General features: G+C 39.7%; 2 protein-coding genes across 2 annotated transcripts; both read left to right on the forward strand.

Annotated features, from left to right (window-relative positions):
- Positions 1–11,435: 11,435 nt before the first annotated feature.
- On the forward strand, positions 11,436–46,192 carry MBTPS2 (membrane bound transcription factor peptidase, site 2). Its single transcript, XM_062515151.1, has 11 exons — positions 11,436–11,510; positions 15,855–16,003; positions 17,727–17,865; positions 21,651–21,754; positions 24,155–24,282; positions 28,001–28,119; positions 28,940–29,120; positions 31,617–31,711; positions 33,937–34,132; positions 44,089–44,164; positions 45,429–46,192. Exons 1-11 carry the CDS (start codon positions 11,436–11,438, stop codon positions 45,649–45,651), a joined length of 1,485 nt encoding a protein of 494 aa, XP_062371135.1. The 3' UTR covers positions 45,652–46,192.
- A 38,981-nt stretch (positions 46,193–85,173) lies between these two features.
- On the forward strand, positions 85,174–113,254 carry SMS (spermine synthase). Its single transcript, XM_062515152.1, is given in 13 exon segments — positions 85,174–85,257; positions 85,260–85,333; positions 85,335–85,345; positions 85,468–85,588; positions 91,701–91,794; positions 92,538–92,602; positions 95,021–95,196; positions 96,974–97,128; positions 97,983–98,072; positions 99,023–99,137; positions 99,583–99,662; positions 110,462–110,577; positions 111,891–113,254. Coding segments are annotated over 13 exon segments (1,224 nt in total). The 3' UTR covers positions 111,934–113,254.
- Positions 113,255–120,883: the final 7,629 nt, after the last annotated feature.

Here is a 120,883-nt window from a genome sequence, read left to right on the forward strand (position 1 = left end):
TTTTGAAGCAAAACTTCGTAAAACAAAGGAACCTATCTTCTGTCTCACTGCTAAAAATAATTTCTGACAGGGCTGCAGCAAGATAATAAGCTAATTTATTCAATTTGCTTTAAATACGATGAGATATCATAATGCCATCTTTTGTAATGCACACAAGAGATGTACAGTAGTACACAGACAACAGCAAGAGCTCTCCTCCTGTCCCAGCTGGAAGCTGTCCTCTCCCCCCACTGCATGCATGGCATCAAGCACAGCAGGCATTTTGGAGACAGAACTGCAGTGTATTATCTTATTAAAAGGCTTTGAGAGGAGCTACACAAGTGTGAGACCCAGCCAGTACAATGAAAGAAGAGAAACCCCTACTCTGTAGCTTTCAGCCTGTTACACAAAAACTTACTACAAGCTCTAGGCAAATGTGGTCACATTTTCTGTAGTACATACACAATAATTTTCAGTACAGCTGCCTGTTAAACTTAGTGGAAGAAACCTCTCTTACATCAAAACCATAATGTAATATTTCACTAACTATAACAAACATATAGAAAGTAATAATCCTCTGCCTATGCACTACAATATTCAAACTCATACATGCTTCTTATGCGTCATGAGGTATTTAAGTGACTTTTTGTTTTAAATCTTTAGATCCCCACAGACTATGAAGCAATAGCGATCTGCTCTGAATACTCTGATACACTGCAGGAGACATTAAAACAGGCAGAAACCCACAACTATTGTAGTAAACTCACAGCAATTATTAAAGAGTTTTCATGAGGGTCTTTCAAGATTTTAATTGACCCCTTCAAGATTAGCTAACTTATTTACTTATATAAAAAAATTTCCAAACCGTCAAGTGAGTATGCACACCTCCTTTGGATGCTGAAAGAGGTACCTTCTTCTACCAGCTGAGGTATTGACTGTGACCCTTTTAATGTGTCTGAAATAGCTCCGATGCTTTCAGCCTGGACGGCACTGAGTGCTGCTCCAGGCTGGAGTGGGACTCAGCAGAGAGGCGAAGTGTAAAAGGGAATTCCTGTCATAGCTTCCAGTTGTTCTTCCTAAATATAGAGTTTGATTCACCCTGTAACTTGGTCCCCTGTGACACTTGACCATGGTAAAAGCAGGGCTCAACTGTCAAGCAGGAGGTGTTGAAGGAACACACCTTTAGGTCCTTTTCCTGTCCTCCCTCTCCTGCCATTCCAGACTTTTCCCAAGTGCCAGGCATACAGCAGTAGTAGGCAACACAGAACTCCTCCCATGACATTTCGGGCAGCGTGTGCCTCCCTACACCACACCAGAGAAGGAAATAATTATGGAGACGTAATTATGAAGGAGTCACCTCAGAGGAACTGTCTAGTGGAGGTGAATGACACGCCAATGTGAGCATGGTGCTGCTGCTTTGGGAGCAAACTCACAGAGCAGCTGCCCTGGGGTGTGGGCAGAGCCTTCCCCCACAGGACAGCCCTGTTCACAGGGAGGGCTCCTGAGCATGCCATAGGGACCAGCTGCTGAGCCTGCAGGCATGGGGATGAAGGAAAGCCAAAGGAGGAGCATGTGTGTGTGTGTGAGAGAGATGTTATAGCTCATGAGGGAAGTAAAACATTATACAGTTGTGCTCATGCTGGCTGGACTATTGTCCTACTGAGGGCTACTGATGGAGATCTCACAAGTCAGGTGTAGGGCACAGCCTCAGGTTTCCACTTCCAGAAGTGCAGACTCCTGGTCATCTGTGCATCTTCACAAGAAAGAGTTTCCCTCTTCCTCACTCTTCTGCTGTACCTGTTCTGCACTGAACCCACAACAGTAATGGTGACAAGAGCAGTGTCATTATGGGCAATTACTGTCAAGGATCTTCCTTGACCAATGACCCTTTTAATTTCAAGTATCTCAAAGGGGAAGGTGACCAAGCAGGCTGCTTCATTAAGCCTGTGACTCACTCTCCACTGCCCTCTTTCCCAAAAATCTTGTCATCTGGAAGCTGATAAAGCTGATGACTTGCTCTGGGAGATTGCTCAGTACTTACAGCCACCCCCTTCCCAAGCAGCCACAAGAAGATGGATGACACAGAACCAGGCACTCAACCAGGACATGCATTGTGGAAGTCAGAACTGATGGATGAACACACAGCAAATAGCTCGCACCAAGCAGACCTCTATTCCTCAGAAAGGCTGACTGTGCCTGTTGACAAAAATTTTGAGGCATGAGAGGACTACTACATTTGAAAAGTGGTGGAGTTCCCAAGAGGGCTCACAGAGCTGTTCTTTGGCCTTCCAGGAGATTAAGACCACATTAAAACAAAGCCAGAATCAGGTAAGTGACTTTAAATACCTCCTTCTGAAGGTTCATATTTACAACAAAAACACCAGAAAGCAATGGAAGAGGCAATATATTTTTTAACATGGTCCTGTACGTTAACTTCTTTCAATTTATATTAGTATAGTAATATTACAAACTAGCTCTTGAATGCACAGTTCTTTCTTCCATGTACTGTTGATTAAGCAAAGGTAGGCCACTGTTTAGATTTATAATCACTTCATCTTCCAAATATGCATAAGAAATATCCGCTCAACACTGTTCCCTTCAACAAATTTTCACAGCAGTGACAAGTAATTCAATAATCTTAGTGACACGTAAAGAAGAGTCTGTCACCTACCTAAGAGCCAGTAACTATGACACCTGAACTGTATTAAATTGTGAGGCTAAAAGGAGTAAACTTAAATTTCATCACTAACATCAGACAATGCAGATCTGAGTAGATTTTGAAGGAAAAAAATAGTCACTCTTAGCATTATTTTGCAGCATATCATTGTCTTTGAATAACCTTTGGGATGCACAGCCCCATGACTTGCAGTCATCTGGTAAATATATGCAGCAGATGAATTAGTGAGTAAATAAGGAGGCATGTGCACATTTCAGATGATGGATTCAGTGTCTGGCAAGTTAGGGCCCTGTACATTGACACACATGGCATACAGTTATTATGTCTCACGTACACAGATCCAAAAGATATAGTAGAAATGCATGTATTTGAAGTGTAAAATACAAATATAGTTAAAAATAGACTTCTGTTGCATTGCTAGAAGGTTGTCTAATTAATATGCTTCCTGGCACAACTTACTAGTTTTGAAAGTGAAGTTGATGGTTAACAGAAATGTGTATGTGTCTTACTTCTCCACTGAGATATTTCACTGCATAATGTCAGAATTGTTTTTTAAACCTGTCAGTACATTTACGTAAATGTTTTGCTTTCTGAGAAATCTCATGAGCATAGATAAAACTTCCCTGAGTGTCCCAAAAGAATTTATTTTTGTATTGTAGTCCACAATGTTTTAATGTAATGCAAACAGTGTAATACAATTGAAAATGCAAGTCCACATGTAAGAAGTCACAACCTCACCTCACTTGAAATCCTTACTTCTTGGAAGTAAGAATTTAAAAAATACATTTCTGGAGTTTTGCTTTAAATTACCATGTAGTAGCAACATATTATAGATCTTTATCAATACAAAACTCTTCTTCTCTGTCTTAATCTTAGCTCCATAAATTACAGTTTATTACCAGGTAAGAATGCTGGGTCAACGATATTAAGTATTTGGCTAATTAATTCCTATCTTTACATTAATTTGATTTTTATATGAAGAATATGCAAACTAAAGTTGCAGTGTAACTAGTATAACTATTGTCTTCAGTCAGCACACCAAAATTACTGGTTAAGATGTAAAAATAAGAAACCTGGTATAAGACAGATTTAGCAGAGAACTTATGCAGAGGATTCTGATAAAAACTAACAAACAAACAAACAAACAAAAAACCTCACCATTCATTTTCTAACTTGCTCAGGTTTTATTTGTATTTTTGGGCTCTTTCCCCTTAGTAAAGATGCATCCATGTAATAATGACATGGCACATAGACTTGATGAAAGGCAATGGTACCCAGTCATACAGACAGAACTACAGAAATTTAAAATATAGTGGAGCTATCAATTTTACCAGGCATCACAAACCATTCCTATGTTTGATTTTAACAGAAAGCAACTCTGAATCACAGACTGCAGAAAGAGTATCAGACCTCAGCGATTTTGTCAGAAGAAAATTGTTTGAGGACGTATCATCTACTGGTTGTATATGTCTTCTCATTTTCCCCAACCTCTGTTTCTTTATATCAAGAAAAAAAATCAAGCACTTGTTCTTGAGTTTCTACTTGTATAGTTATGCCAACAACAATAACATCAAGTTATTTAAATAATAAATGACATAAAATAGCATGGAAAAATGTTTGCTGTTATCTAGTAGGCAGGAAATCAACACACAACGTATCCAAATTATCTGATTTTGTTTCTGTGGCATTTCTAGACTACTAAATATTAATTCAACTCCTGCATGCTCTCTTTCTTTTCCATAGAAAAGCATGATGATTGTTATCACAGACTGTTCCATAGAGAAATAATTAGCCTTGTATTAAGGAGATGGTCTCATTAAAGGCTGTCAGAGCACCATTAATAGTGTTGTTAGTGTTGTTATCATCTACAAATTTGTATTAAGTTCTGAAAACTGACTTATGAATATAACCCATACAAATTCTAGAACATCATAGCTTTGACCACTATTACCCAAAGCCATATTCTCTCTTGCTCTGTATTGTGTAAAATTAGTTCTAGTTACCCAAATGTTTTTGGTAACTGAAACATCATGATAATGATGACGATGATGATCATGACAATGATGATGTATAAGCAACAAATTTGTTTCCACTTTTCTCCTGGTAAATTTTAACCAGTGTATCTGGCAAAGCTGGTAGCATAAGAAAGAGTAAGGCTAATGGCAGATTTTGAATAAGAAATTTAAATTACATGCTGATTTTTGTAAACATTCTATCTACTGTAATGATTCAGAATTATTTGGAAAAGAAACAAAAACGTGACACTGCACCATCAGATAACTGTTCTCAGCAAGTGATTTTGATGAAACAGGAACTGACTAAATCATTGCTGAAACTTTCAACAAAGAGACTACTAATTGTTTTCACAAATCAGGATAATTCAAGTAAGCATGTCATATCTTTTTCAATCCCATCACACACTTATTTTGATGATGCCCACCCCCACCAGCTGATCATATCAGGTGTGCACTACTAGATCTTGTCAGATTATGACCTTAGCTGACTGCAGCAGGGAATTTTGCTGTTGACTCAACCCAGAGATAAATATGAAAACTAGGTACCGATATACCAGAGGACGTGGGGACTCAGCAACACAGAAAGTAATTTATTTATTTGTTCTGATAGAGCGTGACAAAAAATTGCAGCTATGGTCCTTCTGTGAGTGCAATCATCTGAAGTCTAACAAAGAGAACAATGACTAAGTTCTGCTGATTTCTCATTTGAATGGCATATTGAGAAGAAAGAAACATGTTTGAGACATTAAAAATCTCTCTGGTAGGAAGATGCAACCAGAACAAGTAAGACAAGGAAATGGGCTGGAGGAAACAGAATTTCAAGGACATTATAAATAAATTAATGCCTTTAGATAAAATGTTACTACTCAAGGACAACTGCACAACCTGCTGAATTACATATGATTTATCAATTGGTATCCTTGGTTTGTACCTGCTGAACAGAAAATAAAAGATTAAGATCATTAAATCGTGGGTGTGAAGATTTTTAGAGTGTAAATCAGTATCAGGACTTACCTTAGTTCTCAAGAGTCATAAGGAAAAACTCCTTACCTTGTCACACCTTCAATGTTCTGAAAAAAAATAGGGCCATTAAGAATGAATGCTTTCCATGGTGAAGATATGAATAAATCTAGTAGTCATACCTGTCTATCAAATAGTCAAACGTGATCTCTATTAAATTTTATTTTTATTGAATCAAATCTGCTACAGAAACTTTTCTTCAATGATCTGTGGCATCCTGCCATAGAAATATTGCAATTTTCAGAGAGAAATTCCCAAAAGAATTCAGTGTTGGCACAGAAAGATAAGTCCTCCAGCTGCTCCACTGGGCAAAGATGTTTTCCAATACAATATCAGATCTCCAGGATCAAAAAAGCATTTCTCTTAGGAAATTACACAAAGTAGTTTTTTAAATCTTCACATCTTACTTTACACCCATATGAATTAGAGTTGTGGACAGGCAGTATCTTCTATACAAGGATAAAAACAAGCCTGGAAAAAGAAACTATATTAAGCTGTTTCACTCCATCTCCTCTGGCTGTGCAACACAAGCTCTTTAAAATACAGTTCACTTATCAAGGTCTGGAGCTAAAAGTGATGCTTGAAAATCATTTGTCTTGGAAATTACTTTTGAGAACAGCAGGCTGCTCTGTTTCATGTGCCCACCCGCCCAGGTGAGGTACTAACTATACTCTGACTAGAGCATCCATGAAGATGTTCCCTGTTTTACTGCAGACAACTCTTAAACTATTTAATTTTTATTAGCAAGAAAGGAAATGTTCTTAGCTTAGGCTCCTAACACAAAGTGTAAGGCAACTGTGTAAGGCAAACCCACAGTTTTGTCATGGATAGTTCACAGGTGCTGTGGCTGACAAGGGGCAGAGCGGATTTGTAGTACTGGGACACCAGTTAAAATTAGTTTATCCACTGTGTGTGGTGCTATGCAATCATAAAGCTGTTCCCCTCTGTCCTTGAGGTAGAACAAAACAAGTGCTGGTTTAACTGAGTGCCATGCTGCGTGATGAAGCAATTCAGGAGCTGCTTCAGCCACCTGCGCAGTCCAAGTGGACAGTTCTGGGGATATCCTCACTGCTTCATCCTGTGCAAGACATTCCTATGGTTCAGAACAAAAAAGTATCACATATGCACAGATGAATCCAGATTGGGTGGGGCCCTGAGCAACCTAGGAGAAGGTGTCCCTGCCCATGGTGGGGGATAGGAGCTAAATGGTTTTAAGGCCCCTCCCAACCCAATCTATGCTTCTACAAAGAGAAATGCCTGAAGGCTTTAACAGATGATGAAATGATGAACTGCAGACTACTTTGTCACAAACTGTTACCTCACTTTGACCTGCTTACGCTAAGGCCACTTCTTTCCCTAGAGTTTAAGGCTGCCCTACAGGCTTTGGGGTTAAATATTGATAGGTCTAATGCTATCATGTGTATTTATTTCAGGCTACAGTAGGCATAAAACCATACCTGTTAGACTGAAACTATTCAATTTATTTTGCATTCTGCAGTAGAATATGGGATTGTGTCCATAGGGACTTCACAGGTAATTTAAAGCAAAAATAAAACCCTCAAACCTTGAAACAATTGTTTGATATGATGCCCTTTTATGGTCTCCTCCTTCACTGACTAAGCCCTTTATTTCCTGTAATTTAGGTAAACTCACTTTCATGGATGGACTTTTAAAGTTGCAAAGGGCTCCCAGCATAAGAGATAATGTTGAATAGCTGCTCTCTAGTAGATTTTCCTCATTTATAAATGCTAAATGATTAGAGAGGATGCAAGCAAGACTATAATATAAAAATAGGTAGCATAAGCCTGAAACTAATATTTTCATGGAACTATTCTAGAATAATATTCAAGGCACATCTCTCAAGTTTCTCCATTTCCTTTGCTTGTCTTTGGAGTCTGAAACTTATTTGTCCATGGAATGTGACAGCTTTGGAGGACCCTCTTTTAGATGTAATTCCAGCTGAGATTTGCCTAACAGAGTTAATACAGATGGGTAAATGCTGCAAACTCACAGCAAATAAGAAAAAGGTATCATTTGTTTTGCTATAGATCAACACTGTGAGACAACCGGTAAAAAGCATGTACAACTATTGTTTTTTGCAGAATAATCTAGTAAAGACATATTTCTAAGAACACTTGTACTTTTTTTTTAACCTATGTTTTCAGGTGAATAGTGACTTAAGAACAAATTTCAATTGTTTTAAGAATCAAAATTCCACTTTGCCAACAAGTATTTTTGGTAACCAGGTTAAATACTGCATACAAATCCTGAACCTTAACAGAGTGTTTTGACCTCACTTCTATTTAAATAAAGTAAGACTGTTTTGTACTGTAATTGGAACATAAAAACACCCAAACCAATAACATTGTGTTATGTTCTGTTCTTATCTTTTTTAAGCAAACAAAGATGAAAGGATTTTTTTAGTTTCTTGTTTGGGTTTCAGTTTAAAAGATCACACGTATATCTCCATAATTCCCACTACCTGAGTTATTCCCCTATACTAAGATTATTTTATACAATAATATTACTAAGGTAATGAAAACATATCTTTTCTTCACACTTCTACAAACAATACTATATAGATCTCTGTAGTATGCCATTCTCTCTGTATGTCTCCTCTTGTGTCTCAGATTTCCTCTTTATTCTGATCTCTTTATTTCCTCCAGAAGTAATCTCCTAACCCGCAGAAGTATTTAATGGACCATCTATTTCATCTTCTCCACGGATTTCTTCTTTCATGCATTCTAGTCTGTACTTTAAATGCTCAGGTAGGCTTGGAGGCTCATTCTGGAAATGTTCATGTACTCTGTAAAAGTACCCCTTCACTTTAAGTTACACTGACACAAGAAAAACTTGCAGAGTCACATTTTATCCCAGTTGTCCTTTCCTGTCCTTAGCTCATGTCCATGTCCAACATTCAAAGGACGAAGACTACTCAGAACATACCAAAAATCCATTTTATTTCCCAAAGACTCAAACACCTATTCAATCAATTCATGCTCTGATTGTAGTGTCTTCTCCAAACTGAAAAATTTACAACCTGTCCTCGACAAAATCTTAGCTGGCAACATCTTAGCTGATTTTAGGTCTGAGCCTTTGATGAACTGCAACTGGGTACAATTTCCCTGAAGCCCTGCAAACCTCTCTAATATAAGATGTTTTGATAGTACTGTTCAGGGTAGTTTTACTCTTATTTTGCAACGTGTCTTCTATGGTAATATCTGAATAACCACTTATCTACTTCAATAATAGATCAAAGTTGAAGACAATAATTAGAAATATTGTTAATTAATCTCAAATAAATATATTTACCATGTCTAGAAAAAGATGCCTATGATATTAAATCACTCATTGAACTTGATAATATCTTCATTACTGTATTATTAACAGACTCTATTTAGTATTTAGATTTAATAAATGATAAATTATATTTAATCAGTAGTATTGTTTATGACAGAATTTTTTTCCTGTCCAAGCTTTTTGTATGGACTTAGATACTCTTGTATGATGATTGCTTTCCAACATTCTTAGATACTTGCCCTGCTGAGGTCCAGCCATGCCCCCCCGATGCACCCCTCAGCTGTGACTCCTGACATTCTGACAGCTGAATTGCTCTGGAACAGCGTGTGGACACTGTGCACTCACATGGTGACTGAAGGCCATTCTGCTCTGGCCAGTGCTTCAGCTTAATACATGGCTCCAAGTAAAACCAAGCAGGAGTAAAACGTGTACCGGTGTCTGTGTTACCACCTGAATCATTTTAAACTGGAAATTTTTAATCCTGAATACCTTTACTTTTAAAATGCAAACACTTTGTGTAACACGTCACAGTCCACAACAACTTAACTCCATGGGAACAAGGATAAACTTTGCCTCTCTGCCACGGGCAAAACACCTGCTCAAGTTACCCAAGTCAGAACACTGGAGCTGGCAGTTCACTCAGAACATCCATCTTCTGCATTCTAGAAAACTCTTATTTTTGTTTCTTTTCCCGAGATAAGCTTTGCAGCAGTAAAATATAGTGTATTTTATTGTGTATTTTATTTTCATTCCTTTTTAGGTGCACTTCTAATTTCTAAGGAAACTTAATAAAATTAAAGTCTGTATTTTTGTGGTACACTAACTGAATGTAGAAGCCAAAATACAATAATGTTACAAAACCTGGTCACCAACTGGTTCATTTAAACATGTCCATTTTATTTTGATTTAATTCAGTGAGGGTATGACACTAGTAAAAATACTTGTGTTCTCAACTGTTTGAATACAATTCCCCTCCACTGCTTCTGAAGACCATCACTGCTTTATAACCTGTGTATTTGTATTACATTCATGTTGGTCTATGGAACAACTTGAGTTTTCAACCAATAAGGTATAGACTAAACTGTATTTGCATAATTTTTCAATGATTTGATAAATTTGTTAGACTGGGAACCAGTGCAGGAAAAAAAATCATTATCGGATCTCGGTATGCTGCGACTGTTTATAATTTCTTTTAGATGCTGAGGACATCTCAAAGTCATCTATGTCAGTGCGTAAACTCAAACTTGGTTGCATGTAGGGGTGGATACACTTCCTGTAATTCTTCAGATTTTATGTCCAAATTAAGTTCTTTCCAACGTTCTCAAAAGGCATCAGTTAACACGGGCAGCTTCCATGAAAAAGTAGGTAGTTAGAATGATGAACAATCTAACTGTAGGGGGAAAACAATCCCCGAGTTGAGATTAAAGACAAAGGAATTGAGCAAACAGAAGTAAAAGCCAGCATTCACTACCAGTTCAATTCCTACTTTGCACCCTCAAATGCCAATGATGAGAGGCTGCTCAGGGCTGTTTTCTCTCACTTGCTCTGGAAGCCAAACGCTGTAAATAACAAATGCTTCCTTCTGCTTTGCTTAGTTTTTATATCTGATGCCACATGGTATGGAATATCGCTTTGGTTAATTTGCTGTCCCAGTTGTATCCTCTCCCAGGATCTTGCCCACCCCCAGCCCACTGATGATGGAGAGGCGGCATCGATGCTGTGCCAAACCAATGTGTTACCAACACCTTCGCAGGTACCAAAGCCGGGAGGGAAAATGAGCTCCATGGGAGCCAGACCCACGACAGGCACACAGTCGGAGAATTAGCACTGACGGTGGCCTGGGAAGGAAACACGGGGCCAAATAAGCATTTGCTTAAAAGCCATTCACACGGGCAGCCTCATAGAATGATTTTGTTGTGCAACGAGGCTGGTGCTACATTTCTGAGAGGATGTCACCGGTTATAGGGAATCCTGTTACTCCCTCATTATTGAAGTGCTTCCACAATGTGCTTTGATCTTGCCACCACAAACGACGTTTATTCTCCCGCGCAACTTCCCGATCGCTGCCACAGCAGCCGCTCTGATGAGCTCAGTGAAGGACGCAGCTGCGGTGCCTTGAGGTAAAGGCAAAGCAACAGCAACCGCCCAGACCACCCCTCGCCCCAGCCCCCGGCCGCCCTCAGCGCCCCCAGCCCCGCCCGCCCTCAGCACCCCGGCCCCGCCCCTTGCCCCTCCTGCCCTCACTGCGCACGCGCCCCGCCCTAACGCCCCGCCCTAACGCCCCGAACGCTGCCCCGCGCCCACGTCCGTGACGTCATTCCGCCACCTTCCCTCGCACGACGCGCTGCCCGGAAGCGTCCGCCCGGGCAGTAGAGCCGGTCGGAGAAAGGTTCCGGGCAGGTTGGGTTCCGGGGTTGCCCCGCTGAGGCGCGGCGCGGCCCGCGATGATCCCGGTGTCGGTGGTGGTGACCGTGCTGGGCGGCTGGTGCGCCGTGTACCTGGCGGACACGCTGCTCAAGGTGAGGGCGCAGAGCCGGACGGCGCCGGGAGGAGGCAGCGGCAGCCCCGTTTCTCCCCGCCGGGAGCCCCGGGCGGCCCAGGGCCCTGCTGCCGTGCCCGGGCTGGCGGAGGGGCCGCGCCCTGCCCGGGCCCGCCGCGCTCCCCCGGGCTGTGAGGCGATGCCCGCCGGCCCGCAGCTCCTGTTGTGCTTCCGGCCGGCGCTGGGCTCTCAACGCTCCCGGACAGTGCTCGGGCTTCGGTCTGTGCTAAAGCACCAAAGCCACAAGTTAGGGGAAACAGCTTTTAATGCATTGCTTAAGCGGTTCCGTGGCATTTTAACGTGCTGTCTGGAGTTTATTATTATTATATTAACAAAACCTGAAAGACAACCTTGTAAGTTTGCGGTGTAGAGCATGTGCCTTGTAATGATGATTTTCCTAAAAAAAAAAAAAAAATGCAAAAAGTAATGCATATTTGTTTCTTTGGTATGGCGTCAGTTTTACTGGGAAAAAAAATTAAGTGGAGACAGAACTTGATACAAATAATTTTTTAAATAAATAAACTTTGATCCTCGGAGAGTATTAGGAAACACATCTTTTTCCTCCTGATATAGGGGGTAAGGTTTAAAAGGAGAATACACCAAGACATCATTTGTTATATCTGGGATGCATCTGTGCATTGCTCAAGTTTCATTAAGTGGTGTGACGTTGTTTTGGGTTTCTTTTTAAAGATTCAGAGGTACGATTTCTAAGACATGACCGAAATTGCAAAGAATACATGCAAAGTAGGCTGTGTGCTGGTTAAATATGAGGGTAAACGAAATGAAAGGTTTGATCTGTAATTCTTAATTTTACAGTCCAGGAGCTGCATCTGTTTCTGCCAAGGCACATAAGGCTTGGTGATATGAAAGTACAAAATGTGCATTTTGTCGCTCCTGTAAAATATAGGAAGAAATAAAAAAGAAAAAATCAGGTGCTTAGAAAACTTGGAAAAGTGTCTCCCCCTGCAGCTAATTGGAGAGTAAATGTAGCTCCATTAATGATGAAAGCTGGTAATTGCAAAATATTAGTCTGTACATAATCACACATACCTGAAGTAATTTACCTGAAAACTTCTCAAATTTTCCTGCAGCGAGTCTATGTTAAGTATTTGAAAAAAAAAAAAAAAAGTTCGGCATTGTTTTGAAACACATGAGAAGATGGGCCAGGTACCAGAGGAACTTACTGGTAGATCTGATGTACATCTCAGTTGTAGGTTTCACTGTCAGTACCACAGTTGAAATAGAATTTGGATTAAATAACCAGATTTATATAATTAAGAAGCTCAGGTTGCTTGTTTGTCCTGCTGTTACTGTGAATCTGCACCATAGTCACAACCTCAGGCTGCTAGCAATCACAGCAAAAGTGTACTGTTAGTTGTACTGTTTAAATCTCTTAAATCACTTACAATGTAATTACACCAAGAGGATGTACAGAGTATAAGTGGAAAACAGTGTGGGAACACTTTTCCATGTACGATCCTGTTGATATTTTTGGCGAGAGAAGGATGTGTGCTGTAAGTCGCAGTTAATGTTTGTTCTGTAAACCTGTTCCATGTGCAATGGATTTTGCTCAATTTGTTCCCTTACTGGTTTTGTTCAGATTTTAAATATTTTATTTTGGCAATCTGACTCTTAGACTACAGTATAGAAAGTATTACTGTGTATAAATGTATTTTTGCCCAGATAAATCCACACATTACAATATTGCTAGAATTAAAAGATACATTTGTGTCAGGAAACTAGAGCTATGCCAACTCAAGCTGGAATTTTGAATGTTAAGTCCCTGTTGCTGCTCCTTATTGTACCACTGCCACCATTTTCATTGAAGCTTGGGTTCTCTAAGAGGGAATCACTCAGACCCCTAAATTCCTTCTCCCCAGCATCCTAGGTCATCATATTTTATTCTGCCTAAAGGATCAGGAATGAGTGAAGGATGGGAGGTTGTCCCTCCTACTGTGAGATATAAAGGATGTATTAGACACATTCTGGTCAAGGTTGGCTCTCAGCTTTTAAAGTCAGGAAGCTGGAATGATTCAGAGCTCTTGAGCAGATTTTGCCAGCAAAGAGGAATGTTAAGGACTCCTGCTTGCTGGCAGATACCTATGGAGCTCCTGGAGTATTCAGCAGATGTCCAGCATTTTAAAGGCTTGCATAAATAAATAGGTACTGCTTTTATAGTAAAACTAATCTAACAAAGATCCCTTAGATCTCAAAGAAGTACAGCCAAGGCCTGTGTGAAAGCAGCTTGAAATGAAGCACATCAGGGCATGAGGGTATGTGTATAGTGTGGTGATCCCACTGGGATCAGGATAGGAGCCAAAATTTGCAAAGAGCTTTTTAATATATTTTGCAAAGGTTTGCAGTCATTTAGTGATCACAACTAACGTTTGCACAACTTGTGAGGAAAATACAAAAGAAAAATATTTGGTACCTTCCTTTTCCACATTTGACAGCTGTATGGTCAGTGATTCTGTATTTCTCATGGAAAACTTCATACTTATTTATGTCTTGCTAGGACAGTGGGGCTGTGATGTTGAATGAATTCAAAGGGATGTATTTGTAGCATTTCTAGGGGGAAAAAAGTGGGGTTTGCATGTGATACAAGGAACAAATTTTCAAGTGTCAAGTCAATATATCTGATTAACTTTATGAGAAAAATGTATTAGGGTGGTTTTGAGGTTTTTTTGACTGCGTAAATGGATAGGATGATTTTTTTTTTTTGATTCACAAAAGACAGTTTCTCGTATCAGAGGTACTTAATGATGTATGTATTTTTGTTCTTAATTATCTGGTAGATTATGTGAGGAGGTCTTTTTCTTTGTTTCCTTGGCTTATGTATCACTAGTTGTGTATAAGTCTAAGCATCTTAGTGATCTCTTCTGTTAAATTAAGGAGCAAGCGGTGTTGATGGGAGTACATTATAGTGAAAATTTCTGATGGTGCCCTCAGATGATGGAACAAAAATGTAGCTGAAATCAGTAGGGTGAAGAGAAAGGAAATGACACAGAATTATATAGGCAGAAAAGATAAATGGTCTCATAGGTGATATATGAACAATGGCTCAAGTAAATGGGTCTCACATCTCAGGAAATTTGTTATTTGAAATAAACTTTTAGTTTTCAAGTTTTAATTAATTTGACAAAATGAGAAAAGCTGTTAATACAGTTGTGCAGTATGAGATTCTCAACCTTCACCACCACTGTGGTGCAGGGCAGGAGGAATGCAGGGAATTGGTAAGTTCTAAATTTGTTCAAAGGATCACAGACAACAGCCAGAAACTTGTGAAGTTCCTCATGGGGGAGGAGAAGGAAGCCTGTTGTGAACTACACATTCTGGATGTCTTCAGTAGGTGCTGCTGCTTGTGGGGAACCTTGGGAACAATGTTCCAGTTCAGAGAGCTCCCAAGACTTGTCTGGGTTGTGTCAGAGACACTCCTGCCTTTGGGAACTGCCCAATGTCAGAAGGCTCAACGCTCATCTGTGCTTTTCCTGGGCTCTGAGTTCCTCTTTCACCTCCAAGGCAAGCATTCCTTCATCTGGGTTTCTGACACAGGCTTCCATGAAGCAGGTGACTAAAGCCTATTAAGAATGCAAGTGCTGTAGAGTAAAGTCTGCAATTGGAAAAACCATGTCTATTGGCCTATAATTCAAGATATTGCTGCAGGTAAGTATTCATAGGTCACATTTCTATCAAGAGAAATCTTTGAAACTACTAGAACTGTCTTGAAATAGCAGCGCAACTGCTACTGCCGTACAGGTTGATAACTTTAAATTCCTTGTGTTTTTTTGTTAGCCTGATCAGATATTCCAGACCCTCTTAGGCATAGTATTTGTGTTTGAAAAATATACCTCTTTTTCATCCTTACAGGTTTCTGCAATACTCAGCTGTATCTCATCTGTATTAGAAAGCTTTTTTCAGCTGGTTACAAAAGAAACATTATTCATCATTGTAATTTTTAAAATGTTTACTGGAATGTAATTGCATGCTGAAAGAGTAGCATCAACAGTCTGTAGCTTTCTAACCAGAAGGTAGATCTACTGAAAGTGATTTAACACTAGGAAAGATGATACAAGACCTTGTTTGTCGGGTAACTCTGGACACCCTATCGGTCTCACAGACCTACAGTTGTGGGAAATTACATCAAAACAGTGGCATAACTTTTTCATATTACATGTCACACCTGCCTATATGTCAAAACATAAATAACATGTAGGACATTTACTTGAAATGATACATCTTTTTTATATAAACAGATCACGTTTACTGCTAGGTCACATTACAAAATGGGATGTTTTGGTAAAGCTGTTTTCCCATTGTTTTGCAGTCCTCCAACTCTCTGAAGGCATCGTACGAGGACTGGCTGCTGACGTACGGCTTGAGCGTCTCCCCCTTTCACCTGCGGTGGCAAACAGCTCTCTTCAACCGCCAGTTCTACAGCTGGGGGAGATGGAAACCCAGATTTCTCTACTTATGGTATAAATTCAGCATCTTATTCTCTTCTGTCAAATACACTGTCAGCAGTTGAACCGCACTGGTGTCTTTCAGCATTAGAAGGGCAGGGGTAGACATGGTTATTTTAATAGCCTAATGATAAAACCAGTTAGAGTGGTGGCTCTGATTGCACTGTGCTATTATAAGACTTTATCCTCTGCTAAAAGTTACATAAATGTAATACGGGTTGCATATTGAGATTCTATAGAACTAAAAATCCTTAAACTGTTTTGTACATGTGGTTTGAGCTTTGCATAGTTCTGGAGAGTACAGCTATTACATGCAATACAGAAGTAGGTCTGAAAGCAGCTGCTTGGATCCTATGTCTTTCCCAATGCTGTAGACTTCCCTCTCCCAATCACAAGAGTTTACAAAGTATTCAGAGGCAGCTGTACTGAATTGTTAATCCGTATGGATAATCGCTGTCCCTGTAGTTAATCATTGCCCAGACATTCAGGAACAATACCTGCTCAGAAGCACCTTGCTTACCTTCTGTCTTTTATCTGCTTGCACCTTTCCATGCAAAGGTTGCACAGTGCTGGCAATGGGTAGATAAGTAGGGTGGTTTAGTATGGGTGCTCCTGGACTGGTTTAGAAAACTATTGTTCAGTTGCCTTTCTAGCATTGCTTTGTATCTGCTCTGAAAATATGAAATGAGTTAAGTTTGAATTTCTTTTCATTTCCTGTATTGCTACCCTCAGTGAGATAGTAATAAAACAGTGATCTGCTTCATATTGGTTTCTCTAGTATGGAATGATATTGTAATAATCAGTCTAAAATAGCTCTATATCAATTACAATTTTTAATGTGTATAATTTATTACAGTATAATGTTTCCACTAGTCTCTTTAATTAACATTACAAGTACATGTTGCTTAAAATAAATCTTCTAATTCCCAGTGAGCTCCATTAAGGCTGATAAGAGAACAGTTGCACTGTTGTAAGAGGAAGAAGGACTGGTATTGAAGTGTTTTAGTTTGAAAAAAAGTTACCACATCCTTCAACTATAGCACAGTGTAAAATAAGAATAATAGTATTAATGCTGAATAAAAACTTGTCAGTGGGTGGAGTGACATGAAATTATTTTCAACGTTGATTTTAATGAAAAGTTGGTGAGAAGAACAATGTAGCTTAAGAAATTTGTGTTAATGTGGTCTTGCAGTTGTACTTTTTAGTTGTTCTTTAAAAAGATGCAGTCTCATTTATTGTTCTTTAGCCCATTTTCTTGTTTGTGAGAAAGATGCAAAATGTACTGAAGAAGCTTATATATATAAGTACATAAGCTGCCTCATCATTTGATCCAGTTCTCTAAATATAAGGACCTGTGGTGCAACATGGCCAGTTACATGTTGTTAGTTATGTTTCTATATTCATATAAATTTATGTATTCATAGCTACAAGCAAGTTACACATATTGGGTAACTGAATGAAAGTATTTGAAAATTTATCTGAATATGGTTCGGATGTAAAACATTTATTAAGCAAGGAGAATATATGTTATTAGTGTTATTATTGTATATTATTTTTATTAGTTTCCTTCAGCATTTTTGTACTGGATTGTTGATGAATTGTGGTAGCATAAAGTAAGTTTTGCTCTGTGTTTTGTGTAACAACTTGTGCTGTAAAGCAGAGATTTACATAGCCAGAAATAATACCCTTTTTCTCTTGTGGCTCTGCATTGCTGAACTGTTTGCTTCTCTGTGCAGGTTCAGCGTAGGAATGGTGTTTGGAATAGTTGCCATGTTTGGCTCTGTTATTCTGCTCGGAAAGACCCTGCTGCAGACTCTGACCCAGATGCTCACCGAGGCTCCAAAAGCCCAGAATGATCGAATGCTGCAAGTTGTGGTGAGTGTTCCCTCCTCAGGTCTTTGTTGGAGACCTGTGTACAAATCTAAAGCAGCTTCTTAATGGGGTATGGGATGCTTAAATATTCCCATGCAAGGATAACCCAGCTCCTGATGTTCATCTACATAAAAATGCGCCAGTTTTTTTTACCAGCCTTAAAAATGGGAGAGTGGGTATAGTAAAATGGTAAATGAAGGCAAACGTGTGGAGGAGTTTATATTAAAAATCCTCAGGATTGGTGATTGGATAGTAATTTTGAAAAGCCCTGAATTCAAGTACTAAGAATAAAATTATAGTTCTAAGTATATAGAACTGAGTTAAGTACTCCTTTCCTGTGAGCTGTGTAGTGTAGATGCTCTGGTGACCTTAAAGATTGGAGAGCTCATACGGAACTGACAGGAAGAGACAAGTTCTGTTTTTTTAATGCAATACAAAACAGCAGTGGAAAAGGAAAGAAGGGCAAAAAGCTTTGTGTGATAGTAGAAGCAAGGAGTCATTAGTGAGGAGGTATTTTTCAGATATTTCAAGGACTTATGACTTAATTTACTATGTGAAATTTCAAGTGCTGTTTCTGGTAGTATCTACTTCAAGTCCAATGATATATTTAATTGTTTTATGGATTTCTGGTTCTGGACAGTATATTGTATGATTTTAGAATGGAATGCATTTCACAGGATAGGAGAGAGAGGATAGGAGAGAGACCAAATATGGTCTTTTTAATCTCTTCACAAGGCACTAATGGAAGAACTGACATTGCCTTGCAACGGTTTTAACCTGGAAGAGTTCCTAGTCACCTTTTTTTATACCAAGAGTGCAATCTGGCCAAAATGTATGGTGATCTTCCAGAAATTCAGAAAGTCTTATGGGATTGTTTTGCCTTCTGCTACATGGCTTAGAGCAGAGGTGCCCAGCCATGTTACTCTGTTTAAGTACTCAGCTATTCAAGTGAACAGACGTTGAGAACTGTGTGCAGACACAATAGACCTTCCTGTAAGCACTAAACTGACTGCATGCAGCTAGACTTGCAGAATGGCATGAGGCAGGAAGCCTAATTTAGCATGTGCCATAAACTCAGTATTGGAAAAAAGCAGGCAGCGAGACCTGGGGGAGAACTGCTGTCACTGCCACTGCTGTACCCTGTCCAGAGCCTGCTCCTGAATTACCTCCAGGGACAGACAGGAGTGGCCAGTGTGTGCATCCTGGAGGGCATGAGCTGAACATGAGACAGAAAATGTTGTAACTTATGTTCCAACAGGATCTGTCCTAACCTTTCTGGAGTAAGGAAAGCCTCCTTTACATCTTCATTTTCTGAGGTGTTGTATGGATCCATCTACTTTTGTGACATCAGAGTAAAGTGGTCATTTACAATATATTGCTCTTTGGAGAAAGTAACACAGACACAACCAAAGTAAAAATGAGCCTTTGGAATTTATCTGGTGTGAACTGGAACAATGAAAGTAGAAAAGCAGGATAATGTTCACAATTTCAATATGGACTTGTTTCCTCAATGAAAGCCTACTGGCAATAGCACTGCATTCAAACCAAGGATTGACTGGCACTGAAAACAGTTTAATAGATAGGGATAAAGTAATATCATGTGTGGGGATAAGGTTACTTCTCCTAAGTTGAGTTGTGGTTCTCTTCCTTTCTTACCTCACTCTTTCATTTCTGAATGGTCACAGTTGTATAATTCTGCCTTTAGGAGAAAGGCAGTATTCAGTATTCTTTTTAAGGGGAATGTGCTAGTGTAAATTGACACCAAAAAGAGACTTGTGTAGTTGCAAAGAGGTGAAGAATAACTTAGGAGGACCTGTTCATGTAAATTATTTACTTGTATTTGACTGCCTGGAAGACAGTAAATTAGTTTAAAAAAAAACAGCAAAACCCCACTTTTTCTTTGTAAACTTAATTTTAGCCTGTGGCATAAAGCTGTTCAGCCTTTAGCCTCTGCATGTGGAGAGAGGGAGAAACAGTTCTGCTTATATTTTATTAAGATCTTTATATGCTTCCTGTTTTGTTCAGTCATGTACTTGATTTAAAACACCTGTCTGTAGGTAACTGGGCTGTTTCTCTTCAGCTGCCCCCTCGTGTTGGTTACCTACTGACAAAAGTAGGAAAGAGGCAGATTCTTTGCAGGCAAAGGATCTTCTTTTACTGAAGGCATTTCCAGAAGGCCATAAAATACAAGACAGTATGCTTTTTAACAAAATACTGCTATTGGTTTCGGAACACTTCATGAGAGGATGCTTCTGTTTTAGGTGAATCTTAAAATAGCTTATTTGACGTAAAGTCTGAAAGCATCTGGTGCTGTGTTCTAGCAGGCTGTAGTCATGGTGGAATTGAGATGGCAACTCTTGCTGTTACCATCTGTCCTCCCACTGCAGAGGCAGTGCCACTGAAACGATGCATTAGTGCCACCAGCTGATGCTGTAATGCAAGCAGTGATGTTTAAGAAATGGAGTGTGGCTGCCTTTCATACTGTGAGGTGCCACATGTATGAAAGCTGAGCCAGTTAAGGTAAATTCCTTGGTCACCATCACACTCTGGACAGAATGTGTGAGGTGATTAACATTAATGAATTCTTTTGAAGAATCTATTTCAGCTAGATTGTCTCAACAACCTATTGAGACATGGGTAAATAAATACATAGAAGTGAAGAATGTGCAGGACTGAACAAAGGTAGAATCCAACCTACCTAGTGGGATGTGCAGCCTTTTGTTTTCCACCATGCCGATTTTTATAGAGTTCTAGACAGGCTGGGAGATTTTGCCCACAGCATCTCTTTTGTGAGGCTGGATTGCAATTCAGGTTGTGTTCGCCTCAGTTGTTAGTGAGCATACTAGAGTGCAGCCTGCCTTGAGTAGAAAAAGCTGTAGATCTGACAGGAGAAATGCCCCAGAGCAAGCAGCAGATCATGCCACTGCAGCCCAGAAGCTGAGGGGGATGGAACCAAGCAGGATGAAGGTCCATCAGGAGGAAGGAGGGGATGGTTCCTCATGCCTTGACTAGTGAGCACTTTGAAGAAGTTGGTGTTTCATGACAAGCACGGTGAAGGACCTGGGAGTGGTGGGAATCTACAGCAACGGGAAAAATATAAGGGGCCTGCATATTATATCTTAGGTAAATTTAAATAGTTTACTCATTTCAGGGTGGGTTTTTTTTTGAGGTTGAATTGCCAGGTGTAGACTACCAAAACCTGAAGAATAGATGAAAATTACCTTTTATTTTTTTTTCCTGACCTTGTGAACTGGGATACGTGATTTTTATAGGAAGAGAGAAGGGAGAGACTGTTCAGCTGTCAACTCATTTTTGAACTTTTCATGTTCATACTCTTTAAAGTGCCATGCAGTTTTTTTATTTTCTTTTGAAAGGTGGATCTTTTCTATAGCTGCATGACTGGCTGCAGGAAATTCTAAACTAATGCTTACAGTGTCAAGCCTATTTCATTTGAATAGAAGTCTGTGTTCATTTTTATAAACTTCTCAAACTTTGTAATATAGAGTAGGACGCATTTGGCCAGAGCTATGGTGAATATATAGGGCAGGGAGAGAGCTTTTGTGCCTGGAGAACATTCAACAAAAGAATATATTTTAATATATTTTAAAATACACTGAATAAGTCAGTAAAAGAGGTGCAGACTGATCGTGCTGCATGAGAACAGCCCCTATTCTGTTGTGGGTCTGAAGAAGTGAGTGAGAGCCACAAATCTAGGAGCACAATGATTTGTCTTTGTACCTCTTGTTTTCCTCCGGTGTTTTGTTTTGTTGTCATGCCCACATCAACAGGTGCCTGGTGTCAATTTGCCGGTCAGCCAGCTGACCTATTTCTTCTCTGCAATCCTCATCAGTGGTGTGATACATGAAGTCGGCCATGGGGTGGCAGCTATTCGGTAATTTCTTTTTTGCTTTTCTCGTACTCTGACAACAAACCCAAATATTCCAGCGCAGTTTCTTACCCGTGAATGTTGCGAGCACTGCATTGTTTTATCTAGAGAGTCTGTTTAGTCTGTAATTCTTAGCTCCCTTGCATTTGAAGTTTGGAAGGGTGTACAAATTAAGGATAGAGTTTTAATACAATGTCTGTTACACAGATCATGAGAAAGGACTTCTGCTTTGCAAATATAGCATCAAGTTTAACATTTTTTTAAGTGGCCCTGTTTGTTACACAGCAAATGTATTCCTGCACCTGTGGCACTTGAAAAGAACTTGTGCTATTGCACAATGATACTTTAAAATAGATTTTTAATTGATTTGTTTAAACATAGCTTGTGAAATATGATATGAACAGGTTGAAGCAATAACTCGTTAAATGCGATTTCCTCCTGTTAACCTCAGTGATGTGTTAGTTTTGATCAAAGATTATATTTTTAATGTCTTTAACTATGATGATTACTTCACAAAAATTATTTGACAGATTAGTCATTACTGTTAAATGCCACTTTAGTATAAAAAGGTTAAGCAGTGATTACTGGGACTGATGTTCAGGTGTCCTACACATTTCTCCTGGACAGCATCATTATCTCTTCTTTGAGCATAAAACCCTAAGTTGTTTCTCTGATTTTCCTGAGAGTAGGGAGTCATGACTGCATTTTAACCCATGTACTAACTTTTATGTAATTCCAAAGTTCTCAGTCAAAGGAGTGGTTTGAGACTCTCTGTGTTTCATGTGCTCTGCTTGTCTTTCAGCTTTCTTCCCTCAAATATGCACAGGGAATTTTCTGTGGAGGATGTACCTTTTGTTTATCCCATCACAGGAAGAGGCAACAAAACTTTCTTTATACTGTGTGTTTCTGGCAGACTGCAGAGAAGCTAGGAGTTACTACAGAGGTCGTTTTAAGCAAAAAGGAAGAATAATTCTTGTATCTTAGTGGTGTGATATCTTTATTCAAGGTCTAGAGCAAAGGCTTTGAATATTGAATTTTGGGTTGTATTTTCGTCAAAAAATTTGCTTTCCAGCTATTTCCAGAGGAGAAATTAGTTGGTCCAGTGTACACTGGCAGCCAGTGTTGCTGCTCCTGTTTTCTGCTTAACTTCTTTATTTTCCTTCTAGCACAGGTTGGATCTGTAGTGCTGTTACTGTAAATCCTCAGAGTATCAACTTCACTAAAAAGCTGTGCTGTGGGCAAATTTTATCATTCTGGCAAGTCACTTAGCCTTCCTGAAATCTAATATACTTTTGCCAACTTCAGTTCTAGAAAACACTAGCTGTGAACTATAAGAACTTAAATATTTGAGCTTTAGCTTTGTGAAGGAATGTACCAAATAAGTCTTTTTTCTTCCTCTCTGTGTATCTTTTACCCAAGTCGTGAAATCCTGAATAGGCATTGAACTGCCTATTATTAATTGGTATAGCATGGGATGAGTTAACTTCCCAGTATTAGTGTATGACTTAATTCTGAATAATTTTTTATAATTATTTGTCTTCTGTTGGTGTATATACACGTTAAATAGATAAATGTAAATAAGTAAAATGTTAGACCCAGTATATTGCCTCAGTAAAGATATGGGATTAGCTGATCTGTGCCTGGTTTGTCTTGGAACATGATTTTGCCATGCTTCTCTTAAGTCCCTTACACACTTTCTAGCTTCAAAAAACCTTAATGTATTTGTTCCAAAAAAATTCCATTTAAAAGTAATTGCAAAACTCTTGGAAAAAAATATTATCTGTGTAATAGTGTCAGCTACTAATATATTTAAATAGAATCGTAGCGTGTGAAAGTTTGGAAGGGAATTAGCATTTGTCCTTTTAACCTCTTGACTTGTTTTCATTTTTTCAGATGAAATGTTCCTCATTTTTGTTAGTTTACAACATACGATAAGTTCCATTTAGGAGAAAGAGAGTAATTAAAAAATTCCATAACTGTGGAAGTGTTTCTTTAAAAGGAAAGCAATTGCTTCTTGCAAATATTTTTACATAGAAGAGGTTGAAACTGCTTCCTACAGACTTCCATTTTTTTACTTAAAAGAAATATTACCCCAAATGTTGAAATATATCTTAACATGAAAGTTAGGTAGGTTTTTTAAAAAAGTTTTTTATGTGTTACTGTTACCAGGAGACAAAAAAGAAGTTGAACTTAACTTTACGTTTTTACCATTGCTTAGAAGTGGGAACTACTGCAGAAAACATCCTTTAATTATCTTTCAATTACTGACAGTATAAAAAGAAATTAGTTTTATAATTAAAATTGTAGTCATTCTTGTTGTCAAAAAATGTGTGCTATGTAGAATCCTTTTTTTATTTTTGTTTGTTTGCAGTCATACTGCTTCACCTTTCTTTTCTTCTTTTTAAGAGAGCAAGTACGATTTAATGGATTTGGGATTTTTATCTTCATTGTTTATCCTGGAGCATTTGTTGACCTCTTCACAACTCACTTGCAGCTGATATCTCCTGTCCAGCAGTTAAGGATATTTTGTGCAGGTAATAGTTTGTGGCTTTTAATTAAATCTTTGCTTAGCGCCATTACTTATTCTAAGGTATCATTTGTGAATCTTTGATTGAGTATTTAAGGTTTAGAATGAATAAGTACCAAAGCTTCTCTTTACTTAACAGTGATCCTTCTGTTCTGAACCTGTGTTGGCATCTCAGAAAATCATTTGATCATTATGTTGAACTGCTTTCAGGACTAGAGATGTCAGTTTCTATGATCTTAAATGAGTGCAAATTTCCTGTCATGAAAAACATTATTATATTTTAGATCCAATTCAGAAGAGTTGTGCATAAGAAATTCCAGTTGTGTGGTTGGGGAAAAACTGTGGTTTCTGATCTTCCTCTCATTAGAAAGAGCTCTTGCACCAGGTGCAGAAGTTCCTCTGTCTTTTTTGTTGTTTGGGATGTTTCTGCACATTGTATGGCCTGTGTAGCAAAACCTTGGAGCACTCAAGCTGGGAAATACTCAGCTGGAATGGTGCTATGAGAGCAGGACTTCCTGTCACAGGTCAACATCCTTGAACAATGCACTACCATTTTCTGCAATAGGAGCAATCTATTTTTCAATAGTATTGTGAATGATACTCACTGACCTGTGGGTTGTGTTATGATACAGGTCACTGTGTTTTGATGTTGCCATCAGAAGGAAATAAGCACAAACATCCAAAGATAATCATAGCTTATGGCTCCAGATAACCTCCAAATGTTTTTGAATTGATGTTTTTTGGAGTCTCTGGCTACTGGGAAGTAGAGCCTGGTTGCTGCAAAAAGTCAAACTGGGACTGTGTCATTGTGCCTGAACCACTTGTATGATTATTTCTAGAGGCAAAGGTAGCTCCCAAAGAACTGAAATACAGATAGAAAAGTTATCATCTTGGTTCAGTTCTTGGTACTGGTGTTTTTTCTTTTGCAGGCTAGCAGCCAGTCTGTTGTAATGTTTAGTTATTAATGTTGTTTCTTGAATATTATATCTAAAACATCATGTAGAGGGTGGACATACAGAAGCCTTTAGCAAACATGTTTTCAAGATTTCATAAATCAAGTAAATAATTACAAATGTTAGATAAATAAATGTATCTTTATTCCAAATACTCGAATCAATAAAAATAACTCTACAATAGACTAACTTTTATGAAGCCATGTTTCTCAAATTAATCTGTTTCTATTCCATCTACTGGGATACTGAATTTCAAAACGGTTTGCTTACATAGATTCCTGAGACATTATCTAGAAAAATACAATTCTAAGCTGTAATGAAAAATAATTGTTTCCATGTTTTGATGACAAGCAAACGCCTTTAATAATGTTTTACGTTTCTCGGGAAACCTGAAATAGGGGAATACAAGGCAGGAGCAAACGTTGCAAAACTGGTCAGCTTTCAGTTAGTTATAACAAATAAATGCATTTTTTTACAGTTTATGATAGATATGTTTCAGAACTAGGATGCTTGATAATTGTAAAATGCAATATTCAGTAAACAACCACATTCCTGGTGTTCAGGAATTTTAATTTAGAGATATGCTCTCAGATTTTTGTATAGCAGCTAAGTAACAGAGCTAGACTAGAGACCAATACCAAATACTCTTTTTGTAGTCCAGCTATAGTCTGGAAATTAAAAAATATATTTTTTGTACAGCAGATGGCACCATATGTTCAAGAATAGGAAATGAGTGTTCTTTTAAGACTTGTGATATTTATAGCATCATTCCCTGCCTACTAGATAGATGAAAAAGTAATTCTGTGCAGCACATTCTTATAATTAGTCCAAATATTTGTATTACTTTCTGAGGTAATTTTTAATACATTTGATCTTGTCTTTAACGGGAGTTAATTTTTTTCTCTTTTTTTAAATAATTAATAGTTAATAAGTTATTTTAAGGAGTTTTAGGACTGTGTAAAGTGTCTCTTTTTAAATATAAGGAATTAGGTGTCCGAGGATGAGGCTGTTTTAGCAAGCTGAAGTTGAAGGTAGAATGAGTGGTGTGCCTCTACAAGTATTCTCATTTAGAGCATGTTTATTTTTCTGGATTGCCTGGGATGAGTTTGAAACCTTTCTATTTTAGACTTTCTGCTCTATTCCACACATCAGATGGTGTCAATTTTGGTAACAAGGTCCCTGTTTCCTAGCTGCTTGAAAGTATTCCTTGTCACTCACTAGCAGTTCCAGCACCTTTTTTTCATTATTATTTTAAGTGTTGTGATTTTTCAGTTTACACTGTGTAGCAGCCACAAAAGAATTTTGTTTCCATTTTACATTTTTGACGTTTGTTAAGCTGTTATGCTGAAAAAATATTTCTAAGATAAAAAGGTTAAAACAATAAAATTAAAATATTTGCTCACTACTTCTGGATTTGTTGCAAATAAATGTATGTATGTGAGATAAGGAGAACTTATTACAAAAACATTTCCTCTATCTGGGTGCCTTCCCATGAGATACAATTAAAGCTATAGAAAGAAATTACCTTAAGAAGCATCTACAAGTGGAAATGGTTACAAACCCTTACTTCAAGAACTCCAAAAAATTCTCATTTCTGCAGCATTAGAAGCATAAAAGAAGGTGAGGTGAGATGAGAGAGGTGAGAATATAGACAGGGGAGATAAATCTGCCATATGCTATGATTTCTGTTATATACACTGCAATAAAGGAAGGTTTAATAGATTTTTAAATATATTTAATTGAATTCCCTCACTGGACCTCCACTGTCAGTATAGAATTGAATCAAAATCCTCATAATAAGATGAAGTACTGTAAGAAGGAAATAAAGACTCTTCAACCTGAAAAGTTTTCCTGCATGTTCATACAAAACTGTTTGTACGAGAACACAAACTAAATGAGAAAATTTGTGTAGTGCTGAATGTGGAAAACCTTAAAGCTTTGGTGATGAGCACCTGCTGTGTCTTATGATAGTGGCTCATTGTTTCTTATGGAGAACCACATACTATAAAGATGGCAATTGCAAATACGTTCCCCAAAAAAGCATGTCAGGAAATGCTGGTTGTGCAATTTAGTTTCTTGATGGGGCTTTAGGTCCATATTTTCTTGTAGAAGATACCTTTTTTCCAAATAATTTTCTAAATTTGTTTGGCACATATACATGTAATAATTTTAATTAAAATAATGTAAGTTGCCGTCACAAATACTGAATTGCAAGTAAATTTCAGACATCTTGCTCTCTAGGACAAACAGTATGTATTCGAAATTAAGCCTATTTATTGACATTCTTAAATTCAACAGTTTATTGTGGTAGAAGGTAACATGTAATACATTTAATTCCACTATTTTTAAATATTTATGATTGAAGACAACTCTGTAGATAGAAACTGTATTTTATTAATTGATTCAGTAGCCCAGTTTTTCTTCTGGGTACACTGCCCTCTCATACTTAGAAAAGTAGTGTTACATAAAATCTTAATCTGTTAGAATGACACCTTAGACACTGACTTACTGCTTTCCTGTCTTTTTTGATAGTATAATTCTCAGGGTCTTAGAGGTTTGTCTAAAACACTCCCTTACAAAGGGGCACCATAGAAGCTAAAGTTTGTAATCTATGTACTCTTCTTTCATGCCTGTGTTCACAAATCAACTTTTCATTTATTCTTAAAGTAGTAATTTCAGGAAAGTTGATTAGAAGGCAGCTGTAGGATCATATAAAAACCAGCTTTTTGTTATTAGTGTTTATTTAGAAAAACTCTTTTGCTTTCTCCTTAGGGGTGTGGCATAATTTTGTTCTTGGTGTTGCCAGTTTCATGGTGTTGTTTCTGCTGCCAGCCATTCTTTTCCCTTTCTATTACACGGGTGTTGGGGCACTTGTCACTGAGGTTGCAGAGGTAAGAAGAATATTTGCTGTTTCCATATTATATGGTTTGTGACCTGAAATGTACCCGTGTCTCTTATGAGATTTGATCAGTGCAGCCCTTTGCAGTATCTAATATAATGAGCTTCTTACTTAAAGTTTTCCTTTCAGTCTCATGTATCTTAGTATTAGTAAATAAGGGAATGTGGTGTGAATAACAATATACTAATTAGCATACTATAAAACTGTTGAGACATTTGAGATGAGTTTGCAGGTTTATTTCTAGGAGTTTTTAACTGTTTTTCAGTATTTGCACAAAGCAAAGCTGCTGGAAACCGAGTTATCACTCCAGTTACTGCTATCTGTTTTTAATGTTAAAGATTATTTTGAGCTGATCTCCATGTTTGGTCAGCTGGAAGCAAAGAAGAGATAGGCTTCTGGGATTCTGGAAAGGAATGATTTTTTTTTTCTGACTTAATCAAATACAGCACAGTTGAACAGCAGAGCTGAAAGGATCCAATCTTTCTTGGATCTAAAAGTCAATTGATAAAACTCAGTAGAGAGGGACACTTAAAATGCTTTATTACCTTTGAAAGTATAGGTACATCTTTCTTGAAAAGTTCAGGGTATTAAGTTGAACTTATGTTGTGGGTTTTCTTACCATTTAGACCTATATAAAAATAATTACTCAAATTTGAAGATGTCTCCAGGACGCTTGGAGACTTCCTTTTCCCTCCCCTTCCCCCCATTTTTTAGTGTCTTAGCCTAAAGATTTCGTTGTATTCAGTAGAACTGTAAACTAATCCTTGTTGTTTTAACTATAGTAGTATGACTGACTTCACTGTTGTTCTCAGGATTCTCCTGCCAATGGACCGAGAGGTCTTTTTGTGGGAGACCTTGTCACTAACCTACAAGACTGCCCAGTTTATAATGTGGAAGACTGGAATTCCTGTCTGGGAGACATTTCAGAGAAGTCACAGGTCGGCTACTGTGTAAGTGCAGCCACCCTACAGCAATTAAGCTTTCCAGCTAGAGGTATGACTTAAGGTGCTCTCCTCATTATTTTGTATGTTAATTAATTTATATTTTAATTTTATCATGTCTTAAAGACTATTTTGAATTTAGAATTTGTTGTTGGGGTCAGATTTCTTGTAAGTCAAATATGATGTCCTGTCTTAAGCAATTACCAATGTGCCATGCTGTTTTGTAAAATTTGAAAGGGAGGGAGGGCTAGAAATAGGAATTTCTCTTGTCTTTCAGTAATCCTGTACAAATACCCTGTATGGTTCAAATAACAAAGTTTGCTTCTTCTGGATACTGCAGAACTTGGTTCTTAGCAGTAGTACAATTATCTCCTATATTTTAAGTTCTATAAAACAGATCAACTCAGTGACCTTTTGCAGATGTAAATTCCACATTGCTTCACAGCTTTGATCAGCAGGACATTGCAAATTGTATGATTTAACCCAATGATGTGCTTTATCATGGATATGTCCATAATTTCTTTGGATATGTCTCCCTATAGGGTTTTATGTCATTGCCCACAGACTCGGTTTTGTCTGGATTGCACATACTGCTTCTGGAAGTCAGTCTATTCCTTCTGTTTCCTTTTATACATTAGAGTGCTTGTTGCTGTAAGGGCTTACCCCAAGAAAGCAAAAAGAAAAAAAGCGAAACAAAGGAAAAAAAAAACCCAAAACCATAAAGTGAACTAAACTACAAAAACAAACAAAAATTGAGTAGAATAAAATAGAACAGTCAAGTTAAATTGGCTGGGCATCTTGTGACATGCCCTGAAGCTCTCTAAAGTTTCTTTCATGCAAGCATTCATGGACGCTGGATTCCAGAGGTGAGGGGCTGCTGCTGAGCAAAGCATATAGGATGCTATTCAGACCTTTAAAATTGTCACTGCATTTTTCCATCATCCTGGAAATAAACAGGAGGTCAGGTAACTCAAATGTTTATGGTTTTGATGCACTATACTACTTTTGTGAGGTTAAGTAATTTTTTTTCAAAAAAGTATGTAAAGGAAATGATCTTATAACTGGTAGCAGGATAGATATTTAAACTGGAAACTCTTAGAATATGGGTAAGAACCTGCTTTTAGGGTCTGACAGCTTGGATTATGCCTATGAAGAGGAGTGCAACATTGGCCCGTGCTTTCAGCTGGGCAGGTATGGCAAGAACCAGTTCTCAGATGTTGTGAGTAGATATATCCATCCTCAGATTCTGCTGTTCTCTGAAGTGTGATTTTGGAGTCATGGCTAATAAAACTGCATATTCTGCAGATGAACCAGTCATATTTAGATTGAAATACTAGAGGCTTAATGCTGGAGACTCAGTATTGCTTCTAAGCCTGGTTGCTGTATTGTGTTAGCAGCCCATTGTCCCCACTGCTGTCTTCTAATCAGACCAGTCTGTCTGCATTTTCAGAGTCATAAGCCTCCAGCAGTGAGAAATATTCCTCTGAAATTAAATGAACTCTGTTTGGTCTCCAGCAGCTGTCATTTATCAAAATCTTGACAGTTCACAACTTGACATAAATACAGAGTATTGATAAAAATGTATGTAGCAAATGGACTCCATTTAGTTGACCATAAAACAAATGAGTATTGAAGAGTGAACTGAGTATTGAAGTTCAATTGAAGTATTCAACTGAGTATTGAAGAGAAAAAACAATACCCTAAGGATCTTCTTGAAATTAAAAAAAAAATAGTGTTTTCAATGTAGTTTATAAGGAAACTAATTTCATGGTTGCTTGCTATTCAGAAATATATGTGGTTTCTTAGCCTCAGGGTACCTGAAAAAAGGTTTGTACGGAACAGTGCTTGCACCTGTAAGCCCCAGGCATAAAGCTGCATGTCAGTGGATTGCAGGTTATGCAGTGATAAATCAGCAACCAGTATCACAGGCTTGATCTGCCTGAAGAAGGGCCTGCAGCTTCTGTGATACAGATCCTTACTGTGACCATTCTTCTGCACCTGTGTGTGTTTAAGCTGTTGTTGGACAGTAAGTTAGGCTTAATTCATTTAAAGAGCATATGTGTAAAGATTCTTTACCAGAATAGTTAAATCATGGTTTAAAACATAATTTATTCACTGCTGCAGCCTTCAAAGCTTGGAAGGCTTTCCTGATTTAAAATGTGTGTTTTGAGTCTTGGCCATTTCCATAGCCAGCCAGTGAAATCAGTACAGTAGTAGCTAACAAATTTCTATGCCAACCATTGGTGCTAGTTAGGGACAATGGATACAAAAGTGTTTTGCAACTTGTAATGCTCAAAACATTGCAGTGGTAGATCCCCAGCTTCTCAAGGAGATTTATTAAGGTGAAAAAATCAGTATGTGATGTCACTGAAATCATGTGACATTCACATATGTTGGTGGTGAAGCTTTTTTTTTTTTAGTTGAGCCTCAGCTAGGGCATGTGAATTACTGTAATTCTTGAAGGCTGCAGGATGATTGTTTTACTTCATTCAGAGACTAATTTTTTTTCAGCAAATAATATTATTTGCTCTATGCCTATGTTCTTTAGTCTACAGAAGACTTGATGGCACAGTTGAATGTTGTAGTAACAACAGCCTCACAGACATTTGCTTTTCATACAGCAATAAGTTGGACAGCCATCTGGTAAGTTACCTAAACTGCTGATTCTCTTTGGTAAATCTATTTTTTTTTAATATTGAATTAGTAATATTTACTAACACCTATGCAGCATATTCAAGTGTTTAAGGATACTTACAGTTTGTAGTAAATGTGTGCATGTATACTGTTCTCCCAATTACAACTTAAAAAGCCACTTTTTTAAGCCACAGCTTAAAGAGTTTGATTTTTCCCATTAACAAACACGGGGTCTCTGGAAGAATCATAAAAATCTCATAGACATCTCATTCCTTTAGGCAGAAGGATACCTCAGTTATTTTCAGTATTTTGGATGCACAATACTGGTGAGAACAATCAACTTTTGAGAAGTCAGAATTGCTTATTTAGGTGTTTCAGTCTTTAAAGGTGTTGAGCACTACAGGGAAAGCAAAACCCTGGGCTGTCTGTTTAGTTAATTTGTCTGAAGCCAGCCGTGCTGCTCCCTAAATTTAAATAAAAACATGCAGGAGAAGGTCCTAGAGATTGTGCAGTTTCTCAGAATGAGGGCCCATACTTGAATCTTTTTTCACCATGTTGATTTTCTTGCCATGTAGAAACAAAGTTTCTGAATAGGATTTTGACTTACTCCCTTATAAAAAGATTTAGCAGCATTCCAGTGCCTGGAGGGGCTACAAGAAAGCTGGAGTGGGACTTTTCACAGGAGCATGTAGGGATAGGACAAGAGGACCAGCTTTAAACTGAAAGAGGGCAGGTTTAGATTAGACATTAGGAAGAAATTCTTTACTGTGAGGGTGGTGAGGCACTGGCACAGGTTGTCCAGAGAAGCTTTGGACGCCCCATCTGTGGAAGTGTTCAAAGCCAGGCTGGATGAAGCTCTGAACAACCTGGTCTAGGGTAAGGTGTCCCTGCCCATGACTGGGGTTTGAATGAGATATCTTTAAGGTCCCTTCCAACCCAAGCCATTCTACGATTCTTTGAGAATACATCAATGTTTGTTAAAATATGTGTTCCATACTGACAGTGATGGAGTATTTATGTTGATTCTTTACAAGCCAAAGAGCACAAGAATCAACTGTGTAAACTTTTCTACACATACCAGTTTGTTATTGTTCTGACTCTAGTGATAAATACCCGAAGAAATTCAAATAAATTTGTTCCAAACCTGCTATGTTTACAGTTCCTACAGTGGTAAACTTCCCACTCCAGGGTGTTTTTGTGGTATTTAACCACTAAGACTTGAACACATTTCTGTGGTTTATTTGAAATATGTCAGTGGCAGCAAGATTTGATAAATCCCTATCCCAATCAGCCTGAATATTTTTAAGCTTGTAGCTGCTACTTATGAACAGGGAAGAAATAAAAGCATCAGGAAGCTTGAGACCTTGTGACTTTCAAGTGTCCTTTGGCTGTGAGTTTTTGAACAGTTTTTTTAAATGGTCTTTGCAGTGCTATGCAGCAGTTTTTGAAAGTGTGTCCTCTCCCTCATTAAAATAGAAGGAATTTGTATCAAGGTTAATCGTGAGGTTCTGACACTCATGCATTTATGATCAGGCTGAGAATGTAGAAATTACTTTTCTTTTTCCTCCTAAGGCAAGTAGTAGATTAGGATGCCTTGCTTCTATTTTTTAGAACAAAAGGAAAAGTGCCACTGAGATTTTACGAGAGTCATGAAAGGGAAAACTGATTTCCTGTTCCCTTCTGCTGTATTGTCTTTGGCCTGTGGGGAGCAAGAAAGATCTGGTCTGTCAGAGAGTGAAAGGAGTGTTATAGGCAGGGGCTGGGGCACAGCAGTGCATTGAGTCCCTGTGTTCATCTTAGTTGGGAACAGTTTCTTAGCTACCAACACCTGGTGGGTTTGTTGGTTTATTTGCTAAAACTTCAACTTGAACAGATAAGTCACTAAGATGTTGATATAGGCTCTGTCCATTGGAAATCAATGACCTGTGTTTATATGCTGTGATTTTTTTGTTGTGCGTGTGTGTACTTTTCTAGAAATAGTTTGCTTTTATTTTGATATATGTGCATACCCTTTCTTCCACACTACAAAGTATGGAATGTCAGGCTGAATGTGCATCAGGTAGAGATTCATCAGGATATGACAATAAAAAATTAGGGGGGAATAATTGGATTTTAGCTGTTCATGGGCTTCTATCAGTGAGGCATTTCTTTGCTTAACCGGGTATTTTGTTCCTTTCATTTTGATCTGCTGGGTCATATCTTTATCTTTCATAATGATTTTAATCCCTTTGCAGTATGCCTGTCTGCCAGCACGAAAAGTTATTGAAGCCAGCAAAGTTTGTCGAACCAACATGGATTGCCATAAGGACTTCATTCCAAGCTTTTGTGTGACTCCTTCTCTGGAGAACCAAACAAGGCTAATCAGGGTAAAGCATCCACCCCATATTGACATGCTCTATGTAGGACACCCCATGCATCTTCAGTACACAGGTTGGTATTATTTATTGAAAGTTCAGCAAAAACAATCTCTAATATGTTTTCCTTTGCCTGCCTGCTTAAACAAGGTCTTGGAGTGCTTCTTAGTTAATTTGTTTTAAGCAGAATCCATTTCTTGTTGCAGCCAGTGGAGAGACATGGACTACTCAGGCCTAAAATGAAATGTTCACAGTGCAATGAGTTATGAAGGTAATAGAAACCATATGTGATATGAGATGGTTGTTTTTTCAGAAAAGTATGAATGGGTATTTCTAAAACAGATCTTATTCAGATTAGTCATAGGAACCAGGTACTTGCATTTTCCTGGCACATAAATGTCTCAAAATGCTATTGCAAAATCTCTAGGGCACCTTACTCCAACACCTTGCTGGGAATATTAGTGTGACTGCTTAAATGACACCTAATATCCAAGTAACTGTGACAGATTCCTGTGACTACTGAGCCACAAGTGTTATCACAACATAGTTTTTTTCCTGATTTATTTTTTCATTTGGCTGCCCTAAATCAAGTGACATAAAATTTTAGTTCCTTTGACGTTCACTGTGACTCTCCTTTGGGCATCTTATATAAATAAAAAGTAATTCTGCTCCTGAACTGAGTATGGGAAGAATGAACAAATTCATCAACATCCTACTTGATAGTTTGAGTGGCATAGTGAAAATGAGCTGCAGATGGGCTTTAAGAAGTTTGAAGTGTTAAATTACTATTCCTTCCTGTGAGGAAGGTATCTCTTCTTCACAGGCAGCTGAAACTCTCAGGGTGATTTTACCTCAAACACTTTGGAAGTATCTCTTTAGGAAGGCATTGTACTTTTCTGAATAAGCACTGGAATTAGGTACAAAAGAGCTTTAGAAACAGTGATGAAATCTTGTGGTATAAATCCATTAACATTCTTGGATACCATACTTTTAGTCAATCTATCAGTCTTTATTTTTCCATACTGGTTATTTGATACTCTGAGGAGTTATTTATTTCAACTTTTTACAACATACTCTCATTTAAGCCCAAAAAATGATCTCTTCATTTGTTGCTTCTGACCTCATGCCATTTAAGAGGAAAACATTTTTCACTTGTGTGTTACCAACATACACTACTATATCTGATGATATTTATTTCAAACACAGCAACTTATTTTAAGAATAGAGTTTTAAAATCATTCAGAATTCCTTTTGTTGGTCTTTAACAATACAAACTATTGGTACTGAGGAACAGTTGATGTTGGTCTCTTTTTAATACTTTGGAGCTATGGAGTTTTTGTTGGTATTTCCCACTGCAGTAATTCTGCTGAAAAATTGAACCTGCCTTTCAGAAGTCAGGAAAGCACGTTATTGCATTTAAAGAGGTAGTTCTTCTTTAAGAAGTTACTTTGTGAAAATAGTGTTTGCACACACATATAGGAGCAGAATTTTAAAGTCATTTACCCTTGGAATTGTGCACTGAATGTATTTCTTTGAAAGCTAGAAGTTTGATTTTATTATCAGCTTTGCTGCAAATGCAATCCATGTTCCCTTTGGAAAAACACTAGGCCTAAAATGATAGGATCCTGGCTTGGGTAGCAAGCAGTCTGCATCATAGAGTTTCATGCATTCCAATGAAGCAACTTCTAAATATTTCAGACTAGGCATTGCACTGTACAGGACTGGCTGTGGCCAGCAGGTTTGGTGTGGGTTTGTTTTTGATTTTTTTTTTCCCAAATGTGATTGATCAGAATGTGGTCACTGTTTTTTACAGTTAAAAAAGAAAATAATTTCTTCTACTGTGTGAGCTTTGAAATAGGACTATGTTTTAGTGGAATACTTTATTCTTTAGTGTGATCTTTCTGCCTGCAGGAAATATTCTTTTTAGAGTGGTGCTACATTTAACACACAACATAATATAGGAGTTGAAGTGTTAGTGTGTACTGTGACTATACTTTATCTAGAAATGTCACTAAAGCAATGTTTGAATAACATTCTAAACTTATGCATACATTATTTTCTGCTTAGGCTTGTATTGTTATCATGGTAGTCCTGATTTATGGAGAAGCAGTAGTTATTTCATATTTTCATTTGAAGATAACTTCCAGATGACATATTTTTTAAAAAAGTATATCCATATTAGGTACTTAGAAGAAATAGTCTCTACAGTTTTATTTCTATTAAATCTTTCTGTTGCCTCAAATTAAAATATCCTAATAAAAATATTTTTTGTTGATATGGAGGTTATATATAACATTTGTTTCCAGTATTTTTAAAAAATAGCAAAACTTTAAAGAATTATAATCCTAAATGAACTTACAATGATAGAGATTTGGCTAAAACTAGAACAGAAAGATGATTAGGAGTGCATGTTGTTTGGGACAGACATACTGAGTAATGCTTTTAATTAACATTCTTTCTGTAAAAAATATCTAATATTATCCAATATAAATTCATACTGTCAGTTCAATACATATGGTATTAAGTCTTTTAAACTATTTTTATTGCAGGCTAGTTATGTTCTAGACTCCCTTCCTCTGTTGGAAAATGGATATGTAAGGTTGAAATGGAGGGCCTTGTCAGTACTGCCATGCAAATTTGCAGTGTTTCTTTTTTATTATGTATGAGGGGTTTTATTTCCTCATTTCATTTCTAATTGTGCAATATTTTTGCTTCCTTCTGTGGCCCTTGTTGCTTGGGAAGAATCTGGTGACTAAGATTTGTATTAGGAATTCACACTACTTGAGGAAACATCATATCCCTGAATGTTACTCTTGCCCATCATAGATCAAAAACTGTAAGATTTAATTCATGGAAATATGGAACTTACCTAGAAGATCATTTCCTCAAGCTTGACCAGTCTCCTACTTCTGTTGTATCCAAGTCTTCTTAAAAAAAAAAAAAAAGGCACTGCCTGGCTTTGGGTACGTTTATGAGCAACAACAGCCATAATCCTTGGTGAAGGTCTTTCTGGTACAGCCTGTTCTCTCAGTAGCTCCAAGTTTGCTTACCCTTATAGCTGAGGATGGTCCTTCATTGCTTTTAACTCAGGTTTAAAGGATTACACATATGGGTCTTCAGGAGACCACACAGAAATATCTCATGCCATGCTGTCTGTCTTCTCCGTGGCATACATGCCCTTTCCCCCATGAAGAAGTTTTGAAAAGCTCTTTGGTCAACCTAGTCTCCAAGTCACTTTCAATTAAAATTATGTCTGTTGTGAATTCTTCTCAATATTTGCCAACACCATCTAGCATTAGCCAACAAAAGAAATGTTATTTCCAGGTCAAAGAATTGTTTAATTAGAGTGGGAAAACAGTGACTGTTTTCTCTCACCCGGGCTCATTGCTGTTCACCTCTTCTCAGCAGTGTCTTTATAGACAAGCCTGTAGAGCATAATTTCTGTAATTCTTTTGTTATTCTTCAGAGGATTTGCCTACTACCATTAGGCTTGATCCATTACAACCACAAAATTCATTGCTTCTTATTGCAATCTCTAGACCTCAGTCCAGCAACTTCCTGAAGAGTTTATCTATGTTTCGAGCTTGCTTCAGCAGCAAGGTTTGGGGTTTAGATCCATGTCTAGTGGCTGTCAGTGACAACAATTTATTGTTACAAAGAGGGAAGAAGATCAATGATCCATTCTCAATGTAGGCATAATTTCAGGTTCAGGATGGTGACTTGGTAGCGGCCATTAGGTGTTTGTCAAGAGGCAGTCAAGCTTTGAAACTGCAGTGTTTTACAGTGTGCATATTTTGAAATCTTTGAATACACTGGCTCTCTCAGCCATTTTGGCTCATGAAAGGGAGTTTTGATCAGATGTTCTGATACTGGCCTTCAACTTGACAAGTTGTTTGCTTTGGATGTCACTTGACTTGTGCATACAGACAAACTGGGTAATGCCAGGCTGGAGAGTAGCCCTGCAGAAAGACAGCTGAGTGTCTTGGTGAGTGGCAAGTTGAACATGAGCCACAAATGCCCTAGCAGCCAGGAGGGCCACCTGTGTCCTGGGGGGGCATCAGGGACAGCATTGCCAGCCGGGCAAGGGAGGGGATTGTCCTGCTCTGCTGTGCACTGGGGCAGCCTCACCTTGGGTGCTGGGGGCAGTTTTGGGCACCACAATGCAAGAAAGCTATAAAGCCATTAGAGAGTGTCCAGAGGAAGCCTACAAAGATGGTGAAGGGTCTAAATAGGAAACCATTAGAGAAGCAGCAGAGGTCACTTGGCTTCCTCGGCCTGGAGAAAACCTCAACATGGTCTACAACCTCACATTGAGAAGTGGAGGGGCAGGCACTGATCTCTCTGGTGAACAGTGACAGGACCCCAGGAAATGGCCTGAAACTGTGCCAGAGGAGGTTTAGATCAGATTCTAAAAGAATCTAAAGAATCTAGAAAAGGTTCTTCACCCAGAGGATGGGTGGGCGCTGGAACAGCTCCCCAGGGAAGTGGTCACAATACCAAGCTTGACAGAGTTCAAGCAGCATTTGGACAGTGCTCTCAGTACATGGTGCAACTCTTGGGGATGTCCTGTGCAGGGCCAGGAGTTAGTCTTGATGATCCTTGTGAGTCCCTTCCAACTTTGGATATTCTGATACTATGCAAATACTTGTGTGAAGACTGTCCCTTTTATTCAGACAAAAAGCCAATCCCTGAAGCTGTTGCTTGTGTTTCTGTCAGCCCAACCCCTACCCTGGCAGGCACATCTTCAGCTTTGTCTGGAGCGCTGGGCCAGCAGGTTTGTGGCTGGGGCTGGGCAGTTCCCACAGCTGCTGAAGGGCAGCTGAGGAGGGGCAGGGAAGAGGGATAGCTGGGGGATCAAATGTGTGAGTCTCTTAGGGCTACTGCAGTGGCAGGGCAGGTTCAGGTGAACTGTTCTGGCTGTCTGGGCATGTGATCAGGCCGGTGCGTTCCTGCTGGTCTCCAGAGAGAGGCCTGTGGAGAGAGGAGGTGGCTAAGCTGCAGGTGGGACACAGGGACTCTCCTCCACAGCAGGGCCCAGAGCTGGCAGGGCTTACCGCTGTGAGTGGAGCTGCTGGTGCACCTTGGCAGAGCCACCACCAAGCAGGGGGACTCCTCTGGGCAGGTTCACTGGTCAGCAGCAGGTGCCAATGCATCTCTTGCTTTCTGGAGCAATACCACCCTCCACTTTTTTTCATCCTGATTTTGTTTTGCCTCTGCCTGTCTTTCATGCAAGCTAGTCTTGTCCAGGCAGGCTCAGTTTGAGCAAACACCGGCTCCAGTCCAAGTAGGCTCCCCGAGAGAAGACCCAGAAGGTAAGAGGCCAGTTAAAGCTGCTCTCAGCTGCAGAAGCCTCAGCAGAGCTTTTCAACCAACCACTAACTTGCTGCTGCACAGCAGCCTGTCTAGGAATGCTTTGTGGCTGTGAGCTGCCTTTGAAGGAAGCAGGAGCTGTGGGGGGATCAGTGACTCACCGTTTTCTGTCACACCACCAGCAGATTGCAAGAGAACACAGCAGTACGCCAGTTGGCAAGACAACCAGGACTATCACTATGCCTATCATACAGCCTGCTCCACGACAAAAAATACTTTCGGTGTTCTCCTGGGCTTTAGGAGCTTGTTCGGTTGTTTCTCCAGCCATTTCTGCAGAGCAATTCAAAATGTTAGCCCATCCTCTGCCAGTTTACCACTGGTAAACCTGCAGCACGTTTGATATCACCAGAACGTTCTCTGTTTTCCCCCCAGTGCTGGTCCTGGAGGCACACTCCCACCCCTTTGGGGACAGGTAGTCCCTCTGAACAGAACTCAAATGATCAGGAGGAGAGCACAGTGGGGAGCACTGCTGTTTGGCCAGTCACTCCTTTGACAAAAACCCACCAGGAGGTTCCCCTTGCAGCTCTCCCTCTCTGGGCCAGCTCCCACACCCCAAGGGGATGGAGTCAGACCTTCACAGGAGACATTTGAGCCTTGCTCTCCCTGTCTGCCTTTTCTTCAGCATGGGCACCCCTTGCAGCCACTCCCAGGTTTCAGGATGTGTCTCCCCATAAGGGACCCCAGCAGGACTCCTCAGTACCTGAGTGCTTTGGGTCTGCTTGAGGAGATTCACCAGCTTTCTTATTCTGTTTTTCTCCAGATTCAGGCAGCACTGCCAAAAAGTAGAGACAGATAAAGCCTCAGCATGGCTCAGGCATGGATGATGCAGGAGGGTGGGGAGGTTCCCTCTAGCTTCCCTGCCCAGTATGTGAGTCAGAACACTAATGTGGACTTCAGCTCACAAGAGGGATCCTGCTCGGGGCTGCTTTTGTGCTTTGGCCGTTTAGGTACTCAGGGCAAGCTCTGGGATGAAGCTGCAGGGGAAGCTATGCCTGTGCAGGAGTCCTGTTTTTCATCATCTCTGCAATGGGGTCCACATGTCTTGAACCTAACACACTTTCAGCTTGGTCACTGATGTGACATGCAAGAGTAGGCACTGGGGAAAGAGCCTGCTGCTCATACCCATCCTGTGCTGACCACAGAACAGCGATTACCTGGCCATGCCAGTGGCTGGCATCAGCCTTGGAATGAGCAACTTGCATTTCACATGGAAGGAAGATTAAAAGGCAAATTTACCTTCCTCCAACTAACTTACCTGTGGGATTCCGCATATGCTTGATGACTGGAGATTTCTGCAAGCCATCAGCCTCAACATCTTAAAGAAAATTGCTCCTTAATAAGCTATTGACATGTTAGTGATAATTATTCTTTCAAAGGAAGGCACATTGAGAACTTACATGCTCCAGGCTTGCCCAAGGGCTCCAAACCATCTTTCTTCCAGGCTGCCAGAGAATCTGCTAGAGAGTCAGCTAGAGGCAAGCACAAAAAAAATGTTTCCATTGCATGTTGGGATCTTCTGCTTTTCTGTATGGAAGCACTGGATGGGGGTCAGGTAACAAAGTGGGAGCCAGATGTCAGTGGATTGCCAGAGCTGCAGAGGAGGACCTGGGAACCTCTGAGCTGGCAGCTCAGCACTCTTCAAACACAATGTGTAACACCCCTGGAGGAGAGATGGACCCTTGGGATGCTTTTAGCAGGAGAGCACTCACACAGAGGAAACCCTCACTAAAGCACTGGAGGAAAAACATATTGTTGAGAAGACTGCACTAGCCCATGAAAGGCTGGACCCCTCCTGGCAGCTTACCTGCTTCGTTTGATGTCTGTGGAAAATAGTTGGCAGTCCCAGGATGCAGGACCATCAGGAGGATGAGGAAGGAGAGGAAAAGACGGTGGACAAGAGCCATGGTCCCCCTTCTACCACACTGCTGCTGCTGCTGCAGTTAGGGATGGGAGCTGAGCAGTTGGTTCTTATGGCCAGTGCAGTGCCATGGGGCTCTGTGACCTCATGGCCTTGTGCAGCCAGGGCAGGGCTGTGTGGGGTTGGCACTCAAGGTGCTCATGGAGAGCTGCTGGAGCACCGTGGGGCTGTGTGACCTCATGGCCCTGGAATGAGCAGGCAGCCAGTGTGGGGCTGTGTGAGAATGGAGTTCGGGGTGCTCCTGGGAATCTGCCCTCCCAAGCAGGGGAGCACATCCCATCAGGCATGCTTCACCCAAGGGCTAGGAAACAGCCTCCCTCCTGCAGGAACAAGTACACCTTCTACAGGTTTGTAGACAGTGCCAAGGTGAATGGTGTGGTTGGCACACCTGAAGGATGGGAAGCCAACAAGCTGAACAAGTTTGGAAAGAGCCCTCATGAGGTTCAATGAGGCCAAGTACAAAGTCCTGCACCTGCACTGGGGCAAGGCCCTGTATCAAGCTGCAGAAGCCTGCGATGTCTGCTTGGTTAACCAATGTAATTTTTATAATAAGTCTAAAACTTACTTTAATAATGCTTATTAAAAGTATTTTAATAAAATACTGCATTTAGTTGAGTAATTCTGTGTGTAGAATGGGTATAAGGGAAAATATTTTATCTTTTGGGCTTTTGTGGTTCAACTATTTGTTTGCCATAATGCCTTGGTACTAAAAACTACTAAACAAACACACAGAATGTTTCAGAGAATTTCCCAGTTGCATATCTGATGATCAGTGGTTTATCCTACAGTCTTTCTTCTAGAAAGAGATTAGATACAGTGAAGTAATTCTTCACTAAACATGGTGAGGCACTGAAACATGTTGCCCATAGAAATGGTTGATGCCTGATCCCTGATAGTGTTCAAGGCAAGGCTGTCTGGGGTTTTGAGCAGCCTCACCCAGTAGACGTTCCTGCCTGTGCCAGGGAGGTTGGAACAAGATGACGTTTCTACCCAGATCATTCTATGATTCTGTGCTTGACTTAAATACCTCTGACTTTCTGAGCTGGGTGGTGTCCAGGATGTCTGTCTGTTGTGTTTTCCACTCAGTCATCCAACAGATTTATTTTCTCTTAGTTCCCCTAAATCAAAGGTCAGTCTTAAGCTTTAAGCAAAATCGTGACTTTCAAGCACATTGGCAGTTTTGATACTGAAAAGTTCTCTGCTTGTTTCCACACCAAACCCATTCTTTTTTTGGTTCTCCTTGCTGTCCGTATCTTTCAAACCCGTGGTGTGTTTGCTGGCTGGACTTAGCAGAAGGGTGCCTATTAACAGAAGAAAATGTCTTTATATGACTGAATGGACCAGTTCTCTGCCTTCTGTGCCTTTAGAACTACTTTCCCTCACCTTTGTTGCTGTGTCCTTGAATTCTTTATTGAACCTGAAGAAATCTGATCTCACTCTTAAGTAAGATATACTTAGCAGCACTTTTGGTATATTATGTTTCCAGTGTTCTCTTAGCCTATGGTTAAAATTTCTCCAAGAGTAGGTTAAACTAAACTGTTCCTTTCCTAAGGGATGTTTGTATTGAGTGGGATTTGAACTCTTGCCTTCAAATATCTGTGTGGATGGATGTATTTCTTATGGCTATAACTATTCTCCACATAAGTAGGGAAAATTCAGGCCGCTGTGGCTGGGAGCTCACATCTGAAGTTGTTCTTTAAAGATAGAGTATTGGTTGTACTATGCAAGTTTATTTTCAAGTGGTTTTCTAATTCTGCATTAATTTATCCTAGCCTCTTCCTTCTGGGGATAAGACCCTGCTGTGCCTTCCTTTTAGTAGGAAAGGCATCTTTTTTGCAGCTGTCACAGAATGGTTCTCAAACATTCCCTGGTGCTGGCAGACCCAGAATGCTACCTGGATAGAACATTCCTGTACTAACATAGTGCCTTCTGGCAGGTCTTAAACTTGCCTTGAAGAATCTCTCAGAAACATTAGACATGCAATCTACTGAAGCTTCATGTGCACCTTCAAGGAACAGTGATAAAGTACTCCAGATCATGTGGTCCTTAACATTGCAATTTTCCAGTCACTATTTTTAAGGATGCCGAGTTCCACCTCCGAGGTCTTTGAGTTGCACCAAGTTATATCTTGAAGTCACTTACCATCTGAACACAGAAGAGAAGCTACTTAAGTACTGGCTAACTGGTGTTGTGTGATGCAGCCGTGCATCCCCTCATAGCCTTTGCTTTCTCAGAGAAACTCCAGAATTCTGCTCCCCATTTCTCCCACTCCTGTACACCATGAGCTCAGCCTCACATTAGGGGGATCTTCTGCAGGTGCTGCAAGAGAAATTCTTTCTGGCCTTTAGAGAAAATACATGTGTGCATCCACAGTATGCATGTGGACTGCATATGTTGAAAAAGTCTGGTAACTATAATCTCTTTTCTTTGAAAAATACTGGAATCATACAGTGGAGTCTTTATGATTAAAGATACCTCTTGAAATATGTATTTTAGATCCAGTTTTACTGAAATGCTAATTGTGCTTTGTGAAGTGACTTTACTGTGATAGTGGCCCCATTTAAGAAAAATATAATAGCTGCACTCTTGTAAAAACAAAAAAGCAATCAAACCCTTATTGAGATTGATTATTTATCCTGGAAGAGGGTCATTTCACATGTGATTTTTCTGCAAAATTATAATCTAAAATTCATTATGTTATAACCCTGGAATGACTTTTCATGCTTTGTGTATTTTCATTTCAGTAAGTCTCAGCAGTTTTGTGCCACGACAAAACTTTCTAAGTATCGATCTGCCTGTGGTGATAGAGACGTTTTGCAAGTATCCTTTGAAGTATGTTTGTTCTTTTAAGGTAAGAAGGGAACTGTTCAGAATTTAGTGACCTAGCAGAATTTCAGTTGGATGTCATTTAAGACAGGATGTCCTGAAATATTTCTGTATAGATTTGACATCTTTATCCCATCTCTGCATTGATTATTGTCCATGTGCCAAGCTGAAAATGAAATCTCTCACTTTCTTGTCCTTAAAAGCATATTTTTGGTTGGTGCTTTTTTAACTCTTGAGGGTGAGCCTTAACAGATGTGACATGAAAGCCAAAGTAAGCCTGAATTTAAGTCAGGAAAAATGAGATGTTCTTGCTGGCTTTGCAATGTCAGAGTTTTACTATTTTGTGTCATTATACTGAACTAAATAAACAGGATATGGTTGGGGTTTTTTTATGTTTTTCTTCAAAAGAAAATAAAATAGCTATTCAAGAAACATATATATACATACATGTACATCTAGATTAGTAGAGTTGAATGTGGCTAATCTAGGAACCCTTAGCCTTAGAAACTGAAATGTTCTTGTGTGGCCATAGAATAACTTAAACGGTGTAGTTCAGCTTAATAACAAGTCCATAGAGCCAGAGTAAAGGTACTACATACTATTTTCTGGGAGCACATCAAGGTTTGTGCTGCCCCAGCTGCTTTCTGACTCTTGTCTTCTTTCCTGGCCATTTAGGATGGAGGTAGATACTCCAGTTAGCAAGCCTTTATAACCAACACTAAAAATTACCTGCCCATGCCTCATTCTCACGTGCACATACATGTACAGAAATCCACTCAGCTTTTCTGGCTAGCAGATAAGTAGGAGAGATAGGTCAGATTTCTGATTATATTCTAGTCATCTAGTGTTTTGGAAAATATTCCTAATCATGATTTCATACTTGAGTCTAGAATACCTTCCTACTTCAGGCATGGTGCCAGAGCTATAACTTTCCTCCAAAGCCACACAGAGGAAGTTAAAGAGATGGTGGTTTTGCTGTCTCCTGCTTTCACTCAAGTTGTGAAGAGTACAGGTGTAAGTATCCAGACTTAGCTTTTAAAAAATAAAAATCTATCAAGGCAATTCTCTGAGTGAGTATGTTATGGGCTGAAACTAATTTTACTCATATAATTTCTGTGAAATGGAATGGCAGCTAGAAAAATAACCCTTGTATGTATGTCTCTGGATACTAGAAATACAATACATGTATCTTTTTTTTTTTTACGTTTTTTTTATATTTTCTCAGATACTCTCATGAACCTTAACTACATTCAACCAGGTACCTCATCTCACTATCAGGAGCACTGGCAGTTATCAATGCTGTACCCTGCTTTGCTTTGGATGGTCAGTGGATATTAAATTCCTTCCTGGAAGCCACACTGAGCTCCCTAATTGTAGAAAAACAAAGCAGAGAGCTTGTTGGCTTTTTGATTTTGCTTGCTGGTAGTGCGCTTTTGGCTGCCAATGTTGCACTGGGACTTTGGATGGTGACAGCACGATAGAACATTGGATATTCTTCCATCAGTTCTCAAAGTACACAGAAATAACAAATCCATTACCTTTTTAAAATTTGTCCAGTACTGGGATTGAAATAATTCCCTTAAAATGACACTGAAAGAACAATCAACTGGTGATTGTTGTTTTAATTTAAAACTTTACAACACCATGCCTGTGGTGAATCTAACAGGAAAATGTAGAAGCCTTTTTATTTATTCTTTAAGCACTTGGTTTTTGGTTTCTTTTGAGAAATTGCATTTTAAGATTTCATAGGAAAAAATCAGACTTCATTAATTCAGACCTCAAAATAAGGGAATTATTTTGCCTCAAACATTTGTAAAGTGGGAGGGGGAAAAAAAACAGTTTTATTTTGTAATTTAAATAATTGTCTGTATGGTCTCTGATCATTTCTCAATCGGCATAGTCTTCAGTGACTTGTTTCGGTGTTTTTAGTTTGGTATTCTCTCAAACTGGATTCTAAGAAGCCCTAAAGTCTGGTCTCAAAATGGGTGAAAGCTAGGTAAAAAGCTTACCGTGTGTTAATGGGGAGGGAGCAGTCATTTGGGTGAGTGGCTTTCCTTTTTCACCTGGCCAAAATGACTGGAGGAATGTTGTCCTCAGGATGTAGATGAGAAGTGCCAATGTCTGCTAAAAATGAAGCATGTGGGAGGATAACAAAGCCCACATGTTTGTGTAACTTACACTTTCAGTTGTATCTTGTCATACAAAGCTGAAGATTTTAAAAGGGAATATTTGTCAGCAATAGCTACAAGATAACTGAAATTTAGTTTCTGAGTGCTGAAGTATGCTGTGCACAGTTTTCCTAAGTGACATGTAATGTTTGTGGTGTTTTACTCAGAAAATAATACTGTATTCTACCTGTTCACAGTTGAAAGTGAAACCTATTGTATTTATGGTGTCTATCTTCTGATGCTATGCATGTAATATGTACAGTAACTCACTGATGGTTTTCTGTATTTCAAAGGGTAATTTTCTTTGGCTAGAATTTATTCTGTACAAAGATATCAAACAGAGATATTTAGCTGGTCTTAGATATTAATTATTTAGAGGAAGAATATGATTGTGACTTGAACTATTTAAATATTTGGCTTTGCTTTCTGAGATAAATACAGACCATATCGTTGTTCTTAAATGAACAGTGGAAGAGCAGTCAGTGTTTTACTGACTGAGGTATGTCTGCCATGCTTTGAAGTTCTTTAGGTCTGTAATGTTTTGTGCCCAGTAGGATTATATATTGAATGCCTTTTCCTCCTGGAATATAGTGCCTAGTTTATATAAATCAGGTTCAGTCAGAGCCTTGCCTCAATATAGGCTGATATTTAAACAAAAATGTTCTGGTTTGGGGGCCTAAATATTTGGAATAGGAAATTGTTGAAAAATCCCTGCAACTTCTGCCTCATACAGTGCTCCCTGTAAGAGCTGCTGAAGCTCAGAGTTCCTTTACAAAAATGACCTTTTCACCAGGATCTGAAGTGGAACCTAAGCTCAGAGATCCTGGCTTGCAGGGAGTACTGAAATATCCATGACCAGGTAAAATAGATTTTTTTGGCACTTGAGGTGAAAGCCTGGGTAATCTCAAAGTGGAGAGGAGCTCAATTCCTGGTGTTGCTGCTGTTTCATAAATCTATGGTGTTTGCATTTGCCCACTGATGTGTACTTTTGCACAGTAGCTTTCACACTTAAGATGCACTCCTTTCTTACAATGATGCAAGCAGTAATGAGAGACCATGTCTATTTATTTGATGTTGGCTAGTTTACATTCCTTTCCAGTGCTGCTACAGGCTGGGTGGGCCCTTGAAGTTTACCAGTGTGGGGTGGCTGGCCCATGCCTCTTCTTTTCAGTCATTTCAACCCAGGCAAACTGGGACAGGTCCTGGTAGGAGAGAATAAATCCTCCACTCCAGTATGAGCTGGCCCCTTTGGGGACCATTAAAAGTAACAGAGTGCAAGAAAGAAAAAACAAACTATACCTTGTAAGTCTAACTTGTCATCACTCTTGGAAACATACAAAGGTTTCAGAGTAGAAGTTCTGATGGGTCACTGTGTCATCCCTCCATGGACAGGAGGACAGGAGCAGCCTGGTCCTTGCACAAGGCCTGGCTCTGAGGCTCTGTTCCACACTGCTCTCCCACCTCAGTGGCTGTTTACTGATCTGAGCTCTTCCTTTCAGTGGCTCTATGACACTTTCTTCTGTCTCACCCAATCTAAAGTGCAAAACATTAATTTCCACTTGGAAGCTTTATTGTAGTTTAATATTGTAGATATTTAATTTCAAAACATGTCAAGTTTGATATTTATTTATTCATGTTGACTACATTGGGTTGGAACAATCCTTTAGCATAGTGCCTCTCGTGGAGATGTAGGCAACAGATTTGGAAAAACCCAAAGCTTCTCAATTGACGTACACAAATTTCAACTGCTATAATGAGGCTGGCAGGCTGTTCCTGATTATTTAGTGTGCTACCAAAACATGAATTTTTCTCAAATGAAGCTAATTTACACAGTCGCTGAAAGCCACAGTTTCACAAAGTAGAACTTCAGTCTGTGTCTGACCTTATAAGCAAGAAGTGGGTAGAGGAGACACTGGTCATGGCTTTAGCAAAACAGACACACTAGTGCACTGTAAAGGCCCTAGAGATCATGTATGGAGAGAGAGCACTAGTAGTGCTTGAAAATAATTCATGGGTCCATTTCTCCACATGTAAAATTCGACTGAGTAAGGGTTGATTTAGGTATGTACAGGTTGTTTAAATCAAGATTTTAAGCAAACTGAGTGACCCAGTACATCTTGGATTAGTGTAATTAGAAAGGTAATAGTTAGGTTGGAGCACTCACTGAAGAAGTTGTTCAGGGGATCCATTTCATTCTCTATAATCCTAACATATGGATTACATTCTGATAAGCATGTGCCATACATACACTTACTGGGACGATTTTTCCTGGGAATTTGGTCATTTATTTAGCACAAGAAAACACAAAAGTACAGAGTGATTTTTGCATGTTGGATCTTTACTGGAGTATTTCTGTGTTTTGTTTTTGTAAAAATAGGAAGTCTTTAAGTTAAATCTTTCTACATCTTAATCTAATTAGCCCTCAAAATCTTTAATACAGAATCTGTCAATATATTATAGGGCATATTGACTGGACTATAAAATACAGCACTCTTAAAGATTGGATGGCTGCTACTATTTATGTATATACTATACATTTTAAATCTGTATCAGATGGAAAAAATAATGTCTAATATTCAGAAATGTTATACTTAGCTTTTGTTTGAAAATTTCCAGAAGAATTCCATAATTATAATCATTGTTCTACTTTGTTTTTTATGAAATTGTTTTTTGTATCAGCAAATATTTACATAGCATGTTCTGATAGTGCATGGTATGACATGAAAATGGCAAACTCCTTAGCATGGGGGATGTTACATGCTCTTTGCTAATTTTGGAAATTAAAACCAGCTTGCTTCTGTACAAATTAAATGAAAGAGGCTTCACTAGAAAAAGTATACACAAACTTGCAGATTATTCATCCCAAATTATGAGCCACAGTGGAAAATTTCTTAACTCATCCTTTTTATTTAGAATGAAACAACGATTTCTTAACTCATCCTTTTTATTTAGAATGAAACAACGATGTTGATAGTTTCTTTCAGTGATAATTCTACATTTGTGGATATGTGTGTATACATACATTCCTATAACAGATACATGCATAGCTATAGGATGGATTAATGCTTTTTCAGGGATATCTTACTGCAGTCCTCCATATTCTGCAATGTAGGCTTTTGTTTTTCCTTCTCTCTGTGAATTCTCTCTATGGTTTTCTTTGGATTTGAAAATAGAAACTTATGTTTTCTTCCCATAAGCAATTCTTAACTTCTTTACTAACAGAAGACAAGTGATGGGGATATGATGTAACCACAGCTGCGTGAGTTTTGTTCAGATGATGTTTAAAGTATATTTCTTACTTTCTGTGGAGCCTCAGCTACAAGCATGGTAAACAGAACTTTTTCAGGGTAATTAAAAAAGATCAGCCTTGGAGTGCATCACTCTCTTACTACTGCTGTTTGTGCTGTTCTGAAGAACTCCAATGAACAAGACTGTAGAGCACACTGAAGAAATAAAGTTTTCAGGACAGAACTCTCCATGGCAGGGTGTTTCAGCTTTGTTTTGATAAGGATGTTTTGTTCAGCTTAGCACATCAGCAATCCCAGTGTTCCCATAGCTTCCCATATATTTTACATGATGTCAAAGGGTGACCTGTAGGAATATTTTTAAAATAAATTACGTATTTGTTACAATAGAAATTCATAATTCAGAGCAGATCTGAATTTCATACAGATCTGAATATTAATAATGACAGATGAAAAAGGCTTATAAAGTTTTATATAGCCTAGTCTGTATTTAATTGTTTTAAAAATATGTGTTAAATGCTAGATATAAATAGTTATTTGTAAAATACGCATTCTGTAAACCTGCATTCAGACCAATTTCCACAACCAGTCTTGCCTCAGCTTTGTTCTTGTAATCTTGTGAGTAAGGAGTCTAGACTCTTAACACAGGTAAGATCCAATATTGGCAAATATTTTATACCCTCTTTATCCTGAATTTCATGTAACGATTTCTACTGATTGCTTATTTAATGTGGCTGAGTTACCTGGGGTGTACACACCCTGCATCAATGCAGCATTTGGGAATATTGCACTGGGGACTGCCAGAAAACAGCAGCTCTGTGGCTCCTGGTCCTTGGGCTCATCCAGCCCATCATGTGAAGAGTAGATGGCAGCATTCAAGGGCAGTGAAGGACTTCAGTTTAGGGCAGCTTTATGTAACTTTCACACTGCTGACATGGTGTGAGAGGACGGGAACAAAGAGCAGAGTATGACACTGCAATTCCTTTCATTCCGTTTACATTGTCATGAAACCTGAAAAGAACTAGTAATTAACGTTTCAGAGCAGGAAGATATGTTTTACAGCCCTTCACTGAATCATTCAGTGACTGGTGGTCAAACTTACTTCTTAACACTTAGTCATTCCTTCAATAAATATGTGCTGAATAAGTAGTGTGGGTAGTTGTGACTTGTTTTGTAAAATAGACTTGGATATTTCTCACCTCTGGATGTTCATGTTGGGATGATTTTTGCAGCATCGTAGTACAACTGATCTTCACTGATACTGGGTTGAAAGTTTGGAGGCTCTTTCCAAGCCATCACTAGGAAAATCTATTTCCAAGTTGTTTGATAATACTTTAAATTAATCTTTTCCTTACATGACATTGTTTTTAGATTTCATATACTCAGTTGATCTTATCTGAAGCCTGTCAATGGAATATGTATTGTTTAGAAATTCACTGTGGGTTTTTTTTTCCTCCACATGGCCTTATTTTTCACCCTGACTCACAGCTGTGGAATGTTAGATTTCTAGACCCTTTGTTCCCACTATGCATTGTTCATGATCATGGTTTTTTTAAAAAAAAAAATGAAAAAAAAGAAAGCTTCATTTTGAAAATGTCAGCTAGCAAATATATGGAACACTGAATAATGTATTGTGGTTTTGTTTTGGTTTTTTTCTCTATTTAATTAACCAAACAATAAGTATTGTTTTCTATGTATAATAAATGTATCCTGCAAATAAATTAATTGTCTGATTGTTGATGTGCTTAAGTCTGTTTTTAAAAATAAAGGTAGAGTGACATAATTCCTTATTAGTGGCAATTGCCATATTCTGTCATATATTCCTGTTCTCTTCATATGTCATTCATATTCTGTCTCTGGATACCAACAAGATACACCATCCTTTTGGGTATCTGACCACCTCCTAAAAATAATTACTATCACTTTACTTTCCCTTATTTATCAGCTTATCATAGTCATAGTTGAAATATTTGACACTGGATGTCATTGTCAAGATAAGCAAAACCACTGCTCTGGCCAGTCCTAGAATGTCAGCTCTTCAAAGGTGAACTTACATATGACAACCTTTGATTTGTTAATCCAGGCCAGCCCAGAGCTGGGCACATCCCCTGCTGGTTCTAGACAGGTTTCCTTGGGTGTCCAGGGGGTGTCTGGGCTGTGCATATATATATATATATATGTGTGTGTGTGTGTGTGTGTGTGTGTGTGTGTGTGTGTGTACATATATATATATATATATATATATATGCTGTATAGCAGAGCATAGCTGGTACTCCAGCTCTGTGAGAGGGAAGTGTTGCTCTGTTTCTTGAGCAAGCTAATCTGGAGCCAGCCAGGTTATTTGTTCTGAGAACTAAGTCATCCTTTGTTGCTTACTGGACACTCTGTTACTTTATACAAGCAGAGCTGTTTCAGCAATTGTGGCTTTGTTCCCAGATAAAAGATTACCATGAGAAATGGACACAAAGCACAGATTGGGCACATTGGTAGGATTTCCCAGACAGGTTGCTATGCAGTTTTTACAGTTTTCTGAATTGCATTTTCCTGGTATGAGGAGACCCCATTTTTTTTCCCCTCTTATCCATGTAAAAGGTAGATACAAGAGCTTTTTTTTTTCTTTTTTTTTTTTTTTTTTTTTTCTCTGAAGCATGTAAGATTTTAGGAGAGTTCTGAGGTTTTTCAGTTGGTTTTGAAAATGTTGTTATTTGCTGTGATTAGGTATGTTCCTCTTGTAGTCTGGAAAAACAGTCAGTTATATCCTAATGTTATCCTGTGGAATGTTGCATCATTCACTAATGTAATTTCAGGGTAAAATTTAAAAAGAAATCCTGTATCTATGAGTCTTATTGCTGGTAACTTTATAAAGAAAGCTAAATATAATTCTTCCTGTGATCATACCAGTTTAAACCACCAAGCAGTAGCATTCCTAAACATCTTCAGTAGATCTCTATGCACTGAGCTCACTTAAATATTTTTTTAAAGTGTTTTTATGATCTTTTGATGTGACCTACATGACAAAATACAATTTAAGGTTTGAGTCTAATCTTATGGTAGTAAACTGAGAGAATTCACAACATTTATTAGGACTAAGCTCATAAATGTATGGTGGCTAGACTAAAATTTTCCCCTTTTTTTACCTCAGAGAGGTGTGGGTCCAGTGTTTGCTTTCATACTTTTAAGGTTCTGGTGTTGTTGGAATATAATTGGATATTCTTACCAATTATGTCTCACATTCTCTACATGTATTAGTTCTACCTCTTTTTAAGTTCTTAGCAAGTATATTAGTGGCTGAGTATTATGTTACAGCCACTTCTGTCTTGAAAACACATGGTCCTACATCTTTTTTTTTTATTTCCCCCTCAAAGGAATCTTTCAAACTAAAAATATATACTTCTTGCTTTTTTTTTTTAATTTCATCCTTTCATTTGCTATTGCATTACAAAAGTTCCTGTCCTTTTACCTTTCGTGGCTCTTTGAGGATATCTATTAAAATATAACCAGGTATTTTTTAAAATTTCCCCAAACCAACTGAATTTGATTCAGTTGCCCACACAGGCATCTGGCATGGTCTGAGATATCCTAAGGTGCTCATAGGTTAAAAAACTGACTTGAAAGACAGTTTTGAAACTCATCCCCCACTTGTCTCCTTTTGCCTCCTGGTGGATGAGTCTCAGGGTTTCTAAGACCTGCACATGGGGCTTCCAGATGTGGGTGAGGCCCTACTGGAGATCAAAGACATTCTGGACCAGCTGCTGGATACTTGGAAAGGTATACCTGAGGGCATTTTGTATCACACCAGATGCTTGCACGTGGGCTGCAAATCAAGCCTAACAGATTCCTTTTCTTCCTTGCATTTTTTTCTTTTTGGCTTATGAATTACAGTAGTCTATGAGGCTTTTTGAGTAAGTACATCTGACATAAAATTAATCTTAAGCTTTTCTGTTTATTCAGAATAGTGTGATCCAGACTGTTGTATAAAAGTCAGGCTGGCAGAATACATGCATTCTCCTGCACTGACCTGAGGCCTGGAAGCAGCAGGAATTCGTGTTGCTGCCTTACCTACAGCAAGAAAAAGGAAGGCTGATGTTATAAGGAAAATCCCATCAGTCTCAAGCTGTGGAGGCACCAGATAGAGACAAGGCTATGTGAGGAGACTGCGATCAACCCAAGTGCCATAATTGTATATTTGACTGGTTTTTAACTTTCAGGAGAAAAGAAATGAGACTTCAGTTAAGAATGGGGTGAAGTCAGGGAAGGGAGTGATAAAGGTGGTTTGTTCATTTACAGAATCACTAATAACTCCAAAGTAAGAATTTATTTTTTTTTTCCCATTGAAGCATTTTTAGAGCTGACCTGCAACTAGAACTAACAATTGGTAGTAAGATCAGAGGGGCAATAAAAGCCTCTCCTAGACAGCAGTTCAGGGTGTTCAGACTTTGGAGTTCCATCCCTCTCCCTGACTGAGGATCAGGACCAATCTGACTTTCAGTTAGTCTGGATGCAGAGTCAAAACATTTCTCCTCCTGTTACCACATTCCCCCTTCAGCATGAGTTAACCTTACAAATGCAATTATTAAGAAAATCAATTTTTAAATGTTTTTCCCCTTGGCTTTGTTTTCATTCCTGCAGCTATTTGAATAACTAGCAGATACTTGGCCAAACCACCTGTATCTCTATCACTGCTGCAAAATCAACAAAGATTATGAACGTGCATTATAAACCATAAATTCCTGGGTAATTGCCACTGGTTATACCAACAAATTTATTTTTTTTTTTTTCTTCACTTTGACTGTGTACTGCTCTTTATTAGATGCTTGAATTTATCCCCTGGAAATATTCTGACACTTGCAGCGCTAAACATGCTGCAGTGCTGAAGGAAGGAAAAAATGGGCAACCCAAAACTTGCATAGTGTGCTTTTTACAGCAAAATTCATGGTTTCATTTAGTGAACCAACACAGATTAGATTATTTTGTCATAGATTAAGGTCTGGTTATTTTTCCAGCATTTATATTCAACTGTACTTCTAAGGAGAGCACTTCAGTAGTTAATCTAACTGGCTTCTGTGTACCACTGACCTCTGCAATTAAATGGAGCTGAACCAGCAGTGGGACCAGAAGTTAAAATATTATTGTCATTGTGAAAACTTCAGCATATTATCAAATGGTAATTTTTCATAAAAATGCAGAAACCTATTGTTCAGTTGAGATTTTAACTAACTGGAATGGCACATTTTTTTAACCTTTTTTTTTTTTTTTTTCCCATTTTGATTGAAAATGCCAAAAGCCATTCTGAAGAGAACATTCATTTTAGCTTTCACTTACAGGGTTACTTAGAGGGGTTCTCTTTTAGCATGTGCCAATGAGAAAAAACAAAACTGCATCATTTAACAAAGTGGTACTAAATGTGACAATAAATGTATAAATTACTCTGATCTCATATATGTGGTCATGAAACCAAACATGTCAGGTTCTGATGTAAAATAGCAAAAATAATCCAGATAATTAATGGTCATGCAAGTTTAAAAAAAACCATTATTTTTATTATTAATACAAGTAAATAAATTGAGGGGGAAAGCCCCTTAAATGACGGCACTCTTCTAGATCAAAAAGGAGTTAAAAGGCAAAATAAACCTCTTGTCTTCTGCCATGAGTTTGTGTATAGACAGAGATATGAATTTGATAAGCACTTGGCTAACTTCTGCTGGCCTGCACTAGCATCAGTTTAGATAAAAGTAAGGATTGTTAGTGGCCTCAGAAGGCTGTGAACCATACAGGCTGTAGCTGCAGTGAAGTGGCACTGTCAGATCCATAAAACACAACTTACAGTGAAGAAAAGTGGTTGAGCAGCTCTGTCTGGGCCTGGGATGTGAGACCACCCTTCAGGACAGGAATCCATCCTGCTCTGCTCCCCCTGTGTGACCTGCAGCACCTGCCAGGGCCAGCCCCAGAAAGGCACCTGCACTCCTCAGCAGGGACTTAGGCCAGTAGATCTCACTAAGCTCTACCGTTAAGACCTTTCTTACCCTGAGGTCAAAGCCCTCCAGAACTAGCTCAGATTTTTACCCAAAATAGCCCTGAGCTCTTCTGCGCATGGCCAGCCCTGGCAGCAGAAGAGCTCACATCCAATGTCCAAGCTGGACATTGGCAACAGCATGTGCTTGAGAGGCTTAGTGTAACACTCAGTCTCAGTGTGGAATTTGATAATCCACCATCCCACAAAATGCAGAAGGGGCTAGTTCTGTCTTTGAAAGTTCTGTAAGCAGAGGTGGGAGCAAGCAGGATACAGCAGATGGGGAATGGCCTGGGTACAATCCAGTGTCTGTTTAGAGAACTACTGAACAGTTTATGTAGTACTATAGGTGAGTTCCAGGTCTTGGCCTACTTAAAATCTCCAGGACAGAGCCACAAAGTTTCCAGGAATGTTTTAAATTCTGTCTTGTTTATTCAGTTTTCTTAATCTTTGTTGTATCTGCAGATGCATACAAGCCAGGTGAGAATGAGGTATTTTCTTGCTGGAGAGGAAAGTTAAAGAGATGCTGCCAATTTTAAGCTTTGGGGGGAAATGTTTTTATTTTAAAGAATACAATTGCTTTAATATTTGGAAAGCTGTTCTACTTTTCTAAAGAATTTGCTGAAATAGCTTTTCAATGTTTAAAAAAACATTTTAACTTTCTTCCAAGTCTAGGGAGTGTGCAGATTGGTCCATGGAAGCTTGTGAACAAAGGAGCTTTAAAATGGCTGTCTCCTCTTCAGCTGCTTGAAATGTTTGACCTTGTATCAGCACCAGTTTGGTGCTGATAAAAGCTTGCTGTTGTGTAGCTGTAAAGAAAGTCAGCTGTCTTAAGAGCAGCTTAACTTATTAGTCAGTTGGGCATCTGAAACAGAAATTTTTGCTTGTGCATCCCAGGCTTTGGAATGCTGTCCTATGAAATCTAACACTGCAGCCAGACAATTGGACCTGATACCAGGAAATTGTAGGTCCAAATTAAACTGAGTCCTTGAAGTAGACCCTGAATATGATATGCATGTGAAAACAGAGCTAAATTGTGCATGAGCAATAAGACTTTTATCAATATGTAAATGTGAAGGACTCCTTTCTTCCATCCTTGTTCACCACAGACACAGTCTGGCGACACTGACCTTAGTGAGAAACATCCCAGCCTTACATGGAGGGGAGTATCAAGTGTTAAAGTGGCAGCAGACTAAGGTGGCATGGCCTAAAGAGCAGTGTCACAACTGGATCTACTGAAGGAGGAAAACAGTCGCTTCAACCTACAGAATGAAGCAAGGGGCTTCTCTTGTTGTCGTTAATGCATTTTGCAAAGCTCTTCACTTCTGTACTGTAAGACATCGCCCTATTCTTCAAGCACATCTTGTAAAAGTTATTTTATATTGAAGCATAAGAATGTAGCAATCACATGGAATTTGTTTTTTTGGTTTGTTTTTTTTTTTTGCTTTGGGCTACAACAAACTTTCAAGGCTGCTTGTTTATTGAAAGGCTGCTGCTATGAGGGGAGGAATTCAAATTCAGGGACTGAACCCCACCTAGCTTGAGTCACTTGCTTTAAGCATTTGGAAAGTCACCCCAGCCTCTCTCTAGAGTTAACAAAGACAAATATACCACCACAGATAAGCCATCTGAGGAGTACCAGGCTCTGGGATTCCTTCTCAACCACCATACTACAGACCCAGCCTGGGTGAGCAGCCAGGGCACAGCCTGCTCCACAGCCATTTTGCAGAAGGACTACTGTAATGCATAGTATTGCTCAGAGCATCTACACAAGTAGCATAGAGTCAAACAGAATAATGAGTGTTGGTTCCTACACTGCCTTATTTCCTCTTTCTTACTTTGGTCCACAGCACATTTATGAATAAAAAGCTTTGTGTGAATAAACACTGGTTTGTGGCTGATTATTGTACTCAAAAAGTTTTTATTCATGTGCACCACATTCCTCCAGAGAATGCTTTAGAATGTGTTCTAAAAATTGTAAGTATTGGTCTCAATCATTCACAATTTTAAAATATTTTTGTCTAGTAACACAATATCTCTTATATATGTGCGTGTCCTTAAGATTACTGAAACATGATGAATAATTTCTAATTGCTAGGTATCTGGAGCTAACAATCTCTTCTTATTTTTTCAAGTAACAGTTATGATAAAAAGTGTTTAAAAAGTAAACAATAATGCTTAAAAGTACTAATGATGAAGATAGTGATTTAGAAATCAGCCTATCTAGAACAGGCTTGGACATAAGCCAAATGTATGCCTGAAGATCTGCATTCTCAATTACATGTGTGGCCTCACATCAACCCTGTCCACCTCCCACACCATACATCTCTGCTGCAGTTGTAAATAATCACTTTTTACCTTCAGAATTGCTCACTAGCATTTTCTCTGTCTTTCTGCCAAGATCAAGCCTGAAGGCTGGAAAGCCAATTAGAGATACAACTTCCCTGTCACAGCTGACTGCCACATTTATTCACTGGAGAGGGGCTTTTCACAAGGGTGCACAGTGACAGGACAAGGGGGAAAGGGTTTAAGCTGCAAATGGGCACATTTAGATTGTGTATTAGGAAGGAATTCTTTACTGTGAGGGTGGTGAGGCACTGGAACATGTTGTCCAGGTTGGGGATGTCTCTAGAAGTGTTCCAGGCCAGATTGGATGGGGCTTTGAGCAACCTGATCTAGAGGGAGGTGTCTCTGTCTATAGCAGTGGGGTTGGAATTAGGTGATTTTTAAGGTCCCTTCCAACACAAACTGTTCTGTGATTCTGTGATTACCAATTTGACACTGAATTCACAACTTGTATTTCTTCTACCTCCTGCCTTTCCCAGCACCTCTCCCACCTCCTCACTTTACCTTCTCACTAACAAATCCAGAACCATATTGCTGAGTTATTAGTATCTGCCTGCCCTTGTTTTGTCAGTAATATAGGACTTTTAAATGAAAGAGTGATAATTTCTCAACAAGCCATTCCTATGCAGTCAGGAGGAAGCAAAGGAGGAGCATGGAATCTGTGTTTTATTTTTGATTTAGCTGGGGAATTAATTGGCAAATGTGTTTGTCAGACTTTCTGGTTCTTACATGTCTTTAAAAGAAATGACTGTGGTGATATGATTGACAAGGACTGTGTAGAGAATGATGACTCCTAATGTAATTACGTATCATTTGCCACCTGTGGCAACCATTTGAAAGGCTGCACTTCTGGCCAGAGTTTATTAGCTTATATATACCAGGTTACATACTTTCATTCTATCTATTGCTTAATGCTTTTTCTTCCTTGAGGGCTTTACAGATATAGGCAAAAACCTGGATTACCACTGAAAGATGATTTGCTTTAGGAAGAAAGATGTTTCTACAGTGAATAAGAATTACACACATCATGTAAAGATCCAGCCAAGATTCTGGAAAGTGATGACTGAATCTGGGTATGTTTCTAGAATTCTCAGTCTAAAGGATTCATTTATCCAATGCAGGAGAACAGAAAATTCAGTATTTTTAGAAGAGCCAACATGCATACCAGGACCACTGCTTACCACACACTAACATTTGTGTTTGTATATGTGACTCTGATTTACTTCCCACTGAAAGAAAAAATGAAATGGTTGGAAAAACTAAAGACAGGTGCTACTAAAGGTACTAACCATATTATCACACACAGTCACACTAGTTTCCTGGACAGCTGAAATAATAGCAGCCTGGTTTAGTGCCTCGGACCAGTTTCTACTGGGTGACAGTAAAGCCTGCAATACATCTGTCATCAACATTGACAGCACCTTAAATGTGACACTGAGTAACTATGGCAGGTGCTGAGAAAATCTCCACATCTGCCCAGGCTTCATTTTACTTCTTGGAGAACCAGGGAGATGATGGTTTGAGTAACAGAATATTTCCACCATTAAGAAACTTGACTGTTTTACAAGACCTGAATGAAACTTTCAGCTCAGCCCATGTAAAAGAGGAGCAATAATGTTTTGGTGTTTTGCTGATCCCTTTTATTTTAAGTATTTGGATCATAAATTCTCCGTGTCCCTTTTTCTGAGTGCAGTGATGTGAGGATATACAGAGATTTGTACTAATACAAATAAAGTAAGAAAGTAGTGTGCACAGGAAAAACTGTTTTTTAGAAAAGAAATGTTAGGTCTTAAACTACATGATCTCTGTCATGTAGTTCGAACTCCAACAGCAGCAAGTATTTTGAAAATTAATTCAGTCAAGAAGTCAGCAACAGTGCAGGCAGAGCAAGAAAAGAAGTTGTAAACAGCAGAGAAATCAGAAACTGATGGAATGAACTTCATACAAAAGACTCAGCAGGAGGGAATGCAAATGATGGTATCAAGCAGAATAAAGTATGGTTTAGGAGAAGAAGAAAGGAAGAAGCACTGAGAACAAACAGTGCTGCATTCAGAACAGGTTGGGCAAAAGTGCAGTTTGAATGGGAACATGGAGAAAGCTCTGCTGATTTCCAAATGTCAGATAAAGATGCTAAGATAAATGAAAGATAAGAAGGTAAATTAAATATCAAAGAGCTATAGACAGAAGCAGGGCTGGAGTAGCATGCAGCAAATGAAAAACCAAGTTGGTGGTGGTGAAATAGTTGGGACAGTTTTGAAGAATGAGGCCTCCAGTCACCAAAGATTCAAAGTGATTATCACAGAAAAGAAAGAAGATAGAATGGAACTGAGGGATAGGGAGTTGGAATGGGCAATGGGAGAGGTGACTGGGACTTGAACCTGCAGAAAAAGTGTGAGGATTAAAGAAAGGTCATATAGAGAGTCATTGCTTTTCCTTCATTCAGAGTTATTTTGGGTTTTTTAAGTATTTCTATGTCTATTTTCTCTTGCAGCACTTTTTGTATTTATACCACAGTTGCATTACATGATTTTAAGATTCATTATTTCAAGCAGCTTGCAATATGACCTTAGGGGAGGCTTAAGGTTTTATAGCAACCTTTTACCTACACACCACCTCTTGTCAGGAAATTTCCAGTTCATTCCTGCCATGACTGAAATATTGCATGATAGCATCTTTGCAAAGCCTTCAGAAACAGCACCAGGCCAAAAGCACCTTATTGCTTTTCACTTAGCATTCTCTCAAAGTCAGTTTAATCCCACATATTTAGTGCTGCAAGCAAGCAATTTCAGAAAATTAAACTGGAATTTCCCTATGTGTTTATGACATGGCAGGAACGATAGATTTTTATTTGTACTTAAATATTATCCTGCAGTGTTTACCAATTAAACATTCAAGGCACACAGGGAAAGTGATTGTGGGCTTGACTGAAAGCCAGATGAAGGGAGAAAATATCATTGATTCAGCTGTGATTTAGAATTGATAAAACCAGCCCAGAGAATGATTTGTGAATAAATGTGGGCATTTCACTGATATGTAGGAAGTGTGAATGCTTGCTTTTAAGGACTGGAACACTTATAAGACATTTGTTTTCAGCAGAAGGATATACTGTAAATATGTTACTGGAGGCTACCATTCAGACAGACTGCACATAATCCAGGCAAGGGAATATGGCATGCAGGATGGATGTCATATGAATAGGACTACTCTGGCAATAACACATGCACTATCCCTTAAAGTTGAACTCCGTGAATTATTATAAAGGTAGGAGTGAGGCTTGCTGACTGAAGTAAGCCTAAAGCCAATGCTACTCACAAGATATAATTTGACCATAAATACTTCCTATGAGCAGAGAACTATGGTCTCTTTCCCATCAAAAAATACGATTTACATTTTCAACAAAACACAGGGGGAAAAAATAATGGGTTTTTTTTTAGCTCAATATTCATTAATGAGAAAGAAAAACAATAGGAAAATGGTAGAATGGTTAAGGCTGGAAAAGACCTTTGAGATCATCAAGTCCAACCATCAACCTAGCACCACCACCATGTTCAACATTAAACCATGTCCTCCAGTACTCTACCCACACGTTTTTTTGAACACTTACAGGGATGGTGACTCCAATGCTTCTCTGGCTAGCTTGTTTCAGTGCCTTACAATATTTTCAGTGAAGACATTTTTCCTAATATCCAATATAAACCACCCCTGGTGCAACTCAAAATATTTTGTCTTGTCCTGTGTACCAACCCTCAACATCCTGTTACTTGCTACCTGGGAGAAGAGACTGACTCCCCCACCTGGCTACAGCCTCCTTTCAAGTAGTTCAAGAGAGCAATAAAGTCTTCACAGAGACCCTTTTTGTCCAGGCTAAAAAAGCTCCAACTCTCTCAGATGCTCATCATCAGACTTGTGCTCCAGACCCTTCACCAGCTCTGTTTCCCCTCTCTGGACTTGCTCCAACACCTCAAAAAGATCTAATTGAAAGTAAAGCAAGTTTGTTGCCAAGTGGTCAGTAGTCTAAACAGTCCTATATGCAATAGTAATAATGGGCTTTCTCTCTTGTCCAGAAATCAAAGAAATTTTTCAGAATCCCTGAAGTTTACCCTGCAAATGACAATCATGTGGCCTAATAACTAGAAGGGATGCAACAGTAGAAATGTTTGACACGAAAATATTTCCAGGAAAGAATACTTACAGAGTAAGGTGCTTACTAGTATTTCCTCTGAGCATCTTGGCTTCTTCCTACAGCTCTATTGCAGCCCCTCCCATGTGATCCCATGGGACTTGTTTCCATACCACTGGGAAGCACTACAGCAAGTACCCTGCCTGAGGAGCAGAGGGACCCCAGCATCAGTACTCAGCCCTGGTTTATGACAGGATAAGCTGTTATCTCCTGGGGCTGAGTCTTTTAATCTATCTACATAGTTTCAATGCAGGACAGCACATGGGAAAGCAGAGCTGGGTGCTGCTTCTACACTCTTGCAGTGCTGCAGCCAGCAAAGGCTCCACACTAAGTCTGGCTGCACTGAGCTGCCCATAACACAAAGGAAAACTGTCCCCATCGACCAGGAGAGCCCTGGGCTCTTTATGTCCGTGGCTCTCAGTGCCACAGTGTAACCACGTCGCAGTGCAATAAAATCTGCAGAAAAGTTTTGTGAAAGAATGGAGTCAGGCAACTGCATAATCTGTTCCAAGAAGTCTGCATGACATACTGGTTAAATTTTACAGCTTTGTTTGACATACCCCAAAGTGGCTGTCCCACAGAACATGTATCTTCTCTTTTCCTGAGCCATTTTAATTGCAAAATCTGTTATTCAGCATTTGTTGGTCAAAAAATGAATTCATACACTTTCTCATTAGTTCCTGCACACTTTCTAAGCAAACAGGAAAAGTTAAAGGCTGGCAATTCATATTGTTTATTGCTACATGGGGCTTTGTCAGTTTGAGTATGTGATGAAGAGAAATACAATAGTGAACAATTTAAAACAGGGATCAGGAAGAAAATATAATCCAAGAGTTTCATTTCAACATTCTCAAATATCTTTCTGAATCAGTGTCTTTTGGTATTGGCAAGACACCAGCTTGGGCTCTTTTGGCACAATGAAACACAGTGTCATTGATTATGACAGATGTAGCCCTTGAAAACAGGGCAAAATAGAAAAAAAGGTCAGGAAGTAGTAAGCACTCAGAACACAGCAGCTTGAATTCATCAGAGTACAAAAACAAGGCCACCATATCACTTCCTAGATCAGAAGAGAAACCTAACCAGGATTTCTAGTACCCTGCAGGTACGACAATACATTCTTTTCTTCTTACATCTTAACCCCTGCATAGGAGCAATCCCAAACCACTGACAGGATAGGAGCTAGACCAAACTAAATTATCCACCATTTGCTTTAGGTCATAAAAGCAACCTTTCTGTCAAGTTTGAACTGAAAGATTAAAATGTTCCCAAACCAGAAATTCTAATGACATTTCCTATTCACTTATGTTTTTAATTTTGCATGTCATGCTGGTAAAGTTGGGATTGGGAAATGACAGGAAACAAAAGAACTACTTGCTTTTTTTTCCAGGATTCATGCAAGAAGTAAGACCCTGAATTGATAAACTTTAAAATACAGAAAATACAATTGCCTGTTTTTCCATAAGATACTTGAAGTCCTTGGATTACAGAACCCTATATGAATAGCCTTCCTTCATGTAGCTGAACAAACTTTCTCCATTGAAGCAACTGGCATCTTCAGTGCCTAAGCTATGACATAATTCTAATCAAGGGAGTTTTTTGCTTCCATTTTTGTCCAGACAGAGGAAATTAATGATGATTTGAATTCTGTGTAAGAAATGTTTTTGCTCTGTCTTTTTTTCCAAGTCTGCATTTCTTTCACCATTTTCAGCCCAAAAATCAAAATAGATGCAGTACTCAAAAGTCTTACCTTTGAAAATTATCCTCAGGTGTTACCAGTAGCTGCAGGTTCTATCGGAAATCCCCTTAAAATTTTGAAAATCTTCCCTCTCAAGATTTTCACCTCTCACCCCTTTGAAGAAAACCTTTCAGAATTCTAATGCTGGGAAGAAGAAAAAACAAAACCAAAAAAACACCTACACTTGAACTTTGCATATGGTAAGTATTTCTATCTGATTACTTTTCTGATTTTCTTGTATTTGAGGTTAATGTTGCTGGCAATAATATTCATTACATAAGTGTTGCTGCCAAAACCTCTAAGCAAACTGTGTTATCTTCTGAACAACTGCTTGCTCATTGACAATATCTTTACATGCCATTTTGTGTTCATCAGAAGTTCTTTCAGTTTAAAATTAACAGAGTAAAGAAGAAAACCTAAAAAAGAAAACCTAAAAAAGAAATCTAAACCGACCTGTTAAAAAACTGGAGAATATATTAAAAGCTGCATAAGGAATCACTCAGATAATATAAGGCAAGTAATAATATAAGGCAAGTAATAAAGAACCATTTTTGTTCTTTATTGTGTAGAAAAATTGTGTAGAATACCATATGCATTTTTCACAAGAGGAATTTAGAGCTACCTGTTGAATTTGTACTTTTTAAAATGTCACAGCTGAAACAGTTTTTGTCCTCATGGGTGTACAAACTAACAGAAAGAAAGTACTGTTACCACCAGGTTTTGGGTGGAATAACCATTGGCAGCTTAAGAATTAAAACGCTGTTGTCCTGACTCCTAACCTACAGCTCTAGTTTCTCTCAAAGTATCAGCTGAGACATTTTAGCAAAGACCGAGCAGGCACAGTGGGGACTAACTTCTACAATCAGTAGATCTTACCTGACAAACTTCTGAGTTGCAAGGACCAGTAAGTTTTCTGATGTTTACAACAGGCTGTTTTCAGGCTGAAAATTTTTATGTCAATTCCAAAAGGCACTTTGGTGTAATTACTGCCCATTACTACTTTATTGAGTTCTGGTGAAGTTTTGGTAACGGATTCTAATGCATTCTTATTGTATTACCTTGTCAATAGAGTCAGAATTTTTATGTAGGTTTTGGAAGATTAACTACTAGACTTTTGTCAGTTTCTCCAAATTTGGTTTATCCGTTTTAGTTCTAATTGTGAAAGTATTTAGGTGAGCTATAGATCAATAACTTTGAACTATATTCTTGACTCTATATTTTGATTTCCATTACATTTTAAAAATCATAAAAATTTATTATTAGATGTTACCTAGGAACTTCTTGGAGGAACTGACTGTGAAAAACCACAAAGTCTTTCACAAAGTCCTTTCAACTTTTTCCCTGTGACATTATTTAATGAACTCAAAGATTGTCTGACAATAAATAAAATGAGATTGTGGCCAGCTGAGTTGATCAGTATTATCTTGATGTATTGTTTTTTCCCCTGGAAAACTCATCTCTCTTTCCTAAGCACATGCTGTTTCTTATTTACAATAGAAAATGGAGAAGTTTGTGCAGAAGTTTCTGCTAAGGAGAAAAGTTTTAAAAAAGTAACCATGGCTCTCATCCCTACATGGCAATTCTTATTTCATGTTGAGAGTATCACTGAATAGAAGGAAATTAATTCAATCTGTTCAAAGCACTCCACGATTGTGGAATTCACCTGAAATGTTCATAGGTAGCAGATTTAAGCAGAACACATTTTATCTGATCTGGTTTAAACTGCAGATGAGATTAACTGCATCTTAAAACTGCTCTTGACTGATGCAGTCAAGACAACCAGATCAAATGCAGGCTTCTGGATTGTAGACATCTGAGTTAGAGGAGATGAGTTTCATGCACAGGGTGCCCAGCAGAGCCTGATGTGCAACAGCTGTTCCGCACTGGCACCTTAGCCTGTTTCTTTAATCTGGAAATCCCTTTGCATAAGAGACCATTTTCTGACTTGGAATTCATATTGCACTTGCAATCAAAAGATCCATTCATGACAGGCATAATAGTAATACCTTGTCTCATAATAAAAAACCTGATCTCATCAATAAAGTAACACCCCTTATAGAGTTCTGAAGGGTTGAGTTTATGACTTAATTGTAGCTAGTATGAGTTGAGTTACTGGCATGTATTTAAGCATTTTGTTCATTCCCCTTGGTTTTATATTTTGAATATTACATACAATTCTGCCTGGGAAGTCAAATGACCAGGTAAAAAAGAGTATTGGTCTAACCTTGCCTGCAGGCACCAGACAAATACTGATATCCTGGCTTCCTTGGAGGTAGTATTAAGTCTGTCTTTGACTTCAGTAGCAACAGAATTTCATGTAAGAAGCCCTAATTCCAGTATACAATACAGATATGAGAGTAAAATTCACACTATAATTTATTAACATTTCTCACAGAGTGCACACTGAGGCATCATCACTCAAAAGAGAATTGGTAAAGGTAACTAAACAGAATAATTCTATGAGAAATAATATTGTGAAAACTATATAAAATACATATTACTTATGTCTAGTTAAAATACCTTTTCTATTTGCTTTTATTTTTTTACACTCCCTCTCTTTTGCTCATGTGTTCTACTTCCTCCATGCTGTCTGGATTAATTCATTATTCTGATTTTAATCAATTTACCATCCATTCTTCTCTGTGCAGGGATTTTCTCCCTCCATAAAAGACTTTGATCAGAAAGAATATTATTTTCTTCATGTTATGAGAGGCTAGGATTACAAATTATCACCCCATGTGTATTTTCCCCTAATATAAAGGGTTTTACAAGGTATAAAATAAATTCTTTCACCCTGATCAGGTTCTTTGCGGTTTTCTATAATATTTACATTGTTTCAGTTGTGGCTGCTAATGTTGGTCATAAGAAAGGAGAATGGTGTCCACTGGATACAAAGTGCTGTGATGAAAAAGATTTACCTATTCAGTGTGTTTTCTGATATCTAGGGGTAACCTCTTACTGAAGTCACCTGCATACCACTGGAAATTTTAATCAATAGACAGGATGCTGTAACTTGAAGGGATTGGGGAAACCTGCACATTACTGGTTTTGTGGCACTAATTATTAGGAAATATAAAGAAAACAGGAGGAGAACAGAAAAAATATACCCAAGCAATCACCTAAAACAGCTTAATGTAATAGAAAAAATGATTCTTTTGTACTCCTGGTGGAAACAAGGCCTATCCCAACCATGTCACACACAGCCACCCCTAGCACTGGTTATCTGATCTCACCTGAGCTTGCCATCATTCTGCTTTGTGCATGGGGAAATGAGGCATTGCAATCCAATTTTTTCTGTTACATTGTTGTTGACTGTGAAGCACAGGTCCTGTCCTGTACTCTGTAAGTCACCACTTGGGAGTGGTTTAGATATTCTAACAAGTTGATGCAGCCATCAGACATAACTTCTATAGCTTAGGTCATACAAGAAGACTAGTACTGGCAGGCCCTATCGATCCCTAAGGAGGTGCATCCACACAATGTGACAGGCATGATAGAAAGTGGACAAGCCAGGCAAATCCTTTGGTTGCTATCCAGGATCATGATCATCTGATGTGGTACTGGGAATCACCTGATGAACTGCCCATGGGATCAGATGATAACTGGGGACAAACAGCAAATAGGGGAGATCATCTGATAGGAGTATAATAGGAAAATAGCTCAAAGGCTATTTTCAAACACTGAGAGGGGCTTCTTATAGGATACAATTGCTCTGAGAGATGACACAGATGTTAAGGAAAAGCTTGATCAAATTTCGCTGCATCATCTGTGAGTTCACAGGCAAGACTGTGTTTGGGATGAAAAAGCAGTGTTCATCTAGCCTTTCCTTGTGTTTGGTTTGGGGGTGAGGAAATACTTGCTAGGATTCTGGGGAATTCTTTCAAATGGTCAAACATCTATAGAGAAACACACAAAGAAACTCTGTCAAGTCTATGGTATTTTGGCAGTTATGAAAAACCCCAACCCCAAACCTCCCATTATGTGCAGGTTAGAGGTATGATGTAGGCTAAGCTTAGAGGATGCTGCTGGGAAGGCAAAGGTGAGGATGGGTCTGTAAGCAGTTTCTGTGGCTACTTCAGTGTTATCAAAATAATTCATTAGTTTCTGTCAAGACTGAAACCTGATTAGTGAGTGTTTTAACACAAGTAAAGTGTCCCTGAAGAAGATGTGCAGGATGACCAGGATCCTGGGATGACTGGACTTAAGGTCTCACCTCCATGGTAAATAAACGCTGCCCAAAAGAAACAGACTGGAGTCTATTTGGACCAAAGGAAATCCCAAGGATTCACACACAGCACCCTGGCTGAAATCCAGCAGAGGGTTCTCAAAAACCAGGGAGTATAATAGCTGCTGTAATTTATGGTAGCACTTATTTAAGTAATTAACTCTTATCTGAGTTTGCTAACTTCCTGAAATTGTTCTCTTATTCTGTGAGAAGTCTTACATCCTATGATATAATTTGACTCTCAAGGGTCTTTCTTTACAGATTTTTTTTTTAAAGGGGGAAAAAGAATCTTTTCATCTTGTAATCTACCTGAGGAAGTTTCCTGTTGAACTCAATATGCTTGTCTTTAGAGATTTTTCTCATAATTTCCAGTAAGACATAGAGTCCACACTGCCTAAATTTAATTTTAAATGGACAGTTGTCTTTTTGTTTAAGCCTCTAGAGCCATGCCCCAACAAGCCTCCATATTAGACAGACAGCATCCAAGAGAGGGGGGATAAACTGTATTTGTTTTAGTAAACAGTAACATGCTCAGGCACAAAAGTAGAAATAAGAATTAAAGAAGTAAATTCATTACAATAATCAGTTCTAGTTTTCCTAGCTGTATTAAACAGTTCTTCACCTCTAGAAAACACAAATTTCATCTTATATAATAAGATAATGCTGTACCACAAAGTGGTGAATTTCAAGTTTGGTCACAATGGTGATGCCACATTGTCACCTCAATCTCTACAACAAGACCCTTTCCCATCCCACCTCACCAATATTTTTTTCCTAAAATGAAGTATTATCTTCCCTCTCCTACCTCTCAAAATTTACCATGACTTCTGTCAATGACAAGCAAATACTTAAGAACTAAAGCTGTGTTCAAAAAAAAGAAAATTCCTAGGGAAAAACTGATCCAGATGCACAAACAGTGAAGGTGATGAAAGCACTTTCAGGGGTTTGCACCAAGTTCTGCCCCTCTTCTGTTTGCAGCCCCTGCTTTTCCCATTTTGGTACTATCTTCTAGCAGGCACTTCAGCTTGAGGTTATATGTTTGCACATGTTATTCTGCTTATTTAATTGTATTGCTTTAATGTTTAACAATACGTTGAATATACAGAACCAGGCATGGAGAGAGAACTCATGTATGTATATTTTAGATAGATATGCTTAATTTTAAGGTTTAAATTAACATTGTGAGATGGCCACATTATTCCCAATTGATAAAGCCATGAGATATACAAGTGTTCCTAAACACGGGCTAACACAACGTTTGTGAACTCCTGTCTTAAACGGGTCATCACCTTAGAAACTTTTTAGCCATTCAGGAAAAAAAGTCTACTGTTGTTAAGCAACCCTAGTGAACCCTGGGCTGGACAGAGAAGGACCTGAAGGTAATGAATTTCTGAGCAGGTTATAAACATGAGGAGAAAAAATATGTTTCTGAAATTATATTTCTTAGCTGTGTATGAGAAGACCCTGGGGATAACTTTCATTCCTGAGGTGAACTTTGGATTGTGGCAGTTGTAAGTTAAATATTTTCAGAACAATGAACAGAGGAGGATGTAGTCAGAGAGGATGAACAGGGAACCTGTGGTTAAAAATGCTATTACACCCTGCTTAAAAAAAAAAAAAAAAGAGACTTGAAACACTGCGTATTTCAGCCTGCTGTGGTCCTGTATGGAGAACAGAGGTTATGCAGGCTAAAACACACATCTAGTGCAGGTTACTGCTTACTGTGCAAAGCCTTTGTCCCAACTATTGGCCAGTGCCAGATTGTTCCTATCAGCTTGAATCTGTCCAGTCTACCTGTAGAGGGTATGGTCTCTGTCCTTGATTTTCAGCACAAAGCTTTCCAAACTCCAGCATCTTAACCTTTTTTCCTCACTTTTGTAGTTTCTGTTCGTTTCAAAATACACGCATAATCTCACACTGAATAAACTCTTTCCAAACAGTCTGCGCTAATCTTAACAATGTGATGTCATCCAAATGCCACAGCATTTGTGAAACATATTTTAATATTCCAGATCGTTTGATCTTGTCTCATAAATCAATCCCTTCATCTCTTTAATTATTTTAATTGCTCTTTAAAAAAATCCCTTCAGTGTAATTTTCTAACAGGAAGATTCCCAAAAATATCCCAGGCATGACCTAGTTAAGTAGTACATGCACAGAGTAGTCATGCCAAAGAAGTGGAAGAGAATTTTGTTAGCTCCTTCCTCAGCAATGGGATCCCTCACACAGAGGCTTAAATTTTGTGGAATCTGTTTTTATGCTTTTCTATAAAATCATGTGCAATTTACTGTTTGCTTTCACACCTACATATCGGTATTTCAGATTTCTTCCTCTTGTTGGTGGTTTTCCTACAGGTCTACCAAAGTTTCCAAGATGAACCTCCTCTTTTTCTTCTTTTCCACCTTTTATTGAATTTGTTCATGTTGTTTTGACAGCTTTCCCAGTTCCACCTAACCCAATGAGCAGCTGCAAAAGCCATTTATGGATAATAACTGTCCTTTAAGTCAAAGTTGAAGAAATAAAGACTTCATACTGTTCTTTGTAATAAGTCATTAGCCTTTTCAGCTCCTCAGCCCACCAAGAAACCATGAATTTCTCACCATATAGAAAAGGACACAGTAAGACCACAGTTCTTTTTTTCCACAGCAAATTTAATTAAAAAGATGATGTTTCAACTTTCTCTAAGTGCCAGTCTGAAGCGGTTGGCCTTAAGTTGCAAAACTAATGCCAGGAAAAGATTTGGATGACATACTGATGTTCCTTTTTTTTACCCCGTGTAAACCCAGGAAAGTTGTTCATGTGTATGTAAGGGCATAATTTAGCGAGGCACTTGGCACATATGAACAAATACATTTGAAGGTAATTAGGTGGCAGCATCATTATTACCTTCTTCCAATTATTCCACAATGGAAAGACAATGTAATAGGTTGAACAGAACATAAGGTGTTGCTCCCACTGAAGAAAGTAAAAATCAGTCCAGTAAGCTCCTTTGTGGAATGAGGTAACTGAAACCACTGCAGCAGCCACAAGGAAAAGTGAGAAATGTAAGAGATTTTAAAGAGCAAGGATTTTACAGGCTCTCTTGTGGCAGTTGCATGTCTGGAAAAAAAAAATAAATGTAGAGAGAGATTTAAGTCTGCAGAAAGGAAGCATTGATTTTGCTTAAATAGAAAAAAAAAAAAGATATGTCACTAAGAAAAATCAGAATTCCTGATGGAATGACAACAAGGATACACAAGTCACCCAAAGAGAACTAAGTAATCTCCTATAGCATCCCGGACTGGATCAAAGACCTTGTGTGGAAACCTGCAAAGCTGTGGATTTTAGCTAATTAATCATAAATCCCTCCAGCCTCTCATGCACGAGCTGTGTCAAATGAAGTCCATCTGAAGAACGTATGGTTTCTACAGACCTGCAGATGTCTGTGCACCTTCTGATGCAAATGTTTCTGCTTTGCTCAGGGTGCCTGTGTGGAACTATAACTGTTCAAAAACCAGATACTGTAAGTTTGCCCTGAAAAAAAACTTATTGAAAGTTATGGAAATATTCATGGTAGCACATTAGATTACACACTAACAATTACTTGTAAATCTCTTAATTTAATTTTGGAATAATGTGAAACCATTGATGCTATGGCATTGTGCAATTCCACTCTCATCCATGCAATAAAATTAAAGGAATTTGCCAACTGGCAAAGCTCCTAGTAACTGACACAGCCAAACATCTTCCCCTGTTCTCAGCACTGGTGAGGCCACACCTGGAATCCTGTGTCCAGTTCTGGGCCCCTCAATTCAGGAGGGGCACTGGGGGACTGGAGCATGTCCAGAGAAGGACAATGGAGCTGGGGAAGGGTCTGGAGCACAAATCTGATGAGGGACAGCAGAGGAAGCTGGGGTTATATGGCCTGGAGACAAGGAGAGAGGTGACCTTATGCTCTCTACAATTCCCTGAAAGCAGACTGTAGACAGATGGGGCTTGGCCTCTTCTGACTGGCAGCCTGCGACAGGATGAGAGGATACAGTCTTAAGCTGCACCTGGGGAGATTTATGCTGGACATTAGGAGGAATTTTTTTACAGAAAGGTTAATGGAATGGGCTGCACAGAAGGCTGGCGGAGTTACCATCCCTGGAGGTGTTTTAGGAAAGATTGGATATGGCACTCGGTGACATGGTCTAGATGACACGGTGGTGGTCGGTCACAGGTTTGATTCGATGATCTCAGAGGTCTTCACCAACCTAATTGATTCTGTGATGTTATTCTGTGATCAGTCCTGTAGCTAACTACTTCTGGATACTATTTTGTCTGGGTTTGTAATTGCATGTGATTAATATAATTTGTGGGTTCAGTACGCTGTTTTACAGGTGTCCGTCGTGAATAAAAAGACTTTAAACAAAAGGCTATAAAGACTCCCTGGTGGTGGTCCCTCTGCAGGGAGGGCCAGCGGGCCCCCTCCGTGCCCGCGGCGGGCAGCAGGTGACACACAGCGGCCCCATGGCCGCCGCCGCTGGGACACCATTACGGGATTTCAGGGGGCGGGGGCGGGTGAGCCGCACCCCCAAGGGCTCCGCAGAGCTCTCCGGACCCGCCGAGCGGGGTCTCTGGGCCCGCCGCTTCCCCCGGCCCGCCCCGGCCCCGGCCCGGCCCCGCCCCGCCGCGCTCCCCCCGCGGCGCCGCCGCAGCCCCGCACATATAGGGCCGCTCCGCCGCACGGGCCGCGCCGCCGCCGCCGCTCCAGGCATGGCACAGGGCTCTACCTCACTATGGCAGCAGCAGCGCGGCACAGCACCCTGGACTTCCTGCTCGGCGCCACAGGTAACCTGGCTAGAAGACGGCGGGGGGTGCACCTTCCCCGTCCCCCGTGTCCGTGTCTCGCCGGGGCCGCCGAGGATGAGGCCCGCGCGGGCGCCGCCTCCCCCCTCTGGCCCTTTCCCCGGCGTTCCCGCCGGGCCGTGTTTGTCCCGGTACCCGCCTCTGTCCTTGGGCAGGCGGGCGGCCCGCTGCGGCCTCCTGACCGGAGCCCGCCGCGGCTCTGGGCTGCCTCGCCCGGGAGGGACCAGCGGGGCTGCCCCGGGCCGAGCCGGGGCGGACGTGCGGGTTGCCCCGCGGCGGCTCCGGGCGGCCCCAGGGCGCGTTTTCCCCGCGGGCGGGAGTTGCTGAACCGCAGGGCCGGGGGAAGGGAAGGGAAGGAGAGTCTGGCTGTTGGCGAGCGGCCGGGCCCGGGCACCCCCGAGGCCGCCCCAGCGCTGCGGCTGCACCGCGCTTGAGGCGGGTGCGATGAACCGGGCTGGCGGCTGCCGCCGAGCGGGGCGGGAGTGCGATGTCACTGCGGTGCTGCTCGAACCTGGTGGAGGACGCGATTAGAGCTGGCCCGCCGGGCTGTGGCAGGGCCGGATCTCGAGGCTGTCTGCAGGGCCGGGAGCTGCGGCGACAGCCACGTTTCGAGCTGGGTGGAAAGGTTCGATGGGGGAAGGGGGGGAGCTGCCGTGGGCGCCAAAGCGCCTCGCTGAGTGCTGAGCCAGGCCGCGGGCTCGGTGTGGCCTTCCCGCTCCCGGCACCCGCCCCTGGGCCGGCCTGGCCTCCTGTGTCGAACCCCTTTCCCCTTCCCAGTTTGGTGTGAAGGCAGCTCTCTGCATCTGCAGCCAAAATATGTTAAAAGCTTGGTTTAAAAAAGAGGTTCCTGACCACAGAGGTTTTGCTGCGAGCTGTGCCCTTTGTGGCATTGCTGCATGTGCACTTCAGAGAGCCGGTAGCAGGGAGGGGAAGGTGTTACTGCAGTTGTTCCCAAAGAGTGTGCTTTATGGTAGCGTACTCTGGTTTTCACAGTGAAAAGCTTTAAGTTTCCCTTTTACACTGAAGCTTTTTTTTCAGGGCAGGTTAGCTGCTCTAATGGTGACCTGATGGCAAATGAGGGAGTCCTGCTATTTTCCTTGCACTTTGTGCTTGACTAGTAGGAGCAGAATTGGTAAGCTAGACTAGTGTGAAAACTAGTTTGATAGAAACCAACCAGGCCCCCACAGTGACCTCTTTGCTTCTGTAGTTCCCTGAACTATCATGGGCTCCAGAGTCATGGCAATGACTGGCTTTTTCAGAAGGGTCAAAACTGCCAGGGATAAAGTAGGTATATTGAAAATAAGCCATAGGTGTGTTAGCTTCTCTATGGTATAAGAAGCGATGCTGTTAATTAGAGAATGTGGTAAGAATCTTAACTATTGCTTTGATTTTAGGTAGGCTTTTCCATATACCTTTGCTTTTGAGGATGATGTTTGCATCACTCTCTGTCCAAGATGTATGTACCTAAATGGGGATGGGTTGATGGACCCACTGTAGAAGTGTTGCTGTGTAGATCAAAGGAAGGAAGAAGCATTTTTTCCCTTCTTACATTTGTCTCAGCAAAACAGACATCTTCAGGGAGACATGAAGCTGTGACAGCTGAGTAGTTGGTTTGTACTTTTTATGTGGAGTTTTTCCTCTCATCTGGTGTTTAAGATCCAAAGCGCAAAGAGTCATCTAAACAGAAAAAAATGGTGAATGTGCATGTGTAGTTTGTGTTACAGGAATTAAACCTTACAGCTTAATCATAGATTGTCAACTAATTGAGTTTTTTTTTTCTCCAAATTAGGTGGACAATTGGACTTCTGAGTGGTCTGGAATGCCATGAAATGGCATTTAGTAAAATTTAATGTGTGGTTTCGGACCCTGAGATCTTGTGAGGATAATGTGTTATTTCTAGGTCTCAGCTAAAGCTGTTGCATCTTTCTTCAGTCTGAGAAGACAGAATCTGTAAACTTGGTAAATGCGCACTCCTTGTTCCTCAAAACATTAACTGTGTCCTTGTTTTTGACGAATGTATGTTTCTGTATTGATAGTAATATAACAAAAGTTGCAAGCTTATCATGGATGGGTTAAAGGGGACCTTAAGGGCTATCCATTTCCAACCTCCCTGCCCTGTGCAGCTACATCTCGGACTAGGTTAAGTTGTGTTGAACCCCATCCAGCCTGGCCTTTAACACTTCAGGGATGTGGTATCCACAGCTTCTCTGGGCAGTCTATCCCAGTGCTTCAACACAGTAAAAAACTTTTTCCTAACAGCTAACCAAACCCTACTGTCTTTCAGTTTGAAGCTGTTCTCCCTTGTCACTCCAGGATCTTCTGAAAAAGTCTCTCTCCAGTTTTAAGTTCCCTTCAGGTACTGGAAGGCTGTGATTAGGTCATGCCAAACTTCTCTTTTCCAGACTCAATGTTCCCAGTTCTCTCAGCCTTTCCTTGTAGAAGAGATTTTTCCATCCCTCTGATTGTCTTGGTGGTCTCCTCTGGACTGGCTCCACCAGGTCCATGTCCCTCCTGTGCTGACACCCCAGAGCTGGAGGCAGCACTGCAGGTGGGGTCTCAGCAGAGCAGAGGGGCAGAATCCCCTTCCTCACCCTGCTGCCCTCAGTGCTTTGGCTGCAGCCCAGGACTCTGTTGGGTTTTTTGGGTTGCAAATGCCTGTTGCTGAGTTGTGTCCAGCCTCTCACTCACCAGCACCCCCAAGTCCTTCTAGGCTACTCTTGATCTGTTCAGCCCCAGCCTTTACTCCATACAAGGAGTTGCCCGGACCTGGGTACTGCCCCTTGCACTGGGTCTTGTTAAACCTCATGAGATTCCCATGAGCCGCTTCTCAAGCTTGTCCAGATCCCCTTGGATACTATTTCATCCTTCAGGTGTGGCAGCCACACCACTCAGCTTGGTGCCATCTGCAACTGATCTCTTTGTGTAATTAATGAAGTTATTTAATAACTGGTCCCAATATGGACCCCTGAGGGACACCACTTGTCACTGATGCCTATTGGAACTCTGAGCCATTGACCACAACCCTCTGCATGTGACTGTCCAACCACTTTCTTGTGGACCAAACAGTTTTCCCACTGAGTCCAGCTCTCACCAGTTCAGAGGGAAGGATGTTGTGGGGGATTGTGTCCAAGGCTTTACAGAAGTCCAGATAAGTGGCATCTGTACTTTGTAAGAAGGTTGTACAATAGTTTGTTTCATTGCAATGCATCTTGCAATAACTGTACGTGGTAATGCAGGGATTTTTTTAAGAATCTGCTGGGTCTGAGAGTCATTATACATGGTTGAAATAATCTGTGTCTGTTTCTTCCTGCTCACTTTTAACATAGCAGTTATCCAAAGGCATCATTGTAGTTGTCTGCCATCAAGACTGAAGATGATTAAAAAGGGTGAGATGTTAACAGTTCTCTGGGATCTGTTTGATTACTTTGTTCTCTGGTATGTGTGATTTGTCTTTATCCTCAGTCTTCTGAGGTTCTCTGTGAGTAAAGGATGGAGGCTTTGTTGCTGGCAGGGAAAAGATCCTCAGGACACAGCTCTGCATGAGGAAGATGGGATTTTGTCATGTGTTAATATTTGTGCATTTGTGCTTGTGCTGCAGAAGGGTGTGGAGTCTGGTGGGTTGTTCTCACTGGCTGACTTGGTATGTTACAAACCCTTTCCCAGTAACAGTCCTGGTTTCTTCAGGCAGTCTAGTTGTCCTGGGGTATTGAACTGTGGCGCTTGCTATGTACATTCTTCAGGACTCAAATGTACTCAGCAAGGATCTTGAGAATGGTAACTCTTACGTAGCCATTTCTTAGTGTTTGCAGTCCTCACTTGCCTAAGGTTGTTGAAAATGCCAGCAATGTCAATAAAAATGTGGGTCTAGGGAGTTAGAGAAAACAGGTCCTCTTGTATTGGTTTGAGATGGGGGAGCATGGCACTGCCTTAGGAATAGGGTTGCATGAGTTGATTAAAGCCATGTACTTCTGCTAAAAGCTGCCAGTTTTTTTCAAACTTTTCAACAGCTTTTTTTTTTTTAACTACAAAAATCTATATACTAGTAAAAAAAAAAAAAAAGGCCCTTTTTCCTGTCCTTATAACAGTTTCCTCTAATTAGGCATCTCATTAGGTTTTTTTGGATTAATAATATTTAAAAATAAAAGCAGGGGAGAATCTTTGATAGCTGGATAGCATAGCTTGAATTTCTGTGATGGTCTTCTAAGAGCTGATTAAATTAGCAACTCTAGAGCTCAGCCCTTTGAACAGAAGTATTTTGCTTATCTGTGACCCTGGAGTTAAGCAGACAACTTCAGCAGGCAAACAGCATAGTGTTCCCTATCCTAAAATACAAGATGACTACTTTAACACTTAAAAAAATGGATACAGCTCTCTGGCCTTTAATTGGGGCATAGAAAGCTTTAGTTCTTTTTGTTAGTCAGAAGAGATGAATTTGAACTCAAAGTTACTTACTTTGAGGACTTTATTATGAAACTATTTAGGTATTTGATGCCTTATACCTGTACAGAGTTGATTTTAGATTTACTGCATGTTGTACATCTGCTTGCACATAGGAGTTTGTCCATCCATGCATGAATGTGTCAACTAACCCTGGCTTTCTTGGTTGTTGAGTATTGAACTGATTAATGTTCAAGTTTCTCTAAGGCTGGGAGGAGAGACAATATGGAGACTCTTGAGATTTGGGCTTTCTGCTTCAGAAAATTGCTTTGAAAGGCAAATTAGTTGGAAATCAGTTTGGATTGTCTCCATGTTTGCTCTTTGGGATTGTTGCTGGGGGGGATTATGTACATAGTTCGTGGTACAGTGGCACAAACAGTTGTGCCTATAATACTCAGGGCCAGGGCACAGATGAGTGAGCTGGTGGAAGACAGCAGTGATTACCCAAGCTGGCACAGTGACACGTAAAACAGGGCTTAGAGAGCTCTTGGCTGAATTACACACTCTGGAAATGCTGGGGTTGGAGTGAGTGCGGGTAGGGCAATGCTCAAATTTTAAAGAGAAAATTTAAGTGAATGTGTATGTGCACATGATCTGGTCTTCCTCAAATTAATATTTTTAAGGTGCTAGAAAGGAGGGAATGACCTTTCGTGGGCTGAGCATCCTCTGTCAGTAGCTTTCTTCCTGGCTGCAGAGCTGGGTCCACTGTTCAACTTCTGATACTGCAGGGAGAAAAATATTAACTATCAGGTGTTCTGACTTACTTTCCTAAATATACTTTTGGTATTGAAGTTTTTACTTAGGCTATTGAATTGTTAAATACTTGAACTGAATGCAGTTAACATAATATTTTCATTCCTGTCTTTGTTTGGATTGGAAGTCTTAATGTTCTTCATGGAGCAGTACTGAAGTTTTATGTGCTTATTTTTGGCTGTGCTGATCTAAACTTTTGAAGGGGGAGAAGACTTGACAAGGTTTTGAGTTTTACAGCTTTTTAAACCTTGTTTGTTGAGTTTACTTACTTTAAGAACTAATTAACAAAATGGTTTTCTGAAAGGGTAATCTCCTGGGAAGAGGACTGTTTAAGAGAACTAAATGCTGGGGTGGGGGTGTCATATTGGCTCTTTCTTGCTACCATCTCTGAAATCTCTACCCTAATTTCTACCTGGAAAAACACTGCAGGAGTTCAGTTGCTTGTGTATTTTGAACTGTGTCTTGCTGTAGTAAAGACAATTTGGAATTGCTGCTGGTTTGATTTGTCTAGCAGTTAATCAGCAGTTCTAGATGTTGAATCATTGTTCGTCCGATAAAGTGTGGAAATAGCAGAGAATGCAGGAAGAGATGACTGGCATTGAAAACTTGGTATCTTTCTTGAAAATTTGTGGTCTCTTTCTCAATTGTCAAAATTGTGGTTTCTTCTATGTGAATCTTGTGTATGAAGAAGCAAAAAGATGTCAAGTTCAGTCTTAGTTTAAGCCTAAGAATATTGATGAAACTCGTAAATAAAAAGATTTAAGCACTTACCTATGTGGAGAGCTACTTTTAATCTGATATTCTCTGGTGCGTGCTTTTGTTGCGTGATGTACCAGAGATGCTAGGGCTTTCTTTTTTCCTGTGAGACAGATTTTGCTTTTGTGGCTGAAGCTGTCTGCAGTTAGCTGTAAAAACATATTTGAATTTCTTGTGAGGGAATGGTATCTCTGATCCTTGTAGCTGAATTTGACTGGTTCTGTCAAGCATTGTCTGAAGTGCTGAAACATCTGATTGCAGTGATAACATGCAGACGATAGGCTTATCTCCTTACCTTATTGATTTATGGTAACTGAGCAAAATTTGCTGACTCCTAAGATATGATCTGTATGTGAAGACCATGTAAATAAGGATTAAACAAGACTCACATGTCTCTGGGGCTTGCAACTTTGTTATAAACCTTGGCTAAAGGTGTGTTTGCAACTGCAGTTCAGGAATGGGTCTGTTTTGGTTGTTTCCTTAGCAGTCTCCATGAGTGGTGTGGACTCAGCCTGTGCCTTTGTCTGGGCTGTTGTGAGCTAAGCCCTGCAGGTCTCCCTGGTCTAGTTCTGGCAGGCCTGGACTGAGAGCTGGCCTGCTGAGTGTCAGAGCACAAATGGGGCTTGTCAGGAGGTGTTAATACAGGTATTAATAGCTTTCCATTTTTAGCAGTATGGACTGTTATGAACTCATTCCTTCTTTTATTGTTTTCTAGTTTTGAAGATGAAAATGCTTTATGACTGGAACTCTGAAAATATAATTACCTGATTCTCCAGCATGATGTCAAGTTATCAGTGTCTGCTTGCTCAGACATGAAGGAACTGTCACCTGCGAAGGTGAAGGCTGACAGTGTGGGAGATTTTTTTATTTTGGTTTTTTTTTTTGTTTTGTTTTGTTTTGTTTTTTGTGAGGCTGTGGTATGAGGCTGTAGACCAAATTCTTGCCAGAAATGAAGACTGCTTTTGACACATCAGTATTTCCCATTTCAGATACATTTCTCTGACCATGCCTCTTAAATATCAAAATCCTTGAAAGGTGAGGAAAGTATATAGACAATACTATGCTTAATATTTTTCTAGAAGATGGTCAGGTCATAGGTGATTAGTGTGTTGAAAGATTTAAGGACCAGAAAAGCTGGTATTATTTGGACATGCTGAAGTTCTGTTATCAAGTGTTTTCTTTTCTACAGCTTTTTTGTGTGGAAGGGCTCCAGGTATTTCAACAGATGCTTAGGTTTGAAATGTGAACAGCCCTTGTATGCCAGGTGGTGGAACTTCAGTTGTGTGTTTCTGGGAGACAAATGAAGGCTGTTAAGGAATTGAAATTACATTTGCTGATACTAAAGCTCAGCTGAAGGCTTATGTTGTTTTGTGTTTTTTTGGAGTTACCAGAGAATTGCTTTGTGATGCGTTGGGCATATTTCCAGAAGATGGGCATTTAAGAAGTTAATGGTAGTACGATGCCATATCATTATGAACTGTAATTGGATGCCAGGTATAAAAAAGTACTTTAAAAGCATATATTTAATTAAAAATAGAGAAATAAATAATTTGTAAATGTCAGAGTGAATGGAAATATAGCTGGAAGTACTTAAAAATAGGAGTGTGGGAGGTGTTCTGTGGAAACCTTTGGAAAAAGCAGCCTTCTACTCTTAACCTTGTGTAATACATAATGCAATAGAGTGAGTGCATTAGGAAACTTGACTATCTGTTTTCTCATGGATGAATGAGTAGTAGATGACTATTTCTACCTGCTGTTCCCTTAAGCCTCACACCATGCATGATTTGTTGACCTCTGTGTCTAAGTCAACATAATGAGGATGGTCCTCATGGGTGCAAATTGATTGAAAGGAGTAATTTTAGTATCATTTTCTCCTTCTTGCTGTTTTCTTCTTCTGCAGAGCTGGCAAGGACAAAACAAAGGATTTTTCGTGTGTGTGTTCTGATGGGAGACTTTGAAACTTAATACCCAGAAGGTGTATATTCCTAAAGCCAGTTGTTATTAATTTTGCATCTGTTAGCATGTCAGGAAAAAGTTACCTGCTTTGTAATGGGCAGTTATAGAAGCAGGGGTCTTGGAGGGTGTGCTTTCATTCTTGTGAGATGTGGGGTTATTATGTTGTCTGACTCATTTACCATGCAGGCAGATCCTTTTAACTAGGGCAAAAGCACATTTCTCAAGTTTTCTAGTTCTAAGAAAAAGATTGCTGTGCAGGAGTTGATGACCAAGTGATAACAAGTTATCTGCCAATTATTAAGTACTGCTCTATCCTCTCGTGTACAATGGAGAGGGGGACCTAGGAGGAAGAGGCAGCTGTTGACTTCCTGTAAACTGTTGTGACTTTTGTGACTTTCTTTTTCTGTTTTTTATTTCTGTTTTCTCAAGTGCTAAAGGAAATCTAGGACATGGAAAATACATGAGAACTTAAAGCTTCTTCTTGGCTCTGGATCTTTTAAAGTTTTTGTATAGTTTGCTCACTAAACATTTCTGCTGCACACATCTTAATTCTGCAGTACTTTGCTGGCTAAGATTGAGCTGCAATATGGTTTGGGAAAATGCTTTGGATTAGTCTGTGAATGAGAGATTCCCTGTACACCTGTGAGCCTGAGGACAGTATTTCAAGTATGAGGTGGTGGTGGAGGGAGCCACCAGTTTGACTGGTGGGCTCAGTTGTGTTGCAGGCACCCCCTCCTGTTGCTTTTCTTGAACTGCTCCTGAACCTCAGCTGCCTAGAAATTAATCTTGTCAGCTTCTCCTGAAGTGTTCCCTTCATCACTTGTATATGGTGCCCTCCCACTCTATCTCTCTATTGCCTTTTCCTGTGAGATTTTTGAAGAATTTGAGTTGATAGTAAGAATCTGTGTGCAAGGATATCAGAGTTGCAAAACACAAGGATTTATTATGTTGAAACAACCTAAACGACTCTGAATTGAAACAATATGCCAGCAGTTAAGGTTGCTCTTCACTATTAGCATATTCTGAATCTTGATTCCTAATGTATGCTAACTCTTTAATGTATTCTTAATGAAGCATTTAGTTTGATTTTTCTTTGCTTTTCTCTATTGAATATTTAGCTACCAAGGGAAAATTCATCAGATGCAGTATCATATATAAGTGCTTTGATGTGTTCTATTGTTTTGGTTATGCTGTATTCTCACTTGTTAGAATAAATTATTGAAAATCAGGGTAAGAAAAATTTGAAGTTGAAAACAGGGTGCATATTTTCAAATAAGAATTAATTTGTTCCCCTAGCATACAGAAATGTTGTTAATCATAAGGCATGAAGAAGTCTTAAGACAGAATGTTTTTAGAGATAGTCTGGCTCAGTAGCAGATGACTCCAACACTGAGCTCAAGTATGAGGGTGGAGCTAGCCAGTGCTGTGCATGAGGCCAGACTTGATGCTTACAGTGACTCCGGACTGTGCTCTTGTGTTCACAGATTACTGTCAGGTACTGGCTGCTTTGCTGCTCAAATTCAAAGGAACAGCTGCAGCTGCTGCAAATTTTCTCTTCAGATGTGCTGGGGTTCAAGAACATTCTGCTAAACTGGGCATTAACTCTTCTGAAATATACATGTATTTCAAATCCTGTACATAAAGGGTTTTGTTCCTGTTCTCTGAAGTTGAAACTCTGGGCATTTTTTTCATTCCTTCTGGCAAATAATAATCAAATGCCTAAACCAGTATTTTATACTTGGTGTCCAGAGTTTGTTTCTTTTGTCCCTGGATAGCCAAAAGTCATGATTTATTTAATAAGCATTTAGGTGTAGATTCAAAGGTGTTCCTGTTGTTTTAATCACCATTGTCCTATTTGCTTATCAGTACTTGATAAGAGCATATCTGAGCTTGGAGTGAGTGAGATGGTGACAAGTGGATTGGGGTGAGAGATCCTGAGATTACTGAAACTTCTTGATGCCTTCAAGCAACTGCTCATGCCTCAAACATTTTGTAAAGGTATCTCCAACTTGGGAGAACTAATTAGCCCCCCAAGGCAAATCTTGTGTGGTATAACTAAAAGGGTACCTGGTGAAAAAGCATGTTGTTGTTTTAGTTTCTTAAAGTTAATATCATCATATGAAGAGCTAAATCAAGCTTGTGCCTGGGTTCTTAGCAATGGGCTCTGTGGCTGGGTGTGAGCTGTATGTGAGGGGTTGATATGTTCAGGGAGCAGAAAAATATCAGCGATGATTTGTCCTGCAGTGTTTGCCAAGATGCACCTAGCAGGATTCCTTGAAGGTGTTGAAAACAGGCTAAATGTGGAATGAGTGCTTCAGTTCTTTGTTCAGCATCTTGCTGCTGTCTTGCAGGAGCTGCAGAAGTGAAGTGCTTTGGGAGTTGGTTGGATACCAGTTCAACTTGTGTTTTGTCATTTTATTCTTGGCCCTGGGAGGGTATGGCATACATTAGTAAACAGAGTTCTTTAGTGGTTTTGTGGGTATGACTTAAGAAGTAAAGGATGGAAATGGGCATTTGTTTTGAAAAAGATGGAGAAGGTAATGGAGTTAGGCAAGGAAGCAAATGCTACTGAAGAAGTGGGGACCAGATGTGTGAAGTGACAAAAATTTTTTGTGAATGTACTGGCATTAGAGCAGCTGCTCTTACCTTCTCCAAAATGGGCTGATGCCTGCCAGAAGCTGCAGGTTCAAAGTGAGTGTTGTGAAGTTCCCTTCCTGGTGCAAGGCTGCAGAGGTTAGAGCTAGGTTAGGAACTGTGGCTCATAGTTATGGCCCCATTTATCTATTCTTTTGATGTCTGAAAAACATGTTGGTTTGATTGCTTGACCACTTATTACTACTGTAACCATGGTTACTGGGCAGACAAGCTGTGTACTGTGAGCCTTAATTATTGCCTGTGCCATGGTAGAAACTGACACTGGATAGGAAGTCTACAGCCTTGCAGATGATGCAGATTTTTACAGGAAGGTAGGGGAAGGAAGAAGCTTTATGGTGGGAGGAGATTATGGTGTTTCATGACTAGTGCTCCTGGCTAGAAGGAGCCAGCAGTTAAATAATTTGCTGTGGTCTAACAGAATTCACTTTTGTTGGTTCTATTTTCCTTTAGTTTGCAACATGGAGTTAATGAGTGAGATGTAGCGGGTGAAAAAAATCTATCTCCAAACATGCATCAAGATCAGATAGTATGAGCAATAAGCAAAACCTCCCAACTTGTATTAAATGTTCTTGGCTACTGAGGAATTGGCTTGCTCTTGGCTTGGTGTTTGAAGAAAAGTAAATACTCAGTTACTTCAGTCTGTCTGGTTGAAACATTCAGGGTTAATTCAAGTCTGAGGTTTATAGATGGGCAAACATAAGTTTCAAGCAATCAAATTTTTAGCTTAGCCTACTGTGGAGTTAGAGATGATTGAACTTCAATTTATTTGGTATGGGTCTTGTACCCGTTGGTAAAATACCCTTTGGTATGGGTCAGTTCTTTGTAGCTTCTACAACTCTGCTTTATCTTGGAAATTATTGCTGGTTATGTCTGCAGCAAAACTACCTTTACTGGTTTTCAAGGTATATGCATTTTGAGAGCAGGGTAAAACAAAACACCTTGGGAATAACTCCTTAAAAACTCACAGTAGGGAAGGTTGTGTTTGTGCTGAAGCATTTGGTTGTGAACTGTGCTACAGGCACAGCCTCTAGATTTTTTTTTTTTTTTTTTTTTTTTTTTTTTTTTTTTTTTTTTTTTTTTTTTTTTTGTCTCCTCACTGACACTGGTGTGATAGTTTTTCTGGTTTTGTTCCTGTTCTGCTAAGTGTACTTTTAGGAGCATTTTCCACCTATTCACCGAACTTGTCAACTCCAGAATAAATGGGCAAAACTTGCAATTGTTTTTGAGACACCTGTTTGAAGAAACTAAAATTGTTTACTAAAGCTATGTTGTGGGTAACAAAACCCCCACAAAACTGTACAGCAAACTTGAGACTTCTGAACAGCATATTGTGACTGAACAAATACCTTTATGGACAACTTATCAGCTTGCTTTTGAAGGTGGTTGTACCAGAGTAATGTCAGTTATATCCAAGTGAATTACTGTGTGCTTTTCTGAGAAATGTTTTCCATAATACCATGAAGATTTCAACTGGGGACTTGATCTGGCCTGGATGTTAGAAAAAAGAATGTTTGTGTAGGGGTAGAGTGGATAGGTTAGTCTTTAATGCCTTTGTAGTTATCCAGTATTACAGCTTAACATTTTTTTTTGAGGTTTCTTGTCAGTGCTCTGTTTTATTTTTTTGGTATTGCTGTTTATGTATGAAGTGTTTTTTTAAAAAACTAATTATGTGAGTAAAGACTTGTGTGGGCTGTGATACAGTATATGGTCAATAGTAGTTGTAGTAAAAATACTCTCACTACATCCATAGTATATAACCATTTTTGCTCAGGTGTGAAAACAGATTTAAAAGGAAGTTGTTTGGATACCATGCACTGAGAAATTTGTGGGGAGATAAGGATGGACAGAAGAGAAGATACATGAAAGTGTTCAAATGGTACTTAAAGAAAATTTAATCCAGGCTGCCAGGAAAAAGTATTCCAGCCTCTAAAAAAAAAGGCAGAAGTAACTTGATTGGAAAATCCTCACTGATTATTTTTTTCTCTCTTAATCTTGCAGCTGATTGTAATGCCATTCTTAAAGCTCTACAGCCCATTTTTCAGGAGCAGGGAATGACAGAAACAGTTCATAACTGGGAAGACCATGGTTATTTAGTAACCTATATTAAAAAAAATGGCAGGTAAGTGGATTTTGTTTTGATTATGTCTCCATTAGCCTTCCTTAAAATATTTCTTTCTCCCTCTATTGGACCTCTTGTAGTGTTGACAGGGCAAGCTATCCTTTTATCAGTCTTGTATATGAAGTAGCTATGATAAAGCAGACTATTTCTAATCTGGACTGTCATCTTGCAGTTTGGATATCAGAAGTTTGAACTGGTCAGTCTGGTTTGCAGCATAGAATGGTGCCTTAGTCTCAACTCTAGTCCTTCCAGATGCAGTACAGCTCAAGTCAGTTCAATGTATTTGTAATTTTCCTGACCATTAAGTATGTCTAAATATGTTGGATTCTAACCTTAGCACTTGAATGACAGCTTTGTCTGTCTGTATTTACCTGCTGTTATATGCTTCAAATTCTCAAGCAGCTTCTGAAGTAATTACCAGCATGATCAGGGTGATTGATGTCATTAGTGATACAAAAGCTGAGACAGATAAACAAAATTACATTCACTTTATTTCCTGATGCTGCTTCACAGTATGAGGGTTAGTTGATTACTGTATACATAAATTTGGTCTATTTATAAGTAACTACCATGATTTTATTGTACTTTATTTCTGTATAGTCATTCGGTTACCTGTTCTTGACATAATTGTGGCAGTTGCTGGTTTGGGGTTGCTTGTTTTCTTGTTTTTTGCTGGTTGGATTTGTTTTGTTTGCTGATTTGTTGGTTTGGGATTTTCTTGTGGGGAGTTTTTGAGACCCAAACTAAGGTATCAAGTAAGTGGATATGAGTAGTTCTATGTTTATCATTCTCAATAGTGCTCTAGGAAGTTTTTCAGTTGGCTTCTTAAATGTGGCACTGGCTTCTTCTGCTCAAAATTGTTTTTTATACTTGATGTGCCTAGAAAAACCTGTTAGTTTTATCTTGCTTTCATACAGCCTTGTTTATTCTGTCTTTAGTTATATGTGCTTTTATGTTTTTCTGAATAATTGGTAACCTTTTGTCTCTGAGTTGGTGAAAAGATAGCAAAGTTGGTAATTTTCTACTCTGATTCTGTCCTTCCTCTCTGTTGAGTTAAGCTTTCATGTAACTCTCGTGGAAAGAGAATATCGAGGTTCTACGAACTCCGAAGAATTAAAAGATAATATACCTAAAAGTAAAAGGAAGTTAGAAGATTAAAAGATTGGGTATATTTGATTGCATGGCCTCATGTTGCTTGCAGGAGCATTTTTTGAGTATTAGAGGGACATGAGATCTGAATTTTCAAGCTGGGTTATCCCTTGGCGAGTTCATCTGCTCATTCCCCTTAAGGTGGCAGCTTCTTCTAAAGGAGCAGTTTCAGAGTTAAATTGCCTGTCTTTTGATATGTTCCAGGAACTTACTATAAAGCAGTCTTCTGTTGTGTAACGTTTCCAGGAGATAAGTGAACTGGCACCTGGAAGCATTTCTGAGAAAGGTTCTTATAAGAACCTAAGTTATAAAAACTCTGACTTGACTGCTGTTGTTAGACTGTCAAGTGAACGTGTGTGCAAGAGAACTTTCTGTGGTTTTTGAGACCTTAGCAGTTTTGGTTTTTTTTGGCTTTTGAAGAAGCCTGAGTACTTTGTTTTTAAGATAGCCCTAAATATTATATTTCTGCTAGTGTAGTTTGTATTTGTTTTATGTAGTTTCAGTTAACTTAAAACAATTGAGGTTGTAAACCCATAAAACCCAACAGACTGGACAGTTAAGAAAACCTTGCAAAACAAACATTTCACAAATTGTAAGAATGAACTGATGAGCATATGGAGGACTTCAACTGACAAATATACTTTATTTTAATACCAGCAAGTTTGTCTGCATTTTATCTTAGTGCCCTAAAATATACATTTTTAGTTAGCATAAAAATATTGCCTGATACAACTAGGAAGAAAGCAGCCCGGGCATGCAGCTTTTTCTTCTTTCCCTGCAAAACAGTGAGTGTACTTTATTTCCAGCAGCATCTTGTAGTAAAACTTGGGGAAAAAAGGATTGTGATGGAGGGGTAGGTATGTCATGAGCAGCTCTTGTAATATGGCTGGCTTCAACTTGTCATGAGTTCCCTAGGAGAGATGGAGTGGGTGCTCTAAGAGTTTTGTGAGCATGTGCACACAAACGTTTTTGGCTAGCCAAAGATGACTGAGCCATTGCAAGACAGATGTGCAATTGATGTAACAAGCTGGGTATTAATTCCTGGGAAAAATATTTGAAATGAGATAGTAATATGTTGCTAAACAGAGTCTGTACACCAAAGTTTGCCGAGATAACCCCCACAGCTTGCAGGGTGTCCTGTGCTGCAGTCTGTAAAATTGTGGGCACTGCTGTTGACAAAACTCTGACAAAGCTCCCATGTGAACAGCCCCATGGAGGGCTGCACTGGTTGAATAAATTGGAGCTGATTTGGGGATTAAGATGTGCTTTCCTGTTGTCATTACCAAAGCAACAGATCCATGTTCTCTTTTGTCCAAAGCTAAGCAAGCAAAAGTCATATGTGGCAACTCTACCTGGTCCATTTACTTTGTGATTTGTTCTGACAAAGAACCTAATTGAGGGGGGTTCAGCTGAAGATTTACTAATGGAGTTATCAACACAAGGCTCTGGAGTGGGGCAGGGAATGGCTCACTTGAGCCACTGAAGTTCTTTTCTGAAGTGGTGGGGATGGATGCATTCCTCTTTTCCTGTCTGCTTTGCCAGCCCCCTTGCCCAAACACTCCTTGGAGAACAGTAGCATGTGCCAGAGTGGAGCTCTGTCTCTTGAGTTTTGAGGCTCCAGAAGTCTTGTTTTTCTGAGCTGTGTGTTTTTTAGATTTCTAGAATGGTTTGTGGGGTCACATTAAGCAGTGTGCTTTTACTGAAAAGTCACTATTTTGGACTAAACAGTTAAAAGTTAGGTTTAAAATATGTGAAGCTTGTAGGTAGGGTGGTACATTTTGGGTTAGAATATTTTGATCCCTACATCCTAATTCTGTTTCCAGAAGTTATTTTTTGACTTTTGCAATTACTTCATTTGTTGACATCTGATGTTTTTTCATGTTCAGGTGCTAAGATGCAGCACTCAATAGCTTTGTCTGTAGCTGACACCTGTTTTGCATACAAGCACAAAAAGCATGACTGCTGCCTTGGAGGATGTGACAGATATACAGGTGCAGCAACAAGTGGAGCATTCTTACAGTGGGGGCTGCTTTCCAGATGCAGATTTCCTTGCCAGATGGAAAGGAAGAGGATACTTCCTCACTGAGCTTTTTTTTCCCCTTGCTCCTTTTATGAAATTACATGCAAGCACACACCAAAAGTGTGGCAGGTGGCTTGTTTTTTAAAACAGGTGTTAGATTTTTCAGACAGATGAGAGAGGAAGGGCTAATTTTGAAGCAAACTTTATTTTTCCTCTCATTTGGATTCTAAGGTGATTTTTCCTGTGTTTTCATAGTAGACAATGGAAACTATTCTCACTGTTTTAAAAAACCCTCTTCCACATAGTAAAGGAGCTGCTGCTGATAAAAACCTGTGTTTGTATATGTTCTGCCAAGCAGACAAATGTCAAGTGACAATAGCCAGCATAGCCTTTGCTGTGTGCTGACTGAAGCTAGTAACTCTTCTGTGAGTTCAGCTTTGGCCTACCACTACTGCCTTAATACTACTTAATAGTGGACTGCTCACTTTTTTGAGTACACTTACACTGTTGGTTGTGTACTTAAATTTTTACAGGCATTTTAGCTTATTTTAGGTGTCTGTTTTCATCCAACAACCCAAGTATAACCAACCTGGACCTGTATTATTGTTGACAATTTTGAATTTCATTCAAGTTGATTTTCTTTTATCATAAGCTAGATGAGGGTATCAGCCAGAAACTTGGAATTTTAATTTGTCCTATTACACAGCCTGCTGCCTGCCTTTCATCTCTTCCCCCTTACCCCAGGTGTCAGGACCCTGCTATTCTGCTAGAGGTGACAACTGGATGAAATGGATGTTTCTGCAGTGCTGTTGTCTCTGTATTCTAATGCTGTCATAGCACTTACAAATCTGTAGCTATGTGGCCGGACTTTCAGAGCAGCTTTCTTCTCTGTCTCTCTTACCTCCCATCTCAAAGCAGGGGCAGGAATGTGCCCTACTGAGGCTCTCATGCAGTCACAGGTGAAGTGAAGATGTCAGCTGTCATATCTTATGATAGCTATATGAAGCTTGTAGGAAATGAATTTAAAAGAACTCTAGTGATGGAACAGTCAATCTGTTGCTTTTTTGTGCCAACAGCAACTCCCAGAATATAGAAGTAAACTGATAAAAAGTTTTTTCTAACAGTGAAAATATTTGACACCATGCCAGTTTTCAGGGATTCAAATCAGAGCTGTCTTATGAACTGCATATGTGTATTTCTGTCTGTAGTGCCACAGCTCTGAGGGCCTATGGACTTCTCTCTCTTCACTGTGAATGGTCGTGTCCAAAACCTGCTGGAGTGACCAGTGCTTCCATCTTAGAAGTTCTGTTCTTTTGTGTCTCTCATTTAAAAAAAGCCCAAACCCCCTCACATGAACAGAATCCTGGTAGGCTTTTGTGTTCCCTAACTAAAAGCCTGTGTCAGAGGGACACCTAGTGGGGAAGCTCTGGGATGGAGGGAGGGTTGCTCCAATCTGTGGGCTGAGTGTGCATGTGTGTAGTAAATAGAAATGCCTTTTCTTCCTGGGGGCAAGACCTGTCTGCAGAGTCTTGAACAAAGCCTGACTGCCCAGACCCCTCCTCTGAAGAGAGCTGGGTGACAGTAGTAACATGTGAGAGATCACTGCTGTTCCAAAGCCAGCTAGGTGTTTTTATTCTTGAATTGCTTCAGTCAGTTTAATAATTGGACTGTTATATGGTTACCAGAAGTTATCTTCAGATAACACAGAATAGTCAGGGTTTTATCTCTGACTGCAGCTGAGGGCTGAAGATCCCAGCACCATGGGAGAGGTGGTGTTCCTATTGAGGCTGACAGTTTGCAAAAGGAACTCTGGAAGAGACAAAAAAGGTGGGAGTGATGGGGAGATGGAAGGTCACGTAAACTTTGTGATAGCAGGAGTTTGTTCATGTTTTCCTTTGGGGCTGAATGGTGTGATAAGTGCAGACAGGCAAGGAATGGAGCCTTCAGAGAATGATACAGCTTTATCTGAGGTTTCTGTGTTGTGCTAGTGCATTTCTATCCCTGAATACTCTTCGTTCTTTGTTCAGCCATTCCTGTTCTCATCCCCTCTTCTGCTCTTCTTTCCCAGTGTGTTTTTGTCTTCCACTTCCTTTTTCTCCTCCACTTCCATTATGTAATCCCCTTGTAGCCTTTCTGTTTGTCTTCTCTCCTCCCTAGAATGTGAAGGATGTTGCCTCTGCTACACTGTTTTCTTGTGTCCCACCCCACTGCCCTTAGCTCTTGTTTTCCTCCTTGCAAGTTTTCCAAGCCTCAGTATTTGTTCACCTAATGTACTTAGCATGGTGAAGCTCTTTGGTCTTTAAATGTTCCTATAGTAAATATATAGTAGGAGTTTTGTTGACTTTGCATCTGTATTCATGGATGACAGTTTACTGCTGCAATTTCTTTGCCAGTCAAAGCTGGGGTTTGCTCCAGGATGCTTATTATTTCACACTTAGGTTTTTATTCAGCTTTGAATGTGATCAGTATCTCTGAATAGTTACTATAAAAATTAAAAAAACAAACAAAAAACCCCAACAAAAATCAAATAGCCAACCCCAGCCACCTTGCCTGCAAAACAAGAGACACACCCCCAGAAGTGAAAAGGAAAATATAGGGGAAGGAAAGTCTGTTTTCTTAAGGCTTTCTTTCAATTAAAAAGCCCAAACCAACACACCCTATTCCAGCAGGCCTTATAGACTAGCAAGCAGTGTATTCTCATTGTACCATAGTTGTGGCTTAAACACCCTGTTTCACTGCCTTGGTTCCTACTGGCTTTATTAGTTGTGTAGTGATAGACAAGTTCTAACTTTGTTCTTCATGACTTGCAGAGGAAGACTTGAGCTGGCACTGCCAACAGCTGCTGGGGAAAAAGATATTCATTCTGAATTTTAATATAGTTTGTTTTAGATTTCCTTACTCTGATTTTTGATAATAAATTAGTCATCACTATCTCTGTTGCAGTTTTGCCAATTTGAGAATTCACCCACATGGGCTGGTGTTGGTGGATCTGCAGAGCTACAGTGATCACATGAAAGGAAGAGAAGAAGTTGATCAGGTATGAGTGTTGCTTATCTTACTGGGATTACCTTACTGTATGGGAAGCCCCTTTTTTCAGGTCTATCAGAGTCTATTGTGGTAAAAGATTAAAAATATTACAGTCAATTCAAACCTGGATGATCACAGATGAGGAACAGTAGCACCTGTTGAAGTTGCACATGCTTGTAAACTGCATGAATGCACATGCTCTTCAGCAAGTACTGGGCCTTGTGTTCTTTGTAAAAGTTGTAAAGATACAACAGTCTTGGTTAGGGTTTGGGTCTCTTCAGCTACTCAAGGCAGTGAGGGAGGACATGAGATACTCAGTCTGCAACCTGGTGTCTTAGTGTGAGACTTTGTATTCTCTGTTCTGAGAGGTGGGGAGCCTCCATACTCGATCTTTTGCCCCACGGAGAAAAAATAACTCCATCTTCCCTGGCATGAAGGCTCTAGATTCTGAATATTGCAGATGAAGAGGCCACTACTGTAGAAGGAATGGAACTTTAAAGGCTTCTCATGTTCCCTCTTTGCCTGTGTTGTCCTGGAGAACAGCTAAATGCAGTGATGACAGCAGCTGAAATGTGCACTTTCTTGCTAGTAACAAGGCTGAGGAGGCTAGCTGGTTACTCATGGGCTTCTAGTGTTATATTTCAAAGCCTTTTCATAGCAGGTCCGAAGTTGTATTGACTTCCAGGTAGACTAATTTAACAAATACTTTGTATTAAGTGCTGATCTACAAATTCTACCTCTCGTTTGCTGCAGCTTCTAAACAAAGTGGAAGAAAGAATGAAAGAATTGTTTCATGGTAACATAAAAAGGGTGAAACGGTAAGTTAGTACCTCTACTTCTCTATGTGGCTTGTCTGCAGAGTTACTAAAGATAATAAGCAAGTTATGCTCTGCTGTAATGCAATAAATATCATGGAGTATGAAGGTATGGATGGGGATTTTTTAGTTTCTTGTGATGATTGCATGAAATAGTGAGGGAAAAATGCAATGTGGAAGCAGGAGCAGACTGCTCTGAAAAGGGTGGCAGAGGAATAGGCCAGGGCATAAATTGTACCTTATGGGTCACATCCCACAGTTCATGCAGAAGGTGAGCTGATGGTGGTGACTAGGATCAGACCCAGCCCTGTGATTGCCAGGCTGGGCTGTAAGTACTGAGGCAGCTCTGAGCTGTGTGTCAAGGACTGGCAAAAGACTTAGGCAGATGGGCATAGAGCAGCTCTGGCACAGGGACCAGGGGTGAGGATTAGAGCTAAAATGGAGCTCGAGCCCATAGAGGAGATTTTGCCCTGACAAAGTTTCCTGTGGCTCTTTCTCACATCTCTGCCTTTCCTGTGCCTCATGGTGCTCACTGTGGGCATGTGTGGTTTAGGGACCTACCAATAAGGTAGATATACATTATAGCAAATTTTTATAATTAAACTTAAGGATGGATATTTTGCAGGCCCTTTGTCAGTTTAGTTTATTTAAATTCAAGGCTGTGTGTTCAAATTTAAGGGCTCAAATTGCAGCTCATGGCCTGGCGCTGAAATAACTTTTATACTGGATGTGGCTTCTTGTTGTCTTTGTTGTGGCTCTCTGGCAGTGACTGGTACCTTGAAGCCAGGGAGCACTTACTGCAGGCATGCACATATTGGAAAGTGCAGCAGGTGCTTGAAGGAACATAAAAGTGAAAATGGGTCAAGAAAAGTAAAAAGCAAGCGTGAAAGCAACGAGGCTCAGTAAAGCTAAGGAGCAAACTACAGAACAGTTTAGCAATACTATGGCAGAAAGTAGATCTGGAGGTTATGAGAGGCAAGTAAAGTGGTAGTTATTTGAAAAGTGGTATTATACTTATGTATTATTTGTTTTACAGTTGTACATAAAACAGTAATTATCTTGTCACATCAACCTGGTAAAGCCTTATGAAAGGTGCACAGTGTATGAACATTGATTGTTATCTTGCATCTGTGCTTATGGAGGAGAAGCTTTCTGAGGCTGTCATGATGCTGAAATGATAGAGGGAGTTTGTGGAATCTCTGTGATAGGAATTTCTTAAACGGATCAAGGCAACGTCTGCCTAGGGTGGTCTAGATCTTTTGGTTACCTTAGTGTAGAAGAAGGTGGAGCTCCTAGAGCAGTGTATCTGGCTTAGATCTTGTCATATGCTCCTCAATGTCTTTTTTTTTCTTGATTCTGGTTTGTGTGGTTTGGGCTTTTTTTTTTTTTTTTTCTTTTTAATTTCTGTTGTCATTTTGATGTCGGCTGCACTAGGATGAATGTAGCTGGAGAAGCTTTTCGTGCCTTTTTGTTGTTGTAAGGCAGGGATGCTCTTGCTCCTGCCATGCGCTGCCATCTGCCGGCTCGCTTTGGGGGTAGCAAGTGTTTCTGGAATGTCGATTGGCAATCATTAGGGAATTGAGAAGAAGCTTGACTGTGTCTGGTCTTCTGCTACAGCCTCCTGGAAAAAAGCCCCTTTAATTCTTTGTAGCGCTTGTGGGACATCTGCTGAACTCTGTGCCTGCACATTTTGCTTAAATGCAGTACCTTTGTTTGTTTGCTGTCATTCCAAAAATAGTTTGTCCTTGCAGGTGAAATACTGGTTTGAGCCAAGGAACATCTTTATGGTGTCTTTAAAAAAGCCTAAAACCCACAAACAATAAATCCAAAACAATCTTAGAAGATGTTTGAACCACTTTTAAAAAGTAATGTAAAATGTTGAGTGATATCAAGGGTTGTGCTTATGTACTGCAGGCTGACCCAGCTCAGTTTGAAACACTGTAATAGTTCTTTTTTGTTTCTCTGTATATTAAAATGTCTCAGTATAGCTTCAGAGTGAAATCCACTTAATCTCAAAGAAATGAGATTCTTAACTAAACTGAGATGGGAAAAGGTTTTGACATGTTTTTTTTTGCCTGCATTCTGTTTTTGTATTGTATTAATTTCTAGTCATGAGCTGATTCTTCTACAGAGGCTCATACATTATACAAATTCCATCTCTTAGAATACAGAGAATTTTACAGGTACATTGTAGAAGTTGTACATAAAAAAGAACTATGTATATTATCTGTCTCAGCAAGTTATGTATATTTAACATATGACTGGTAGATTTCTTATATCTGTTAAGTGTTAAATGTGGCAAATTTTCTTAGATGCCTCTTGTAAATATTTATTATGGTGAATCCACAGTATGGTTAAAGTGGATTTCTTTGAAATAAACATTGCAAATTTTTGTAATTCTTTCATTTTATTTTTTCCTAGGTTGCCAGCCATTTTGAGAGGCGGTGTCATTGATAGATACTGGCCCACAGCTGATGGGCGCCTGGTGGAGTATGACATAGATGAAGTTGTTTATGATGAAGATTCACCTTTTCAAAATATTAAAATTCTGCATTCCAAACAATTTGGGAATATTCTTATTCTCAGTGGGGATGTTAGTAAGTATAATCTCATTTGAAGATCTCTGGTGTGAGTATGTCAGAAGTGTTGTTTTCTTTCTTGCTATAGCAGTTTTAATTGATGCCTTAAGAGTCGTGGTTCAGGTGCTGGTAAATGTTTGTGCATGTACACATATCTGTTCCTATATATTAAGGATATTAATCAGGCTGACCAGTGTAAAATCTAGAGTTTGAAAAAATAAGATTTATTTTTCCAGAGTTAGTATCTTTACTGCAGAAAGTGGCCTAGGAGAATTGAAGATGATCTTTTATAGCAGGGCATTCTCTACTCCATTCTTCTATATGAGCTTTTTTCTGTTTGTTGCCAGTCCAGCCTTCTGAGAGCTTCTTTGACAGTAAAACAAGCTACTTTGTAAGTCTTCAAAACACAGTGGAGTTCTAAAGAAATAGCAAGTGAGACCTGTCGTGTGTGTGTGTATAATTCTACTGCTGCCTTGATTCTCTGAGGGAATTCCTTGCTTGTTGAGGTATAGGACAGCTGTATCTCAAATCATTTAGCTGCTTCATTGATGGACAGCTTCTGACTCTTCCTCAAAATAATAGAACTTGAACTTGTAAATTAATCAAAATAGCGACCCCCACCTTTATGTGAGGTATTTTTTGGAGATACTTTATGCCTGCTGACCTTTGTATTTTTGAAAGTAAACTTAGGAGAATTTGGCTGCTGTTCTTTAAAGCTGGAGACTGCTGCTTGCTGGAAAACACAGGACTACGATAAAATAAAAGGACTATGATTTGTAAAATCTCAGTTCTAATGTTGTAAAGGACTGACTCTGGTAAATGAAGGACATTGCTGTCCAGGGATAGAATACCTATCTTTAATGGCGAGGTAATTAAGAAATTGAAATACAGCTTTTTGAAATCATTGGAAGTACCTCTAACAATTCAATTAGCTTTCTGTAACTGTCAGGAGGGCTTCTGTGCAGATGGCAGCTGAAAAGCACTGTTATTGAATTCATTAGTAAGGTATTTTCTAATCTAATGCACTAGAAATCATCCAATTGGATATTCAGTACATCTAGCCAGAAATTTTCAACAGAGTTTAATACAGAGATGGGGTTTTGCTTGAACATTAAGACAACGTGCCTTGGAGGAAGGGAAGTATGCCATTACTTATTTCCCTTCCATGGGATTTTGAAATAATGCTTTGTCTCATTTTGTTACTGTGCCCTCATAAGTGAGGTGGTGATTGCCAGGCACAGTGACAGGATATGCCACAATGTGCTGCTTGCACAAAGCTTGGCCCTTGTAGTGCAGATCTGCTGTTGCAGCTTGGGAGTGTTACAGCCTGATTTGAAGGTAATGCTGGCAGCAGGCAAGCTGCAGGGCCCTTTAGCACCTGGGTGTTAATGGTCATGTTTGTTTCTGTGCAGGGATCTAGGTTGCTTTTTTTTTAGGTGAAGTCCACAATGAATTTTCAAATATTTCTAGGTCTGTCTCCTGCAGGATGAGTCTAAGATAAAGCCACTGAAGTATGAAGTGTGAGCATCAAGTTACAAAGACCAATGATTTTGCTCTGCTACTTTTTTACTTGGCACCCAGTACTTGCCAGTGCTGAGGTGACCATTGTTGGGCTCATGTGCAGAACTCAGTATCCTGTGTGGGATTCTGAGAAGAATCTCATTACTTGGACTGTCTCTGAGAGACGAGATGTTCTTGCTTCGGTCTGTATTGTATCACCTCTGGATTAATACCAGTTAATGTGAACAACTGAAGACTTAATATTTATGTCAAATTCTCTCATCCTTCCATTCAGATCTGGCAGAAAGTGACCTGGCATATACTCAAGCCATAATGGGCAGTGGAAAGGAAGATTACACTGGGAAAGAAGTGCTAATCCTAGGAGGTGGTGATGGAGGTATACTGTATGAAATAGTCAAACTGAAGCCAAAGATGGTTACTATGGTAGAGATATCCTTTGACAAATGGCCCATCATTCATATTAACCCAAGCTTTCTGCTGATACCTTTAGCACTGAGCACAGTTACCTGTCAGGTTCTAAATTGCATGAGGGGATAGGGTCTAAAATGAAATCTTTTTGTCAGCTTAGAGTTTCAGTGAATACATATTTGTGCATCATTATGTACCAGCTGCTTTCAGGTTCCCAATCCATACCCTATCTGAGTAGCAGTTTAATAAAGGCTGGAAAGGAAAGCTCTGTCATCAGACTGATGCTTTCTCTAATAACAAGAGACAGTCTGTCGAGTTTGAAGTTTAGGCACTTCTGCTTTCTTGAGTGCATCTGTTTTCCTAAAGAAAGCTGTAAAAAACTAGTGCCTAGAAGCAAAAAAACTTAATTGATAGGAACGTCAGGACTTGATGAACTGTATTGATGAATTGACCAAACCTCTTCTAAAAATTCCAATACAAATCAAGTTTTCAACATTCTGTAGTTTGTATAGTTTGTAACATAAACCACTGTTAGCCATATGAAATGTTGATCATCCTAGGTTTTGGAATCTATTTGCCAAGACTAAAAATAAAATCTTAACCTAGTTTAACTTTATGGAGTTTTCAGTAGTCTTACAGTTCACATTTCAGGCTTTCACAGTAATGATAGCCTAAGGTATCAAAAATACTAGTTAAAACCAAAATAAGACCTTCATAATCATCTAATTGAATCTGGAGGCCAGTACATAAGGATGACTATTGCAGTATATATACCAATAGACACATCTAATTATTTATTTGAGGATTTGTTTCTGAAGAAGCAGGAACTCTTACCTCGATTTCTGGAATGTATTATGCCTTGACAAGCTTCAAACATTGACCAAATGGTGATTGACGGGTGTAAAAAACACATGCGTAAAACGTGCGGAGATGTCCTAGACAATCTGAAAGGAGAGTGCTACCAGGTAAAGTTTTGTTTTTCTTTCATTGCAAGTCATATTTCAAATACATGTAGACCTAGTCTGGAGGACTGCTATGGCTAAGTTTTGGGGACAAGTCTTCTGAGTTGAATTTGGGAAGCTTTTTTTCCTTCTGTATGATACTTGCATGTTTTAATAGCTGGAGTTCATGTTGAAAGTATTTTAACTCCATCTTCAGACTTGTAAAATTAATTGTATATGTAGCTTTTAAGGAATGTGAAATAGGAGAATGTTTGCTACAACTTAGAAATAAAGAGGAGGTAGCAGTAAGAGTGTTGTTTCACATCATTCCTTAAACTGTTAAAGATAGAAGAAATGTGTATTGTAGTTTTTATATGCTGTTGAAAATACCTGAATTTGTAATAAGCATTTAAATAATATTAATTTGCAGGCAAAATCCTGTAGTGTTACACTGCTATTATACTAAAATAACCCAACAAATGTTATGCATCTCTGCAGCTGAGGTCTTTGTGCTGCATCTCATGGCACTTAGAAATAGCCTAGCTATAATCTGACATGTGTCTTTTTTCATTACTGGCCCTTAGATGTCGCAGATACTAACAGGAATGAGCTAATAAAAACACACAAAATTAACAGAAGTCACATGCTACTCTGTGGAAGTCAGTGGCCCTTCATATATAAATACCTTATTTAACTCCTGTTGAGCTGCTAACTGTTGTCAGCATTTGGTAGGAAGAACAGTGGTCACAGATCCAGGAACTTCAGTCCTGAATTGCCTGTGTTTTCATTGTCATAATTCCTACCAAATTCCTCCTTTCTGTATGATGTAAAAAGTTGAAAGTGGAGCCTAAAATTAAACATGAATTTAATTTTGTAGCTTTTCCCTCTTAATTTCTGTGAATCCATGTTTGTTCCTTCTACCTGGTCAGTTTTAGGGTGTTTTTAGAAGTAGCAGCAATATTTCGTTCTTACAGGTTCTGATTGAAGACTGTATTCCTGTACTGAAGAGGTATGCCAAAGAAGGGAGAATGTTTGATTATGTAATTAATGATCTGACAGCTGTTCCAATTTCCACATCTCCAGAAGAAGGTAAATCATCTAATTTATTTACTTGTGAGAATTTTCCACATTTCTGTTCTGCTGCATAATAGTCTGCAGCATAAATGCTTTGATTTTTTCCGTTTAAAAAGCAAATCTGAGAGGAAAAAGACATCTGTTTTCTTTTTTTAATATTAAGAAAAGGCTAGCAAGTGCCTAGCCCTCTTAAATCTCTTATTCCAGAATAATATAAACTCATGTAGGTCTTGCAGTATTTGGAGTTCATGCTCCAGTGAATTTTCCTCACTGCATAATTTATTGGATATTTCAGGAAAATTCCTGTGAAGAAAAACAATACTTCTGCCATCGTTGCCATTGTGTATGGTTTGCATTTTTTTTAATCCAGGATTTTTTTAACTTTGCAAGTCTTGAATATGTAATGAATAAACAAGCTAATAATGTGCTGTCCTGTTTTTCAATTGTTCCCCATATGCAGATTCCACATGGGAATTTCTACGGTTGATTCTTGACCTCTCAATGAAAGTCCTGAAACAAGATGGAAAATACTTTACACAGGTATGATACTTGGATGTTATAAAGGACTGCTTTATATCTATTGCAATTTGCATATTTTCTGTTAAAAAAAAGACAAAACTAACAAAAGATCTACTTCAAGCTGGTTTTCTCCCTTTAATGATTTAACTGGCATTTTGCATGAAAGTTAGGATTTGCTAACTAGCTTGTCTTTTCTCGTTATTTCAGCTGAATAGGTAGTGTTTTTGTCTGGGGTTTAGAAGCATAATTTTAAGACTCAGCAAGAATATTGCAGCTAAAAAATTATTGGAAAAGCAGAACAGATGTATTTCATGCAGAAATACATAGTTTTTAAGCTAATGTCTACAGCTATAGAGTGTAAAACAGAAATTTGTCATTCATTAAGGTGTAAAAGTTTGACATAGATGCAGTGAGATGGGAAATGAGCATAGCCACCTCATACATAATAGAACTGTGGTATAGCTTTCAACAGAAAATATTTCAGGTAATCCTGAGTTTGGAATGCCACCAAGTTGTGTGCAATTGTACAAGAATGTGGCAGGAGCCAGCAGATGGCTCAGTGAAGTCTAAGTCTCTGAAGTTGTATTTCTTTTGTCATGCTCATAAACTAGTCTTCTGGTGTGTAGAGAATCTAAGTACTGTAATTTAGATTAATATCCTTAAGCTCTGAAATACATAGAAATTGGTTTACTGTAAAACTGTGCAGGTTTAGAAAGAAATGCAGAACTGGTGGGATGATGTTTCTGGCAATTCTAACATGCTGCTGTGTTTTAAAATGCTGTGGTTGTATGGGCAAGAGAGATGATCTTGTGGTTGCAATATAAGATATAATTAACATGGTTTTACCGCACTAAATTTTAATGGCATTTGTCATGTTAATAGTGGAAATATTTGTGGCAACCTTTGATATCAAATGGACACTAAATGTTTCGGAAACTGAGTCATTGTGTTGCAGTTCTTTTCCTTGTAGCATACACTGTAAAAATAGCTTGCTTCACTGGAATGGAGGTAAACTTATGTCTGGGGACAGGTTTTGTTGGGCTTTGCAGAGGGACTCTGGAGAAGAAGCTTGTGCTAGAAGCTGAAATGATGGCTGTGCTGCAGCCAGAGAACTGAGGGGTTGTTGTGTGTCAGCTGGAACCAGCTGAGGTGGAGACTGGTGCTGCTTGTTTTGTCTTCATGGGGTGGAGATAAGTCAGCTTTGCAGTGTGTGACCGCACAGAAAGAAAGAAAGCAATCCTGAACCAGGCCTGGTGGGTTTTAGCTGTTGTGAGGTTATGCATTGTTACATTTTGTGGTCCCAAAGCAACAAGATGGTACATGGCAGGACAGGAAAGAAACAATATTAAAATTGTTTCTTAACAGTTGAAAATTATGGCTTAAAATTTGACTTGGGGCTAAAGAGTAGCCAGTGCAAGGGCCAGAGTATAGAAGTAGTGTTCTCTTGCAATTCAGTCTTCCTGAAGATGTTGAAAAAAGTGCAATTAATACTGGAGCAGACAGCTATGAGAGCTTTTGATATATCTATTGATACACCACCTAGTCCATTTGATGGTCCTTGTAGCCAGTTGGGCCTGAAAAAACAAAACATTCCTCTGTAAAAATGGAATAACCCTCTCTATTGGTTTTGTGGCCAGGCTTTGGTAGTGGAGGGGGTGTGGGAAGGGCTTCCCCTGTCCAACAGAGCCAATGCTAGCTGGCTCCAGCATGGATCTGCTCCAGGATGGCCAAGGCTGAGCCCATCTGTGACAGTGGTAGTGCCTCTGGGGTGAGACTTTTGAAGGGCCAAAACTTGCTGCTCAGCAGCAGTTGCAGCAAGAGAGAGGAGTGAGAATGTGTGAGAGAAACATCTCTGCAGGCACCAAGGTCACTGAAGGAGGGGGCAGGAGATGCTCCAGATACCAGTGCAGAGATTCCCTGCAGCCCATGCTGAAGACCATGGTGTAGCAGGCTGTGGTCCTGCAGCCCATGAAGCTCCACAGGGGAGCAGAGATCCACCTGCAGCCCCTGGAGGGCCCCATGGTGGAGCATGTGGATACCTGAAGGAGGCTGTGACCCTATGGGAAGCTCATACTAGAGCAGGCTTCCTGGAAAAACTTGTGACTCTGCAGGGGACCCATGCTGGAGCAATTAATGAAAAACTGCAGCCCGTGGAAGGACTCATGTTGGAGAAGTTAATGGAGGACTGTCTCCCATAGTGGGAGACCACATGCTGGAGCAGAGTGTGAGGAGGAAGGAGCAGCAGAAATAACGTGGGATGAACTGACCACAGTCTCAATTCCCCATCCCCCATCAGTGCAGTGGGGAGGAGGTAAAGAATTTGTGAGTAAAGTTCATCTTGGGGAAAAGAGAGGGGGCCAGGGGGAGGCGTTGTTAAAATTTGTGTGTATTTCTTATTGTCCCCCTCTGATTCACTGAGGAAACTGAGTTTATTACCCAAGTTGATTCTGTTTGCCTGTGATGGTAACAGGTGAGAGTTTTCTTCCCATCCTTATCTCAGCCCATGAGCCTTTTGCTATATTTTCTCTCATCTGAGAGAAGCTGAGCAGAGGAGTGACAGTGTGATTTTTGTGGGCACCTGGCATCCAGCCAGGGTCAACCCACCACAGTCTCAGACAAGAGTCTGGTCATAGGATTAACAGACTATTGGGGTGCTTTAAATAAAATTAGCTGTCTGTAACTTTGCTTAAATTACTTAAATTTAAATTAAACTAACTGAAGCTGGCTACTTGTAGGATTGGTTAGACTACAGACAGAACTTCAAACATGACCACTACCAACTTTGGCAGCTTAGTCACACATTGCGAACTCATAAATGATTTTAAATGTTCTGTTGTGTTTGCTGTTAAATGGCAGTGGTTTTAACTTTGCGTATTAACACTGGGAATTTAAGTTACTTTTGGTCCAGCTATCTACTTCCAGGATGCCTATGTTACATAGCAGGCCTTGCTGAAGAAATCATGTGCCTATTAAGGTAGCTGTTTTTAAAATGCAGGGTTCTCTGTGCCCCCCAGCCGCTTCTTTGCATTTTGGTTCTCTAAAACAAAAATTAAGTATCATCAAGAAAAGTGACTGAGAGCATGTCCACTTACTTGTTAGAGTCTCATCTTTGCTATGATAAGGCATTGTCTCATAGGAAAAATGCAATAAAAGGATCGTTGTCCTGGTGACTACCAGCCAGCAATTACAGTTGCCTCTTCTGCCTTGGCATTGTGTTGTGCTAACATTGAAAATTTCTGTCCTTTGTAGTCTGTCCTCTTGCACCCTGAACAGAATCATGTGCATCTAGTTGGGATGTAATTTATTTCAATGCCAAAGAAATGCTTTACCCGAAAGTGGAATTGTGTTCACAGAATGCCATCCTTTCCCATACTGTATTGCTGCCTGTCTAAATGCCACTGCTGGGAAATACAAAGGGAAATGCTTATCACCTCTTCACTGAGCTCTGAGCAAGTTTTAGAAAATGTTCTGATCTGCATGTGAATTGTCAGCAGGCAGGGTCTAGTGCTGTCTAACTCCAGATGGATATAATTTATCTTAGATTAACACACCTGGTGGTTCCCTTGGGATTCCTTCCTCAGCGATCCTCAAAGCAAGTTTCCAAATGCTGCTGCAGAATGTCCTGTCACCACTAGATGGAGGCAGGTAACTGGTATTGCCTGGCACTTCATTAACATTTACAGAGATTCTGCCTGTGGAAGGTTTTTCAGACTATATATTTGTATTCCTAGGGGGTATAAGAACTTATGTGGCCAGTTTTAAGATGCAGTATGGGCTTCTTCCTGTTTTTTCAGCTCTGGAAAGATAAAGGGCAGTTAATGGATGTCTTTCTCTGCTGGTTTGTCTGAGTGTGTTTGGGGAAAAATGCCTCCCTACTTTCTCTATGAAAATGGTAATCACAGCTTAGACTAAGAACTTGTGTGAGTAGCAGCTGTGCTTTACATGCCCTTGCTTTTCTAGCTGTATCATCCATATTGAGTGTTGCAGTCTACACAGGATCTGCACAGAGACATGAGCCATAGGGCCCTTAGCCTGCAGAACTTGCACACATGTCTGTAGGTTTAACATTTGAAGCTTGTTTGTGAAAACTTACTGTTAAACATAATCCCATGGCTCTGAGATTCAGAGGTCATATGGCATGCTCTTATTTCCATTCTTCCTCAGCTGATGCTTTGAAGTGTTAAATGATGATACGTGAGGCAGTGTCTGAGGTGCTTGGTGTTGTGCTCTCCAAGGAGAGACAGAGATACAGGCTGCCAGCCATCACAGTGAAAAGAAATGAGTTGATGAGGATGTAAGACCTTGGTGTATCCTGAGGTCCACTGCCATCTCTAATATACCTTCCCAGCAACTTGTTTCTGAACATGTTAAGTGTTCTTACAGTACTAGACTTTCTAAAAGCATGATTTTTAGATAGCCCAGATGATTTCTTTCAAGTGAGTGTATATACTTGTAGATATCAGTGTGATATGTAGCTTTTGCTTTCCTGAGACATCACTCTCTTGTACCTTCAAAGTAGCACTTGAGGGTTGTCCCAAGAGCTGTGAAACAGTGGTCTATAAGATGCTGAGACTGGTTGTAAGGTTGTCTCTGAATGTCAGTGGATGATGTGTTACTAAGAAAATGCATTTTTCTTTGCTAAGCTTTTATTCTGTTGATCTCATCTTTTGAGGTTGAAAAGGCTATAATTTTCAGCCTGTTTATGTAGTAGAACCTTTAAAAATACCTCTGAACAGGAATTTGACTTCCTGGTTGGGGTCACTCAGCCCAGGCAGGCTGGTAACTCGGACCACTCACAGGCTCCAGTAAACAGCACTGACCCCTGGTGCAGGGGATCATGTGTCTTGTCTCCCACAGGAACCTGTGGCCCTTCACAAAGCTGTCCCTTCCTGGCCACTCTTATACAGCCTTCTAAATGTCCAGACAATCATCATGTTGCTCCATAGTTAGACTCTTTTTGGCTGCTGTGTGGGTTTTCTAATTAGCACTTCCAGTGAAGGGAGCAAGATTCTCCATGACTGAACCATGAAAGGAGGATGGAAGAATGGCTGTGTCCCTATATGAGCCTCTGTGATTTCCTGGTAGTTTAAGGGACTTTAAGGAGCGAGCAGACACTTCTATTTCCTTTTGCTACTGCGAGCTCAGCCAGTGGAAGTATTTACAGTTGGGTCTGCCTCCATTATTTCCTGAACAGCTCTCCCTGTCCCCCAAAAGCTAAGCCTAGCTTTGATGCTAGGTGTTTGTTGCTGTGTCTCTTGCTGCTTATTAGTCACTCTGAAGTGATGAAGGATTAAACCGAATCTTGGCCATGTCCAATTCTGGCACATTATCATAAAAATAAACATGTGCTAAAAATAAAAATTAAACTTCTCTGGGATACAGTCGCAGATGAAGGTGTCCATTGACAATGACATATGGGGTAAGACATGTATAAGAGGTGGGCAACTATGGAAAAGGGACCCTTTCACCTGCTTCCAACTCCCTAGTTTGCTTTCTGAAGGTTGGAGGAAGCATAGTGGCCTAAGTTCAGCCTGTAACCAGTTGGTGGAGACATCCATTTTATAGATGGGCAGAGTTAACTGGGACATACAGGGTTAATTGAAACAATTTTTTATTGCTACTTATTTTAAGGAATGTTTTTTGTCTGTCCAGAGCTGTATTTGTTATTTAGATTTGTTGTGCGTTGTCCTGTAGAAACCTGAAAATGAAACCCATGGATCTATAATTTATGCCTGGTGAGAGCCACGGAAAATGCATGTTGGGAGAGCTGTTGAAGTGAGTGCAAGCACTGAGAAGGATGCAGGATGCAAAGGCTCAGGAGTCATCAGTCTTAGCATGATCTTGGAGATTAAGATTCGTTAATCTCAAAGTTAAAACTGCCTCAAGTACTTTTGTGTCTGAAAGATGCATCTTAAGGATAAAAAAATTCCATCATTCTCCTAGTTCTTACCTGTCAAATTGTTTGACATGGCACAGAGATTAAGTGAGGCCCGGGGGGGGGGGGGGCTGGGCAGAGGAATTTGGTAGGGGTTTTTGCATAGTTGGGAGATTGGCTGAACCCTGTAGGAGAAAAAGGAAAGTGATTTTGGTGTTTGAAAACATGTAATTGGCGAGTCATCTACTTTAAACCTTATTAAACAGCATTTGCTATTAGCTGTTGTTTGAGTTACATGGTGTTTGTTCAGAACAAACAATGCATTGCTCTACCACCTAACTCTTCATTAGCCATCAGGAGTTAAAGTGAACATTGCATTGCATTCTGGGCATGGTTCCCTGTGGCATTTCAGTGATACTGAAACATCTAAGTGTGATTGACATTGCTACTAACGCTGTAGTCTTGTTTAATAGAACTGGTTATGTCTTAAAGATGTTAATAGTAGTGATTTTTCAATAAGTTGATTGAAATAAGCCTTAAGTTTTGAAGTTTTGATCTTTGGAGTGCTTAACTTTGAGTGAAGCCAGATTAGTATAAAAAAGTAGCTATGCAGGACTATAAAATCTTGCAGTGTTCTCCAGACAAAAAGGGTTGATAATCAGGTGAGTTATCTGAACCTTTAGGCAAGATCTTCATTTGGAGATTGGGTAGTTGAGGGTTTGAAAAATAAAAACTGTTTCTTGGCACGTTCATTGTTCCTGTAATATGTTTTCCATTGTGTCTGCAGTGATTTGTCTCTTGCTAGAGAAGAGAGGAATGATGATATGCTCAAGTGACAGTCTGGGAAACTGGATACTCTTCTATCATTGTGTATCCTGTTCAACTTCCTATGTAATAGTGGTGTGCTCTGTAAATTACCTAGCAGTGTTCCTATTTACGACTCATATTGCGCACACAGGTTGTTTTTTAGTTTTCTTTTGCATTCAGTCTGATGTTGACACAAAATGATATGTTTGGTAAAGGGCAGCTGACCTAAAAAACCCACCACAATCCCCTGGATAATAACAGGTTACTAAACAAGTGCTCCAGAAGTCTGTTCATTGTGCTCAGTTTGTGTTAGTCTTCTACCTTTTGACAAGTCTCATTTGTTTTCTGATACCCAAATATGAAAAATTCTATATGCAGCATGTCACTTACCTTTAACAAATAAGTACTGGTTTGTTTCTGCAATATAATCAAAATTATAATCAAATATGTTTTATTCAAGTTCTTTTGATGGCGTGCTTTCCCAAATATAACTTTTAAAAGATAAGAGAGTGATAGAATAGAGTGGAGTGATAGGATTTCCTGGTGTGGAAGGGGCCTGCAGCAAAGCTCAGCTCCTGGCCCTGTACAGGACAAGAATCACATAATGTGCTTGAGACCATTGTCAAGATGCTCTGTTAAGTTTTTTTTAAGCTGAGGTTTTCTTTTCTACTTGTGCAAACTTGAACACAATAAAAACAAAAATAGTAGGATGGAAAAAAATCAGGGGAAGATGAGTGGGATGAGTTATCTTTCCGCTTCCTCTGGAAATAGAAATGTTTTAAATACACCGTGAAAAAAATCTTACCAATAAAAAGTAGGAAAAATAGTACAAATCCCAATGTCAGAATGTACATATTACACCTTGGTTCTAGTTATCATCTGATGTTACATAGATAAAGGAATGTAAATGGAGCTGTTTACAAATACTGATTTCAAGCATGACCTCTGCTTGTTTTTGCTTCAGCCTGTTGTATGTTTTAAAGAGCACAGATAGTATTTGCTCAAACTCATCTTAGTTCTTGCTTTGTGAATATTAACTTTCAGTTGCATCTGTGTGCATGTAGTAGTTTTAAGGCCACTTAAAAAAAAATCTGGGAGCACCAAAAATGAGCTGCACAGTAAAACAAGTCTTTCTTAAAGACTCTGCTCCTGGATTTAAATCTTTGAAGTGCTGTAGAAGAGCAGTGCAATGTGTGAAACATAGGCAGTCAGACACTTGGGAAGCATTGAGTAAGTCCTTGGTTCTTGGGGGTCCTCATTTCAAGTTAGAGATCCTAAAATATTGAGTAAGATGTGAGTGTAAGGGAGCTAATTTTTTCCATTAGATCTAGTTTTTTCTAATTGAACCATCTGCATTCTTTTGCAGTTAGGTGCAGGTTACACGTGTTACTGAAGAGCAGGAATAAACAAGTGTTGGGGGTTGGTTCTTTCCCTTTTCCCTCTGTGGAATTTTCCCCATTGTCATGCTAAGATACCTGTTGACTGGGCCCTGGTGACAAGGGGGAGGGGACGGGAGGGAAGGAGCCCCGCGAGATTCAAACAGCCAGAAGAGGAAGCGGAAGGCTGGGCCTCGGCCCATTTCCCCCGCGGAGTTCGGACAAGAAGGACGATCGCCGCCTGTGTCCCATCCCTGCCATCCCAGCGTAGGGAAACCACCATCGGACCCTGCCCGGCTGTCTTCTCGCTGTGAACTACCACCATCCAGCACTCTGCTGAGCACCAGGACCCACACCGTGAGCGGAGAGCTCTCTCTCCATCTCTCTCTCCCCCTGGGACAGCGCTGCCATCACCCCCAGCCCTCCTGCGGCTCTGCGGGACCCGCCCGCCCCCAGCACCGGGAACTGCAGCTCAGGGAAAAGGTGCCTGCAGCCAAAAAACACTGGGACTGAATTACTGTTCTGTTTGTGGGTAATTTCATAGCTGTTGTTGTTCTTGTTTGTCTTGTTAGATATACTAGTAAAGAACTGTTATTCCTACCCCCATATCTTTGCCTGAGAGCTCTCTTAATTCCAAAATTATAATAATCGGAAGAATCATGGGTTTTTTTTTTTTCAGTCCAAAGGGAAGCTTCTGCTTTCCTTAGCAAACACCTGTCTTTCAAACCAGGACAACAAGATACTGCATTCAATGGTCAGTTTATAAAAAACCCAAAATTATGTATACTTTTGTATGCACACAAACACTTCCCAAGTCATTCAGAGCAGCAGGAAGATTCTGCCCTTCCTTAGATGGAGGGTGTTGCTTTAGACTCCTTTCTCTTCCCAACACATCTTCGGTGCCATGCCTTGTGTTTCTTGCCATCATTTTGTGGGGCTTTGGCTCTTGTGCTGGATCATTAGGAACTGTGTATTCATTAACATAAATATTTGCTTTTGGTTCTCTTTATCTTCTGTGGCAAATGTTCCTCCACTAGAAGTAAATTGTGTGGGAAAGCTGAGGATTCTTATATTGAAAGTAAATGGAAAATGCGTGTTAGTGTTTCTAATTCTACTGATCAGAAATCAGAAAAGGAAAGCAAGCTTTGTGCTAGATCACAGTGAAAGATATTTATACTACATGCTAGTAAACCTAGCCATTAGGAGAAGATGGGGACATGCATCTCCTGAAGATCTCATCCTGCCCTACATATGGCCAGACTGGCAAGGAGAGATTCATAGTTACCACAGAACTTGCTGCTGATGTGTAGTATTACAGCATGGTTGGTTTATCATGTTTGGGGCCTATAGATTGAACTGAAGATTCCTCAGGAAAGTGGTGGAAGTAGAAGATGACAAATCAATTCATTTGGCTGTCAGTGTGCCAAGGGCCTTTAACAATATCCGCACCTTGGCAGTCATAGTGTATTATCTGTGTTGTGCTACAGCAACAGTACACTACTTTGAGTCTTCATTTGGTGCTTTATACCTGGAAAAAAACAACTTGAGTGATTTGTAGTCCATGCAGTTGTGACTGTGTTCAACTTCACTTAATTTCAAATTAGTGTCCGAATAACTTGCATTTGCCACATTCTTCCAAGATGGTTGAATTTAAGGTTGTAAAGTATTTGCTAGTCTACTCAGTTACATAGTCAAGAAACTTTTTCAAATTTTTTTTTTTGACTGAATTTACACAACTAACTTTTATTGCTTTGGGTAGTTGGTGTTTGTTCAATCTGGTGTTCTGGTGAGCTTTCACTGTAGCCACTAAATCTTCAAATGTGTTACAGTTATGGAGAATTCAGATCTAATTAGAGCTTTTGCCATATGGTCATCCCAGGTATACATTGCAATAACTTCTGCTTCTTACTAATACTTAGCTTGGGATAAGGTAGTGCTTGCAAATAGGAGTTGCTTGGGGGAGAGAGAGCTGGGTGGGGTTTTGTGTTTTCATTTTTTTGAGGGAGGGGGGAGGGTGTTTGGTTTTTTGCAGGGGTTCTGGGGTGGGGGTTTTTTGGGGGGTGTAGAGTTTTGTTTCTTGGGTGTGTAGTTTTTTTTTTTTTTAATTCCTCACTTTTTGTAATCCTTGACGTGTTTGTATTCCAAGAATGATAGGTTGTTTCACCCTGAAGTAAAAAAAAAAAGTATCATAGCAATCTTGTCCTTTTCAGAAGCATGACATGTGGAAACTTAAGACAGTGTAGCCCACAGCCAGAGAACTTCTGTATAATTTGAGGTATTTTGTCATACTGGTTTGTGGAAAAATCTGTTTGAAATTAATAGGCTATAGTTGTTTTAGTAGTGCATTTAAACACTATAAGAGCTAGGCTACGTTAAATAACAAAAATCTGGACACTGTAATACTGTTTACTAATACATATAAGCAATCATAAAGAAAATGGTTATGGAGTAGATTTTATAGGTAAACAGTACGTGGTGGTCTATTTTAACTGGAAGCCCTCACATAATGGTTGCTTTTGCTAATGAGAGTATAGATAATCCCCCATACTTACCCTTTTTGAAAAGATACAAATTGTTGTTTGCTCTAGGCAGAATGAAGACAAGCTGTTCAGTGTTTGCCTGGTAAATATTAAATATTAGGAACAGCATGTATCTGGTTTTGAAATATGTGGGAGCCTTGCAGTAATGTCAAAATGTATATATTCATCTGAGATTTTGCTTGTTTACTTGATTGTGACTGGGACTTTTTTTTTCTTCTTCAGGGAAACTGTATCAATCTGACCGATGCCTTGACTCTGTATGAAGAACAGCTTAGCAGGCTTTATTGTCCTGTGGAGTTTTCAAAAGAAACTGTGTGTGTTCCTTCCTACATGGAATTGTATCCTTAAAGACTGAAGGAGACTGGAGAGTGTGTATTAGTAAATCAAGCAGGCATAGATTGGTTGGAGGTAATGAACTCAAGCAAAAAAAGTGTTTCTGATTTAAACACAATGTTTTTTTCATAGTAAATGAACTACTGCAGTTTTAGTTTTAAAATAACTGTAGGAATTGTTTTCTAAAAGTGCTATAAATTCACAGCTGGTGAAATGATCAGCCCCTTTCATGAACAGACTGTGTTTCTGTCAATGTTTTTGAGTGGTGTATGCGATGTAGGATAAACTGTGTGATAAGGGTAATGCTGCCTGACATTTCTGACAAGGCTGTATCACCTTATTTTCCTTTTTTCCTTTACAGAAATAAGAAAATGACTTCATACAGATTAGCATGATCCATATCTTTAAATATTGCCTGATATAGCTATTCTTGAACATACAGCTCAGACTTGATTTTTAAGACGGGGGAATGGGGAAGAGTGATTCCTAACAATCATTGCTAGTGAGTGTCACTGGAAAAAATACTCCATGTAGGGGGCATTGCATATTCTCAACATTGCATTCCTAAAAGTAATCCTTTAGAGTTTTTTCAATTTGTGAGTGGCATGGAAGTTCTGTAAGGCACCTAGAAGTTTAAACTTCAAGCCCTTGGTGTGAGAGAGGCATTTTGATCTGCTGTAAGGTGGTTCTGCCAGCTGCTTTTTCTTGAGTGTTTGCTGCTTTTGTGGGATCGCCCTGGAAATGTTTCTGCATGGTGAAGCATGCTGTGGCTGTCTCTCTTGACAGTAAACATATTTCCACAATCTTCTTATTCATAATACACTAAGCACATGATAGTGCCACAGCCTTTCTTCTGTTGTGCGTGTTTATTTGCCTCCCTTCTGTGTCTCTAAGCCCAATAGTGTTCAGTGCTGCAGCTTCCACACTGACCCTATACTGACTCCAGACTGACTGTAACCAGCTCTTCCTGCTTCTCATTATTGCCAGCACTTTGTGAAACACAGATTTGACCTTGCATTTTCAAGACAAAAGAATGTGAAGGATATCAAATACTTGCCCTTAAAGCGTACAGTTTCAGAGAAACTGGGTTTTTTTTCCCTTTACAACTGCCAGGCCTTAATGCAATGTGTATGGGATTTGAAGAGTAGGCATCTTTGAACTGCTGAGTCAGGAAGAGAATCCAGGGAGCTTTCACTTTTGTGTTTTGCCTACCCTTTAAGAGCTACCAGAAGTTTTCAGAATTTAAATATAAGTAAAAATAACATTTTAACTGTGGAAAAGTATTGCATTTTTTTCCTTAACTGATTATTTTCTCCAGATGGGTATTCTACACAATTTGGAAGAAACAGACCGACATCTGAACATCAAGATTATTTGAGATTATCATAAATGTACATGCTGCATGGAGTGTATAGGTCTGCCACATGCTGCATATTGGCATCTTGAACCTTTAAATTATATGCTGTAGATGATCCTGAAACTTAGTCATGCTATTGATTGTGAATTCTTTAAATGTTTTTTTATTATTATTTTAATTTAAAAGCAAATGGAAAATGTATATTTTGATGAGCTAGGGTGTTATTTTTGAAGGTCAACTTAAAGATGAATAAGCAGCGAAACTATTTAGCTGCTGACTGCACTGAACCTTTAGAATGTGATCCTTTTTATTTTTTTGTAGATCTCCACAAACTGGTTGATTAAAGAAGACATCTTTAGCATTTCATCCCTGAAGGGTGGTCCATGGAGTTTTAGTTGTTTTTGTTTTTCCAACAGATTGTTCATTTATGGTGCTTTTTACAAAGGGGAAGAGGGTTTTTTTGTAGTTTCGGGGGTTTTTTTAATGAACACTGCAGTGCTTCCCTATAGAGAAGGGCACAGCTAAAAAGAAAAAATCCTGTGAGATATTACCCCAAGTCCTTTGTTGCAAAGGGAAGAAAGCCAGTCTTAAATTTTTATTTAACCTAGTTTCATTCATCATTGCTGTAATGTCTGCTGCAGAAGAATCTTTGGTCTTTTACCTCCTGGATTTTTTCAGTTGCTGGCATATTGATTATTTGGATTCTGATAGGAATTTGGCAATAGCTTTGTACTGAAGCACGAAGATCAAGGCTGGGTTTTCATTCCACCACACTGCAAGAAATAGAGTGTAATGAGGTTCACGTGGGCGTATCTTCTCCCCAACCTTATGGGAAGCACTAGATTTTTGAAGTAAAGGTTGTCTTTGAGGATGAAGTAATGTGGGTGTGATGTTATCTATCTTTGTGCACCTGTACTGAATGTTTTGAAGCAAGTGTATGTGTGCTTCAGTAGGGTTAGTCATGGTTGTATTGCCACAGATGGCCCATATTGTGTGAAGCTCCTGCTCAGTTAAATTCACTTGCAGTGTAAAAATCAGTAGAAGCTGGGGTGCGTTGTAGTTCTGTTCTGAAAGATGCATTTTTCTTTAGCAGTTCCTCGTGCTTTCAAAAATTATGTTTGTCAGAGTTTATGTATCAACTAAAATATTTGTTTAAAAATGCCACTTGGAAGGAGGTAGCAAGGATATGACCAGTATATGCATCTTTTACTGTTCCAGGGTAGAATACCAAGTGTACTATTTCCCTAAACACTCTGATCCTGAACAATGATGTTTCATTCAACATCCTTATCGACATTTTTTTTTGTTTTATTGGAGAGAGTTGTTTTGCCCTGCCAAGATACTGTTAAAGAAAACAAACAACACAAAAGTTGTGCTTTATGTTCGTAAACCAGACATAAAGAAAAAAATTATTGCATCCCACGTATATGAACTCTTCATGGAATCTGAGTAGTCTATGCAGAATTCCAGACTGATACTAAAAAATGTGACAGAATTTGCTTTCTCTTTGGTCTATAATTGGTCTAAAACTGTTAAAATACTTTCAGTTTGGATAACCAATAGGAGCATTTTGCAGTCTTACTATTTTAAATTCTCAGTTAATTTCTCTAATTTATACACAGTGTAGTTTCTTACATGGCCTACAGCTTGTGAATCACTGAAAACTCCCAAAGAATAGAGCTTCCCTCTAAATAGAATAACATTTCCTGTATTTCCCGAGTGTTCTAGCTCTGTTATAGGTATCCCAGAAAATACTTTGATATTATTACCTATAATCTAGTAGAGACTCTTCCTTTATGATCTGGGACTGCAATCAGTTTATTATCTAGCCACAGATGAATGCAGGTATCCTGTAAACAGGTGTATGCATAACTTTGCAAGCATGAATATTTCCACTGGTTCTTAGTGTCATTACTCATGTAGGTGAAATGAAGCACACAGGGACAGAGCTCAGAGCATCTGTGTTCCTGGGTGAGCTTGACAGATGTAAAAATCAGTCACAACAAGTGGGGGTGGTTTGGTTTTTAACAAGGAAACTTGTGAGCTGGAAGATGACTTAATCTGCTTGTTATACCAGAGTTTGCACTTCCCTTTGGCAGTGCTGCACAGGGAGCTGCTGGGTGTGCAGGGATGTCCTGTAAAGATACCCAGAATGACATGGGGACCTGAATTGCATATTAATAGCTGAGAGGCAGCAGTGCTTGCAAACTTTTCAACTAATAGGGTATGAGGACAGTTGGAAGAATTTTTTTCCTTAATTTTGTAATGTAGTGTTTTGAAGTGATAGAAGCAGTATCAAGCAATTCAGCAAACTCTGAACATTATATTTTTTTAAGTTGCTGAATTTATTCTGAGCAAATACATACATATTGTTAGTCTTTATTTATTTGTTGCTGTAGTGTAGATTTTTTAAAAAGAAAAACAAGTCTGTGTTAGAATTTTCAAATGCAAACTGCTGTAGCTGATCAGTTTTCCATGTTTAAGGCCAGTTGGGAAATAGCTATGATTGCTACACTATGTACGCAAACAATTCCCAAGGCACGGTTAACATTAGAGGCTTCTTAATTATTCTTTGCACTAAATGCTGCTTCCACCTAGAAGTTATTGATAGTCATTTGTGCAAGGAGAAGACTGCTGGCGTTGTATCAACTGCATCAGTGCAGTGCACATTTTAAAATAAAGGTACGCTGTCATTACTTGTGCGTTTGAATTGTTAAATCCATTGTGGATTCTGTGTTCTAAGGACAGAATGGATGGGTATGATGCTTACCATTGTACCTCCTTTTCCCTTGTCACAAAAAGGTCCTTCCTGGTCCTCTTATTGAGTATCTTTTCTGTCTCAGATTAATAAATTCAGCTCTTTTCCATGTAATGAATGCCAAGATACTCTGTAGTATGGAACAGCACACCAATATTTGTAATGGGGGGAATTGCTTGAGGCTTCAGATATTTGCCTAGCAAGGGTTAATTTTCTGTACAGCATTTTAGATGTGAATTCTTGGAAGTCTAACTGGAAGCTGGAGTTCTAATGCTAAAGAGGTAAGTTGGGTTTGGGTGACAATGTGATTCATTGTGTGGCACAGAGAAGACAGGCTTAGAAGTCAGGGTGACATTCAGAATGATGGAAACTGACACAGAAGTTTAGGGAACAGGGAGAAGGGCATGAACAGGACAGGCACATCAAATAAGTTATTAATCTTATGAAATCACATCCCAGAATAATGTGGTACAATGAAAGAAAAACATGACTTCCAAAAAAAATAGAGAGATATTTACATGAATTAAAGCTAACTAGAAAAGAGAAGTATTCACATCTGCATTACATACCATGATAGCAGAAGGCTTGCTAGCTAGGGGAAAAAGGGGGAAGGCTTAACTCTGAGGGGAAAAGTCACACATACAGACTGAGGGTAGAATAAGGAGTGATTCTGGAGCGCCTATGTGCATGGTAGGAAATATAGGTATCTTGGGCTTTCAGTTTCGCTGTTTGAGAGTTTGAGGTGTTGACAGCTTGCTGGAGGGAACAAGGTGAGAGGAAGAGAACTCAATTTCTTGTTTTAATTGAGGAATGGGGGACTGCAGATTATGTTGCCTGTGGGTAATAGGAGAAAGCTGACGAACTTTGCCCACAGAGAGAAGAGTAGTTGGAGTCATTAGAGATACCAAGGGAGCAAGTGAGAGAAGTAGCAAAGTAAGCAACTGCTGCAGTGATTAATAATAGCACTGAGCAGCTTAGAAGTGCCTTTTTGAAATGTGGAATGCTTTAGGAAGCAAGCAATGAAGAATGGGAAGTGGGAGGATGTGCAGAAGTTCATACTGTAGTCATACATAGCAGTGAACTTGAGCTTCAGAGGGAGACGTGGAGAAGGTAGAAAGAAGGAAAAGTAAAATGTGAAATTAACTTCATAATTGGAAGTATGGGAAGTGTTCCTGTGCAGTGTCAAGAGTGGAAAGGATGAAGGGGCAGGAGGCATTAAGTTGGAAAGGAAGTGGGGAAATGAGCCAGGAGGAGGAACCAAGAAACAGGACAGCACAACAGTTGTGTGTCGATTTGGGGAACACATCTGGAGATACAAAAAAGTGCTAGTCACACTGCCCAGCTTGTCCTCTGATGGTATTGGACAGATGAGGAAGAGAAATTGGAAACATCTGGGTTTGTTTTGTTGTGTTTTTTTTTTAACTGAGTAATGAGTGTAAGATTGTCTTCTAAGTATTTTAGAAGGAAGAGAGCTTAACTGCTGGAAATTAAATGAAGACTAAAAGGAAACTTCAGATTAAGGAGTGTTCAAAGGTAGACTGATTACTGAAGCAAATAAATACAGACTTCATGAAGTCCAAAGGCAAGGCAGCTGTGGGATTTAACTGTCATTGGTTGTCACTGAGTGTGGAAGGGAGGAAGGCAGAGGGATACCAGAGGCATCTCTGCTGTCTTCAGCTTATGGAACTGGAAATAATGATCAGAGCTGGTAAATGGATAACTAAAAAGCACTGCTACAGCTACCTGATTTCAACATGCCATGATAACTTAATGTGTTACTTGAGAGGATGTTTCATGACTCAACAATGAATGCACAACACAATGTGCCATATTGCCTGTGCAGCACCCAAATACAGAAGTATTTTACTGGTGTATAATGAAAACATTTTTATGCAACTGTTCTTTATATAGGCACAGAAATGCACCAATGCAATGGAATAAAAACAATGGTAGTAGATAGGAGTAACAAAGGTGAGTGTGTACACCTCTGTGAAGCCTTTTGTTCTGGTAGGTGCTAATGTTACCTAACACTTCCCCATTTAACTTCAGATAATTATCAAACTTGATTGACTTGATTTTAAAAATTTTATTCCATGCTTTGTCCTGATTCTTCTCTTAAGCTCCTCACTGGGACACCCTGTGAAATTACTTCTTATTGCTTGGCATGTGTTGTCACATTTAGGTGTTTTCAATGATGTTTTTATAGCCATTCATTAGTTAATTGGAGTGGAAGGTTTTTTTCAGAAAACAGATCTTTAACAGCTCATTGTTTAAAATCACAGTGAAAACTGACAGAATACTTATAGGAACATACATTGACTTTTCATTTTAGAGAGGACTGAATGCTGTTAAAAATTTTTGCCTGGGTCTTGAAATGTTTCTACTATGACTGTAAAATTCTTACAGTATATATAATAGTTAAATAGTAAGGGAAGTTATCTGCTGGCATTTTCTGGAGCTGATTTGCAGGCAGCCATGTGGCTTAAGTTATAGTCAAGATTCACTTAATAGAAGCACGAAGACAATTGACCATTAACCTAACACTGCCACTGCTAAACCATGTCCCTGAGTGCTGTATCTGCTCCATGCTGGTGACTCTATCTGCTTCCCTGGACAGCCTGTTCCAGTGCTTCACAACACTTTCAGTGAAGAAATAGCCAGTGTAAACTGCCTGTGGCACTAAGTGAGGCCACAGTGTTTATTACCTGGGAGAAGAGAGTGACCCCCGCCTCAGTACAACCTTTCAGGTGGTTACTGGAGCAATGATGACTCCCTATCTCCCCATCTACTCCTCCTAATGTTTGTGTTCTAGGCTCCCATAAAGTGAACCCCCAAAGACCTGTAGAGGCCCCTGAATTACTCTGTTCCTCACTGTCAGATCTTCACCCACCTCTGGATGTGGTTCTGTGGCTCCTGGGAAATGGCCTTGTGTGCATAGACTTCTGTCTTCTGCTCTTCTTCCTGTACTGTTCTAGAGTAGAAGTTGTTTGTGTCTCCCAGGCAGCTGCAAAAGCTGTTCAGGGTGCAGGTAAATGGATGTCTTTGGGCTGGGTAGCCGTGAAGCTGCAGGAGTGGCTGGTGGAGAAGAGACAAAATGCTGTATAGTGGAGTTGGGAGCAGCGAGGTGAGAGGAGGTGGGGAGAAGGTATTGCAGGCACCAGAGCAGAGCTTCTCCTGCTGCCCTGGGCAGGATTCCAGTGGAGCATGGACTGCAGCCCCTGGAGGGAACTAGGCCAGACTAGGGATCCACACTGCTCTCCACAGAACCTGCACTGGGGCACATGGATAGTTCATGAAAAAAATACAGCTCCTCTGGCAGCAGGTTTATCCTGAAGGACTGTGGCCCTCTGGTGGGATCCCACTCTGGAGCAAGGGAGAAGTGTGTGGAAGATGGAGCAGCAGGGTAGAGTTGGCAGCAGTGACTGAGCCCAGCTTAGTCCCTTGCACCTCTCAGGGGAGTGGGGCAAGGAAGGGGCAGGAGTGAATTTGAGCCCAAGAAGAAAGACTTGGGGTGTGAGAGGTTTGTTGCTCCCTTTCCTGCATTTTAAACTGGCAACATATTGAACTAATTTGGTAACTGGTAAAATGATGAATGGAAGCTCAGGTGAAGGGACAGCTAGAGAAAAAGAAGTATCTAGTCCAACTCCTGACCACCTCAGAGTGACCAAACGTTAGTGCATGTTGTTAAAGGGCATTACCCAAATGCCTCTTAACTGCTGACAGGCTTGAGGCATTCGCCACCTCTCTAGGAGGCCTGTAGGATGGACACTTTTCTTAGCTCTCCCTGGAACACCTTCAACCTTTATAAAAGAAAAGGTGATACGTTAGGTATGACTGGGAAAATGAGGAATTTAGTGCTCTTCTAGGTAAGTAGGACAAGAGACAACCTCATTAGAACTGAGAGGAGTCCAAACCATTTTCAAGTTTCTGACTGCTTAGCCTGGGGGCATGAAAATACTAACTTTTGGAACTTCTGGAACCATGAAGGTGGTTGTTCTCTTGAGGTAAATCTAAAGAGTCAAACTACTGCTGAAGCCTCTCTATTGCAGTGTGTGTTTTAAGCCTAGGGCTTGTGCTAGAACTATTTTAAGACCTTGCTCCCAACACAGACCTAACCCTTAGGTTTGCTAGAAGGTAGAGTCCCTCTTGCCCCCGTCTCTAAATTTTGTTTCCAGAAGTGCTGCAAATGCTTATCAGATATATGGAAATTTAGCTGTAACTTCTCAAAGATGAGTATTTCAGACCTTATGACTGGAGTGTTTTCTAAGGTCTGTTTAACCCAGTCCCTCCACTGCTGCATCTTATGGGACAGGGGTGCTGTGAAGTCATTTATTGCAGTAGCTGTGCCATGTGGCTGGTCCCAGCTATCTCTGCACTCTCATTACTTTGGCCTCACCCTGTGTTGTCCCCTCTGCCAGGAGAGTTTCAGGGAACTCTCCCCTAGCCATGTGACAAACCAAGTGGGTTAAAAACAAGCAAGCAGAGACATGAAAGAGAAATGGGAGACTGATGTTGCTCAGCTACACTGCTGAAATAAATGGATGAAAGAGGCTGGCTGTGCTTAAAATAGACCTGTGTGGCTCCTCATGGGCTGGCAGACCTCAGTGGTGAGCAGGAATGGGAACTGGTGGTGGGATTGACAAACAAGTCATGCCAGGTGTAGGATATGGGAAAAATGTTTTAAGTAAAGGCTGCAGAGCATAATGGTTTATATTTGCTTTAAAAATACAGAGGAGTTAAGGGGGCTGCCCATTGTTTTTTTTTTCTTGTCTTTCTCTGACCCCATCTACTGATGGGTCCCTTCCAACTAAAGATATTCTATCGTATTATGGTTTCAGTCATCCAGAAGTTTCAAATTGTTTGAACTTTTGAAAGCACGTAAAAGGTGAGCTAGTAACTTTGATCTAGTGGGAATTAAAACCTTTGTCAGTACTCTGCTGATGGTGGAGCTTTGTAGGGTGGCATGTTGTTTTTCAGTTACTTGTTGCCATTCATACCTTCAAAACTTTTAAATAAAATTTTATGTCAGCAGTTTGGCTGTCCCAATTGGTTTTGGTTACATGGACTGATTTCTGTTCTTCTGAGATTAGATTATCTACAACTTGAGTAGTATTATCTTACATTTTCTCACAAGGAATTTACTTTAAAGAATATGGGGACAGCACCCATTTTGTGCAACACTGAGCTTCCTAGCTCTTGAGTTTCTTTGCTCTGTTCTTTAAAAAGAAAGAAATGTGAGGCCCATTATTCATCTTTACTACATGAAAAATCAGCAATGTGGTTTTAGATACATTTGCAGAAGGAGTGCTGTTATATGCTATTACAAAGGCAAGCCCTTGCTCAGTGAGTTACAGTGGTAGGGTACCTGTGTGGGCCACAGTGAGTTCCTTGATCCTGTAAAAGTGGTTTCTGTACTGAACATGTATTATCTGGGAGAGCAGAACAGCATGGTCTAGGTCTGGATCATGCTTGTGACCTGGTTTCCAGCACCTCCTTGGCTGTCTGGTGGCAGTGAGTGAATTGTTTTTCCAGTGAATAGGAATTTGGCTGTGTTTTAATTGTGAACAAATGATACTCAAATACATCTGAACTTCAATCACACTAAAGTACATTTTATGTCATACTGATCAAAATACGTTTGAATAGCTTTATTTTATAGTGCGTCCAGATTCATGCAACAATGGATGAGTTTCATTCAGTATTTTATTTAGCTTAAAATGATACTTTATAGTTGCTTTAATGCCCAGATATAGGGAAGAAAAATGTGGTTAAGATAAAAGCAGCAAGTCATACATGTTGTTATGAAATGAGGTTGAAAACATTCCATACCTCTTAAGAGCATGTTTTCCAAGGGCAAAGACTGCAATGCCCCAAGAAAATGTAGTCATGGCATCACAGTTTGAAAGCCTAGTTAGGAGTGTGAGTTTATCTGATTGACTCAGAGTGAAGTGAGCTGCCTTTGCTTAATTCCTGGTAACATGTTCTTCTGGTGCTCTGGAGAGTGTGAGTAGTGATGACAAAGGGTATGAATTCATTTCAGCAATGGTCAGCACCTTGGTGAAAAGCAGGAACATGGTCCTGCATTTTTTCGGGCTGCTGTTCCAGGGAAGGACTTCAAACCTGAGAAAGTTAGCAAAGACCTGTGTAAGAGGAGCAGGTCTTAGCTCTAGGAGGTGTAAGAAAGACATGTAAGAAA

The sequence above is a fragment of the Cinclus cinclus genome, chromosome 2 (genome assembly GCF_963662255.1).
Source record: "Cinclus cinclus chromosome 2, bCinCin1.1, whole genome shotgun sequence".
In the NCBI taxonomy this organism is placed as follows: Eukaryota; Metazoa; Chordata; class Aves; order Passeriformes; family Cinclidae; genus Cinclus; species Cinclus cinclus.

Bases quoted from the DNA above. Each gene is read 5' to 3' on its own strand.
- MBTPS2 (XM_062515151.1), top strand. From the start codon at position 11,436: ATGATCCCGGTGTCGGTGGTGGTGACCGTGCTGGGCGGCTGGTGCGCC. The intron at 16,004-17,726 runs GTATAAATTCAG...TTCTCTGTGCAG, and splicing joins CCCAGATTTCTCTACTTATG to GTTCAGCGTAGGAATGGTGT. The intron at 24,283-28,000 runs GTAATAGTTTGT...CTTTCTCCTTAG, and splicing joins GTTAAGGATATTTTGTGCAG to GGGTGTGGCATAATTTTGTT.